The sequence below is a fragment of the Scyliorhinus canicula genome, chromosome 18 (genome assembly GCF_902713615.1).
Source record: "Scyliorhinus canicula chromosome 18, sScyCan1.1, whole genome shotgun sequence".
In the NCBI taxonomy this organism is placed as follows: Eukaryota; Metazoa; Chordata; class Chondrichthyes; order Carcharhiniformes; family Scyliorhinidae; genus Scyliorhinus; species Scyliorhinus canicula.
Genome location: NC_052163.1, coordinates 112290768 through 112397175, shown reverse-complemented (window position 1 = coordinate 112397175; position 106408 = coordinate 112290768). Strand labels below are relative to the sequence as shown.

The following is a 106408-nucleotide window of genomic DNA, read 5'->3' as shown; positions in this document are numbered from 1 at the left end:
CCTGCACCGACCCACTAAGCCCTCACTTCCACCCTATCCCCAGAACCCAATAACCCCTTCTAACCTTTTTGGTCACTAAGGACAATTTATCATGGCCAATCCACCTAACCTGCACGTCTTTGGACTGCGGGAGGAAACTGGAGCACCCGGAGGAAACCCACGCAGACACGGGGAGAACGTGCAGACTCCGCACAGACCATGACCCAGCCGGGAATTGAACCTGGGACCCTGGCGCTGTGAAGCTACAGTGCTATCCACTTGTGCTACCGTGCTGCCTGTTTGGCTTCTTCCTCTCTCTGATTCTCCCTATCTGTTCCCCTACCCCTTTCCTCAATAGCTAACTTGTCTCTCTGAGGCTCAACTTCAAGCTTTAGCGTTTCTATCTCTTGCAATCTTTGCTTCACCTTTTCCTGCTCTTCTTTTTCCCATGCAAGCCATTTTATTTCTATTTTTTTTCATCTATCCTTTTCTTTCTGTGGTACAAACGAGTGACCCCCGGATGGCAAAGGCTCTCGTGCAAGGCACGGAGCTGGTTCACTTGTGCGCTGGCACATGTACCTTGGGAGAGGGCGTCTGGGGGCTCATTGAGCTTGCCGGGGCAATACAAGATCTCGTAGTTATAGGTGGAGAACTCGATCCTCCACCGCAAGATTTTGTAATTTTTGATCTTGCCCCGCTGCGTGTTGTTGAACATGAAGGCTACCAACCGTTGGTCAGTGAGGAGAGTGAATCTCCTGCTAGCCAGGTAATGCCTCCAGTGCCGCACCGCTTCAACGATTGCCTGGGCCTCCTTTTCAACAGACGAATGTTGAATTTCGGAGGCGTGGAGGGTGCGAGAAAAGAATGCCTGGTTCAGTGTGGCGGCAAGGGCGACAGCTGAAGCGTCGCTCTCTACTTGGAAGGGCAGTGTCTCATCTACTGCGTGCATCCCGGCCTTGGCTATGTCAGAGCGAATACGAGCGAAGGCCTGTTGTGCCTCGGCCGTGAGGGGAAATTGTGTGGACTGGATTAGTGGGCGGGCCTTGTCCGCGTATTGTGGGACCCACTGGGCGTAGTAAGAAAAGAACCCCAGGCATCGTTTGAGAGCCAAAGGGAACCCTAAGAAATTGATACAGGCGACCGTCCGCCTCGAAGGAAGTGTAGGGACGGTCAGATTTACGAATGGGGAGCTGGTGGTAAACGGATTTCAGGTCAATTGTAGAGAAGACCCGGTACTGCGCAATCTGATTGACCACATCAGAAATGCGAGGGAGGGGGTACGCGTCGAGCTGCGTGTACCAATTGATGGTCTGACTGTAGTCCACGACCATCCTGTGTTTCTCCCCAGTTTTAACCACTACCACTTGGGCTCTCCAGGGACTGTTGCTGGCCTCGATAATATCCTCCCAAAGCAGCTGCTGGACTTCGGACCTGATGAAGGTCTTGTCCTGGGTGCTGTACCGTCTGCTCCTGGTGGCAACGGGCTTGCAATCTGCGGTCAGATTGGCAAAGAGGGAGGGAGGCTCAATCTTGAGGGTTGCGAGGCCGCAAACGGTGAGGGGAGGTAGGGGTCCGCCGAATTTGAGGGTGAGGCTCTGGAGGTTGCATTGAAAATCCAGGCCTAGTAAGAGTGACGCGCAGAGGTTGGGGAGAATGTACAGGTGGAAACAGTCAAATTCCACGCCCTGTACATTGAATTTAACCAGGCAGAAGCCCTGGATCGGGACAGAGTGGGAACCGGAGGCTATGGAGATCTGCCGATTTGCGGGATGGACCGCAAGGGAGCAGCGCCTTACCGTGTCCGGGTGAATAAAGCTCTCGGTGCTCCCGGAGTCGATGAGGCAGGAGGTCACGTGGCCGTTGACGAGCACCGTCGTGGAAGAGGGTGCCAGGTTGCGAGGACAGGACTGGTCGAGCGTCCCGGAGGCGAGTAGCGGGCGGTCAGCCGACGAGTCTGAATAGTCCGACGAGTAGCGGCAGCGACCCGGGTCCCGTGGTCCCGCCCCGAGGGGAGGACAAAATGGCGGCGTCTGGAGTACCTGTGAGGAAGAAGATGGCGGTGGACAAGATGGCGGTGCCCATGGAGCGCACGTTGTGGGGGCGGGACTAGATGGCGGCGCGCATGGAACGCACATGGAGGCAGAGGGTGAAGATGGCGGTGCCCATGGTGCGCACATGCGACGGCGGCGAAAGATGGCGGCGCCCACTGATCGCAAGTGGGATCGGGGGCAGCGGACGGCAGGGCCCATTGTGTGATCGGCTGAGGCAAGGGGGGGGATTTGGGTGCGATAGCGGCAACAGTCTGGGACTGGCACACCGCTGCAAAGTGGCCTTTCTTGCCACAAGCTTTGCAGGTCGCGGCGCGGGCCGGGCAGCGCTGGCGGGGATGCTTCTGCTGACCACACCCCAGGGTGTGCAGTATGGTGAGCAGCGCAGGCGTAGTGCGCGGGGGCAGCTGCTGGGGGGGGCGGTTGCGGGGTCCACGAGGGATAGGACAGGTGGGCCGGGGGGGCCATTTGCGGGGTCCACGAGGGGTAGGACGGGTGGGCCGAGTGGCTAGCGTCATTGATAGCGCCAGAGTCTTTGTAGCCGCGAGATCGAGAGCGGCCCCTTCCAGCAGTCGTTGCCAGATGGGGTCCGATGCAATACCCGTAACAAAGGCATCCCACATGAGTAAGTCGGAATGTTCTGTGGCCGTGAGGGCCCGGCAGTCGCAGTCTCGTACTAGAGGTATAAGGGCCTCCAAAAGTCCTCAATCGACTCACCCGGCTGTTGGACGCGAGTAGAGAGTAGATGTCTCGCAAACAGAGTGTTCGTCGACTGTGCGTAGTTCTCTTTGAGCAGTTCCATGGCCCGGGCGTAGTCAGGCGCGTCTCGAATTAGCGGAAACACACTGGAGCTGAGCCTTGAGTAAAGAAGCTGTTGTTTCTGAGCCTCCGAAGGTGGAGGGTCCGCTGAAGAGATGTAGGCCTCGAAAACTGCAAGCCAGTGAACAAAGTCTTTCCTGGCGTGGGGCGACTGCGGATCCAGCTGCAGGCGGTCAGGTTTGATCCTGATGTCCATGGTGTAAGGAAAACCTCACTGTAATAAATTGTGGCGCTAACAATTGTACACAAAGACTCGAGTGAAGTACAAGAGAGGCTTTATTACAGTGAGATGCTATTCCTCCGGCGGCAGCTGTAGAATGGCATCTCAGTGAAACTTATGAATATTTATACAGCTCCCTGTGGGCGGAGCTAGCTGGCAGGGGCTTACCGGAGAAACCTGTAATACAGGTACGGCCATACATCCCCCAACTGCAAACATACATATATACAGTGGTTGGATCACGCGTCGCTGGTTAGGCCAGCAATTTTTGCCCATCCCTAGTTGCCCTTCAGAAGATGGTGGTGAGTTGCCTTCTTGAACCGCTGCAGTCCTTAAGGTGCAGGTGCACCCACTGTGCTATTAGGGAGGGAGTTCGAGGACTTTGACCCAGCAACAGGGAAGGAACGACAATATACTTCCAAGTCAGGGCGGTGAGTGACTTGGAGAGGAACCCCAGATGGTGCAGTTCCCAAGTATCTGCTGCTCTTATCCTTCTAGATGGCAGTGGTCATAGGTTTGGAAGGTGCTGTCTAAGGAACCTTGATGAGTTACTGCAGTGCATCTTTAGATGGTACACATGGCTGCCACTGTTCGGCGGTGGTGGAGGGTTTGAATGTTTGTGGAAGGGGGAGCAATCAAGCGGGCTGCTTTGTCCTGGATCGTGTTGAACTTCTTGAGTGTTGTTTGAGCTCCGCTCATCCAAGCAAGTGGAGAGTATTCCATTGCACTCCTGACTTGTGCCTTGTAGATGGTGGACAGGCTTTGGGGAAGGGGCAGGAGGTGAGTTACTTGCGGTAGGATTCCTAGCCTTTGACCTGCCCTGATAGCCACAGTATTAATATGGCAAGTCCAGTTCAGTTTTTGATCAATGGTAACCCCCAGGATGTTGATTGTGGGGGGATTCAGTGATGATAATGCCACTGAATGTCGAGGGGCGGTGGTTAGATCCTCTCCTGTAGGAGATAGTCATTGCCTGACACTTGTGGCGTGAATGTAATATTGTATCGTAAGGTTTAGTTTAACTATAGAAAAGAACAATCCACAATCTAATGTAAAAATTATTAATTGGAGCAGTGCCAATATCAACGGTCGGAGGTTTTGTGGTGCAATGGGTATAGTCCCTGCCTCTGAGTCAGAAGCTCCAGGTTCGAGTGCCACCCCAGGCTTGATGGCCAAGGAAGGTGCGTTCAGAACACAGCCAACCAGGTTGAGTGTCAACCTGCAAATCCTCCCAACACGCCAATGGCTGGCGGTAAGAGTGGGAGAGACACCTGGTCAGCCATGCTTGATGTGAGTGGCGCACCTTAAACAATAAACCTCGGACGACAGACTGGCATCCTGTTCCGGTGATTACTGACTATGGAATCAGATGCACGTCTGTCTGAGTACACCACTATGTACGAGAAGAGAATTTGAATGGATTATCAATAGGGTGAGAATGAATCCAGCTCAGGTAAATTTGAATCAAAGATCGACAGGCACGGCTGTAGTGGAACAATGTACTTCTTTTAAAGAGATAGTTCGAGTACAGGCAAGGTTCATTCCCACAAGGAGGAAATGTAGGACAAATAATGCCAGAGCTTCCTGGATGGAATGCCTGAGCTTCCTGATGAAAACCGAGAGTAAAATGAAACAGAAAAATGGTGCTTACTTAAATGCACAAGGTGTTCAACACAAAATAAATGAATTAATGGCACAAATTGAGGTTAATGGGTCCAATCTTACAGTCAGTACAGTGACGTAGTTACAAGGAGATCAAAGCTGGGAACTAAATATTCAGGGGTATGTGAATTTTCGTAAGGACAGGTAGGAAGGAGGGGTTTGTGGGACAGAAATAACTTATTTAAATATATAAAACGAAAAAGAGAGGCCAAAGTGAACATATGCCCCTTAGAGAATGAGACTGGGGAAATAATATTACGGAACCAGGAAATGGCAGAGAAGTTAAACAAATACTTTGCATCAGTCTTCATGGTGGAAGACACTAATAACATTCCAAAAATATTAAATTATCACGCGGCAAAAGAAGAGGAGTAAATAAATACAATAACTATCACTAGAGAAAATGTACTAGGGAAATTAAGGGGGCGAAAGACCAATTAGTCGCCTGGACCTGATGGGTTACATCCCAAGATATTAAAGGAAGTAACTACAGAGATAGTGGGTGCACTGGCAGGAATCTTCCAAGAATCATTCAATTCTGAAAAAGTCCCAGAGGATTGGAAAACTGCCAATGTAACACCTTTATTCAAAAATGGAGGGAAACAAAAACAGGTAAATATAGGCCAGTTAGTTTAACTTCTGTCATTGGGAAAATGTTCAAGTCCATTATAAAGGATGTGATAGCAGAGCATTTCGAAATGCATAATATAATCAAGCAGAGTCAGCATGGCTTCATGAAGGGGAAACCATGCCTGACAAATTTATTAGAATTCTTTGAGGTAGTGATGAGCAGGATAGATAAAGGGAATCAGTAGATGTAATATACTTTGATTTCCAAAAAGGGTTTGATAAAGTACCGCACAAAAGGCCACTTAATAAGATAAGAGCCCATGGTATTGGGGGTACGATTAGCTTCTATGGAGGATTGGCTAACTGATAGAAGTCAGAGAGTTGGGATAAGAGGGGCATTTTCAGGATGGAAACCTGCAACTGGTGGAGTACCACGGGGATCAGTGTTGGGTGTAATTATTTACAAAATACATTAATGACTTAGATGAGGGAAGTGAATGTACTATTTCCCAGTTTGTGTATGACACAAATAAAAGGTGGGAAGGATGACATGAACAGTTTACAGAGGGATATAGACAGGTTAGGTGAGTGAGCAAAAACTTGGTAGTTGGAATATAATGTAGGAAAATATGAAGTTATGTACTTTGGTAGGAAGAATAAAGGAGCTGAATATTATTTAAGTGGAGAAAGCGGAAGAAAGCTGCAGCACAGGGATTAGGGGGTTCTCGTGCATAAATCACAAAAAGCTAGCAGGCAGATTCAGCAGGTAATAGGGAGGCAAATGGAATGTTGGCCTTTATTTTGAGGGGAATGGTGTGTAAAAATAGGGATATCCTGCTAAACCTATACAAGACTATTAGACCACACCTGGAATACTGTGAACAGTTTTGGTCCCTTATCTAAGGAAAATTATACTGGCATTGGAGGCAGACCAGAGAAGGGTCTCACACACTTGATTCCGGGTATGGAGGAATTTTCTTATGAGGAAAGTTTGAGTAAGTTGAGACTGTCTCATTGGAGACGAATGAGAGGCAACCTTTTTGAGACATATAGGATTCTCAGAGGGCTTGACAGGTTGGATGCTGGGAGGTTGTTTCCCCTTGAGGGAGAGTCTAGGACCAGAGGGTGTAATCTCAGAGTAGGGATAGCCCATTTAAGACAGAGAGGGTAGTGAATCTGTGAAATTCTTTACCGCAGAGGGCTGTAGCGGCTGGGTTGTTAAATATCTTCAAGGTTGAGGTAGACAGAATTTTCATCAGTAAGAGAATCAAGGGTTATGGAGATAAGGTGGGAAAAGGATTATCGTATCAGTTAGTCATGATCTCATTGAGTGGTGGAATAGACCCGATGGGCCAAATGGTCTTATGACAGAAGTCAGATTGATAACACAATTGTACCAGGCTGAATATAGAAAGTTCTGTGGGGAAGTCAATAAAGAAATAAAAGAAGGAAAGAGAGCATGAGAAGAGGCTGGCAGCTAACATAAAAAGGAATCCAAAAGTCTCCTCTAGGCAGATACATAGTAATAGATGGTAAAAGGGACCAAAAAGGGTTTACGCTTCGATGCTGAGGACATGACTGGGTTACTAAATGAGTACTTTGCATTTGTCTTTACCAAGGGAGAAGATGCGACAAATTTTGTGGTGAAACAGGAGGTAGTTGAGACACTGAATGGGGTAAAAATTGATTAAGTGAATGTATTAGTGATGGGACCATCAATTCACCAGACACGTGTTTCCGATGTGAATCTAGGCTTTAATCGACTTACTTCAGAGCCAGCCTGTTACCTGTCGATGAACTCGTAGTGACCCAGGCTGACTCTGGACACGGATACTTATACAGCTGCACTAGGGGGAGGAGTCGTGGGCGGAACCAAGGGTGGAGCCCAGTACAAGTTCCTAAGTGCTCCCGGCGCTACTCCCCCTAGTGGTAGGATGGCGCTACTGCGCTTACAATAACAGTGTGAATTAGTATATATACATTCATATATTACATTCACCACAATTAGAAAGGGTGATTGTACTCAAAATTCATAAGTCACCAGTAGCAGATGGGAAGCATCCAAGGAGACTCACAAAAGTAAGGTTGGAAATTTCAGAGGCACTGCCATAACCCTCTAGTCCTGCTTGATACAGAGGGCACATTGTGCTTAACAAATTTGGTTGAGATTTTGATGCGGAAACAAGAGGGTCGATGAGGTTACTCTGGCTGCTGTAATGTGCACAGACTTCCAAACATGATCAAAGTGCCACCATAACATGGTTGACAGTGAAGTTGAAGCCCATGGAACCAAATAGGCAGCTGCAGTGTGGATACAAAGTTGGCAGAGTGAGAGGAAATGGAGAATTATGATGAACGATAGTTTTTCAGACTGTAAGAAGGTATGTAGTGGGGTTACCCCAGTAGTCAGCAGTAGGACAACTGCCCTTCTTGGTCTATATTAATGACGTTGGCTTGGATGTACGGGCACAATTTCAAAATTGCTGATGACCTAAAACCCATCCACTGTGCAGGCTGTACCGTTGGCACAGTGATTAGCACTGCTGACCCACAGTTCCAGGGATCCGGGTTCACTTCCAGCCTTGGGTGACGGTGTGGAGTTTGCAAGTTCTTCCCATGCCTGTGTGGGTTTCCTCCAGGAGCTGCAGTTTCCTCCCACAGTCCAAGGATGTGCAGGTTAGGTGGATTGGTCATGATCAATGCATGGGTTTACGGGGATAGGGTGGGGGGGATTGGAACTAGTTGGAGTGCTCTTTTCAGAGGCCAGACTCGATGGGCTGAATGGCCTCCTGCACTGTATGCATTCTATGAACCTGAAAGTATTGTGAACTGTGAGGATGATGGTGATAGACTTCAAACGGACATAGATTGGCTGGTGGAATGGACAGACACGAGACAGATAAAGTTTAGGGAGGAGAATGAAGTGATACATTTTTGTAGGAAGATGGAAGAAAGGCATTAAAGTGCAGTTTTGACATAGCATTTTAGGAAAATCCTCTGAGGATTTGTTCGTTCCGAAGAGTCATACAGACTTGAAACATTAACTCTGTTTCCCTCTTCACAGATGCTGCCTGAACTGCTGGGGGGGGGGGGGGGGGGGGGGGGGGGGGTGGTTTCAGCACATTTAAGCCTCCTTCCATTCTCCTTTATCTTATCCTAACAACATATTCTTCTCTTTCTCGCTTAATGCTTATCTCCCCCACCCACCTACCCACGTATCTGTACCATTCACTTCAACCACAGTCTGTGGTCGTCAGTTTCACATTCCCGCCACTCTGGGTAAGGAATTCCCCATTTGATTTCTCGGCGGCTATTTTAATTAGCGATCTCCAAAGGTACAAATACCTCCTCTGTACCTGCTTTCTGAAAACCTTGCATAGTTTTTTTAAAACTCCAGTAACTCGTCCCTTCGCTTCCTCAGTACCACTTACACTCTCAAAACCATACGTATCGTCATTTACTGTACTTTCCCGTCTCTGTTGCAAATGTGTCAACTTCAGTAAACAAAATTGCTCTACTTAAAATAAGCGTAAAGAAGGCAGAGGGGTTGGTCATTATAGTCGTTCTGTGGACCAATGGACATCTACTATGTGGAGATTGACCATTTATCAGGCGATGTGCTATGAGCGACATTAGGAGTAGCCAATAGCCAAGGTGGAAGCTCTTCTCATTGAGAGTGGTGGGCGGGCAGATGTTTGATTGACGGGTGAGGCAGCCTATGGGGAGATAGGGGCGGGTCTCGATGTGTGTCAGATTCAGGAGCTGTGTCAGATTCAGCAGCTGCTCGTGGGGTTCACGATGCAACATTTTGGGACCAATTTCTGGGTAAGTAGGGGGGCGGGGAGCGGGGAAGCCCTGCTGCGGGAGGGAGGGGTGAGTTAATGGGCATGTAACGGAGAGTCCTGGCTGGGTCTGCAGCCACCCTGTGCCTGGGCAGTGTGTAATAGCGAAACCTGCAGTAGGTGAGCAAGCAGCAGGAACCGTCTGCACCCACGGAGACACACTGTAACCCGCTTTGATGGTAAACTCGACACCGCGTGTTTGGAATAAAGGGATGGGTTTTCGCTTATTTCAAAGTTGTAAATAATGTAGGTTAATATTTCTTGATGCTGAGCTTGTGTGTGTGTGTGTCTCCTGTCTGCCTGTGTGATGCTGGGTAATTGGAGCTGTATTGAGTAATATCTGCAACAGAGACGGTCGCCAATAGTGAAGCATTTTTAAAAATTCAGAATTAAATATTTGGCAATGGAAATTGCATCTTTTCCTCCATTATACGGAGAAGGGGCAGTCTTTTTGGTGACTAGCTGTTGGAGGAGGGGATAGCACCCTTGGGTGCGTGACTGTTTGGCGTTTGAAGCGGGGGTTGGTGGATACAGTTACATTCTATCACACGCACACACACCAGGATAATGGGTCGGCTTAAATTGCTGACAATAAATAGTTGTGTGGTTTTCATTTGACCTTACTTGATTGTTGGTTTATTATCCCTCCAGTTAAGGGGTGATCTAATTGAAGTGTTTATGATGTAAATAAAGATAAACTATCTCCTCTTGTGGGGGTAAGCCCAGAACAAGGGGTCAGAAACTTAAAATTAGAGCCAATTTTTATGGGGTGATGTCAGGAAGCACTTCGCTCATACACACACACACAGAGCATCTGTTTTTATGTTGGGGAAGGGGATTAAGAGTTACAGGGGGAGTTGAAATGCAAACCAATCCTGATCAAGTTGAATGATGGAATAAGGTGAAAGTCCTGAATGGCCACTTCCCTTTCCCATGTTTAGAGTGGCAGGTAGGTTTATTGCATAGAAACTGACATTTTCATGTCTTCTGGACTTTTTTTGTCCAATGCAAAGTTCTAACACTGGGCAGTTATCTGTTGAAGCAGCCTGTTTGGGAACATAACCGATTAATCACTATGAGAACCAGCCTCCCATTTTCCTCCCAGGAACCTGTGGTTGCCTACCTTGGCTTGTACATTTGAGCTGCAGAACTGTGCCATGTTACACTTTGTATTTTGGATCATGTTAATTGGCACTTGCCCAATTCTGAGCTGAGACATCTCTGCCTTTGCCCCCTACACCAACCACCCCACTGCCTGATCCCACAACACCCCTTCAGCCTTACCCAACTCCTCCATTGCATAGAAAGCTGACACCCCTGTACAGTTCAGAGGAACTTCAAAGATGCGTTGTTTGGATAAGATGCTAAACTGAAGCTTCATCAGCCCTCTCGGGTGGTAGTAAAGGTTCTGACAGGTGACTATTTTGAGAGATGACCATGGGATTTCTCCCCAGTGGCCAGGCTAGTATTCATCCTTCGATCAACATCACAGAAAGCAGGTGATCTGGCTATTGTCACATTGCTGTGTGTGGGAGCTAGCTGTGTGCAAATTGGCTGCTGCTGATGTTGGGACATTCAGGGGTCACGAAAGGCACCATATCAATGCAAGTCTTTCATTTTTATTTTCTTGATGTTTCTATAGAGAGGAGAACTGAAATCAGTGACCGCACCCCCTCCCACCCCACCCCCATCGCAACGAGTAACGATTGGTATCAGTGCCAAGAGGGTGAAATCAGCCAAGGTTTGTGTACTCAGTAACCCTGTTACAAACTCCATGCATGACTACAGCATTCTGCTCAGCTGTGTTGCCCTCTGTAGTAGGATAGCCTGGGCTCATTGCCTCAAAATTCATATTGCACCTTTTTTAGATGTAGAGAAATATCCCCAAGTACTTGACAGAAGTGTCAATGGGCAAAAATATAAAGAAAGTGATATAATAAGGGGGTAAGACATTGGGGGGGGGGGGGGGGGGGAGTGAGGGCAAAGGATTTGGATTGGGGTTTATTGTCACGTATACCGAGGCACAGTGAAAAATATTGTCCAGAAAGACCGTTCCATACATGAAAAACATAGGATGTAAGATAGATACATAGACATCGGGTGAAACAGATGGAATGTAGTGCTACTCAGTAGAGAAGATGTGTGGAGAGATCAGTTCAATCCATAAGGAGTCCATTCTGGAGTCTGGGAACAGCGGGGAAGAAGCTATTTTTGTACCTGTTAGTGCGTGTTCTTAGACTTTTGTGTCTGCTGCCCGATGGAAGAGGTTGAAAGAGAGAATAACCCAGGTGGGAAAGTTCTTTGATTATGCTGCCCGCTTTTCCAAGACAGCGGAAGGTGTAGATTGAGTCAATGGATGGGAGGCAGGTTCACGTGATGGACTGGGCTGTGTTCACGACTCTCTGTAATTTCTTACGGTCTTAGGCCGAGCATTTGCCATACCAGGCTGTGATGCAGCCAGATAGGATGCTTTCTATGGTGCATCTGTAAGAATCAATGTGGGCATGCCGAATATAAACCTGTTCTTTGTTTTAAATAAATTAAGTGGGATCCTGAGCTTTAGGCATGAGATGTGAAGCATAAGAAGCATCAGGTTATTCTGAACTTTAGAAAGCATGGGCCAGGTCTCATCCAGAAATTTGTGGTCAATTCTGGGCAAAGATGTCAGGATCTTGGAGAGGTGCAGGAAAGATTTACTAGACTGGTACCAGGTGTGAGGAAATTTGGTTAATAGTGAGAGACTGGAGAATCTGGGTTCGCTTCCGGAGAGCAGAGGAGGTTAAGGGGAGATTTAATTGAGGTGTTCAAATTCGTGAGTGGTTTTGATCGAGTAAATAAAGAGAAACTCTTCAGTGACCAGAGGACACGGATTTTAATTGTTTGGCAAAACAGCCAGAGGCGGCGATAATGAGAGTATTTTGACGCAGGGAGTTGTGGTCTGGTACGCAGTCCCTGATAGGGCAGCAGAAACCAGTCAATCATTTTTTTTCTAAAGCAAATTGTATAAATCCTTAAAAAGGGACATTGAGGGCAGCACGGTGGCACAGTGGTTAGCATTGCTGCCTACGGCGCTGAGGACCCGGGTTCGAATCCCGGCCCTGGGTCACTGTCTGTGTGGGGTTTGCACATTCTCCCCGTGTCTGAGTGGGTTTCACCCCCACAACCCAAAAGATGTGCAGCGTAGGTGGATTGGCCATGCTAAATTGCCCCTTAATTGGAAAAAATAATTGGGTACTCTAAATTTATTTTTTAAAAAGGGACATTGGCATAGCGATGGGAGAGTGGGATTAATTGCATAGCTTTTTCAATGAGCTAGCACAGGTACGATGGGCCAAATTCTGTGCTGCGTGATTCTATGAGCAATGGAACCTGAACAAAGAAAGAGATCACGGACGAGGTGACCAAAAGCACAGTCTCTCAGAAGTGATGAGGTGAGAATTACTGCTTTTGACATCAAGACCACATTTGACCAAGTATGGTATCAAGGAGCCCAAGCAAATCTGGAGTCAATGAGAATCAGGGGGGAAACCCTCTCTGGTTGGAATCATACCTGGCACAAAGGACGATGGTTGTGTGAGGTCAATCATCTCAGCTCCAGGACATCACTGCAGGAGTTCCTCAGGGTAATGTCCTCGGCCCAACCATCTTCAGCTGCTTCATCATCAAGGCCAGAAGTGGGGATGTTTACTGATGGCTGCACGATGATCAGCTCCATTTGCGACGACTCAGATACTGAAGGGGTCCATGTCCAAATGCAGCAAGAGCTGGTCAATATCCAGACTTGGGCTGACGAGTGGCAAGTAACATTGTCGCCACATAAATGCCAGGCATGACCATCTCCAACAAAGAGAGGATCGAACTGTTGCCCCTTGACATTCAGTGGGATTACCACCACCAAATTCCCCACTATCAACAACCTGGGGTGTACTCTGGACCAGCCATATCATTACTGTGGCTACATGAGCAGATCAGAGGCTGGACTAACTCACTTGACTCCCCAAACCCTGTCCACAATCTGCAAGGCACAAGTCAGGAGTGTGGTGGGATACTCTCCACTTGCCTGGACGGGTGCAACTCCAACAACATGCAAGAAGCTCTACACTATCCAGGATAAAACAGCCCTGCCTGATTAGCACCCCCATCCACAAACATTCACTCTCTTCACCACTGGCGCACAGTTGCACAAGTGTGTACCACCTACAAGATGCACTGCAGCAATTCACCAAGGTTCCTTCAAACTCACGGCCACTACCATCAAGAAGGACAAGAGCAGCAGATGCATAGGAACACCAGCACCTGGGAAGTTCCCCTCCCAAGATACTCACCATCCTGACTTGGAAATATCTCACCGTTCCTTCTCTGTCACTGGATAAAAATCAGAAACTGCTTCTCTAATAGTACAGTGGCTGTACCTACACCACATGAGCTGCAGTGGTTCAAGAAGGCGGCTCACTATCATCTTCTCAAGGGCAATTAGGGATGGGCAATAAATGCTGGCCTCGCCAGTGAAGACCACATTCCTTGAATGAGAAAAGCGTAAGGGGCCTTCCTGTATGTTCCCTTATTTCCCCTTTCTTTTATTTTTGCTGTGCCATTTTGATCTACGGGTGGACCTGTCTCTTTAATGCAAGCAGCCTGTATCTTTATTTCAAGCCCAAGAATCCAGAAGTTACAGGGGAGAACATTCTGCTGGTCTGGGCTGGGAGTTGCAGACTTGTCAGAGTCGCAAGGTTTCAGTGTTGATTCCGGCAGCACTCTGCTGCCTCTCTCCAGAAAGGCTGATGTGAACCGAGTATCTCTCTCTCCAGAACACTTGCTGTGAGCGTTATCTCTGGGTGCTGTATTTCTGAAACTACAAAGGCACAAATAGAAACCGTGAACTGAATGCAATTTGAAGAGAAGTGTAGTGCCTTCCCAAATGACCGAGAACCTGAACAAATCTACAAAGAAGACCATTCCAGGATACAAACAGCGACTTTGTGTGCGTGTGCGCGCGTGCGTGTGTGTTGCCTTCTTATAAATAAACGGTAATTGTGTTTACATTTACAAACCTGGTGACTGGAATTATTGGGCAACCAAGAGCAACAGGCCTACGTGGATGTAGACACATTATTGGTTAATTCACTTGTGCTTGGACTTGTGGGGCTGGAATTGACTGCACGCTATCCCAGGGTGTGGTAAGAAAAGTAAAGTAGAGGCGGGGAGACTTCCAATTTCCAGAACTCGACATGTAAGTGCCATGCTTGTTGTCTCCCATGGAGTATAATGAGGTTAAATACTTTTGTTTAAAGACTGAGGGTGGATATTGACAACTTGGTTGTGGGACGGACCGAATTGGCCACATGAAGTCGAATGAGTTGTCTCCGGGTTGCATTTTTGTTCCACAATCTAAATGCAGGTTACAAGCGGTAAAAGCTTGGACCAGGTGGGTCTATCGGTTGAAAGATGAGAAGGGGTGTTGTGTTGGTGGAGGGGTGATGGGATGTCATTAGCTGGGTCATATTCAGTGAGGTGGCCCACTACGTGATGACTTAGCAGTTATCCAATGGCCATTCAGTGCAAGTCCAACAATCTGTTTTTGTGCACTATATCCCCAGTCAGTGACTGGATACCATTGTAGCACAAGATAGTGATCAAGAGCAGGAAAAAAATGACCTGAACTTCTATAGCACCTACCGGAACTCCTGCAGCACCTTTCGCGACCGTAAGATATTCCGACACCAAATGAGGTGCTTTTTGAATCACTGTTGTAATGTGGGTAACCTGGCAGTTAATTTGTGCAGAGCAAGATTCCGCAAACAGCGATGTGATATGGCTCGACACTGTATTAGTGACATTGGGCGAGATTCTCTGGCCACCCCCCTGGCGTGTTTCTCAGCGGTGGGAGGCAGCTCGTGATTGGCCAGCGACGGATGTGTACCATCAGTGGGATTGGAAGATCCCGCCGGCGCGAGCAGCCGAAGATCTTGCGCGATGTCTCAGGACAGTGGGGAGAACTGCTCTGCTCTTCCTCGAAGAGTGGTGTTGACGCACCCCAGAGGGAGCCCAAAAATGAAATAAATAAATGAAACTCGGGCATTTTTGAGCAGCCCTGGAAGATGTGCAGTCAATGACACTAGGGATTGAAGGTTTAAATCAGGAGGGCAGTTTGCAGTAACTTGATTTGTGTTCCTTCCATATTTGGAAGGTTCAGGGATGATTTGATGACCCACCCCGGCCGACCTTGGTGACACATGTCACGCTCACTTACCCTTTAATGTGAAAGGGGAGCCTGTTTGGTCCTCACGATTCCACTCCAATCTGGTTCACAGGAGGAGTGGGCAATGCCCATATCGGGTGCAGAGTTCAACCCGTTCCTTTGTGCCGTCTTCACCTTTGTGAGAATGGAAAATCCAACCCCGCGCAAGTAGGTTGTCGTGAAGGGCAATAGCAACAAAATGCTTGTTTTACTCGACACTGGATACTCCTGGGAGATGCTATCGCAGAATTCTGACTGCTTCATGGACTATTGGCTTGTTTTTAATGTGGCGTCACAGGTACAGCCGTGCAGTCTCTGTATTTGGAGTCAGCTGTAAGTTAATAACTCACTCTGGGGTCTCAACCTCAACCTCAAAGCAAACTTCTCATCCACCACTTCTGTTTCAAAATCTGAAACTTCTCCCCTCATTTGCCAGTATTTCCTGCATATAGTACACATGGACTTTGCATCCTTATTTGCATTGGACAATTGACAAAACCATAACTCAAGAAATTATCTTTATACTGCTTTGTTGCCTAGTAGGTTTCTTCTTTGTAAGCTGTTAACCAGAGACCCTGGAGCTCTGTACATAGCTAACACTGGCACTGCTCTCTCCTGCCGTGGATTTGCCTGAACAGCTCTCTCCAGCAGGTTCAGATGTTAGATTCTGACCAGTAGGTACACTGCCTATTTGTGTCTCTAGCTTTCTCTTCCTTGTAACAAAATTACCCACCTTCACAGTCCTCTTGTCTTGCTTGCTAGCAGCTAGAAAATTGAAGAAGCTCTCCTTCGTGCTTTGGTGTCATAAGGCACTTGACGTCAAGTGTAGGTGTAGGGTGCGAGACCTGCTGCCGCTTATGGTCAGAAGACTGCACACCGCCTCATTTCATTCCCATTTAAAAGCTGTTAGCGGCCACCATTCTCAATTTTAAATGCCGGTAGCGGCCATTGGGTGCTTCTCCACTGCAATTGGGACCACCAGAGGGGATGTCACTACCGATCGCTCCACGGCACACCCACAGGGCCACGGCACACCCACAGGTCATGACTCGTACTTGAAAACGCTGGGGCTAAATGTCAGGGGATAAACTGGGAATGGTCTCCCGATTTGATGCTGCCGCCTCCTCCCATGCCACAGACTAGTGACCTCAAAAGACATGTTTTTTGCAAGGCTCCTGTCACTACAGGGATCATTTGAATGTTAAAGTCTGTTCCTTAACTCTGGGCATGAAACACAACAGCCATGTAATTAACAGGGTGGAAATTACAACGCTGGAAAATAATTAGTCTGATCTGGAGTATTTAAGGAACTGTGAATGATTGCAGCTTCAACTCCCCGCCGACTTGCCCTTATTTCCTTAAATATTCCTCAATATATTCAGCAGGGTCCTATTCCCCTGTGAGCATTATGTTACCCGCTTCTGGAAAAGGAAAACTGGTCTTTTAAATCAAGACTTTTTGTTGTCTGATCGCTTTCCTCTCGCTCTCTTATCTGATATTTTAATTTTATTTCTTTGCCAATTTTCTGCCATTTGCTCCCCTCTTCCCACAAGTTCCCAAATGTAATTATTCACATGTGACAATAGAAACATAGGAAAGAATTTCATCTCTCTAGCGCCGTACACCACCTTGGAACGTCCCAAAGAGATTTACAGCCAATGAAATACTTTCCTAAAATGTAGTCGACTGTTGTGATGTAGGAAGCATGGCAGCCAATTTGTGCACAGCAAGATTCCACAGGTGTGTAAGTCGATCTATCCCCAGGCTCCTGTATGATTGATAGATGATCTGTTTTTTTTAAATTGATGTTTGAGGGATTAAGTTTGACCCAGGGCAAACTCCCCAGCTCCCCTTTAAATAGTGGCCATGAGATCATTTACATCCACATGAGGTTTTCACATCTTGTCCAAAACACGGTGCCTCGAGCAGTGCAGCACTTCCTCGGTGTTGAACGAGGAATGTTGGCTGAGACTTTGTGCTCAAAGTGACACTGTACACATGACTTTCTGGCTCTCGGGCAAGCATGTGCCTCATTAAGCCAGGTGAGTTTGGGATACAAAGGGGTGAGAGGAGAATTGAAGAAGCAAGTCAAATTTGAACAAGGGGTGTAGGGAGGATTTGAATGAATGTTTGCTGGAACAAACAGCAGAACTTCAGAAAGTCTTTTTATCCTCTCAAACAGGGATCTCACAGTAGGGTTTCGAAAAGAAGAATTTACATTTAGACAGCACCCTTCATGATCATGAGATTTGCAAGGAAATTACAGAGAAGTGCAAGAATTATAAAATAGTCATAATGAGGGTTTTAATTATCAGTATAGACTGGGCTAGGAGTAATGTAAAGGGAAGAGAGGGGCAACAATTCGTAGAGTGTGTTCGAGAGAATTTTCTACAGAGGATATGTTTCCCGTCCAACAAGAGAGGAGGCACTGCTGGAACTGGGTTTTTTTCAGGAATGAGGTGGGTCAAGTGTCCGTGGGAGAACATTGCATCATAAGGTTTAAGCTGGCTATGAGAAATCCAGAGGAGGAATAATGACCTGGGAGAAAGTCAACTTCAGAGTGGGATGTGAATGCATCTGACCCAGATACATTGGAATGAATGATTATCAGGCAAAACTGTATTGGAATAATGAACTGTCTTCAAAGAAGGGGAGAATTGGAGAATTGCAGATGTTACGCCCTTGTTCAAAGAAAAGAGTGTAAAGATAAACTCAGCAACTAACTATGGACAGTTTAGCCTCGGTGATGGTGAAGCTTCTAGAAATGTTAATTACGCACACAATTAATAGCTATTTGTGCAAATGTGGTTTAATTTTTAAAAAATAAATTTAGAGTACCCAATTATTTTTTCCAATTAAGGGGCAATTCAGAGTGGCCAATCTACCTATCCTGCACATCTTTGGGTTGTGGGGGTGAAACCCACGCAGACACAGGGAGAATGTGCAAACTCCGCACGGACAGTGACCCAGGGCCGGGATTCAAACCTGGGTCCTCAGTGCCGTAGGCAGCAATGCTAACCACTGTGCCACCGTGCTGCCCTAAATTTTTTCATGACCTAGCAGAGAGGGGATAATGCTGTTGACGTGGTGCACATGAGACTTCCAAAATACAGTTGATAAACTGCCGAGCAACAGACTTGTCGGCAAAGTCTGAGCTCGCGGGAAAAAAAAGAACAAGGCAACATGGGTACAGAATTGGCTGAGTGACAGGAAATAGACAGCAGTGGTGAATGGTTATTTTTCAGCCTGAAGGAAGGGGTTGCTGTTATGACCTGTGCTCTTCCTGATGTATATTAATGACCTAGACCTTGTTGTACGGGGCACAACTTCAAAATTTTGCAGATGATACAAAACTTGAAATATTGTGTACTGTGGGGAGGATAGGGCTGAACTTCCAACAGGGCATAAAATGGGTGGACAAGTGGCAGATGAGATTGAATGTAGAGGGACAATATAAAATAAGGGCTGCAGGAGCAGAGGGACCTGTGTGTACATGTGCACAAATCATTGAGGATACCAATGCAGGTTGAGAGGGAGATTAATAAAGAATACAGTATCCTACACTTTATTAATAGATTACAAGAACAAGGTTATGTTAAACCTGTATAAACACTGATTTGGACTCAACTGGAGAATTGCATCCAGTTCCAAGCACCACATTCTAAGAAGGATACGAAGGCAGAGGGGCAGGAAATATTTACAAGAATGGTTCAGGGGTAAGGAACTTTAATTACATTGAAAATTTGGAACTGTGTTCTTAACCTCCTTTTCTCTAAGGAGGAAGTTTGATTGAGGTACTCCAAATCACATGGGATCTGGACAGAGTGGAGAAGGAGAAACTGTTCCCATTGACAGAAGGACCAAGAATCGGGGGAACTGATTTAAGGTCATCGATGAAAGACGTGATGGTGGCAGGGGAGAAGTGTCTTTACATGGGGTTAGATACAGAGTATTTAGTTAGGATCTGTCCGAAAGTGTGATGGGGATAGGGTGAGGCTTTCAAAAGGGAATTGGATCGTTGGCTAAAAAGGAAAAAAATCGCAGGGCTATGGGGAGCAGGCAAGAGTGGTACTCGGTGAATAATTCCTGCTGAGACCAGCACAGACACGATGGGTTGAATAGCCTCCTCTGTGCTGTGACACCTATGATTCTACGTTCCAAGTGTTTCACAGCCATTGTGTAGTCGCAGGCAGAGTTTAGTCAAGTGATTTCAAATAAAAACATAACTTCCGTTAATCTAACAATTCAATAAAATCAAATCAAAAGAAAAGATAGTCTTAGTGTGACAAAAACCCTCGAGCAGCAGTTGTAAACACTGATTATTTGTTGCAAGATCAGTCCATTGATAACTTCACCACTCTACAATATCCCAGCAAACATTTGGAATCCTGTTTGCTAATTGCAAAGCTGACCCTTTTGTGTTCCATTTGAGGCAAGAGCTTTCGATAACAGTGGTCTGATTTTTAAAAAAAGAACTGAGATTTGCTCCAAAATTGTCCTGGGAGCGTTTGATGGAGACAGTGTAGAGGGAGCTTTACTCTGTATCTAACCCCGTGCTGTACATGTCCTGGGAGTATTTAATGGAGACAGTGTAGAGGGAGCTTTACTCTGTATCTAACCCTGTGCTGTACCTGTCCTGGGAGTGTTTGATGGGGACAGTGTAGAGGGAGTTTACTCTGTATCTAACCCCGTGCTGTACATGTCCTGGGAGTGTTTAATGGAGACAGTGTAGAGGGAGCTTTACTCTGTATCTAACCCTGGGCTGTACCTGTCCTGGGAGTGTTTAATGGAGACAGTGTAAAGGGAGTTTACTCTGTATCTAACCCCGTGCTGTACCTGTCCTGGGAGTGTTTGATGGGGACAGTGTAGAGGGAGCTTTACTCTGTATCTAACCCCGTGCTGTACATGTCCTGGGAGTGTTTAATGGAGACAGTGTAGAGGGAGCTTTACTCTGTATCTAACCCTGTGCTATACCTGCCCTGGAGTGTTTGATGGAGACAGTGTAGAGGGAGCTTTACTCTGTATCTAACCCCGTGCTGTACCCGTCCTGGGAGTGTTTGATGGGGACAGTGTAGAAGCAACCTTACCCTCTAACTATGGGAGTGCTTCCACATCCTAAAAAAAATTATTAATCTTCTACAAAAGTAAAAACAAAACTTTTGAATTTAGCTGATAATTATTGAAAACGAGGGATTTCTCAGCTGTTATGTAATGTTGAAGTGAGTGTGGGCAGGGTGGGGCAGGGGCGTGTGCAGATTTGAGGCACTTGTGAGATGGTTGATGGGAGTTTCTGATCTGCCAAAACCAGCAATATAGGCATCTGCTGTCAGGTGGTTGATTTGGGAGGAGACAGCAGCACAGCAGAAAAGCAGTTTCTGGACTAGCTGCTATTACACAGGGCCTAATAATCACTCCTTTTCCACCACATGGCCGAATAATCACTCCCTTTCCACTTGTGTTTTTTTTTTAAATTCCAATAAGAGGGAATTTAGCGTGGCCAATCCACCTACCTGCCATATCTTTTGGGCGTGGGAGTGAGACCCACGCAGATACCAATTCCCTCGAAGCATTTTTAATTATCCTTGTGTTTGATTTTTATATATTCACCAATAAAAAGAGACTTTTATTAGTTGATGAGAGCTACTCCTGACTCTGCCTCCGTGCCTGGACCTGAGCAAACTATTTGAATGCTCGAGGTTTTTAAAAAATAAGCTGAAACTTTTGAGTTGGACTTTTTTTTTCAAACACACAGTTTACAGATCTTCAAACATCAAAGCTAAAACTCTAGCTGCTCCTGGTAACTCCGATTAAAATTGGAAAGGAAGGCGGTATGGTGGCACAGTGGTTAGCACTGCTGCCTCGTGGCGTCGAGGACCCGGGTTCCATCCTGGCTCCGGGTCACTGTCCCTGTGGAGTTTGCACATTCTCCCCATGTCTGCGTGGGTCTCACCCCCAAAATGATGTGCAGGCCAGGTGGATTGGCCACACTAAATCGCCCTTAATTGAAAAAATTAAAGTGGAAAGGAGTGGGTGTTCCTCCCTGTGTAATAGGAGCTCGTCCAACTACTGTAGTTTTCTGCTGTGCTGCTGTCTCCTCCCAAATCTCCCACCTTGCAGCAGATGCCTTCTACTGTTTTTGTGATACTTCAGCCCCAAACTGCTCCATTTCCCCCCCACCCCGACCTCTCTCTCCTCCTGGTGTCACCAACAATCTGTACTGGCCCACCCACGTCGACACTAAGACCAAGAATGCACAACAGCACCTATGCTTTCTCAGGGAACTAAAGAAATTCGGCATGTCCACATTGACTCTTACCAATTTTTGCAGATGCACCATAGAAAGCTTCCTATCAGGCTGCACCACAGCCTGGTATGTATGGTAACTGCTCGGCCCAAGACAGTGAGAAACTACAGAGAGTCGTGAGCACAGCCCAGTACATCATACAAACCCGCCTCCCATCCATTGCCTCTGTCTACACCTCCCACTGCCTGGGGAAAGCGGGCAGCATAATCAAAGACCCCTCTCAGCTGGCTTACTCGCTCTTCCATCGGGCAGGAGGTACAAAAGTCTGAGAACACGCACAAAGTGACTTAAAAACAGCTTCTTCCCCACTGTTACCAGAATGACCCTCTTAAGGACTGAACTGATCTGTCTGGACTGTAGGCATAATACTTTTCACTGTACAATGGTACACGTGACAATACATCCAAATCCAATTCTTTCAGACACGTTTCACATTGTGAAATGTGCTATAAAAATGCAAGTTGTTGTTGATGTCTTTGGAATACTGAATCAGACCTGTGAGCGAGGTAAAGTGAAGCAAGGCCCTCCTATTTGCTAAATACTCCATAGCTGCAACTTGCATTTATCTAGCACTCAACATGGCAAACAACCCGATGTGCTTCAGAGAATGAGGTTAAGGAGAGAGAGAAGAGCAAGGGACTGGACAGTCATGAGCAATGTGAGAGTCCATTTAAAGTAAATATTGTGCGACATGAGAATGGCGGAGGAGCAAGCCCATCAAACATAGAAGAGGAGGCGGCCATTCAGCCCCTTGAGCCTGTTGCATCACTCAGTTTGCTCATGACCTATCTCTAGCTCAACTCCACTTGCCCACCTTTACTCCTTGCCCAAGAGGAATCCTGCTGTCCTTACCCAAACATACTGTGTATTCAAGAGCCAAAGGGTTCCCCAGGAAAGGGTACCCTGTCATACTTTAAATAGCTGGAACTTTAATAGACGCCTCCCCATCCAGGGGCCTAAATCAGTTCTGCCGGCCTGTGGAGATGGAGGTTGTATCTTTCCGACAAGAATCACCTGCGGAGGGGGTGGCACAGTGGTTAGCACTGCTGCCTCATAGCGCTGAAGTCCTGGGTTCGATCCCGGCCCTGGATCACTGTCTGTGTGGAGTTTGCACATTCTCCCTCTGCCTGTGTGGCTCTCACCCCCACAACCCAAAGCTGTGCAGGGTTGGTGGATTGGCCACACTAAATTGCCCCTGATTTGGAAAAAAATAATTGGGTACTCTTAAATGTATTTTTTTTAAAAGAATCACTTGCGGAGAGCAGGAGGGGTGTTATGGTGGGTGTAACCTGTACCCGAGGTGCATACTGTGGGCTCCAGCTAGCTACTCTAGCATGTTGGTTATAATGGGCAGAATTGGGCACATCTGTTTCCCACATTGGGGGGAATAGAAGACTTGCATTTATATAGCATCACAGAACATGCCAAAGTGCTCGCGCACCAAATGTCGTGTAGGGAGCACGGCAGCCAATTTGTGCACAGCAGGATCTCGCAAGCAATGACAGTGATAATGAGCAGATAATCTGTTTCGGTGAAGCTGCTTGAGGAATAAATATTGACCCAGGGGACCAGGCGGAACCCCACCGCTATTCTTCGAAAGAGTGACATGAAATCATCTTCATCCAACTGAGGAGGCAGATTTGGCCTCACTTTTTTTTTAAATTTAGATATCTTTTCCAATTAAGGAGCAGTTTAGCGTGGCCAGCCCACCTACCCTGCACATCTTTGGGTTGTGGGGGTGAAACCCTACGCAAGCACGGGGAGAATGTGCAAACTCCACACGGCCAGTGACCCAGAGCCGGGATCGAACCTGGGACCTTGGCGCCGTGAGGCTGCAGGGCTAACCCACTGCGCTACCGTGCTGCCCAGATTTGGCCTCACTTTAGCATCTCACCTAAGATAGCATCTCTGACAGCGCAGCACTCCACTCAGCCTGGATCTTTGCTCAAGTCCTGTGGTGGGACTGGTGCCCACAACATCAGTCTCCGAGGCAGTGCTGCTATCAACTGGGCGATGGCCGGTCTACCCTCGATACCTTGGCTGAAATGAGGTTGGGTCCTTCCAGCGATGGGTCTTTGCAAACTATTTATCCAGGCTCGTGCAAAAGGAGTTGAATCAATCCAGTCCCATAAGAGATCCAGAGGTCTTGGAGATAATTTGTTGTTTCTGGAGGGAGTTGTGTTTCATGTCCAAGTATTGGAACATTCTGCCCTGTTTAAAATCCCCCTACTGGGAATCCCAGAGGTTAAAATAATGACGTGTAGGTTGGTCTAAGAAATGGAAGCATTGGGAAGATTAGGAAAGAGAGACAGACATAGAGAGAGAGAGAGAGAGAGATGCACAGAGCTGAGAAGGACAAGAGGATAAACAGCCACTTGTTCTGCACCTGCTGTTTTTGGATTGGTTACAACTCCCACTGCTTCTACTTTGCAAATCTGACCCATGCTCATTCATTCCTGCAAAGCAGTCCCTTCTGACATCATCAAATATTGTCCTTTTTATTGAAGGAATTAACATAATAGTTAACCCCTTCCTCCTGGGTTAATAAATAGCCACTCTGTGCAAATGGATCCTTTGAGCAAGTTGCTGTTTCCTGGAACTGTGATTCTATTTTCCCAATCAGTGTCTAGATGCAAAGAAGTCACACTAACCTGTTCCTGCACTCGGCCAGAGATTGGCTAAGTTCTGATAATAACAGTCTTTATTGTCACAAGTGGGCTTACATTAACACTGCAATGAAGTTACTGTGAAAATCCCCTCGTCGCCACATTCCAGCGCCTGTCCGGGTACACGGAGGGAGAATTCAGAATGTCCAATTCACCTGACAAGCATGTCTTTCGGGACTTTTATTGTCACAAGTAGGCTTCCATTAACACTGCAATGAAGTTACGGTGAAAAGCCCCTAGTTGCCACATTCCGGCGCCTGTTCAGGGAGGGGCAAGTCAGAATTCTCAGCTGGTACGGGAATTGAACCTGCGCTACTGGCCTTCTGCATCACAAACCAGCTGTCTAGCCCACTGAGCTAAACCAGCGGAGGAAACCCACACAGTTACCCAAGCTGGGAATCGAACCTGGGACCCTCGAACTGTGAAGCAACAGTGCTAACCACTGTGCTGCCCCATGGATTTTTTGGGTTTTGTTTTGTTTTCATTTTCAGCCCTACGGATATTTAAAATCTTCCCCTGCGCCTCCCATCTACTGACCAACTGCTGGATACCGACTTGTCTCTGGTTATGGGGTGGGGGCAAGAATGAGCTCCATAGCGATCTTCCTCCTGGGCAGCTCTGCTGCCTCATCCACTGCTCAAACCCAGCGTTTGGGCAAAATACTGACGACAGTTCAGTTTTTTGTTTTCATTCAAATCTGTGCTTCCTACGCAGAGAAATGCAAAGTGGTGCATTTTGGCAGGAAGAATGAGGGGAGACGGTATAAATTAAAGGGTTCAATTCTGAAGCGGGTTTAGGGGAAGAGCAAACCGGAGATATATGTGCACAAATCATTGAAGGAGGCGGGGCAGGTTGAGGAAAGGGTTAATACGCTGTGCAGCCTCCTGGGTTTTATTAGTCGTGGCTTAGGGTCCAAAAGGCAAACAAGCTATAATCAACCTTTTATAAAACACTGGTTTTAGCCTCAACTGGAGTATTGGGTCCAGTTCTGGGCACCACACTTGAGGAAAGATGTGAGGACATTAGGGAGGGTGTAGAAAAGATTAATGAGAACGGTTCCCGGGATGAGGAACTTCAGTTACGTGGATCAATTGGAGAAGCTGGAGCTGTTTTCCTCCGAGAAGAGAAGGTTACCTAAGAGGACATTTTTTTTGAGGAGAAACTGTTCCCATGGGGGAAGGGCCAAGAATCACAGGCCTCCCACAACCGAACCAGAGACAACAGGAGGAAAAGGCTCTTTAGACGGCGAGTGGTTCAGGTCTGGAATGTTCCACCTGAGAGTGTAGTGGAAGCAGATTCAATTGTGGCTTTCAGAAGGGAATTGGATCATTTTCTGAAGAGAGAACGTTTTCGGGTCATGGGGGGGGGGGGGGGGGGGAAAGATTGGGGGGGGGGGAGGGGGAAAAAGATGGGGGGGGGGGAAGGTGGGGGGGGGGGTTGGGGGGAGGGGGAAAAAGATGGGGGGGAAGGGTGGGTGTGGATTGGGGGAGGAAAAGTGGGGTCGGGATTGGGAGAAAATTGGGTGGGGAGGGGAATGGTGGGGAAAAAGGCAGGGAGGACGGATGGGGAGGGGTGAGGGGTGGAGAGGACGGATGGCTGTGGGAATGGTAGAGTGGTGGGGAGGGGGTAAGCAGAATTAGCTGAGTTCTTGCGTAGAAGTGGCACCGGTAAGATGGGCTGAGTGGCCTTGGGAGCTGGAGCTATTCTGTTTCTAGTGGGATTCGGTGCTCCCCAGGAAAGGAGAGAGCAGGTTTGGAGAATAAGGCAAGTGTCAGCTTAAAGCCACAATCGAGTTTGTTGAGTGCACAGGGAGATGTTGGGGAAGGGCTCCTTTTATAATGCTGTTTTCTGCTTGCAAACTCGGAGTTTGGAGGGGTTTGCTTCACTCTCCTATGATGAAGTTCTCCCGGTGAGAGCTGCTTCATGTTTCACTGGCTCTCCTTGCATCCACTGGATAATACCAGTCGCTAGGCAACTAGGCTGCTTGGCAACCAGGCCTGGTAGAATAGCTGTGTTGTGTCGGAGGTTGCCAGTTTCCCCCCACCCCTCGTCCCACTGTCACTGCAGCCACTGTTCATGGGGCACAATGGAGGGCCTGTCAGGAGCTGCAGCGCACCCGCCACACACCAAACGCCCTCCTTAAAGAAAGCGGATTCCCTTTTTAGAATTTGGTTCCTTCAGGGTAGTGTCGAAGCCATGAGCTGTTGTCGGAATTTTCCCGATTCCAGTCTTTGTCCTCCTTGCTCCAGGTGTGTCGGAGATGCTTTCTTCAGATCAGATGTTAGACCGAGGCCCTGCCTGTCCATTCATCGCTTCAAGTGGACATTAAGGGGTCGTCCATTTAGGACTGAGATGAGGAGATATTTCTTCACTCAAAGGGCTGCGGACCTTTGGAATTCTCTACCGCAGAGAGCTGTGGCTGCTCCAACGTTGAATATTATCAAGACAGAGGTTGATTAGATTTTTTGGATACTAAGATATGGGGATTGTGCGGGATGGTAGAATTAAGTAGAAAATCGGCCATGATCTTGAATGGCGGAGCAGGCTTGAAGGGCCAAATGGCCACCGTTGCCTTTTTGATGATGTCTTGATAACTGATTGGAATAAGAGCAAAGGTATTCTCCCATTGTCCTGACCAACATTTCAGCATTTGGAAACACCAACAACGATGGCAGTCTGGTGGGGTTTTGCTGTTTGGTTGACAAGTTTTACTGTGCAACAATAAGTGTAATAATGTGTTGAAGAAAAGCTGGTGCTTCTATACTTCCCTTCCCAACCTCAGAATATCCCGAAGCACATTATAATGAAGGATCTTTTGAAGTGTAGTTACTGTTGAAATGTAAGAAACTCGCTAATGTGTACACAGCAAGATCCCACTAACAGCAATGTGAAAAATGACCAGGCCACCATAATTTTTGTTGACGTTGGTTGAGATGAATTTTCACTCGGACGTGCTCTTTGGAATAGTGGCCTTCGGATTGTTTACCCCTACCTGAAGGGATAAATCAGGCCCTGGGTTAACATCTCATCCAAACAGTGGACCCTTCAACTGTGCCGCACTCCCTCAGCACCACACCAGGAGCATCAGCGCAGATTTTTATTTTCAAGTCCAAAGATGTGCAGATTAGGTGGATTGGCTATGCTAAATTGCCCCTTGGTGTCCAAGGGTGCGTAGGTAAGATGGAGGAGTGGGGCTGGGTAGGGTGCTCTTTCAAAGGGTCAGTGCAGACACGATGGGCCAAACGGCCTCCTAAACTGTAGTTATCTATGGTTCTAATTTTCTGGCTCGGTCTCGAGGCTGCTACTCACTGCGACACAGCTGACACCATTAATGATTCTGAGGTGGAAAACTCTGTGTAAGATCTTCCATTTCTTCTCAGGTGGGTGTGAGTCCTACCCCCATCCCTTTACACAGTGGTCAGATAGAGTGAGGCTACCAGAGCATGTACACCCCTCGCCTCCGATTGAATTGGATGGTGGGAAGAACTACAGGGGGAAGATTATCCAAGCGGCATCTTTAAAGGAGCAGGAAGTTTCACCAGCACAAATGTTTGGAAAAGTCCAAGGGGCAGAATGCTGGAGTCATTCAAGACATGCATGTGTAATGTAGCGAAAAGGTTGGGGTACTGGAGGAAGGAGCTTTGATGGGAGGATTGGAACATTGGATGGATGGATGACAGAAGCAGCTATTTTGTCCTCTTCCTTTGCCACTGTGAGCTTGTGGTTAATGGAAAATGAGTTGGGACTCCCCTGGCAACAGGAGAGGTGCCGGAGGACTGGAGGAAATGTGTACCATTATTCCAGAGCGGGGGGAAGGATAGACCAGGAAACTACAGGTCAGTCAGTCTAACCTCAGTGATGGGGAAACTATTGGAAACAGGTCTGAGAGAGGAATTAATCTGCATTGGGGGGACGGGAATTAATCGAACAGTGGGCATGGTTTTGTTAAGGGGAGGTTATGTCTGACCGACTTTATTGAAATTTTCAAATAGGTGACCAGGTGTAGGGTGGCGCAGTGGTTAGCACTGCTATCTACAGTGCTGAGGACCTGGGATCGATCCCGGCCCCGGGTCACTCTGTGTGGAATTTGTTCATTTTCCCCATGTCTGCGTGGGTTTCGCCCCACAACACAACACAAAACCAGCAGGGTAGCATGGTGGTTAGCATAAATGCTTCACAGCTCCAGGGTCCCATGTTCGATTCCCGGCTGGGTCACTGTCTGTGTGGAGTCTGCACGTCCTCCCCCTGTGTGCGTGGGTTTCCTCCGGATGCTCCGGTTTCCTCCCACAGTCCAAAGATGTGCGGGTTAGGTGGATTGGCCATGCTAAATTGCCCGTAGTGTCCTAATAAAAAAGTAAGGTTAAGGGGGGGTTGTTGGGTTACGGGTATAGGGTGGATACGTGGGTTTGAGTAGGGTGATCATGGCTCGGCACAACATCGAGGGCCGAAGGGCCATTTTCTGTGCTGTACTGTTCTATGTTCTATATGTGCAGGGTAGGTGGATTGGCCATGCTAAATTGCCCCTTCATTGGATAAATTAATTGGATACTCTTTTTAAAAAAAAAAAAAAGTGACCAGGTGTGTGGATGAAAGAAATTAATTTGACGTAGTCTATTTGGACTTCAGCAAGGCTTTTGATAAGGTCCCACATGGGAGACTGACAGCGAAGGTAAGAGGCCGTGGGATCCAAGGAAATTTGGCAAATTGGATCCAGAATTAACTGAGTGGCAGGAAGTAGAGGGTGACGGCTGAGAGCTGTTTTTCGGACTGGAAGCCAGTGTTTGGCAGAGCCCCGCAGGGATCAGTGTTGGGGCCCTTGCTGTTTGTGGTCTATATAAATGATTTGGGCATTGATGCACCATCAATTGGACTCAAGTCGTAGTGACGTTCCAAACAACAGGCTTTAATATGCTAGATGTGAGCCCGGCAGTGGTCGTACAGAGAGAGGCCGACTGCCAGCCAACACGAATTCTTATACCCCGCCTTGTAGGCGGAGCTACCAACCTCTCAGCCAATTGGCGGGGAGTCACGACCAGCCACAACCAATTGGCAGAGAGGCACATGACTTGCCTGGGCCAATGGGCAGCGAGGCTGCTGTACCAATGGCAGCCTGGTTCTCCGGTAATATGATCTCTCTAGCCATACTACCACAGGCATGAATGTAGGAGCATTGATCAGTAAATTGGCGGATGATACGAAAATTGGTGGGTGGTAAATCGTGAGGAGGATAGCCTTAGATTACAGAAGGATATACACAAGCTGGTCAGATGGGCTGATCGGTGGCAGATGAAATTCAATCCAGATAAGTATGAGGTGATGTATTTGGGCAGGACAAACCAGGCAAGGCAAACGGTGTCCATGTACACCGGTCCTTTTAAAGGCGGGATAGCAACCCATGGGAGGGTCTCGGAGCCGTCCGTTGCGGCGCTCCCAATTTAGAAAATTCGTGCGCAGCAACCGGCTTTCTTTTTTGTTTGTTTTAAAATTTAGAGTACTCAATTTAGCGTGGCCAATCCACCTACCCTGCACATCTTTGTGTTGTGGGGGCGCAACCCACACGGGGAGAATGTGCAAACTCCACACGGACAGTGACCCAGAGCTGGGATCGAACCTGGGACCTCTGTGCCGTGAGGCAGCAGTGCTAACCACAGCGCCACCGTGCTGCCCCTGCAGCCGGCTTTTAACAATGCCGGCTGCGAACGGACTTTAAAATGACGGCCGCGACCAGATAAAAAATATACGGGTACATTGCGCATGCGTGTCCGCTCATTGGAGTGCAGGCACAGAACCACCATGTACCAGTGAGCGGGTACACACGCGTGGTGCGCCCATCATTTCGAAGGCCGTTCGCAGCCGGCATTGTTAAAGCCCGGCTGTTGCACGCAAATGTGCACAATCGGAGACGCGGGAGAAGGTGTTTTTGAAAAAGTGAACGCAGTGTTCCCATGTAGTGTTCCTGCCTGATGGGAGGCACAGAGCAGGTCACATCTCCTGAACGCCGACATCACGTGTTTTGGGCGCAATTGCGATTCCTCCATTTTGTCAGCAGCAAACAAGGTAAGAGAAAATAGTGGGTCGCGAAGGTCGGCCGGCGGGGGTCCCGGTTGGTAAAAAAAATGGGTCCCCGGAAAAAAAGTTTGAAAAACATTGCTTTAAGGTAGCAGGGCAGGAGAAAAATAATGGAAAATAAAATATGGTTAAGAAGGCATATGGTATACTTGCCGTATTTATTAATTGAGGCATAGAGTTTAAGAGCAGGGAGGTTATGCTGAAACTGTATAAAATGTTGGTTAGGCCACAGTTAAAGTATTGTGTGCAGTTCTGGAATCCACATGAAAGGAGGGATGTGATAGCGCTGGAAAGGGGGCAGAAGAGATTTACCAAGAAGTTCCCTGGGCTGGAGGGTTTTAGCTATGAACTGAGATTGGATACACTGGGGTTGTTTTCCTTGGAGCAGAGGAGACTGAGGGAGAACATGATTGAGATGTATGAAATTATGAGGGGCGTAGATAGAGTAAACAGGAAGAAACTTTTCTCCTTGGTGGAGGGATCAGTGACCATGGGGAATAGATTTAAGGTAAGGGACAGGAGGATTAGAGGGTATCATAGAATTTACAGTGCAGAAGGAGGCCATTTGGCCCACTTGAGTCAGCGCCGGCTCTTGGAAAGAGCACTCCACTTAAGCCCACACCTCCACCCCATCCCAGTAACCCCAGCTAACTTTTTTTTTTCTTTGGGTACTAAGGGCAATTCATCATGGCCAATCCACCTAACCTGCACATCTTTAGACTGTGGGAGGAAACCGGAAACACCCGGGGATGCAGACTCCGCGCAGACAGTGACCCAAGCCAGTGATAAGTGAGGAAAAATGTTGTCACCCAGCGGGTGGTCGGAGTTTGCACCTCACTGCCTGAAAGGGTGGTGGAGGCAGAGACCCTCCTAGCATTTAAGAAGAATTTAGATGTGTACTTGCAATGACAGAATATACAAGACTATGGGCCAAGAGATGGGAAATGGTGGTTGTTTTTGACCGACACAGACGTGATGGGCTGAAGGGCCTTTTCTGTGCTGTAGACCTCTGACTTTCTACAGCCATTTATTGGCACCTTCTTCAAGAGTATGGAGTCTAACTAATAAACTGCATTCTTTGCATAGGCCACGGGGTTGCCTGTTCCACACATCATCTTTTTTCTTTCACGTAACTTTTATTTGCCAACATGTATGTGGTATACATGGATTTTAGTAAGGCATTTGATAAGGTTCCCCATGGTAGGCTTATGCAGAAAGTAAGGAGGCGTGGGATAGTGGGAAATTTGGCCAGTTGGATAACAAACTGGCAAACCGATAGAAGCCAGAGAATGGTGGCGGATGGCAAATATTCAGCCTGAAGCCCAGTTACCAGTGGCGTACCGCAGGGATCAGTTCTGGGTCCTCTGCTGTTTGTGATTTTCATTAATGACTTGGATGAGGGAGTTGAAGGGTGGGTCAGTAAATTTGCAGATGATACGAAGATTGGTGGAGTTGTGGATAGTGAGGAGGGCTGTTGTCGGCTGCAAAGAGACATAGATAGGATGCAGAGCTGGGCTGAGATGTGGCAGATGGAGCTTAACCCTGAAAAGTGTGAGGTTGTCCATTTTGGAAGGACAAAACTGAATGTGGAATACAGGGTTAACGGTAGGGTTCTTGGCAATGTAGAGGAGCAGAGAGATCTTGGGGTCTATGTTCATAGATCTTTGAAAGTTGCCACTCAAGTGGATAGAGCTGTGAAGAAGGCTCATGGTGTGCTAGCGTTCATTAGCAGAGGGATTGAATTTAAGAGCCATGAGGTGATGATGCAGCTGTACAAAACCTTGGTACGGCCATATTTGGAGTACTGTGTGCAGTTCTGGTCGCCTCATTTTGGGAAGGATGTGGAAGGTTTGGAAAAGGTGCAAAGGAGATTTACCAGGATGTTGCCTGGAATGGAGAGTAGGTCTTACGAGGAAAGGTTGAGGATGCTGGGCCTTTTCTCATTAGAACGGGGAAGGATGAGGGGCGACTTGATAGAGGTTTATAAAATGATCAGGGGAATAGATAGAGCAGACAGTCAGGGACTTTTTCCCCGGGTGGAACAAACCATTACAAGGGGACATAAATTTAAGGTAAATGGTGGAAGATATAGGGGGGATGTCAGAGGTAGGTTCTTTACCCAGAGAGTAGTGGGGGCATGGAATGCACTGCCTGTGGAAGTAGTTGAGTCGGAAACATTAGGGAGCTTCAAGCGGCTATTGGATAGGTACGTGGATTACGGTAGAATGATGGGTTGTAGATTAATTTGTTCTTTAATCTAGGATAAAGGTTCGGCACAACATCATGGGCCGAAGGACCTGTTCTGTGCTGTATTTTTCTATGTTCTAATATCGGACTCCCAAAATAGAATGTGGCCCTTTTTGAAAGACACTTAGGGCGAGATTCTCCGCAAATGCGGAGAGTCGTAAAGGCTGCCGTGAAACTGGCCATGTTTCACGGCAGCCTTCACGCCCGTTCCTGGGACCCAATTTCCCCCCCCCCCCCCCCCCCCCCATCCCGATGCCGCTAGGAGCGGGACCCCGGGAATCACGGCGCGCGACCTTAATGACCGTCGTTAAGGCCGCGCACCAAGATGACGCGAGGCTGGCGTCTGTATGACGTCAGCCGCACATGCGCAGGTTGGAGCCGGCTCCAACCCGCGCATGCACGGGTGACGTCATCACGCCATTGATGCGCGGGTTCCGCATGTCTACTGTCGCCCGACATGATGTGGCGGCTTGATCTTGTCGGGCGGCGGAGGGGAAATAGTGCGTCCCTTTTGGACGCAGGCCCGACGATCGGTGGGCACCGATTGCAGGCCTGTCCCCTCCCGAGCACAACGGTGGTGCTCCCGCCCCAAATGGGCATCCAGCGCCCGTGTTTACGACGGCAGCAAGCAGATGTGTTTGCTGCCGAGAAAAAAACGGGCGTAAAGGCCCGGCCGCTCGGCCCATCGGCCGCGGAGAATCGCCGCTTGTTGTAAAAAAACGGCGAGCGGCGATTCGTGACGTGGGTCGGGCGAGGGGAGGGGGAGAATAGCGGGAGGGCGTGAAAAATGTTGGGTGGCCCTCCCGCTATTCTCCCAACCGGCATGGGCAGCGGAGAATCGCGCCCTTTAGTTTGCCGTTGGAATTGGTTCAGTGTGTTTGATTGGACCGACAGTGAATCAGCCTGGTTCCCTCTATTTGACCAGAGCGTGTTGCCAGTTTGGCACCATGAGAACCTGCACATTCCAGGGCACGTCTGAACTATGCCAGGCTGATGTGAGAGCACTGGACTGAACTTCAGGGTCGCTGGGACAGGATTCGTATCCAGCTCAGAGACCCCTATCCACCCCCAAAAATGGTGCTTGCTGATCCAGATTGCAAACTCCCCAATGTTTTGTGTTTGAGGAAGGTGAGATTTTGTTTCAAAGTCCTTGAGGAACTTGCCCACTTCCAAGTATCTTTGCTCTGGTTAATAACGTTCAGCTGTGACTAGTGGCATGTCCAGTGATACACAATACAAGCCAGGATACATTGTCATTACCACAGTGGTGTATGTTTCACCCAAGGCTTTTGCACCTGTGCCAGGGGAAGGCAGAGGGGATGTATGATTGTATTTTAGTTCAGTGCTTAGAATGGGCTGTTTGGAGGGAAGCTCGTGCATGGGCTTGGATTCTGTAGGTGGATTCTGTAGGTTTAGTTAAGCATGTGGCCTCTGACCTGAAGGTGATACTTTCCCCTCTGTCAGGAGGGGGCTGTTCTTGTGAGCCTCTTGAGTGGATTCCGTTTTGTGTTTCTGCTTCATTAAATGTTGATGCGAGTGGATTGTGTGGCAGTCAGAGTTTGTACTTGTGGGGATTCGGTTTACAGGCTCTGACTAATTGATGGGTGAGGGGGGGGAAATTGAAATTGATCGAGAGATTGGCAACATTAGAGTCAAAATCGATCCCAGCTTTACATCCCATGTAACAACATAGCCCATTCCATCATCTCTCTCACTTCACACCCCATCCTGTCCCCCACAGCACTAACATTTCACGCTTTGTTAGGGGTAGGCTTGCGTTTCTGGAAAATTGTGGCGACATAGATGCTTTTTTACAAATTCACTTATGGGATGTGGTGGCTGGGCCAGCATGTACTGCCCATTCCTAATTGCCCGTGAGAAAGTGGCGGTGAGCTGCCTTCTCGAACCGCTGCAGTCCACGTGGTGTAGGTACAGCGAAGGAACGGCAATATATTTCCAAGTCAGGAACTTGGAGGGGAACTTGCAGGTGGTGATGTTCCCATCTGTCTGCTGCTCCTGTCCTTCTAAGTGGTAGAGGTTGCGGGTTTGGAAGGAGTTGTCGAAGGAGCCTCGGTGAGATCTTGCAGTGCAGATGGTACACGCGGCTGCTGCTGTGTGTCGGTGGTGGAGGGATTGAATGTTTCAAAGTGGTGGATAGGTTGCCGATCAGTCAGGCTTCGACCAGAAAGATACACGGTTGAATGGGCCACTAAGATAATTAGTGGAATGGGTGGAACGGTTGCGTAGTGCGGTAGTTAGCACTGCTGCCTCGGCGCCAAGGACCCAGGTTCGATCCTGGACTCGGGTCACTCTCCGTGTGGGGTTTGCACATTCTCCCCATGTCTGCGTGGGCCTCACCCCCACAACACAAAAAGATATGCAGGGTAGGTGGATTGGCCAGGCTAAATTGCCCCTTAATTAGAAAAAAATTTAATTGGGTGCTTTAAATTTTTTTTAAAAAGGGGGGGAAGAAAGGATAATTAGTGGAAGTATTTGTTAGGAGGTGATACATTGGTGGAGCAGACTCGATGGGCCAAGTGGCCTAATTCTGCTCCTATGTCTTATGGACAACTGCACGACTGTAGGGGAAGGAGGGACTTGGGACAGAAGCATAGGAACAGGAAGAGGGGAGGGGTGGGGAAGACCATCCAGCCCCGCCAGCTAGTTCCACCATTCAATGATATCGTGGCTAATCTGGACGTCAACTCTATTCATCCACCTGCACCACATCCCCATCCCCAACAATATCAATCTCAATCGTGAAAACTCTAGCCGACCCCAGACTCGATGGCTTTTGAGGGGAAGACTTCCAGATTTCCACTCTGGAGTGAAGAAGCTCTTCCTGACATCGCCCCTGAACAACCCAGCTCTAATTCTAGGATTGTGCTCCCTTGTGTTAGATTCTGACCGAAGGAAATAATTTCTCCCTCTCTTCCGCCATCAATTTGTTTTGATCATCTCAAACACTCCTGTTTGATCTCCCCCCGCACTAAATGTTCAGTACTCGAGGGAATATACAAGTCTAGTTTGTATACCCTGGCTTCCTAAATTAACCCTTTTTGTCTCAGTAAATTTAGTCTGGGCATTAATCGCCACTGCTGTCTTGTTACATATTGATGATTTTGGTATCCCTGCTATGTACAACATACTTTGAATCACAGACCAGAGGATGAAGATTTAAGGAACTGTGGAACAATCGATAGATTATGGCCTCTGTTCTAGATTCTTGTCCACTTCTCTCGCCACATTGCCTCCTATTTGAGGAAACTTTTTAGCTGGCAAGCAAGAAATTCCTGATGGCACAATCACCATTTGATGTACTGTTTGCAGGAATGTGCCAACCAGTCCCATCTGAGGATATCAAACCATCAGTGATCAAAGAAGTTCTCGAGGTGACAAGTCGGGAGAAATCATGATTTACATCTTTGTGCTCCCTTCCCCTCCCCGCATTCCTCACAATGAGTTTGAGATTAACGGTTTCGGCTCCGAAACTCAATACAAAAAGGTCAGAGTTACGGGCAGCATGGCAGCACAGTGGTTAGCACTGTTGCATCACAGCTCCAGGATCCCAGGTTCGATCCCCGGCTTGAGTCACTGTCTGTGCGGAGTCTGCACGTTCTCCCCGTGTCTGTGTGGGTTTCCTCCGGGTGCTCCGGTTTCCCCTCTCAGTCCAAAGACGTGCAGGTTAGGTGGATTTCACAGAATTTACAGTGCAGAAGGAGGCCAGTTGGCCCATCGAGTCTGCACCGGCTCTTGGAAAGAGCACCCCACCCAAGCCCACACCTCCACCCTATCCCCACAACCCAGTAACCCCACCCAACACTAAGGGCAATTTATCATGGCCAATCCACCTAACCTACACATCTTTGGACTGTGGGAGGAAACCGGAGCACCCGGAGGAAACCCACGCACACACAGGGAGAATGTGCAGACTCCGCACAGACAGTGACCCAAGCCGGGAATCGAACCTGGCACCCTGGAGCTGTGAAGCAATTGTGCTAACCACTATGCTACTATGCTGGTCGTGCTAAATTGCCCTTGCTGTCCAAAAAGGGTTAGGTAGGGTTATGGGGATAGGGTGGAGGTGTGGGTTTAAGTAGGTGCTCTTTCCAAGGGCCGGTGCAGACCCGATGGGCCGAATGGCCTCCTTCTGCACTGTAAAATCTATAAAAAGTTGCAAAGACGGTAAAATCAGAAATGGCAGTTCGGCTTGGGTCACTGTCTGTGCGGAGTTCGCACGTTCTCCCCGTGGCTGCGTGGGTTTCCTCCCACAGTCCAACGATGTGCAGGTTGGGTGGATTGGTCATGCTAAATTGCCCTTAGTGTCCAAGAAAGGTTAGGAGGGGTTATTGGGTTACGGTAGATAGAGTGGAAATGAGGGCTTAAGAGGTCGGTGCAGACTCGATGGGCTGAATGGCCTCCTTCTGCACTGTGTTCTATGTTCTAATGATACAGTTTGGGACAAATTTGCATAAATAGCTATAATAATTTTTTTTTAAAAATAATTTTTATTGAAAAATTTTGTATTTAGACCATAAGACCATAAGACATAGGAGTGGAAGTAAGGCCATTCGGCCCATCGAGTCCACTCCGCCATTCAATTATGGCTGATGGGCATTTCAACTCCACCTCCCAGCATTCTCCCCATAGCCCTAACAATTGTATAACAAACCGTAATAAAATACCAACAATAACAATAATGATAGCAATCATAAACATTCGCCCATCCTCAATGAACCACAAAACATATTTACAACAACTTAAATTAACACAATGTTAAGTTACATAACCATAGAAAAAATAGAAACAATAATAAGGAACACCCCCCCCCCCCCCCCCCCCCCCCCCCCCCGGGCTGCTGCTGCTATTGACCAAGACACCTATCTTTGAGCCAGGAAGTCCAGAAAAGGCTGCCACCGTTTATAGAACCCTTGTATTGATCCTCTCAGGACAAATTTGACCTCCTCCAATTTTATAAATCCCGCCATGTCACTGATCCAGGTCTCAACACTTGGGGGCCTCGCATCTTTCCACTGCATCAAGATCCTCCACCGGGCTATTAGGGACGCAAAGGCCAGGACACCGGCCTCTTTCGCCTCCTGCACTCCCAGCTCCACCGCAACTCCAAAAATCGCGAGTCCCCACCCTGGTTTGACCCTGGATCCAACCACCCTTGACACCGTCCCCGCCACCCCCTTCCAGAATTCTTCCAGTGCCGGGCATGCCCAGAACATATGGGCATGATTCGCCGGACTCCCCGAACATCTGGTGCACCTGTCCTCACCCCCAAAGAACCTACTCATCCTAGTCCCGGACATATGGGCCCGGTGCAGCACCTTGAATTGGATGAGACTAAGCCTCGCACATGAAGAGGAAGAGTTGACTCTCTCCAAGGCATCCGCCCAAGTCCCGTCCTCTATCTGCTCCCCTAGTTCCCCCTCCCATTTAGCCTTCAGCTCCTCCACTGACGACTCCTCCACCTCCTGCATTACCTTATAGATGTCAGACACCTTCCCCTCTCCGACCCACACCCCCGAAAGCACGCTGTCCATCGTCCCCTGCGAGGGCAGCAAAGGGAATCCCTCTACCTGCCGCCTAGCAAACGCCTTTACCTGCAAGTATCTGAACATGTTACCTTGGGGGAGCCCAAATTTATCTTCCAGTTCCCCCAGGCCCGCAAACTTCCCGCCAATAAACAGGTCCCTCAATTTACTGATGCCTACCCTTTGCCACCCCCTAAATCCCCCATCCCTGTTCCCCGGGATGAACCGATGATTTCCACCTAATGGAGCCTCCATCGAGCCCCCTGTTTCCCTCCTATGCCGTCTCCACTGTCCCCAGATTCTTAGGGTCGCCGCCACCACCGGGCTCGTGGTATACCTCTTAGGAGAAACGTCGCCGTTACCATGGCACCCAGGCCCGTACCTCTGCAAGACGCCATCTCCATTCTTTTCCACGCCGCCCCCCCCCCCCCCCCCCCCCCCCCCCCATCACCCATTTACGCACCATTGACATATAGGGGCCTCACGGTAGCATGGTGGTTAGCATCAATGCTTCACAGCTCCAGGGTCCCAGGTTCGATTCCCGGCTGGGTCACTGTCTGTGTGGAGTCTGCACGTCCTCCCCGTGTGTGCGTGGGTTTCCTCCGGGTGCTCCGGTTTCCTCCCACAGTCCAAAGATGTGCGGGTTAGGTGGATTGGCCATGCTAAATTGCCCATAGTGTAAGGTTAATGGGGGGATTGTTGGGTTACGGATATACGGGTTACGTGGGTTTAAGTAGGGTGATCATTGTTCGGCACAACATCGAGGGCCGAAGGGCCTGTTCTGTGCTGTACTGTTCTATGTTCTATGTTCTATATTGGCCGCCCAATAGTACCTCAAAAGGTTGGGTAGCGCCAGCCCGCCTCTATCCCTCCCTCGCTCCAGGAAAACCCTCTTCACTCTCGGAGTCCCATGTGCCCACACAAAGCTCAAAATATTGCTAGTCACCCTCCTGAAGAAGGCCCTGGGGATGAAGATGGGCAGGCACTGAAAGAGGAACAAGAACCTCGGAAGCACCGTCATTTTGACGGACTGCACCCTCCCCGCCAACGACAATGGCAGCATGTCCCACCTCTTGAACTCCTCCTCCATCTGATCCACAAGCTTGGTGAAATTATGCTTGTGAAGAGTCCCCTGTGTTGTTCCTCGTGTCTTAATAAAGCTCGTAGTCTTAAAGGTGGAGAAGATGCTTTATTGTGAATTCATTCTCTCTTCAGAGCTTAACTTACGGCTACCTCAAATGCTGCCTGCCTGTGTCTGTGATCTGCTACGAGTTCTGCCTTCCGTGAAGTGTGTCCTCACTTCCTGTCCCGGTGTATTTATAGCTCTCCCGTGGTCCCTCTAGTGCTTGCTCAGTTCTATTGCATCTACTCAGATCTACAATCACCACATCCCACAGTCCCTGGCCACCTGCACCCCCAGGTACCTAAAACTCTCCCCTGCCCTCCTAAGCGGGAGCCTACCAATTCCTTCCTCCTGGTCCCCAGGGTACACCACAAACACCTCACTCTTGCCTAGATTTAGTTTATAGCCTGAAAAGGTTCCAAACTCGGCTAGCAGCTCCATCACCCCCGGCATCCCTCCCACCGGGTCCGCCACATACAGTAGCAGGTCATCGGCATACAACGACACCCTATGTTCCTCCCCACCCCGCACCAAACCCCTCCACCTCCCTGAATCCCTCAACGCCATCGCCAACGGCTCGATTGCCAATGCAAACAACAAGGGGGATGGGGGCAACCCTGCCTGGTCCCTCGGTAAAGCCGGAAGTACTCCGACCTCCTCCCATTCGTGGCCACACACGCCATCGGGGCCTCATAAAGCAGCCTCACCCATCTAATAAACCTTTCACCAAATCCAAACCTCCCCAACACCTCCCATAAGTACCCCCATCCACCTCTATCGAAGGCCTTCTCCGCATCCAGCGCCACCACTATCTCAGCCTCCCCCTCAATCGGCAGCATCATGATGACATTCAACAATCTCCGCACATTCGTGTTCAGCTGCCTTCCCTTAACAAAACCTGTCTGGTCCTCGTATACAACCCCTGGCACACAGTCCTCTATCCTGGTGGCCAGGATTTTTGCCAGCACCTTGGCATCCACATTAAGGAGAGATATGGACCTGTATGAACCACACTGCTGGGGGTCCTTGTCCCTCTTTAAGATTAAAGAAATCAGCGCCCGTGACATCGTCGGGGGCAAAGTCCCCCCTTCCCACGCCTCATTAAGTGTCCGCACCAGCAAGGGGCCCACTAGGTCCACAAACTTTTTATAAAACTCCACCGGGAACCCATCCGGCCCCGGCGCCTTCCCTGACTGCGTCTGCCCGATCCCCTTAACCAACTCCTCCAGCTCACTCGGCGCACCCAGCCCCTCCACCTGCTCCTCCTGCACCTTCGGGAAAGATAGCCCGTCGAGAAACCTCTCCATTCCCCTCCTCTCCACCGTTGGCTCCGACCGGTACAGTTCCCCGTAAAAGCCCTTGAAGACTTCATTCACCTCTACCCCTACATCTTCCCCACCAGTCTATCCCTCTCACTCCTCTCTCTCCTCTCCCTGTGTGCCCGGATGGATATCAGCTCCCCACGAATCACTGCCTTCAGGGCTTCCCAGACCATCACCACCTGGACCTCCCCCGTATCATTCACCTCAAGGTACCCCTCAATACTTGCCCGGACCTCCTGCACACCTCCTCCTCCGCCAACAACCCCATCCAACCGCCACAACGGGCGCTGGTCCCGCACCTCCCCCATCTCCAACTCCATCCAATACGGAGCGTAGTCGGAGATTGCAATGGCCGAATATTCGGCCTCCTCCACTCTCGGAATCAGTCCCCTACTCACCACGAAGAAGTCTATCCGAGAATAAACCCTATGTACGTGGGAGAAGAAAGAGCACTCCCGTGCCCTCGGCCTCACAAACCTCCATGGGTCCACCCCACCCATCTGGTCCATAAACCCTCTCAGAACCTTGGCCGCCGCCGGCCTCCTACCCGTCCTAGAGCTGGACCGATCCAGTGTAGGATCCAACCATAATCCGACCTCCCGCCTCTAGATCCGGGACCCGTCCCAGCATACGCCTCATAAAGCCCGCATCGTCCCAATTTGGGGCATACACGCTAGCAAGTACCACCTTCTCTCCCTGTAGCCTGCCACTAACCATAACATACCTATCCCCCTTATCTGCCACCACCTCCGATGCCTCAAATGACACATTTTTCCCCACCAGAATCGCCACTCCCCGGTTCTTCACATCCAACCCAGAGTGGAAAACCTGCCCCACCCATCCCTTCCTCAGACGGACCTGGTCCGCCACCTTCAGGTGGGTCTCCTGAAGCATTGCCACATCTGCCTTTAGCCCCCTCAGATGAGCAAGTACCCGCGACCGCTTCACCGGCCCATTCAGTCCTCTCGCATTCCAGGTGACCAACCGGATCAGAGGGCATCTCGCCCCCCTCCCCATCGACTAGCCATAGCCCGTCGACTGCCCGCCCCAGGCCAGCACCCCCTGCCCGACCCAGTCCCCACAGCGACAACACCTCACCCCTGTCCCCCCGGCCCACACCAACTCCTTCCTGACCCTACCAGCAGCAACCTGGTAGGGCCCCTTTCCCCCCCCTCCCTTTCCCCCCCCAGGCTAGGAACCCTCCTAGCTGCGACCCGTCCTCCACTGTACTTCCGTTGGTCAGCTAACTTCTGCTGACCCCGGAAACTCCCGCCAAAAACCCGATCCCTCCCAAAGTGGGATCATCCCCCATCCTGTCCCTCCTCCAGGCACCGCTCCAGCGCGGGGAAGAACCAGTTAAGGCCCCCCCCCCCCCGTCATCGTCTCCACCCCCCAGCCCCGCAACGCGGGAAACCAGAGGAAAGCCCGCGCTTTCGCACTGCCCCACCACACCCTTCTGACGCAGCTCCCAAATACCAGCCCCACTCCATACCCCCAACCCGATATAGAATACAACAAACCCCCCCGCAAGATACAGAACTCAAACCATGCCCGCCAACAAAAAACAGAACAACACCCCAATAAATAACCATATCAAAATTACAAAAGTACAGAAAAAGAGAACACAGCAACAGCAAAAACCAGCAATAAAGCGTTACAGCCGACCCCGCAACCCCCAACCCCTAGTTCGAGTCCAGCTTCTCCGTCCGCACGAAGGCCCACGCCTCCTCCGGGGAATCAAAATAATAATGCCGCTCCAAATAAGTTACCCACAGGCACGCAGGCTGCAACATTCCAAACTTTATCTTATAGAGCCCGATTAGCCTCCTCCGCACTCCAATCCTGGTAGATCCGTACTACCCCATTCTCCCAATTGCTGCTCTTCACCATCTTGGCCCAGCGCAGCACACACTCCCGATCACTGAACCGGTGGAACCTCACCAGCACTGCACGCGGGGGTTCACTCGCCTTAGGCCTCCTGGCCAGTACCCTGTGGGCTCCCTCCAGCTCCAGGGGCAGATGGAAAGATCCTGCCCCCACTAGCGAGTTCAGCATCCTGGCCATGTAGGTTGTCAGATCCGACCCCTCCAGCCCCTCCGCAAGGCCCAAGATCCTCAGATTCTTCCGCCTCATGCGGAGATCAAGCTCCTCGAAGCGGTCTTGCCACTTCTTATGGAGTGCCGAGTGCCCCTCCACCTTACTCACGAGGACCACGGCCTCCTCCTCTCGTTCAGTGGCCTGCGCCTGCAACGCCTGGATGGCAGCACCCTGGGTCGTCTGAATCTCCGAGAGCTTTTTATTAGTTTCCTGCAGAGAGCTCAGCACCTCAGCCTTAAAATCTGCAAAACAGCACAGGAGAGCAGCTTGCTGCACCTGCGCCCACAGCCTCCACTCCTCTGGTGCTCTGCCGGCCGCCATCTTGGAATCCTTCCCCCATTTTTTCTGGGGAGCTGCTGCCGTTTTTTCCCTCTTTCCACTCCGAGTTCGAGTCATGAAATGCGGAGAAAGTCGATCAGCACACCTTCTCCCACCTGGAGACGTCGAAAAAATTCCGTTTTGGGCTCTAAAAAGAGCCGAAAAGTCCGCTGGAATCGGGAGCTCCCAAATGTGTGGCTTCCTACGTCATCGCCGCCACCGGAAGTCAAATAGGTAGAATAATATGATTGGATCAAACACCGACAGTACAAGGCATTGCTTATGGGAAGGAGACATGGAAAGTGCACATTTTCCGTGACTGGTGTTGAAATATCAAGGACCAAGCTGAAAAACTCTCTGTAAATGTAAAGCTGGTCATGCCCAATTAACACAGAACGTGCAAAAAAACAAAAACAGTATCATCTGAATCACCTGTTCAAACAGGAGAGTGCAAACTCTGCTCAGACTGGGCAGAATCACCTTTAGGACTATGTCCAGTTCAGATCTCTCATTTCTGCTGCCTGATAAATGCCGGAGTCAGTTCAAAGAGGAGCATGGGGCAGCTCATGTTAAGGGTCTGTGTGGAGTTCCCTGTCACCTAGTGCCCTATCCCAATGTTCTTCAAACTTTTTTTTGGGGACCAGTTTGTACCAACCGGCCAACCTTCGAGACCCACGCCGGCCGACCGGCGCGACCCACCATTTTCTCTCTTGTTTGCTGCTGACAAAAATGAAGAAATGGGTTTTTGGTCCCTCTGGCCCTCTACACGCTCCTCCAATGGAACCTGTTGGATGAAGGTGAAGCCTTCCGGTGTCGGAAAGTATGTCCAAAGTTCTGCATTTTTTTTCCTGTAAACTTTTATCAAATAAACCCCCCTGAACTTGTAAATAAAACTAAAATTAAAAAAAAAACAAAAATTAAATGAATAAAACCCCCCCGAACTTGAAAAACAAAAAGCTGCGACCGTTTAAAAAAAGCGGCCGCACTGAGCATGCGTGCCCAATCTTCGGCTTGCATTCGCATAGTTATGCACGCCGACGATCTGGCACGCATGCGCAGTGCGGCCACATTTATTTGACATTTTGAAGGCCGCTTGCAGCCGGTGTTATTAACAGCCGGCTGTTGGGCGCAGGTTTGCGCGATCGGGAGCACCGCGACGGATGGCTCCGTGACCCTCCCGACACCCACGAGTTTGACAATGCCGGCCCTATTGGACCCTGAGCTGAGTGTCCAACTCCTCTCATTCAGGTAGGATTCCTACTTTATAATATCGCTCGCCCCTGTCCCTGCCTGAGCTCACTTCCTTTCATGAGATGTTGAGCATCATTGGTTAGGCCAGCATTTGATGCCCATCCCTAATTGTACTTGAGAAGGTGGTGGTGGTGAGTTACTGTCTTGAGCTATTGCTGTGGTGGAAGTACACCCAGGAAGATAATCTACTCCTGACACCATTGTTCATGACTTTATTACTGCTGGACTGCACTATTCCAATGGACCCCTAGCCTGCTTCCTATTTTCCCCCTCCATAAATTTCAGCTCATCCTCTGCTCATGTCCTAACTTGCACCAAGTTCTATTCATCTGTCACCTCAGTGCTTGTTGACCGAAGTTCAGCAATGCTTCAATGTTTATACTTCTCACATGTTCAAATTCCTCCATGCTCTTCCCTGTTCTGTGCTCAAGCCCGACAGCCCTCGGAGACCTTTGTGGACCTCCGATTGTGGGATCTTGTGCATCTCCATTGTTCCCAACATTGGTGGCCCTGCCTTCAGCTATGTGGGCCCTAAGCCCACATTGGGCAGCACGGTAGCATTGTGGATAGCACAATCGCTTCACAGCTCCAGGGTCCCAGGTTCGATTCCGGCTTGGGTCACTGTCTGTGCGGAGTCTGCACATCCTCCCCGTGTGTGCGTGGGTTTCCTCCGGGTGCTCCGGTTTCCTCCCACAGTCCAAAGATGTGTAGGTTAGGTGGATTGGCCATGATAAATTGCCCTTAGTGTCCAAAATTGCCCTTAGTGTTGGGTTGGGTTACTGGGTTATGGGGATAGGGTGGAGTTGTTGACCTTTGGTAGGGTGCTCTTTCCAAGAGCCGGTGCAGACTCGATGGGCTGAATGGCCTCCTTCTGCACTGTAAATTCTATGAAGTTCTGGAATGTCTCTCTACGAAGACACTCCTTAAAACCTACTCCTTTGATCAAGCTTTTTGGCGCCTGTCCCAGTATCTCCGTCTGTGGATCAACGTCAAATTTTGTTTGTTTGTTAATTACTCTAGTGAAACGCTTCAGGATATTTAGTTGTGTTAAAGGCGCTATATAAATGCAAGTTGTTATTGACGTTAATTCTGGTATTTACATGGCTTCACGTGAAAGACATTGTGGACAGTAAACCTCTTTGATAGTTCCAGCCACGTACGAGGTATCTGTAATACTCTTGTGACTGGAGGGAAAGAGGCCAGAGACCTGGGCCCTCAGACTTTTGGGAAGGGCGGGGAGAGTGAGGCAGAAATGGGCTTCACCCCATTTTCCATGCGCCGCTGCCCTGCCTGCAGCCTCGAGCTCCTTGCCAATGGCGGCTGCAACCCACTGTTATCAGAATGCCCATGATTAAAAGGTGAGGCCTTGCCATAGAACTGAGCTCTAATCCAGTGCCAGGCAGCTCATAACCAAGCATTAAAGATTAGATTTTATATTCCATTTAACTGACCCATTGAAGGGTTAACAAAGAGGCGTTCACTGTTAATGATTTCCTTAATGTAGGTTCCTGCACCTGGGAGGAAGTGAGGTTTGTGGTTAATTTTTTTTTGTGTGTGTGTGTGTTTTTTATGTTCAAAACAAGATCTGCAACTATAATAGAAGGTTAACGGATCTTCTGTGTTGGAACTAAAAAGCTGGGACTAGTAAAAGTTACCATGAAGGTGTCAGATTGTTATTAAAACCCTAATTGTGTCATTAAAACCCTAACTGTATCTCGGCCTTCCTGATAGGGAAAGAATTATCTGGCCCGTCCCACACCATGTAGCAGGTTTCTACCTCTCAAGTCGCTCTCCTATATTAAACCTGCTACGTGTGGGTTCAAGAAGCTGATCCACCAGTTGCACCATCACAGGGCACCACGTAACGCACAATAAATGTCAGTGATGCCCACATCAAATAATTTTTTTAACAAACCTTGTTGGAGATCTGGTACTAATTTTAAATTTGAAAATGCTGGAGGGTGAGGAGAAAGCCGCTCCCAAGAAAGCTTTGAATAAAATGTCTGCAAAGGACAGCAGGAGAGGAGAGGGCCGAGGAAGGAGCCTTACCCTCTACATCGACAAAGTTAATCCAGGCACAACCAGAATCTTCTCCAGGGCTACGGCTCAGATGGCAACTGTGACTTGGTGGGTCGAAAGGTTGTGAGTTCACGGCAGCACGCTGGCGCAGTGGTTAGCACTGCTGCCTCAAGGCGCTGAGGTCCCAGGTTCGATTCCGGCTCTGGGTCACTGTCCGTGTGGAGTTTGCACATTCTCCCCGTGTTTACGTAGGTTTCGCCCCCACAACCCAAAGATGTGCAGGTTAGGTGGGTTGGCCACGCTAAATTTCCCTTTAATTGGAAAAAATGAATTACTTACACTAAATTTTAAATTTTTTTTAAGGGTTGTGGGTTCAAGTTCAGCTCGGCTGGTACTCCCAGTGCCAGTACTGAGTTCCGCACTGTCGTGTTGCTGTCTTTATGTTGAGTTGCTGATCTGAGGCCGTGTCTCGGTGAACATTAAAGATCGCATGCCCACTATTGTGAAAGAACAGGGGAGTTCTACCTATTGCCCTGGTCAATATTCACCAAGATCACTGAAATCGGACCTTGTCAGTGCCTCGTTACTGTGGTGAATGTATTATACCAATAATCCCCCAGTGTATTTGTATCTGTGCTGTTGCCCTTGTATTTGTATCTGTGCTATGCTGTTGCCCTTGTGGGCTTCTCCTATGGGCCATTGTATGGCATTATCCATAGGGGAACATGTTGGGGCCTGTATGGACTCCGCCCATGGCTCCTCCCTTTGAAGGGAGGTATAAAGAGCAGTCGACCTGTAGGCAGTTCTCAGTATTGGTCAGTTGCAGGCAGGCACTGTTCTAAGTTGATTAAAGCCACGGTTTACTTCTTCTCGCATCTCAAGTGAATTGATGGTCACATCAATTACTTTTCCTGGGATCTTTCTGTGTGCAACACTGCCTGTTTCCTGCATTGCAACAGTGGCTGCGCTGTGAAGGCATTTCATTGGCTGTAAATGATTTGGGATATTCTGAGGTTGAGAAACATTAGTCTGTTTTTATCAGCATCATTGACCCCCTTTTGTGAACAATATTTGCTTCCTGACTCATTACAATGGGCGTCATAATATCGGCTCCTGAGAGATGCCCACTGGTGCTATTCGTGCAGGAAGCTGGTCATGCATGACTCGGGATGACGTGCTTTGAGTAACATTCCACAGTGCACCAGAAATACCCCAGCTCTGAGTGCAACTCAAAAGTCCCCGTGTCCATCAAACAGGGGCTGTTTAGCTCAGGGCTAAATCGCTGGCTTTGAAAGCAGACCAAGCAGGCCAGCATCACGGTTCAATTCCCGTAACAGCCTCCCCGAACAGGCGCCGGAATGTAGCGACTAGGGGCTTTTCACAGTAACTTCATTGAAGCCTACTCGTGACAATAAATGATTTTCATTTTCATTTCATTTCACAGCAGTGTTTACTCCTTTGCTGAAAATGTCACCTTTTTTCCCCATCTCTCTATCTGTATCCTGGTTCCAGTTGCAACAAAACAGTTCCAACAACTCGGGTGAAGAAAATCAAGTAATACAACCCTACTCTCTAACCAGACTGCAATGTCCAAGAACAGAAACTCTGGGACGTTCAAACAGACCCTCGCCCTGAATAATCGCTTCTGGGGTTTGCTGGGTGGATTTTCTCTGCTGGCTCATTGTGGGGTGGGTGATGACCTGTGCGGTCTGGAGTTCAGCTAACACTCCTCTACTTACCACTCACAGGGGGAGAAAAACAATGGTTTTGACGTCCTTTACCACAACATGAAACATGGGCAGATCTCCGTCAAAGAGCTGGCTGACTTTGTGAGGGAAAGGTAAGGTGTGGTCCTTATTCCTGAGCGTTTCACCCCTGGCTGCCACGCACTGTATCCATTTCCGCTATTAACATTCAAACCTGTCAGTTCCTGCATGGTTTGCAGGTCAAGGCTTCTCCTGAGATGGTGCTGACAAATAGAGACCTTGAGGATACCATGCTGCTTTCGCATTCCAGTATCCTGTAAATACGGCAAGATTTCCTGCATCTAGATTGGCCGCATGGGTCCCGCACCCCGGCAGGGGATGGGGGGGGACCTGCAACCCGGCTCATGATAGCTTTAACTAATTACATGTTAATTTGCTGGTGCCCAGTGTTTTTATTTTGTACATTTCCCAGTATTTAAATGTTGCTGCCCTCTTGCAGAGCGCTGATTGAGGAATCATACTCAAAATCCATGTCCAAGTTGTCCAAGATGGTGACCAGCAGTTCACTGGGGTGAGTTTCATGTTGTCTGTCGGGCACAATGACATCAGTTTCTCTTTGCCAAATACACGGCGGGACAGGAAGCCTTGATTGGGCACTGAAGCTGAGGATTTAGTGTTATAGGCACTTGTGCCAGTTTGGTCTCCCTTTCCCAGCTGTCTGAAACTCTCCGACAGCCACGTTAACCTGGTCACATTAACCTATCAGAAGCTGCCACCCTTTTTAAAATATTTGTTCAGGAGAACTTGGCATCGCTCGCCAGGGCTGGGGCAACATTTATTGCCCATCCCTAATTGCCCTTGATTCAGTGGCCATTTCTGCAGGCTTTTTTTTCATGAGTCACATGGAGGCCAGAATGGATAAGGGCAGCAGATTTACTTCCCTAGTTGATATTAGTGAACCAATTGGTTTTTTTATGACAATCGACCATGGTTTCATGATGTTTAGTTCCAGATTTCTATTGAATGCAAATTTCACTATCTGCTGTGGTGGGATTCGAACCCAGGACCCCAGAACAGTACCCTGGGTCTCTGGATTGCTAGTCCAGTGGCAATACCACTGCGTAACTGCCTCCTAGTGAGTTACCTGTGGATTTGCTGAACTGAAAACTCCTGGAGAGTTAGAGTGTGGCCAGGGCGGGGTGGGTGGGTTGGAGGAGGTGTGCGGCCGGAGGGGCCTTGTGGCCGGGGGAGGGGGGCTGGAGGGGCCGCGTGGCGGGGGGGTGGAGGTTTGGAGTGGCCGGTGGGTTGGAGGGGCGGCGCGGCCGGTGGGTTGGAGGGGCGGCGCGGCCGGTGGGTTGGAGGGGCGGCGCGGCCGGTGGGTTGGAGGGGCGGCGCGGCCGGTGGGTTGGAGGGGCGGCGCGGCCGGTGGGTTGGAGGGGCGGCGCGGCCGGTGGGTTGGAGGGGCGGCGCGGCCGGTGTGTTGGAGGGGCGGCGCGGCCGGTGGGTTGGAGGGGCGGCGCGGCCGGTGGGTTGGAGGGGCCGAGTGGCCGGTGGGTTGGAGGGGCGGCGCGGCCGGTGGGTTGGAGGGGCCGAGTGGCCGGTGGGTTGGAGGGGCGGCGCGGCCGGTGGGTTGGAGGGGCCGAGAGGCCGGTGGGTTGGAGGGTGGGCGTGGCCGGTGGGTTGGAGGGGCCGAGTGGCCGGTGGGTTGGAGGGTGGGCGTGGCCGGTGGGTTGGAGGGTGGACGTGGCCGGTGGGTTGGAGGGGCCGAGTGGCCGGTGGGTTGGAGGGTTGGCGTGGCCGGTGGGTTGGAGGGTGGGCGCAGCCGGTGGGTTGGAGGGGCGGCGCGGCCGGTGGTTTGGAGGGTGGGCGCGGCCGGTGGGTAGGAGGGGCCGAGTGGCCGGTGGGTTGGAGGGGCCAAGTGGCCGGTGGGTTGGAGGGTGGGCGTGGCCGGTGGGTTGGAGGGTGGGCGTGGCCGGTGGGTTGGAGGGGCCGCGTGGCCGGTGGGTTGGAGGGTGGGCGTGGCCGGTGGGTTGGAGGGGCCGAGTGGCCGGTGGGTTGGAGGGGCCGAGTGGCCGGTGGGTTGGAGGGGCCGAGTGGCCGGAGGGTGGGCGTGGCCGGCGGTTTGGAGGGGCCGAGTGGCCGGTGGGTTGGAGGGTGGGCGTGGCCGGTGGGTTGGAGTGGCCGGTGGGTTGGAGTGGCCGGTGGGTTGAAGGGTGGGCGTGGCCGATGGGTTGGAGTGGCCGGTGGGTTGGAGGGTGGGCGTAGCCGGTGGGTTGGAGTGGCCGGTGGGTTGGAGGGTGGGCGTGGCTGTGGGTTGGAGGGGCTGGCGGGTTGGAGGGTGGGCGTGGCCGGTGGGCTGGAGGGTGGGCGTGGCCGGTGGGCTGGAGTGTGGGCGTGGCCGGTGGGTTGGAGGGGCCGAGTGGCTGGTGGGTTGGAGGGTGGGAGTGGTCGGTGGGTTGGAGGGGCCGAGTGGCTGGTGGGTTGGAGGGTGGGCGTGGCCGGTGGGTTGGAGTGGCCGGTGGGTTGAAGGGTGGGCGTGGCCGGTGGGTTGGAGTGGCCGGTGGGTTGGAGGGTGGGCGTGGCCGGTGGGTTGGAGGGTGGGCGTGGCCGGTGGGTTGGAGTGGCCGGTGGGTTGGAGGGTGGGCGTGGCCGGTGGGTTGGAGGGTGGGCGTGGCCGGTGGGTTGGAGTGGCCGGTGGGTTGGAGGGTGGGCGTGGCCGGTGGGTTGGAGTGGCCGGTGGGTTGGAGGGTGGGCGTGGCCGGTGGGTTGGAGGGGCCGGTGGGTTGGAGGGTGGGTTGGAGGGGCCGGTGGGTTGGAGGGTGGGCGTGGCCGGTGGGTTGGAGGGTGGGCGTGGCCGGTGGGTTGGAGGGTGGGCATGGCTGTGGGTTGGAGGGGCCGAGTGGCCGGTGGGTTGGAGGGTGGGCGTGGCCGGTGGGTTGGAGAGTGGGCATGGCCGGTGGGTTGGAGGGGCCGGTGGGTTGGAGGGTGGGTGTGGCCGGTGGGTTGGAGGGGCCGGTGGGCTGGAGGGTGGGCGTGGCCGGTGGGCTGGAGAGTGGGCGTGGCCGGTGGGCTGGAGTGGGCGTGGCCGGTGGGCTGGAGAGTGGGCGTGGCCGGTGGGTTGGAGAGTGGGCGTGGCCGGTGGGTTGGAGTGGCCGGTGGGTTGGAGAGTGGGTGTGGCCGGTGGGTTTGAGGGGCCGGTGGGTTGGAGGGTGGGCGTGGCCGGTGGGTTGGAGTGGCCGGTGGGTTGGAGTGGCCGGTGGGTTGGAGGGTGGGCGTGGCCGGTGGGTTGGAGGGTGGGCGTGGCTGTGGGTTGGAGGAGCCGGCGGGTTGGAGGGTGGGCGTGGCCGGTGGGTTGGAGGGGCCGGTGGGTTGGAGGGTGGGCGTGGCCGGTGGGTTGGAGGGGCCGGTGGGTTGGAGGGTGGGCGTGCCTGTGGGTTGGAGGGGCAGAGTGGCCGGTGGGTTGGAGGGATTGCCCGGCCGGTGGCTGGGGACAGGGAGAAGATCCTAAGGAGGAACATGCTTCCCAGCTGTTGAATTTAGATTGTAGTTGCAGCCATTCCGATGCTACGCAGAGTGTAACACTGCAAATCTTTCAGGACCTTTGCTCCGATGTGGGAGGTGTTTCGGACCTCAGCTGATAAATTGGCACTTTGTCATTTTGAGCTTGTGAGGAAGCTCCACGATTTGATCAAAGAAATGAATCGCTTCAATGAGGAGCAGATCAAAATGCACAGAAAGGTAACGATGTCTGTCCATGGGTTTCTTCTGATCATTTTTCTGCCTGCCAGTGAAGAATTGTTCTAACCACCTCCAGCCTGTCAGGGAGGGTCAGTGTGTGGGGGCGGTGGGTGAGTGTGTGTGGGGGCGGAGGGTGAGTGTGTGTGGGGGCGGAGGGTGAGTGTGTGGGGGGGGGCGGAGGGTGAGTGTGTGGGGGGGCGGAGGGTGAGTGTGTGGGGGGCGGAGGGTGAGTGTGTGGGGGGCGGAGGGTGAGTGTGTGGGGGGTGGAGGGTGAGTGTGTGGGGGGCGGAGGGTGAGTGTGTGGGGGGCGGAGGGTGAGTGTGTGGGGGGGCGGAGGGTGAGTGTGTGGGGGGCGGAGGGTGAGTGTGTGGGGGGCGGAGGGTGAGTGTGTGGGGGGCGGAGGGTGAGTGTGTGGGGGGGCGGAGTGTCAGTGTGTGGGGGGGCGGAGGGTCAGTGTGTGGGGGCGGAGGGTGAGTGTGTGGGGGGCGGAGGGTGAGTGTGTGGGGGGCGGAGGGTGAGTGTGTGGGGGGCGGAGGGTGAGTGTGTGGGGGGGCGGAGGGTGAGTGTGTGGGGGGGCGGAGGGTCAGTGTGTGGGGGGGCGGAGGGTCAGTGTGTGGGGGGGGCGGAGGGTCAGTGTGTGGGGGGGGGCGGAGGGTCAGTGTGTGGGGGGGGGCGGAGGGTCAGTGTGTGGGGGGGCGGAGGGTCAGTGTGTGGGGGGCGGAGGGTGAGTGTGTGGGGGCGGAGGGTGAGTGTGTGGGGGGGCGGAGGGTGAGTGTGTGGGGGGCGGAGGGTGAGTGTGTGGGGGGGCGGAGGGTGAGTGTGTGGGGGGGCGGAGGGTGAGTGTGTGTGGGGGGCGGAGGGTGAGTGTGTGTGGGGGCGGAGGGTGAGTGTGTGGAGGGCGGAGGGTCAGTGTGTGGGGGGGCGGAGGGTCAGTGTGTGGGGGGGCGGAGGGTCAGTGTGTGGGGGGGGCGGAGGGTCAGTGTGTGGGGGGGGCGGAGGGTCAGTGTGTGGGGGGGGCGGAGGGTCAGTGTGTGGGGGGGGCGGAGGGTCAGTGTGTGGGGGGGCGGAGGGTCAGTGTGTGGGGGGGCGGAGGGTCAGTGTGTGGGGGGCGGAGGGTCAGTGTGTGGGGGGCGGAGGGTCAGTGTGTGGGGGGCGGAGGGTGAGTGTGTGGGGGGCGGAGGGTGAGTGTGTGGGGGCGGAGGGTGAGTGTGTGGGGGGCGGAGGGTGAGTGTGTGGGGGGCGGAGGGTGAGTGTGTGGGGGCGGAGGGTCAGTGTGTGGGGGGGCGGAGGGTCAGTGTGTGGGGGGGCGGAGGGTCAGTGTGTGGGGGGGGGGCGGAGGGTCAGTGTGTGGGGGGGCGGAGGGTCAGTGTGTGGGGGGGCGGAGGGTCAGTGTGTGGGGGCGGAGGGTGAGTGTGTGGGGGCGGAGGGTGAGTGTGTGGGGGCGGAGGGTGAGTGTGTGGGGGCGGAGGGGTGAGTGTGTGGGGGCGGAGGGTGAGTGTGTGGGGGCGGGGGGAGTGTGTGGGGCGGAGGGTGAGTGTGTGGGGGGGCGGGGGTCAGGTGTGGGGGGGCGGAGGGTCAGTGTGGGGGGGGGGGCGGGGGGTCAGTGTGTGGGGGGGCGGAGGGTGAGTGTGTGGGGGGGCGGAGGGTGAGTGTGTGGGGCGGAGGGTGAGTGTGTGGGGGGCGGAGGGTGAGTGTGTGGGGGCGAGGGTGAGTGTGTGGGGGGGAGGGTGAGTGTGGGGGGCGGAGGGTCAGTGTGTGGGGGGGCGGAGGGTCAGTGTGGGGGGGGCGGAGGGTGAGTGTGTGGGGGGGGCGGAGGGTGAGTGTGTGGGGGGGGGAGGGGCAGTGTGTGGGGGGGGGGAGGGTGAGTGTGGTGGGGGGGCGGAGGGTGAGTGTGTGGGGGGGGCGGAGGGGGAGTGTGTGGGGGGGGCGGAGGGTGAGTGTGTGGGGGGGGCGGAGGGTGAGTGTGTGGGGGGGCGGAGGGTGAGTGTGTGGGGGGGGCGGAGGGTGAGTGTGTGGGGGGGGCGGAGGTGAGTGTGTGGGGGGGGCGGAGGGTGAGTGTGTGGGGGGGCGGAGGGTGAGTGTGTGGGGGGGGGCGGATTTGTGTTGTGGGGGGGGCGAGGGTGAGTGGGTGTGGGGGGCGGAGGGTGAGGTGTGTGGGGGGGCGGAGAGGGTGTTGTGGGTTGGCGGAGGTGAGGTGGGAGTTGTTGGGTGGGTGGGGGGGGGGGGCAGGAGTGAGTGTGTTGGGGGGGCGGAGGGTGGAGTGTGTGGGGGGGGGCGGAGGGTGAGTGTGTGGGGAGCCTGGAGGGGAGTGTGTGTGGGGACGGAGGATGAGTGTGACTGAGGGGGGGGGGGGGCTAGGGTGAGTGTGTGGGGGGGGGCGGCGGCGTGAGTGTGTGGGGCGGAGGGTGAGTGTGTGGGGGGGCGGAGGGTGAGTGTGTGGGGGGGCGGAGGGTGAGTGTGTGGGGGGGCGGAGAGGGTGAGTGTGTGGGGGGGCGGAGGGTGAGTGTGTGGGGGGGCGGAGGGTGAGTGTGTGGGGGGGCGGAGGGTGAGTGTGTGGGGGGGCGGTGGGTGAGTGTGTGGGGGGGCGGAGGGTCAGTGTGTGGGGGCGGAGGGTGAGTGTGTGGGGGGGGCGGAGGGTCAGTGTGTGGGGGGGCGGAGGGTCAGTGTGTGGGGGGGCGGGAGGGTGAGTGTGTGGGGGGCGGAGGGTGATTGTGTGGGGGGCGGAGGGTGAGTGTGTGGGGGGGGCGGAGGGTGAGTGTGTGTGGGGGCGGAGGGTGAGTGTGTGGGGGGGCGGAGGGTGAGTGTGTGGGGGGGCGGAGGGTGAGTGTGTGGGGGGGCGGAGGGTGAGTGTGTGGGGGGGCGGAGGGTGAGTGTGTGGGGGGGCGGAGGGTGAGTGTGTGGGGGGCGGAGGGTCAGTGTGTGGGGGGGCGGAGGGTGAGTGTGTGGGGGGCGGAGGGTGAGCGTGTGGGGGGCGGAGGGTGAGCGTGTGGGGGGCGGAGGGTGAGCGTGTGGGGGGCGGAGGGTGAGCGTGTGGGGGGCGGAGGGTGAGCGTGTGGGGGGGCGGAGGGTGAGTGTGTGGGGGGCGGAGGGTGAGTGTGTGGGGGGCGGAGGGTGAGTGTGTGGGGGGCGGAGGGTGAGTGTGTGGGGGGCGGAGGGTGAGTGTGTGGGGGGCGGAGGGTGAGTGTGTGGGGGGCGGAGGGTGAGTGTGTGGGGGGGCGGAGGGTGAGTGTGTGGGGGGGCGGAGGGTGAGTGTGTGGGGGGGCGGAGGGTGAGTGTGTGGGGGGGCGGAGGGTGAGTGTGTGGGGGGGCGGAGGGTGAGTGTGTGGGGGGCGGAGGGTGAGTGTGTGGGGGCGGAGGGTGAGTGTGAGGGGGGGCGGAGGGTGAGTGTGAGGGGGGGCGGAGGGTGATTGTGTGGGGGGGCGGAGGGTGAGTGTGTGGGGGGGCGGAGGGTGAGTGTGTGGGGGGGCGGAGGGTCAGTGTGTGGGGGGGGCGGAGGGTCAGTGTGTGGGGGGCGGAGGGTCAGTGTGTGGGGGGGCGGAGGGTCAGTGTGTGGGGGCGGAGGGGCAGTTCTGGCTGTGTTATTGGGAAGTATGAATGATACATCTGCAATTTCTGTCTCAGTGATATTCTGTATAAATCACGGATCGGGGGGAATGTGACCCATCAATATCCTTTTGTGTCTCTCTCCTGCCCCTACCAGACGAAGGAGGAGGTGTCAGGCACACTGGAAGCTGTCCAGAATGTCCAATCCAGTGTCCAACTCCTGCAGAAATGCAAAGACAATTATCACAGCAAGTGGCTGGAGTGGGACAGGCTGAAAAAGGATGGCACCTCTCAGAAAGAGATCGATAAGGTAACTGATGTTGGATACCAGCATTTCAATGGTTAACGGAGTTGACTTTCTCAGGGATTGACTCTCACTGGGGTACGGGTTAAATTGAGGCCTGGTTGGTGATGAGCTAACTTGGCACAGGACAGAAACTGCTCTGATCCACCTATCACTCGCAGGATGGCTCCCCTCTCTCTCTTATTACAGATGCTGATTAATCCTGGCTCTTCCTCACAGGCTGAACACAAATCAAAGAAAGCCGCAGAGTCTTACAAAGCGAGCATTGAGAAGTATCGCACCGCCCGTTCTGACTACCAGCAGAAGATGGCAGAGGCTGCACAGGTTTGAGTGGATGAAGTTGCCGGGGTGTGGTGATCCACCACTGTGGATATGTGTGTGCCTGTATTAGGGGATGTACAGCAGTACCTGTATTACAGGTTTGTCGGTAGCCCCTGCCGGCAAGCTCCGCCCACAGGGAGCAGTATAAATATGTATGAGATCTCCTGAGCTGCCATTCTACCAGCTGCAGTCGAAGGATAAACATCTCACGGTAATAAAGCCTGTCTTGTACCGATTCGAGTCTATAAGTGCAATTGATAGTGCATCACGGGGCGAGTGGAGAGGTGTAGGGGGGGTAAACACTAGACAGACAGGCAGACTGCAACAATTTCTGGGAGGACATTAAGCTTGCAGAGTGGGAAAATAATTGGTAAATTCATTTCAACGCCGATAAAAGTGAGGTTGTACATTTTTGTGAAGAAAAGAAAAATAACGAGATGGCTTGTTACTTGAAAGGTGAGAGTTTTGGGTGGGGTCGAGGAACCAAGGGATCGCTGAATACAAATACATCAATCACTAAAAGTTACGCAAAAGGTTAGCAGGGTCATTAAAACAATAAGCGGGTGCGGCACGTAGCGAAGTGGTTAGCACTACTGCCTTACGGCGCCGAGGACCCGGGTTTGATCCCGGCCCTGGGTCAATGTCCATGTGGAGTTTGAAAATTCTCCCCATGTCTGCATGGGTCTCAACCTTCACAACTTAAAAATGTGCAGGGTAGGTGGATTGGCCACGCTAAATTGTCCCTTAATTGGGGGGAAAAGAATAATTGGGTACTATAAAATTCAAACAAAAAGCAAATCAAGCACTCAGCTTTATTTCTACGAAGATAGAATAGATAAGTAGGGAAATGAGAGTAGACACACAGAGTACTGCTAAATGTGCACTTCTGTGGTTAGCCCTGCAGCCTCACGGCGCTGAGGTCCCAGGTTCGATCCCGGCTCTGGGTCACTGTCCGTGTGGAGTTTGCACATTCTCCCCGTGTCTGCGTGGGTTTCGCCCCCACAACCCATTGATGTGCAGGCTCTCTCTTGAAAAAGGGAGGCTGGAGTGACCAATTGATGTCTTTAAAATTCTGAAAGGTTTTGATGGGAGTAGATACAGAGAGAATGTTTCCTCTGGGGAAGAGCATTGCTAGAGGCGGTCAATATAAGATAGCCACCAAGAAATCCAATCGGGAATTCAGGAGAAATTTTTTTACTCCCAAAGAGTGGTGAGAATGAGGAACTCGCTCCATTTTAGAAGCTACACTGTTGTAGGGTACAGTCGCTTCAAATTGGTACCATGCTCTGTGACCATACAGATGCAGGGAATTGGGCTGAACGTTGAAAATGTACGGAAACTAAATGTAATTTTAGTTTGGGAGTGGAATGCCAGTAACTGCCTGAGACCCAGAGGATGGAGCAAAGTTTGGAAAATGTGGGGAAAAAAATTAAGTTACTTAGTCGGTGAGGGAAGAAAATTCCTGGGGGGTGGGAGAGATGATTTTGGGAGAGTGAGGGTTGACTTTGGGCAGCACGGTAGCACAGTGGTTAGCACTATGCCTTCACAGCGGCAGAGTCCCAGGTTCGATTCTCGGCTTGGGTGACTATCTGTGTGGAGTCTGCATGTTCTCCCCGTGTCTGCGTGGGTTTCCTCCGGGTGCTCCGGTTTCCTCCCACATGTCCCGAAAGATGTGCAGGTTAGGTGATTTGGACCCTCCGTATACCCGAACAGGCGCCGGAATGTGGCGACTAGGGGACTTTCACAGTAACTTCATTGCAGTGTTAATGTAAGCCTACTTGTGACGATAAAGATTATTATTATTATGAGTGAGAAACCATGAACCCGGTTCTGATAGGATAACCTGGACTCTGTCCGGGGGGGGTTCTGACTTCTGATTCTCAAAGGATCATTCCACCTCCTGGTTTTAGTCACCCCCAAATTTCAATCTTATTTTCGACTCTGTAGAAATTCCAGCAAGTTGAAGAGATTCACCTGAGACACATGAAGGGGCTGATCAAGTCGTACTCCCACTCCATTGAGGACACACATGTTCAAGTGGGCCAGGTGAGTGCTCAATACTGCTGCTTGCTCTCCAACTAAGCTAGAATGTGGAAGTGTCAGGAAATGCCATTGAGAATAAAAGTTCAATTATTAGGGGAGGTTACACTTAATGGACTTCTGTCCCTGGAGGTGAGATTATTAAAGAATGATCTGACTGAGGTGTTTAAGATGATTAAAAGAGCGGGGGGGGTGGCACGGTGGGGCAGTGGTTAGCGCTGCTGCTTCACGCTGCCGAGGACCCGGGTTCCATCCTTTGAGCTCACCAACAAAATTATTGCACAGCCTGACGTAGATGCTGGAGAGGGGGAGCATGGTGGCACAATGGTTAGCACTGGGACTACGGCACTGAGGATCCGGTTTGATCCTGGCTCTGGGTCACTGCCCGTGTGGAGTTTGCACATTCCCCCCGTGTCTGCGTGGGTCTCACCTCCACAACCCAAAGATGTGCAGGGTAGGTGGATTGCCCATGCTAAATTGACCCTTAATTGGAAATAAAATAAGTAGGTACTTTTAAATTTATAAAATATGATGAAAAGAGCTGGTACGGTCACTGGAGATAAACAATTTCCTCTGTCTGGAAGGGGAGGGGGAGAAATCCAGAACAAGGGACCTCTTAAAATTACAGGCAAGCTGTTCGGGGTTGACAACAGGAAGAGCATTTTCACACAAATGGTTTACCCTCCCCCCGCACCCCCACCCCCGCTCCCCCACCCAAAAGCTGACAAGGCAGAGGTTCCGTTGAAAATGTCAACGTTGAGTTTGTCCGATTTGTGTTGGGGAAGGGGATTGTGCGTTACAAAACCAAGGTAGGTGGATGGAGTTAAGCCACAGATCAGCTATCGTCTAATTGTGTGGTGGAAAAGGTTTGAGGGGCCGAATGGCCTTCTCCTGATCCTAATTTTCAATTGCATGATCACTGTCTCCTGTTCCCAATGCTCTTTTACACCTGGGTTTATTTCTCCGAGAAAATGGCAAATATGTAAGGGAGAATTATCAGTAGTGTAGGGCTGGCAGGCGATGGGAGTGAAAGGGACTCAAACCCTGAAGAAACAATAAAATGAAGGGGTAACATTCAATTTGATATAATAAATGGAGGGTTAGGATATTTGATTGGGGGGGGTTAAGCTAATAGGTGGTGAGCCACCTCCTGATCGCAGTACACCCACAGCGCTGTTAGGGAGGGAGTGCCAGGGTTACGACCCAGTGAAGGAACCAAGTCGGGGTGGTGTGTGGCTTGGTGGGAAACGTGCAGGTGATGGTGTTCTGAGGTATCTTCTCCCCTCACCTCTCTAGGTGGTAGTAGCGACGGGTTTGGAAGATACTGTCGAAGGCGCCTTGGTGAGTTCCTGCAGTGCATCTCGTCGGCTCCTGATGTGTCCTTTCCTTATTCAGGTTCACGAAGAGTTCAAACAAAACGTGGAGAATATTCGGGTGCACGATCTGATCCAGAAATACGCTCTGACCAAAGGGACTGGCAAGGAGAAGCCAGGTAATGGGGGGTATTTTCCCAGAGCGGAGGCAGGGGATGGAGGGTGTGTTTTCCCCCACAGAGGGGAGGTGATAGTGGGGGAGGTGGATGATGGGGGGGATACATTCTCCCTGCCACCCCCCCCCCCTAAAAGAGGGAAGGCAGGTGTAGTGAGTGAGTGTTGGAGAGAGAGTCTGGCTTCAGTCTGACTCCTGCCTCTGTCCTCTCATTTCCAGGGCCCATCGAGTTTGAGGAATGTAACCCCGAGGTGGTGTTGGAAGGTGAGCTGCTTCTTGCTGTGTTGCTGTTCCCAGGATGCTGACTGCCAAAGTGTACAGTTCCATGACCAGGGACTGAGCTACACACCGGGACACTGCTGTATTAGAGCTCACTGCCATAGAGGCATAGAAACAAAGGCAAGAGGAGGCCATTCGGCCCTTCAAGCCTGCTCTGCCATCCGATATGATTATGGCTGATTCTCTATCTCAACGCCATACACCCATTCTCTCCCCATACCGCGTGACACCTTTAGAGTCTAGAAATCTATCTATTTCCTTCTTCAATATATTCAGTGACTTGACCTCCACAGTCTTTTGTGATGCAAAATTCCACAGGTTGTGAGTGAAGAAATTTCTCCTTATCTCAGTCTCAAATGACCTATCCCAATGTCCTGAAACTGAGACCCCTTGTTCTATACTCTCTAGCCAGAGGAAACAAAATTCCTACATCTGGTCTCTCTCATTTAGGTCCCCTCTCTCGTACTTCTCAATTCCAGTGAATACAGGCCCAGTCAACCCAATGTCCCCTTGTATGACAATCCTATCATCCCAGGAATCAGTCTGGTGAACCTTTGCTGTACTCCCTCTATGGCAAGTATATCCTTTCTTTGATAAGGAGACCAAAGCTACGCACAATAGTTCACGTTCGGCCTGAGCAAGGCTCTGTTCGGCTCCAGTAAGATATTCTTGCTCCTGTACGTAAGCCTTCTTGCAATGAAGGCCAACATACCATTTGCCTTCCTAACTGCTTGCTGATCCTTCATGTTTGCTTTCCGTGACTGGTGTACTAGGATAACCAGGTCCCCTTTGGATGCCAACAGACCCAATTTAACCAAATGGGAACAGAGTCCCATAGCGAGTGTGTTTAGCTGATGGTTCCCCGGCGCTCACAGCTCTGAGAAACACTCTGCTATCTAACACCCATCCTGTTAGATACGGTCTCTCAGCAACGAAGGCGCGATCAAGGCCTCACTCTGCCCTGTTTTCTCAGCCCGGTGCTGGCGAGCAGAGCTCCTCAATGCAGTGGCATCCTATCCCCCCCCCAATCCCCAACTCGCTATAGAGGGGCCCCCACACCCATGCAGTGCACCACCGCAGCTCAATCACTTCTGCTCAAGAAATGCCAGCTTGGCACTGCCTACCTGGCAGTGCCAGGTGTTATGGGGAGCGGCATTTTCAGAACCCCAAAATGTATCATGGAATTCAACCAGCCTCTCCCTTTAATGTATTGTTGCTTTTGAAGCACACGGCTTGTTCCCCAGGTGTGGTAGTACAATTATGGAAGGGGAAAGATCACAACACCTTGGTTACCTCAGGGAACTGCATTAGAGTGAGACTAGCTTTATCACTCTAATATGCAGATTGGCCAAAAAGTGATCCCACCCACAATGGGTGGGCTTCATATCACAACACCTTGCGAGATTGTGTTAGATCTCACGAGGCGTTGCGCGCTGGGTAGATCCCAGGAGTGCGGTCTCCCATCATTTACCGGCCACGTTGTGCCTCGCGGTGCGCTGCTCTTTGGGTGCAACGTGGCCGGTGGATCGCGTCCAATGTTTCTCAATCAATCACCATTTAAATAATACTCTGCCATTTTGTTTCTCCATCAAAACAGATAACTTCACACACATCCACGTTATCCTACATCAGCCATGTATTTACCTATTCACTCAATTTGTCTAAATCACCTGAAGCCTCTTAACAGCCTCCATGCCACTTACATTCCCATTGATTCTTGCCATTGGTTTCCTCATTGGAATCATTGATGATTCCTCATTGGAATCATTGATGATTCCTCATTGGAATCATTGATGATTCCTCATTGGAATCATTGATGATTCCTCATTGGAATCATTGATGTTTCCTCATTGGAATCATTGATGTTTCCTCATTGGAATCATTGATGTTTCCTCATTGGAATCATTGATGATTCCTCATTGGAATCATTGATGATTCCTCATTGGAATCATTGATGATTCCTCATTGGAATCATTGATGATTCCTCATTGGAATCATTGATGATTCCTCATTGGAATCATTGATGATTCCTCATTGGAATCATTGATGATTCCTCATTGGAATCATTGATGTTTCCTCATTGGAATCATTGATGTTTCCTCATTGGAATCATTGATGTTTCCTCATTGGAATCATTGATGTTTCCTCATTGGAATCATTGATGTTTCCTCATTGGAATCATTGATGATTCCTCATTGGAATCATTGATGTTTGTTATGAATAGGTGCGGGACAAGCACTGATCCCTGCAGGACCCCACTAGTCACCACCTGCTGCTTTGAAAAGGACCCATTTATTCTACTCTCTATTTCCTGTCTAACCAATTCGCAGTCCATGCCAAAATACTACCCTTTTTTGTTTTTGCGCACTAACCCATCATGTGGGACTTCATCAATAGCTGGAATATGTTAATGTTCACTTTTATCTTTCTACCTTCCCCCTCTGCTCCACCCCGTCTCTCCAAAGCTCTGACTCTCCATCCATGGATGGACCACTGGATATTGACTATCGGCTGGATACCTTATCAAGGGGGCGCCACAGCTGAAGGTGGCCCTGTCTGCAAACCCCACCTCCTGCACTCCCTTCCCCCCCCCCCCTCCTCTTCCCCCACACATTCCAGCAGCTATTGGATAGTGATCTGGGCCAGGAATTCTCAGGAGAGATTTATTGGGGATTTGTACCTCAGTTTCTCTAACCCAGGGACCTGAAACTATTTCAGCGTCTGCATCCCTACTGCGGTTAACGGCACAGACTGGAGATGAACCCCACCGGCAGACCTGGTCTGAGTGTCTGGACCACATGGGCACAAAGTCACGGGGTGGGGTGGGAGTTTGCAATACTATTTAACTGAGATGTGAGGCGGAACCTGGAGTTGTTTAATGGTTGGGGCTGCTGGCTATGAGATTGTAAAATAATTTGTTCAGTCCAAAACCAGAGTGGAAAATTGTGACTTTTCCTTTCTTGTGGAACAGCTCCAAAGAAAAGCAAAAGGAAATCATTTGTGATCCCAGGACTTGGCAAGAGAGAGAAGGACACCGATTCCACGTGAGTTTCCTGTTGGCGCCATTGTGTTCAGCGTCAATGGCTGAGAGTCTGTGACACTTGACCTTGCAGTTAATAATAAAACCCAAAGTGAGGATGGACCACTCGGCCCATCAATCTCATTCCATCCAGGGACTGACGTCGTCGCATCCCATTCGTAATTTTCATTTTCATCCTCACTGTTTATCAATTTAAGTTGATAAAATCAACCTAAATGTTATCGCTCCTGTTTCCCAGCTTCGCTATCCATTCTCAAAGGAATCCTGCCCCACCTCCTGCTTCACTCCTGAGTTTGGAGAGAAGTGGGGAGAATATACTGAGGGGAATATAGTTGATTCTTGTGATGGGGGAGCTATAGGACGATGAGGGTTGGCTCTTTAATGTTCCAATTATTCTTGATTAGAGCCTAGCCCCCACTCATGAGCTTGCTCCACACTACATCCGCTGGTAGTACATAAACTACAAAGCTAGCTCCTCCCATAGCCCATGTAGAATCTACCCTATCATGGACTCCACTCACTCCCCTCTTGCAGTTAGATCCCAGCTAATCGGTATTTCGCCCAGATGGGGGGGAACGTGCGGGGGTAGCGCGAGGAGGTGGGAGTGTGGAGGGGAGCACGGGTAGATGGGGGAGTGTGCGGGGGTAGCGCGAGGAGATGGGGGAGTGTGCGGGGGTAGCGCGAGGAGATGGGGGGAGCGTGCTGGGGTAGCGCGAGGAGATGGGGGAGTGTGCGGGGGTAGCGCGAGGAGATGGGGGGAGCGTGCTGGGGTAGCGCGAGGAGATGGGGGAGCGTGCGGGGGTAGTGCGAGGAGATGGGAAGCAGCACGAGTAGATGGGAGTGTGGAGGGTAGATGGGGGAGTGTGCGGGGGTAGCGCGAGGAGATGGGAGTGTGGAGGGGAGCAGGGGTAGATGGGGGAGTGTGCGGGGGTAGTGCGAGGAGATGGGAGAGCAGCGCGAGGAGATGTGAGTGTGGAGGGGAGCAGGGGTAGATGGGGGAGTATGCGAGGGTAGCATGGGGAGATGGGGAAGCATGCGGGGGTAGCGCGAGAAGATGGGGGTGTGTGCGGGGGTAGCGCGAGGAGATGGGGGAGTGTGCGGGGGTAGCGTGAGGAGATGGGGGAGCGTGCGGGGGTAGTGCGAGGAGATGGATTGTGCGGGAGTAGTGCGAGGAGATGGGGGAGCGTGCGGGGGTAGCACGAGGAGATGGGGGAGCGTGCGGGGGTAGCGCGAGGAGATGGGGGAACGTGCGGGGGTAGCGCGAGGAGATGGGGGAGCGTGCGGGGGTAGCGCAAGGAGATGGGGGAGCGTGCGGGGGTAGCGCGAGGAGATGGGGGAGCGTGCGGGGGTAGCGCGAGGAGATGGGGGAGCGTGCGGGGGTAGCGCGAGGAGATGGGGGAGTGTGCGGGGGTAGCACGAGGAGATGGGGGAGCGTGCGGGGGTAGCGTGCGGGGGTTAGCGCGAGGAGATGGGGGAGCGTGCGGGGGTAGCGCGAGGAGATGGGGGAGCGTGTGGGGTAGTGCGTGTAGATGGGGGAGCGTGCGGGGGTAGCGCGAGGAGATGGGGGAGCGTGCGGGGGTAGCGCGAGGAGATGGGGGAGCGTGCGGGGGTAGCGCGAGGAGATGGGGGGAGCGTGCGGGGGTAGCGCGAGGAGATGGGGGACTGTGCGGGGGTAGCGCGAGGAGATGGGGGAGCGTGCGGGGGTAGCGCGAGGAGATGGGGGACTGTGCGGGGGTAGCGCGAGGAGATGGGGGAGCGTGCGGGGGTAGCACGGGAGATGGGGGAGCGTGCGGGGGTAGTGCGTGTAGATGGGGGAGCGTGCGGGGGTAGTGCGTGTAGATGGGGGAGCGTGCGGGGGTAGTGCGTGTAGATGGGGGAGCGTGCGGGGGTAGTGCGTGTAGATGGGGGAGCGTGCGGGGGTAGTGCGTGTAGATGGGGGAGCGTGCGGGGGTAGCGTGAGGAGATGGGGAGCGTGCGGGGGTAGCGCGAGGAGATGGGGGACTGTGCGGGGGTAGCGCGAGGAGATGGGGAGCATGAGGAGATGGGTGGGGGGGGAAGAGCAGAGGGTTGGGGGGTGGGCGTGGGACCATGAGGAGATGGGGGAGCATGCGGGGGTAGCACGAGAAGATGGGGGAGTGCGCGGGAATAGCGCGAGGAGATGGGAGTGTGGAGGGGAGCATGGGAAGATGGGGAGCATGCGGGGCTAGCGCGAGGAGATGGGGGAGTGTGTAGGGGTAGCGCAGGGAGATGGTGGAGCGTGCGGGGGTGGCGCGAGAAGATGGGGGAGCGTGCGGGGGTAGTGCGTGTAGATGGGGGAGCGTGCGGGGGTGGCGTGAGGAGATGGGGGAGCGTGTGGGGGTAGCGCGAGGAGATGGGGGAGCGTGCGGGGGTAGCGTGAGGAGATGGGGGAGCGTGCGGGGGTAGCGCGAGGAGATGGGGGAGCGTGCGGGGCTAGCGCGAGGAGATGGGGGAGCGTGCGGGGGTAGCGCGAGGAGATGGGGGAGCGTGCGGGGGTAGCGCGAGGAGATGGGGGAGCGAGCGGGGGTAGCGCGAGGAGATGGGGGAGTGTGCGGGGGTAGCGTGAGGAGATGGGAGTGTGGAGGGGAGCACGGGTAGATGGTGGAGTGTGCGGGGGTAGCGCGAGGAGATGGTGGAGCATGAGGAGATGGGTGGAGGGGAAGAGCAGAGGGTTGGGGGGTGGGCGTGGGACCATGAGGAGATGGGAGGAGAGTTGGGAGCAGATGTGATGCCATCTGACTCTCTGGAATGTTTATATCATTAACTCTTGTTCTATTTTCTGCTGTTGCAGGGGCTCCCCTGATGCTGACTCCATTGTGAGTATAGACACTCTCTCTATTAACCCAACCCTCAGCTTGACGGTTTCCTCATTTTGCTCCCATCTCTTGGTTTGTGGTTAAATGTGTTGCCATTCACAAATGCCGATGTGTAACAGCAACCCTGGATAGTGAGCTCCATCCTGTCCCCCCCCCATCATTTGTAGGTTGGTTGGAGGATGCCAGCTGGCTGTGGTGCCTTATCCAAGTGACTACTGTTCATATTGGAGTCTTAAGTAGTGAGAGTTTCATGATGTTCGACTGCCATGATTACCAAAGTCTTTGTTTATGTCAATTATTGCTGGAATCCTTCATTGTCTTCAGTCACTTGGCTACTGCTGCAGCTTTTAACATCACCGTTTAATTGTGCCAGGGAAGAGGTTGCAACTTCTGCCCGTTGTCCATTAGCAAAGCTCCTGTAGTTTGTGGGCTTCACATGTTCCATTCGGCTTAATACTGGAGCAGTGCAGAGCACAGCCTGGTGCACACACAAGTTGTCGAGCAGGAAGGCACTGGACCTGTATTTACAGATGTTGTGTTCTGTTTTACAGAATTCTCCTGAGGTGGATGAAGAAGGTTATACTATCAGACCTGACATTGCCCAGAATGATATCCTTGACTCGGTGTGTGTCCTTCCCAAGTAAACACTTCCATTGCACTCCGATGTTCCATTGTGCCCTCCGGCCTCCCACTCCTGATCCCTGGCTGATTTCAGAGACCGGAAGGGAACGTTCCACCCAAGGGGTCTCCAGTTAAAGATTGAAACTGGAATCTCAGTAGCTTGGCTGATGTACCAACTGCCTGGAGAATAAAATGCAATGTCGGAAACGCAGCAGCCAATTTATGCACAGCAAGATCCAAACAAAACAAAAATACGATAAATGACCGGGTAATGTTTTGTGGTGTTAATTAAAGGATAGATATTGATTTCAGGACACTAGAGAGAATCCCCCTGCTTTCTTTGAAATGGAGTCATCCTGTGAGGACAGACAGGGCCTCAATTTAACGTTCCATCTGAGGCATGGCACTGCTGGCAGTGCGGTGCTCTGTCAGTACTGCACTGGAGCGTCAGCATGGATTAGGATATCTCGAGTGGGCATTGAACCTACAAACGTCCGGCTCAGGCGCAAGGGTGTTGCCAATTAAGGCACAGCTTAAAGTACTAGTTAAGCATTTGCACACCCCAGGCAGGCATGATTTTATTCAGTGACTCAGTCAGATTCTGTGGTAACCAGGAGGTAAGGCTGGATGCACATCCCAATAGAGGAGAGTCCAGTCATCTGAGTGGTGGTATCAGGGCCAATGACTGCAAAGCTGCACTATCAACCCTTGCAACTCCAGAAAGATCCCTGGGCTTGTCTTTATGGAGCGCCATTGTCCCCAGGTGACCTGGGGTAAAACGTTGGTGGGGAGTGATGCGACCATCAATTCACTCTTAGACACGAGTTAGAGTAAACTGTGGCTTTAATCGGCTTACAACTGGGCCTGCCTGCGACTGTGCTGAACTGAGGGCGGACTCGCAGGACCGCAGCACTTATACTTCCTGAAGGGGCGGAGCCAAGGGCGGAGCCCTGTACATGCTCCTCATCTCCCCCTGTGGGCAGAGCCGCGCTACGGCTCACAGATGGAGCCCACAGGGACACAGTAAGGTACAGTGTGAATTATAGTGGTTACACATTCACCATAGGGAGCCCATTGAGGGGGAAAATGGCTGCCCTGCTGTCTTTTCATGGTTAATTGGCTGCTAATAGGCTGGAGATCATATTTCTGCCCCTCATGGACAGGAGGGTTGGCAACCATGAATAAGCTGGTACAGGATGAGGTCCTTGAGTGGTCATTAATTGATCACTTCAAAGGCCTCAATAGGCCCAAAGAAGAGCTGGCAAACCCAACACCCCCTGTGAAAATTCATGCAGGCCAGTGGTGGTGGGTATGCAGCGGAAAGGTTAAAACTGGACGTTATGGGGTGGCATGTGTTGCAGTGGTTAGCCCTGGGACTGCGTGCGCTGAGGACCTGGGTTCGGATCCCAGCCCTAGGTCACTGTCTGTGTGGAGTTTGCACATTCTCCCCATGTTGGCATGGGTCTCACCCCCCACAAACCAGAGATGTGCTGGTTTAGTGGATTGGCCACGCTAAATTGCCCCTTAATTGGAAAAATAAAATAATTGGCTACTCTAAAAATTTATTTTTTTTAAACTGGATCCTTGGGACCCCTTCACCTTCTAACCCGCCAACTGTGTCTGTATCCTCCATGTTGGGTGACACCAGAGGCTTTGCTATTTGGGGGAGAGGACGCAGGGATTGAAAGGTTCACATTGACAGTGGGGGGGAGCATCTAACAGTGATGGAGAGAACCAGGGAGTGGGAGGGCAGTTGTTGGGATCGACATGCCCAGTGTATTGACCAATCCGCCCAGCCTGTCGCCCAGTTCCCAGTGGGAATTCCTTGACTTTTCCGAACATGAGAGGGAGGCTCGGCCCTGCTCCTCCAGCGATTCTGACTTTGATGATGACGAGCCCCGAAAATTCCACATCGAGATCAAGCCGGTGACGGTCAAAGACTGGGCCCATGACCCAGTGAACTCTGTGGAGAAGCTAAAGGCGTCGATTGGGAATATCGTCCTCTCTTCTAATCCAACTGTAAGTGTCTCGCTGACCTTTTGGGTGGGTTGCCATGGGGAAGGTGTAGCAGCCAATCATGGCCAGTGGTTGCTGAGGGTGAGGTCTCAGGATGTGGGGCATGGTCAGGACATGGGGATGGGTTTCTGGGGGCAGCAGAAGGTTGGTGTGGTGACTGGGAGAGAAGGGGTTACTCATGAGCACCTAGTTCTGAAGCATGCTCGGTTAAACTAGGAAACAAAATAATTGTTAATTTTTACATGAAGTAAACTATTGTGTCCATGTTGGGGGTGGAATGGGCCCAGCTACAACACCTGACATCACTGGTCACTCGGGTATTAAACCCATTCTCAAGGTTCCATGTAGTGAGACGCTCCACTCGTTTGTGAATTAGGAATTTTCCTGAAAATCGGACCATTCTTCACAGGGAGTTCCTGAGGTCTGGGGGCTGTTGGGGAGGATCCCAAAACCCAGGAGTCAGCAGCAAGGAAAGTTCTAGTAATCAAGATGGACTCATTCTTTGTCAGAATTCACTCTTTGCTCTTCTTTGTTTTGCAGATTCCATCCAAAAGAAATTCCACGAGTAAGTGTCAGTCCATCTGTACCACAAAGTTTTAATATCTGAAATGAAGGGATATTTGCAGAGGGATAGGACTGATTGTATCGCTCGTTAAAAGAGCTGGCACAGCCATGATTGGCTGAATGGCCATCTGTGCTCTATGACTCTGATTTTGTGATTACTGTGTGTGTGTGCGTGTGTCAATCTGTGTTAGAAGAGAGAGAACAAGGATGAGGCCTGGGTTTTGGGATAGACGATGGATGAGATTTGCAGGAGCAAGGGATGGCGTCAGTCCCAGCAGTTTCTGGGAAAAGGAATAACCGAGGAGTCCCACTGCTGTGTTCAAACAGGAAGCTGCATTAAAGGGCTTAGTCAGGCAAGAGTTAACTGTCTTTGTGCAATAATAACTTTCAGTGCCTCTGTTTTATATCAGATCCCAACATATTCTTTATCTCGGACTGTCTCTCCTGCAGGGCACTCTATCCACTTGGCTCCACTTTCAGTGGAAGGAAACTCTGAGGGAATTCGCCCGCGAGGTAAGGTAACATCTTGGAAACTATGCAGGATGTGTTGACGCAGCCATCCTGACACACACCGTCTCCAGCCTGCGTCATTGAAATGTGAAACTACTCCACAAAACCTCTTTTAACTATAGAAGTGAAACTGGTTAGTGGGTTCTCATTCAGTTCCCTTATCAAGTTGGATCATGCAGTTTCCTAGAAATAACCTTGTCTCGCAGTGACTGAAGTGTGTTTGTTGTTCCTTCCCTAACTGAAATAAGCTAAACTCTCGATTTGTGGTCAACCTGCACTGGCCCAAGAAGGTTAACATATTTCCTAATACACTGTTCTATATGCCTAATCTCAGCTCCTCCTCTTTGTTACTTACTGGGTTCCATCAGCACCCTGCTACAATACTTAATGAATAATGAAAAACGCCCTCACTTGAAACAAACTAAATGTTATCAATGTTCTTGTATAGCTCTTTTGAAAGTGCCCACAGGCTTGATGTTCTGAATGGCCTCTTTCCATGCTGAGAGACTTTGTGGATTTTCCAATGTTATACCATGGTGGTTGTCGTGATATCTTGGTTGTGTTGTAATTCACCGACTGACCACTAGGGGTTTCATTGGCACACAAGTGAATGTTTGAGTCAGGTGACCTCAGACTGACTGGGGAGTTGAGAGAGAGGTTGATTGTGCATGTTCATACTGTTATTCATCTGTTGTTTTGGATATATTTGACCCACAGTTAATGTTTTTTTTTAATGTTTTTATTCTCCATTTTCACATTTTCCTTCAAAATTTGCACCCCACCCACAGACAGTAAACGGTAACAAATACAAAATCAATCCCCTTAACAATAACAACGATCCCATCCTCCCACCATCCCAAACAACGGCCCACCTGTCAATATATGCATCCAATAAAACAAACCCTCCCACAGTGGAAACAAAAAACAAAGGAGAAAAAGAAAAAGGAATCCGGGACTGCCCGTGGTCACCATTAACCTATAGAGTCCAGTCCCACCCCCCCCCCCCCCCCCCCCCCCCTACACTCAATGCCATCCAACCTCTGAAAGAGTGCCGTACATGATACCCATGAGTTGTAAACACCCCCCCCCCCCTCTCCAACTCCTCCCGTCCACTGCCTCTTGTAAAACTCCTCCTCTGTTCCTTCCCCCCAACTTTCCACCCCGGCTAGACCCCTCGGACCCTGTTCTGCCAGGCTCCGATGGCCACAGCCCCTCCCGTTCACTAGCCGATGTTGCTCGTTATGCTGTCCCTTAATTTGCTCTGTTTTAATTACCTTTGCTCAAGAGTCGCCAGGTATCTTTCTGATACCACCACAAGGTTCAAAGCCGAATACTGATCAATGACTCAATACACCAGTTAGTAAGTTTGAAATCAATGCACGTTTATTTTCACACACAGTAAATTATTACTCATGCACAAACTCTACTCGCTAAACTACAACTACTACTAAAGCCTATACTTAGCTTTGGGGGGCCCACTCAGTCAGAGGAACAATGGCCGTTGTCCGGTTCTGATACTGCTGGCTTCGAACTGGTATAGAATAGTAGCGAGGAGCGCCTACCTCGTAGCGTGCGTTGACCTTAGACTTACTTGGCTGGTGTTTGGCGGCCTCTCGTCGCTGAGAGCCAAAAGCCAAGGTGAAGATGGAGAAAGTAAGAGTTCTCAAGAGAGCGAACTGACCTTGAGGACTCTGCTTTATAGCCCCCAGGGGTTTCGCGCCCTTCTGGGCGGACCCTGGGCTTGGTCCCAATTAATTGGACCATGTCCCAATCGTTTGTATCGATTCTCTCCAATAAAGGGGTCGTTCCCCGATCGTTGTGCGGGCTCTAGGTAACCGTTGGCCTGCCTTTGTTTTAGCTTCCACTGGCGCTGGGGAGTCTGCCCTGGTACCGATTGTTTCAATGTTTCTTTTTGTCCCCGGAGATAGCTCATTACTATGCTAATGGCTTGTAGTTTCAGTTCTGTCTGGGTTCTGCAAGTTCCAATCCACAGGAAACCTTGCACCTGCTTGTTTTTCTAGTGCTGTCCATTTTTCCCTGCACTCTCTGCGAGTGTCCATTTTGGAATCGGGACATGGCCACCCCAGGTGGCTACACTGAATATATACAACATTGGCTCCTTTAGCCCATACACCCTCCCGCAGTGAAACAGAAAAGAAGAAAATACAGTCCTGAGGTTACATCGGCACATGGCCATTTCTCAATTTCTCGGTTCTGCCACAGTCGTTCTGTCTTCGCAAACTCGGCTTCCGCCGTTCCAAAATAAAAGTCCTTGAGCTTGTAAGTGACCCTCAGCTTCGCTGGATATACAATGCCGCACTGCACCTTGCTAATGTACAGTGCCCTCTTCACCCAGTTGAAAGCAGCCTGCCTCCTCGCCAGCTCCACCGTAAAGTCCTGTTATACACGTATACCAGCTCCAGCCCACTGCACCACCCACTTCTGCTTGGCCCAGCACAGGACCTTCTCTTTCACACAGTACCTACGGAAGCACAGAGTCACTACCCGTGGCGGCTCACTTGCCTTTGGTACAGGCCTCCATGACCGATGAGCCCAATCCAGTTCATATCGGGAGGGATCCTCCCCCTCCCCCAATAGTTTCACCAGCATCGCGGCAAAATACTCAGTCGGTCTCGGCCCTTCAACTCCTTCGGGCAGCCCCACAATCCTCAAATTCTGTCACCTGGATCTGTTTTCCTTGCAGATTCTTGTTAATCTCCATCACCTTCCGCATCTCCTTCCCCATCGAGGCACATTGATCACCGTGCTGCAATAATGTCTCCTCCACTTCCTTCAGCACCTCCCCTTGCGCCCGCACCTCCGCCATTGCGCTCGCCACCGCCGTCGTCACCGGGGAAATCGCCTCCTCCACCAGCACACTCAAAACTTCCCTCATCTTCCTCATTGTCTCCATGCATTTTGTAAACTGCCTTTCAAATTCCGCAGCCATCACCTTAGTTATTTCTTCAGCCATAAGCAATGCGGCCTCCCCTGGTGCTCCAGCCTCCATTTTCCTTGGTGACCTCGCGGTGACCTTTCCACTCCCCGACGGACCTTCAGCTGTTTTTTTTACGGCCGTTTTTTGCTCACCCTCGATATTTTCCTCTACTGTGCCTCCTCCGTGCCTTCTCCCTGCTTTTGCCGCCTCCCTGGACCCTGGGACCGGGCTTAAAGCCCCGAAAATGCCGTTCCCGAACGTGAGCCCTCCATTGTGCGGCTGCCTCCCGCCCGCCGTCACCGGAAGTGATCGACCCACAGTTAATGTTAATAAATTGTTTATAGCTTTATCTACAAGCATTCTTGTAATATGAATCAGGCCATCAGACAAGAACATTACAGTGGTGCACATGCATGTGTCTTAAATCTATCTCTGTGCATGTCTTCTCTGGTTGCTGATTGGTTATACACTCGCTGTTCTGCCGAATGACCTATTCAGATCTCTCCAGAGTCGAGGCTTTTATACAAGCCTCCCCACCAAACTTTAAGATTATTTTATGTTGGCAAGCATTCTTGACTGTAGTTCTGTTGCTTCCCGGTCTTGAATGGAGACTTGTTAATTTGAGTTTCTGTGTTTGCTCTAGATGTTGAGGCGACGCCATTCCGATTCACCGCTCCCAGTTCGGAGCCCAACAGGTATGTAATCACCCAATGCTCGTTTTCAGTGAGTGTCAAGCCTGCGAGGGGAATGTCTGGTTGGAACTTTGTTCTTGCACCTTGTGTTTATGATTTAGTTTTGGAAGACAAACTCGTAAATCACCTTTCCATCCCGAAATTCCTTCTCCTGGGTTTGGTCTCAGCAATGTCCTGATGATTTAATCTTTCATTCCTGGAGCCTCCAGGGCAGTCCTGGTGAGTTGGTAACCTGATTCTGTCCCCCATACTTAAAATGGTTCTCCACTAATTCTACCCCTAGGGTTTCAGTCATTTATTCCTGGGTTCCTGAATTTTCTGCTCTTTGTTAGTTGTGATTTTTCACTGTGGTTTTTACCCCTTTTCCCCACCTTCATCCGGCAGAACCACCATCTCCCAGAATGGAGTTGGCTTTCTGGATCCGCTCTTTGGGCCATCCCTGGACTCCATGTTTGAGAAGCCAGGACTCACAGGTAATGTGGTTTGCTCTCTGACTGAACTTGTTCTCCGTCTCGCGCTCACTCTCTGTCCTCCTGTTTGTTTTGTCTTGGAGAAACGGTGTGCAGGGGTACGGGGGAAAGGCAGGGAAATGGCACTAAGTCATGATGCTCGTTTGGGGAGCTAGCACAGACATAATGGGTCGAATGGTCACCTCTCGCACCATAACGATTCTGTGATGTTACAAATTGTGGGAGACACCAAAACTAGGGCCATAAATAGAAGATAAATTACAAATAAATGCAATAGAACCCTCTTTATGCAGAGAGTGGTGAGAATGTGGAACACTCTCTCCCACATGGAGTGATTTGAGGCCAATAATATAGATACATTTAAGGGGAAGCTGGACAAATACACGAGGGGGAAAGGAATAAAAGGGTTTGCTGATTTGGGTGTGATGATGAGGGGGAAGGAGGAGACTCGAGTGGAGCCTAAACGCTCACGCAGAGGAGTTGAATTGAATGACCTGTTTCTGCAGTGTAGGTTGAAACATTCTTGTGGATTTTTGGGACTTTGTGAAAAGTTCCATAGAATCACGAAAGTTCCATAGAATCTCCTATGGTGCAGAAGGGTCTGCATCAACCCTCCGAAAGAACACTAACCCCATAACCCACACTTGACCCACATGTCTTGGGATACCAAGACACAATTTAGCATAATCAATCCACCTAACCCGTACATCTTTGGACTGTGGGAGGAAACCGGAGTACCTGGAAGAAGCCCACGTAGACACTGGGAGAATGTGCAAACTCCACACAGACAGTCAGCCAAGACTGGAATCGAACCCAGGCCCATGGGAGGGCAGCTGTGCTAACCACTCTGCCACTGTGCGCAGTGGTTAGTTATGGGTTTCAAGATCTCATTTTGTGGCATTTGATGGCTAGCAGATCGAATAAATGAAGTAGCAAATTTTGGCAGAAACGTAACAAATAAAATCCCAGCTACCTAGAATCCAGCTTTGTTTTCCTGCAGATTTAATACAAACTGATTGAATTGTTAAACAATTCATGCAAACTCTATAATGGTAGCATCCCTGCCTCCTGAATCAGCAGATCTCAGCTTCAAACCCCATTTCACAGCCCTGGTAAGAGGAGACCCGAGCTCTAGCTGGGAACTCCTCCTCCGACCTCCACTTCCATTGACTGGTCTGGAATAACATAGAATTTACAGTACTGAAGGAGCCCATTCGGCCTATTGAGTCTGCACTGGGCCCTGGAAAGAGCACCCCACTTAAGCTCACACCTCCACCCCATCCCCGTAACCCAACCTAACCTTTGTGGATACTAAGGGACAATTTATCGTGGCTAATCCACCTAACCTGCACATCTTTGGACTGTGGGAAGAAACCGGAGCACCCGGAGGAAACCCACGCAGACACGGGGAGAACGTGCAGACCCCGCACAGACAGTGACCCAAGCTGGGAACCTGGAGCTGTGAAGCAAGAGTGCTAGCCACTGAGCTCCCGTGCCGACCTGTGGTAGTCCAGACAATGCTTTTACAATATCAGACTTAACCCTGTTACTGGCTGCGGTAAAGATGGTCATAGCCCTGGAAGATGCGTTAGTGACTGTCCGATTGTTTATCAGCCTGCAAATCTGTTCTATCCAATAATCACCCAGGGAAGAGCATAAAGATGCAAAAGCTCTACACCTACATGGACATAGAATCATAGAACTTATAGTGCAGAAGGTGAGAGACCGTTCCAATCTTTTTGTTTTTCTTAAAGTCTTAATTAACGTTCATCTTTTTGTCAGACACTGGGCAGGGGCAAATGGGAATGGCACTAAGTCATAATGCTCATTAGGGGAGCTGGTGCAGACACGATGGGCCAAATGGCCTCCTGCACCAGAACAATTCTGTGATACAGAATTGACAGTGCAGAAGGAGGCCATTCAGCCCATCGAGTCTGCACCAGCTCTTGGAAAGAGTACCCTACCCAAGCCCACACCCCATCCCCATGACCCAGTAACCCCACCCAACACTAAGGGCAATTTTGGACACTAAGGGGCAATTTATCATGACCAATCCACCTAACCTGCACATCTTTGGACTGTGGGAGGAAACCGGAGCACCCGGAGAAAACCCACGCACACACGGGGAGAACGTGCAAACTCCGCACAGACAGTGACCCAAACTGGGAATCGAACCTGGGACCCTGGAGCTGTGAAGCAATTGTGCTAGCCACTATGCTACCGTGCTGCGCAATATTCTGCCTTTTTTCTACAATGCAAGATGAGTAGTATGGTATCATCTAGGACTGGGGCACATTTTATCAGTGGCATTATCAAAAATACTTGCCGCAAGATTTATTTATTCAATGCAATTGCAGTCCCAGTTTTACAATGTTTTTCTATTCAACATGGAGCAGATAATGAAATTGAATCCACATATTCATAATTCCCAATTCTTTTCTCGTTTACACCTTTACACTCAGTCAATTTGATTCTCCCTCTCCAATATTTTTCATTCCTACCAACAATTTTCACAACATCTGGCCAGGATGAGTTGGTTCAAAGTTCTATTTTGTTCTACTCCGAAGTAGAGACTGGCCAGATGTTAATGTCACCAGAGAAAGGATGTTTCTATTTTGGGTTCAACACTAGGAACTTCAAAGATCTGGATTGGGATTTGGAGCAATGTACAGGAGTCTGTTACCATGCCGTGCTGGGGTGGGTTGATGATTCGCTCTGAATGGGGCAGTTGACAAATAATTTTAAATATTCTTAATCAGGATCTGGGCACTTGCCCATCCCTAATTGCCCTTGAGAAGGTGGTGGTGAGCCGTCGCCTTGAACCACTCCAGTTCATGTGGTGTAGACACACCTGCAGTGCTGTTAGGGAGGGAGTTTGACCCAGCGACAGTGAAGGAACGGCCGATCTATTTCCAGTCAGGATGGTGTGTGGTTTGGAGGGGAACCTGCAGGTGGTGGGGTTCCCATGTGTCTGCTTCCCTTGTCCTTTCAGATGGTTGAGGTCATGGGTTTGGATGTCGAAGGAACCTTGGTGATTTGCTGCAGTACATTTTGTAGATGGTACCCAAGGCTGCCGCTGTGCTTTGGTGAAGTGAATGTTTAAGTTGATGATGGAGGTGGGGGCTTCCTCAATGTCTATTTTATGATGCCGATGGATTGCTCTCTCAAAATGACTTCCCTCCTTTTTTCCAGCCCCATGTGACCAAGTCGATGTGAATCCAATGTCTTTGAGCGCCCTGACAGGCTCCAGCAGACTGGAAATTGTCGAAGATTCAGGTCTTGATTCTCCTTCTCTCCCAACCACTGACGGTTCCTCGCCATCTCCCGAGTCCAGGCCTTGGACCCCTCAAACTGTTACACCTCCTTTCTCACTCCCACTGAGCAACACCTTCTGCCCATCCTGCAACGAAACATCGTTTCACTCTGTTTCTAGCCCCCAATCAAATGAGGAAATCTTCTCTGCAGATCATCTCGATGAAGACCACGGCCACAATCCCCCTACTGCAAACCGGGAGCTGCCTCCTGTGGACCCGCGCGCAGAAGCTAACCTCATCCCCAGTCTCCATCCATTGGCTGCTGTCACGCCTGTTACAGGTTTTGTATTTTACTTCTCGCATTTATTTTCCTTGATCAACAAAAAAAAAACATTCATCCGCATTCTCCCTTAATCTCCCGAAAATATTGTACGGTTACCAGCTGGGCACAGCCAATCTCGCAATCTATTGCGAGGCCACTGATGAGGAGCAAGCCCCTCATTGCTTCATCTGGAAGTCCGTGGCCATTTTTGTGTCCCAATAGCTCCCCAGATTATGCATCTAACCCCTGGCCATCTAGTCTGTTTAGTTTAGTGCAACAGTGGACATAGAACATAGAACAGTACAGCACAGAACAGGCCCTTCGGCCCTCGATGTTGTGCCGAGCAATGATCACCCTACTTAAACCCACGTAACCCGTATACCCGTAACCCAACAATCCCCCCATTAACCTTACACTACGGGCAATTTAGCATGGCCAATCCACCTAACCCGCACATCTTTGGACTGTGGGAGGAAACCGGAGCACCCGGAGGAAACCCACGCACACACGGGGAGGACGTGCAGACTCCACACAGACAGTGACCCAGCCGGGAATCGAACCTGGGACCCTGGAGCTGTGAAGCATTGATGCTAACCACCATGCTACCGTGAGGCCCCGTGAGTGGAGATGTTTGAAGGGAGTGGAAACCTGTTTCCTCTGAAATGCCTCTTTTATGAAATCATGGGAGAGACACTCTTTCCCTCACTTTGTTTTTCCTCAAATTTGGAAGAATTTGAACCACCGATCACTTGCAGGATGTGGGCATCGCAGGCAATTCTGGTGTTTGTTGCCTATTCCTCTCTTCCCAGAGAAGGTGGTGGCAAATTCTCTTCCTGGCTTAACCCAATGGGGCAAAGCCCTTTCATTCCTATTGTGTGGAACCCCAATGGATCAGATTTAACACTGAGGAGCTTGTTGCATGACTAAGAGGGCAGTGAAGTGGCGACCACCTTGCTGTGGGATTGGAAATGGCCCACGTCCTTTCCTAAAATACATTTTGTGAATCTCTGTTTTTGTCTGTAAACTGATCTAAGGTGGGGAGTGTTCACTCAACAAAGTTGAAACTCAGAGCGGACTGCTTTTGATTTCGGGAAAACAGTGCTTCATCAAACAATGCCAGGACACAAACAGCATGGGGTTAGATACAGAGTAAAGCTCCCTCTCACTGTCCCCATCAAACACTCCCAGGACAGGTACAGCACAGAGTTAGATACAGAGTAAAGCTCCCTCTCACTGTCCCCATCAAACACTCCCAGGACAGGTACAGCACAGGGTTACATAAAGAGTAAAGCTTCCTCTACACTGTCCCCATCAAACACTCCCAGGTCTGGTGCAGCATGGGTCTAGATACAGAGTAAAGCTCCCTCTACCCTGTCCCCATCAAACACTCCCAGGACAGGTACAGCACAGAGTTAGATACAGAGTAAAGCTCCCTCTCACTGTCCCCATCAAACACTCCCAGGACAGGTACAGCACAGGGTTAGATACAGAGTAAAGCTCCCTTTACACTGTCTCAATCAAACACTCCCAGGGCAGGTACAGCACGGGGTTAGATACAGAGTAAAGCTCCCTCTATGCTGTCCCCATCAAACACTCCCAGGACAGATACAGCACGGGGTTACATAAAGAGTAAAGCTTCCTCTACACTGTCCCCATCAAACACTCCCAGGTCTGGTGCAGCATGGGTCTAGATACAGAGTAAAGCTCCCTCTACCCTGTCCCCATCAAACACTCCCAGGACAGGTACAGCACAGGGTTAGATACAGAGTAAAGCTCCCTTTACACTGTCTCAATCAAACACTCCCAGGACAGATACAGCACGGGGTTACATAAAGAGTAAAGCTTCCTCTACACTGTCCCCATCAAACACTCCCAGGTCTGGTGCAGCATGGGTCTAGATACAGAGTAAAGCTCCCTCTACCCTGTCCCCATCAAACACTCCCAGGACAGGTACAGCACAGGGTAAGATACAGAGTAAATCTCCCTCTACGCTGTCCCCATCAAACACTCCCAGGACAGATACAGCACGGGGTTAGATACAGAGTAAAGCTCCTGCTACACTGTCCCCATCAAACATTCCCAGGACAGGTACAGCACACGGTTAGATACAGAGTAAAGCTTTCTCTACACTGTCCCCATTAAACAGTATATTGTGTTGTTACATCAAGGTTTCCAGTTGATTTGATGTATCTGGTTGTGCCCACAGGAATTCCCAGTGTTCAGGCTGAGACCTCTGTCAGAGAGACAGTATTCGTTGCTCCTCCTCGCCGCCATTCAAAGAGGAAACTTTTCCACATTCCGCTCGACGGAATGGACTCAGTACGTCTGAACTCCGTTGTTTACTAATTTGCGCTCTGTGAACAGCTGATCAAAGTTAAGGAACCCAATGAATCAAATCCCTTTCTGCAAAATCCCAATGGTCAAAACTCCTTCATATCCATCTTTACCGTGTACGATCCCAGTGCTGACTCTTTGTCTTGGAATATTCCTGTTTCTACGGAGGCAACAAATTATGCAATTGGCCAATGACCATTCTGGGGGCACCATCATAATGAAATGTCTATGGTTGTTGATTCCACCCCTTCTAAATGCACTGAGCTGTTCAGCTGCTTGGAGAGAGAGACAGCAAGAGACTACTTTTTTGCTGAACCTCAGCAAAACTTGATTTTGAAATGAAATGAAAAATGAAAATCGCTTATTGTCACGAGTAGGCTTCAATGAAGTTACTGTGAAAAGCCCCTAGTCGCCACATTCCGGCGCCTATCCGGGGAGGCTGGTACGGGAATCGAACCGTGCTGCTGGCCTGCCTTGGTCTGCTTTAAAAGCCAGCGATTTAGCCCAGTGAGCTAAACCAGCCCCTAAAAAAGCCCCTAGTCGCCACATTCTGGCACTTGTTTGGGTCACAGAGGGAGAATTCAGAATTCTCAGCCGCTATGGGAATTGAACCCGTGCTGTTGGCCTTTGTTCTGCATCACAAACTAGCAAATGTTTCATCCTGTGCCTCATTTCCCATGAAAATTAACTCATTCCTTGCGCATGCCAGCTTGACTCTTTTGTCTCAGAGTCACAAGGTCACGGGTTCATGTCATAATTCAGAGACTTGAGCCCGTAATCCGGACTGACACAGCCAGTGCAGTACTGAGTGGAGTTCTGCACTGTTGGAGGCGCCATTCTTGGGGGAAGACATTAAACTGGGGTCCCATCTGCCATATCGGGTGGATGTAAATGACCCCCTGGCTACTATTTGATGAACAGCAGCGAGTTGTCCCCAGTGTTCTTGGGTTAATATCTATCCCTCAACCAGCTTCCCTTAAAATATAGTCACTTATCTCGTTACTGTTATGGGAGCTTGCTGTACACAAATTGGTTCCTTAAAATTCCATGTTGAAATACTGTCTGCACTTCAAAAGCCCTTTGGGATATCCTGAAGATCTGAAGTGCGTTCCAGAAATAAAAAATATTTATCCCCTTTTAGTGAAGACCTTTCTATGGCAAGTATTCGCAAATCTCAGTATTGGGTTAGACAGTTCACCTTGTGATCAGCTGCAAAGATCTGTGGATATTTTTAATAAACTAATGAATTCCTCGTTCCCTTCAGCCCAGGTCTGTCAGTCCATCGACTGTGCCATCTCCAAATCCTCCCACTGCTGCCACCCAGAGTCAAGTTGATGAAGCAGCCACAACGCGTCCCTGCCGAAATCGAGCTGCTACTCCAGCCTCGAGTGCATGTACGTGGTCAGTTACTCTCGATCGTGTTAGGGATAGTCCGTGGTGTTGCCATGTTTCGATCGTGGCTCGGGGGTGGGAGGGTAGCAATCTCCTGAGCCAGAGGGTCCACCTCCCACTTGAGGCCATAATCCAGGATTAGACTCCCAGTGCTGTACTGTGGGAGTGCTGCATTGTTGAAGATGCCCTTTTCTTTTGGCAGAAGCATTAAATCGAGGTCCTGTCTGCCCTCTCAAGTTTTCATGGCCACTGTTCGATGAGCAGAGAAGCTCTGACGTCCTGGCCAATATATATTTCTTGCCCAGAATAGGTTATCTGGTCAATATATTGTTGTTAGAGGGAACTTGCTATGAGCATATTTTCCCTACATTTCCTACATTACAGCAGTAAATTACTTGTTTATCTGAAAGCGTCTGGGACATTGAGGTCATCAGAGGTGCTTTTGAAATATTAGTCTTCCTTCAGTACTTGTATTGATCTACTAGATGGAGGTAGTTGATGACCCAATGATCGAAGGCTGGATCTGTCATCTCTGACCTCCAGTCAGGAGGTTGCAGAACCCTCATGAGTATTTGTTAATCAAGTTGAGAACTTTGTGTCTTGCTGTATTGAGAAGTGAGCACCAGCTGTTAAGACATCATTGGGTAAGATGAGTACAAGGTGCCTTGAGCACTCCGCATCCAGCAGAACTCTTGAAATACCCACCAGACTGAATTAAGTGGGGTTTGAGGCGTGCTAACTAGATTGATAAAATGGAAATGTCACCGTTTGTGGTCACAGTGCCGTTGGTTTGATGATTTGATATTGCATTGTTAGTAGTTTTGATGTTATCCCTGGATTCCTTCAGGAAATCTTCCCGAAGTGCGATGACACTGATTACTTTTTATATGCTCAGGTATTTCCCGAGGACCGAGCCCTGTGACTGGAGGGAGCCATGACGTTTTGCCCATTGCAGCTGCGTTCACAGAATGCATCGATGCATACTTCAGGGGTGGAGACTTTGCAAAGTAAGTGTGGGTATCAGTACAGAAAGCTTTGGGAACTGTCAGGATGGACTTGTTATCATAGAATTTTTTTATCATAGAATTTACAGTGCAGAAGGAGGCCATTCGGCCCATCGAGTCTGCACCAGCTCCTGGAAAGAGCACCCCACCCAAGGTTAGCACCTCCACCCTATCCCCATAACCCAGTAACCCCACCCAACACCAAGGGCAATCCTGGACACTAAGGGCAATTTATCATGGCCAATCCACCTAACCTGCACATCTTTGGACTGTGGGAGGAAACCGGAGCACCCGGAAGAAACCCACGCACACACGGGGAGGATGTACAGACTCCGCACAGACAGTGACCCAAGCCGGAATCGAACCTGGGACACTGGAGCTGTTAAGCGATTGTGCTATCCACAATGCTACCGTGCTGCCCCTACTTAACCTGGACTTGCACCAGTACTTCTGACAAAAGATGATGCTTCCATCCTCCTGTTACAGTCCACATCATGTTTTTCTAACTCGGCCTGAAGACCAGACACATCTTTTGGATCTGGCACCAAGTAGGGAGGTTGGGGAGGGATCTGTGCACACAGACACTCAACTCTGTCTGGGTGCACATACGTAACTTAATGAATGTAAAATTTAAAACACTTTTCAGACTTTATTTTTAATTAAAGCAAAACAAATGTAAGCGTCAATGACTCGGTGTGGAGTGCTCCCCCTTTTCACCCTCTGAGGCAGAAGATTGTGGGTCTGCGTTTCACTCCAGGGACTCTAGTCCCATAACCTACTCTGACACTCCGAGTGCCAGTGCTGAGGGTGTGCTGCACGGTCAGAGGCATCGCCATTCAGCTGAGGCATTAAACTGAGGCCCTGTCTGTCATCTCTGGGGGGAAAAAAAAATATTTCCCCAGGACTATTTTGAAGACGAGCAGGGGTATTCTCTCCAGTATCATGGCCACTATTTATTTCTCAACCAACACCTGAAGCAGATAACCTGGTTGTTATCACATTGCTTGTGGAATCTTGCTGTGCACAAATTAGCTGCTTTGTTTACAACATTGCAACAGTGCCGACATTTGGGAGAATTAGGATGTTCTGAGGTCCTGTAGGGTTGCATGGCAATGCAGTTTTATTTTCTTCCCCTCTGCAAGGGGCAGCTTTGTTTTATGATAGGGCATCAACACATTACCATGTTCAGTAAAGATGTAGAGAGGGGCACAGTTTCATGTTGGGAAGTATATTTGCAGCATCTTAAATTGTTCAGAATACATGATCTGGTGGCCACCGTTCGATGGGACACTATAAAAGCGACAGGAATAAATAAAGCACCTTCGACACATAAAACATTCCAAGGTGCTTCACGAGAGGTAATTGACTGTGAGCCACCTCAGCAGATACTGGGACCGACGACCAAAAATCATGGTCAAAGGAGGGAAGAGAGGCCAGGAAGTTGAGGGAGCTTGTAGCCCCAGGCAACTGGGGGCACAGCGGCCAATGGTGGAGCGATGGCAGTGCCCAAGGGGCCAGAATTCCAAGGAGGGCAGAGAGCTATAGGACTGGAGAAGGCTGTACTTAACAGACATGCGGCCAGGGGAGGATTTGATAACCGGGATGAGAATGTTAAAATCAAGGCATTGCCATGTGGAGTGCTGGTGTGGATTAGGTTAGGGACAGTAGAGTTTTGGATGAGCTGAAGTTTGGAGGTATCATGAAGTGGGTGGGGGCCAGCAGAGCATTGGAATAGTCAAATCTGAAGATGACTCGAGGGTCTGGATGAGGATTTCAGCAGCGTCTGAGCTGGAACAGGGCTGAGACAGGCGATGTTGGTAACTTCAGATGAGCAACCTCTCGAATTCCCAGTCTCTGGAATCACGTACCATGGTTCCTGCATATGTGTGTGTTCTCTGCTGGGATTGGTGAAACTCTCTTACTTTCGCAGTGTCATTGTGAAGTTGACGGGAGATCTCACCATGTCCTTCCCAACGGGAATAGTTCGGATCTTCAGTGGGAATCCGTCCCCAGCCGTCATCAGCTTCAGGCTTTTGAATGCCAACCGGATTGCGCAGTTTCTGCCCAACTCTCAATTGCTGTACAGGTGAGAATCGGGAAGCCTGGATTGAGCCGACAGGTCAGTGTCTGGGTGGCTCGATTCTGGATACCCTTTAATGAAAAAACTAAATGGAACACTTGCAAGTGTCTGACAAAGGGAAGACCCATGAGTCACGAAGAGAGTTTCCCTAATGGTGAGAGGCTAGCAACTTTGGTGAAAATTTGGCTATTGAGGCACACAAACTCCCAAAAGATGGTGGTTAAATACAAAGTGGATAGATACAAAATGAGAATTTGGTGCCGTTCTGGGCTCCATATTATTTTTAAAAAGGATCTGGAGGGAAAAATGATTTACAAGGATAACAGTAGAACTTTTGGGAAAGATTGAGAGGCTTCTTCTGTAGAAAAAGAGGAGGCTGGGGAGTGACCAATTGCATCTTTAAAATTATGAAAGGGAGGGCAGCACGGTGGCGCAGTGGGTTAACACTGCAGCCTCACGGCGCCGAGGTCCCAGGTTCGATCCCGGCTCTGGGTCACTGTGGAGTTTGCCCATTCTCCCTCTGTTTGCGTGGATTTCGACCCCGCAACCCGAAGGTGTGCAGGGTAGGTAGATTGGCCGTGCTAAATTGCCCCTTGATTGGAAAAATGAATTGGGTACTCTAAATTTATAAAAAAAGAGAAAGAAAAATTGTGAAAGGCTTCACAAAATAGATATGGAGTAATTATTTTCACTGTCGGGGAGACCAGAGCTGGAGGCCATCGATATCAGATGGTCACAGGAATTCAGGAGAAACTCCTTTAGCCAGGGCGGTAAGAATAATAATAATATCATTATTGTTATAATAATCTTTATTGTCACAAATAAGTTTACATTGAAGTTACTGTGAAAAGCCCCTGGAATGTGGAACTCGCTATTATAGGGAGTAGTAGGAGGTTAGTGTGGGGCATAAGGACGAGCATAGACAAGTTGGGCCAAATGGTCTGTTTGTGTGCTGTAGATTTTTATGTCGAAAAGAATAATCAAAGAAGGAGGCTGGAATGGTGGCCTTTATTTTAAGGCAGCTGGAAAGCAAGGAAAGGAAAATGAGACTTGCGTTGCACAGTTATTTGGTCAGATCCTCACTGGAGGTGGCAATGAACTCTGGGTCCAGCACCTTGGAGAAGAAATAGTGGTGGGATGGGGTTTGCTGGGTAAGTTCACCACAGAGATATTGGGTTCTAATTAAGGTATTTAAAGTGATAAAGGAGTTTTTTTTTAAGAAACTTAAGAGTACCCCATTATTGTTTTCCCATTAAGGGGCAATTTAGCGTGGCCAATCCACTTACCCTCCACATCTTTGGGTTGTGATGATGAGACCCGCACAAACACAGGGAGAATGTACAAACTCCACACGGACAGTGACCCAGGTGACCGAATCGAACCCGGGTCCTCAGCGCCATGAGGCAGCACTGCTAACCATTGCACCACCGTGCTGCCCCATGATAAAGGAGTTAATAGGGTCAATAGCGAGATATTATTTCCTTGAGGGGGAGGGGAGTCGAGGACAAGGGGACAGATTCTTAAAACTGGTGCCAAGTTGTTCAGGGGTGATGTCAGGAAGGGCATCTTCACACCGGGTTGGGAATCTCGAAGTCTTCTGGAAAAGCTCGAGGTCAAATAGAGCTTTTGAGAATGAGATTTATTTTTGTTGGGGGATGTGGAGCAATGGCAGGAGAATTGGATTGAGCAGAAGACCAGGGCTGACCTAATTAAATAGTGGAACAGACTCCAGGGAATAGAATCCCTACAGTGCAGAAGGAGGCCAATCGGCCCATCGAGTCGGCACTGACTCTCTGAAAGAGCACCCTACCTAGATCTACTTCCCCTATTCCCGTAACCCCACTTAACCTGCACATCTGTGGACACTAAGGGGCAGTTTTAGCATAGCCAAACCACTTAACCTGCACTCCTTTGGACTATGGGGAGAACATGCAAACTCCATACATAGTCGCCCAAGGCCGGAATTGAATCCGGATCCGTGGTGCTATGATGCAGCAGTGCTAACCACTCTGCTGCCACTTGAAGAGCTTAATGGCCTCCTGCCATCCTTGTTGTGCATATTGCTTCAAACACTGGGAGGAAAGCCTGTCACCAGGAAAGGAGTTGCTATCTGATGAGGTATGGCTGGGCTCTTTACTCAGGGTGAGGGGTGGGAAGAGCATCAGGAAGTCTTCAGGGACTGAAGATGTAGAGCTTCAAGGGTGAAAGATTCCGCTGCCTATTTCCAGCAGGCAGGATGTTTCTGCTGGAGCTGTGATGTGTCTCTCAGTTTCAGCTTGCCTGTAATCTAACTCTGGTATCTCTCATGCAGTGATCCATCACAGAGTGATTGTGATGTGAAAGATTTCTGGCTGAACATGCCCAATCTCACAGCCCAGCTCCAGAAACAAGCCAAGCAGAACCCCAACGCCTCCTATTTCAACATCAGTCTCCTCAAGTACCAGGTACAGATGAGGGAAATGAAAATGAAAATGAAATGAAAATGAAATGAATGAAAATGAAAAATGAAAATGAAAAATGAAAATCGCTTATTGTCACAAGTAGGCTTCAATGAAGTTACTGTGAAAAGCCCCTAGTCGCCACATTCCGGCGCCTGTCCGGGGAGGCTGGTACGGGAATTGAACCGTGCTGCTGGCCTGCTTGGTCTGCTTTAAAAGCCAGCGATTTAGCTGAGTGAGCTAAACCAGCCCCAATGCTCTTGCAATGGACTTTGATTTATGTAGCACTTATCACATTGCAAATCTCTTCATGCAGAATAATTACTTTGTTGGGGAAGGGAAGTATTGAGGGGCAGTTGAGCCACAATCTATAGAATTATGGAGCAGACTTGAAGTGCCGAATGGCCAATGTTCCTATGATTGTTATGTGGCTAGTAGCACAGCAGGGGAGGAAGTGGCAGAGTGGTATTGTCACTGGACTAGTAATTCAGAGACCCAGAGTCATACTTTTGGGGACCCGGGTTCAAATCCCGCCATGGCAGATGGTGAAATTTGTATTCAATAAAAATTTGCAAATAAAAGTCAAAAGGCAATCATAAAACCATTGTCGGTTGTCGTAAAAACCCATCTGGTTCAGTAATGTCCTTTAGGGAAGGAAATCTGCCGTCCTTACCTGGTCTGGCCTCCACGTGACTCCAGATCCACAGAAATATGCTGACTCTTAAATGCCCTCAGGAATGGGCAATAAATGCTGGCCCAGCCAGAGACGCCCACATCCCATGAACAAACTTTTTTTAAAAATGTTTATTCCCTGTAAATCGATTGACCTGAATTTTCTTCATTCTTGGGATTGAGTGTCATTGGCCAGGCTGCCATTTCCTGCTCTTTCCTTCTTTAAAAAAAAAAATTTTTATTCAAATTTTTGCAGAATATCAACAAGGAAAAGACAGATTTTTTTTTTTACAAAGAACAGAAAGAACAGCCCCCCCCCCCCCCCCCCCCCCCCTACACAGCGGAAGAGATAAACTAACACCCATCATTCCCCCAAAACATCTACCCGTCCCTTCAATAGACAGGACAGAAACCCCCCCCGCGTATACACAGAAGAGGAAATGAATTAATGCCCAACATTGGCACAGAACAACTATGCCGGTCCCTTTAGTACAAAACAACAAAACATCCCCCCCCCCCCCCCCCCCCCTCCCTCCCTCCCGGGTTGCTGCTGCTGCTGGCCTGTTTCTATCGTTCTGCCAGGAAGTCCAGTAATGGCTGCCACCTCCTGAAAAACCCCTGCATCGATCCCCTTAGGGCAAATTTCACCTTCTCTAGCTTGAGAAACCCCGCCATGTCGTTGACCCAGGCCTCCACGCTTGGGGGCCTCGGGTCCTTCCACTGAAGAAGAATCCTCCGCCGGGCTACCAGGGATGCAAAGGCCAGAACACCGGCCTCTTTCGCCTCCTGCACTCCCGGCTCCTCCGCAACCCCAAATACTGCGAGCCCCCAGCCCGGATTGACCCTGGATCGTTCCACCCTCGTCAACATCCCTGCGACGCCCTTCCAAAATTCCCCCAATGCTGGACATGCCCAGAACATATGGGCATAATTTGCTGGGCTCCCAGAGCACCTAATACACCTGTCCTCACTCCCAAAGAACTGGCTCATCCTTGTCCCGGTCATGTGAGCCCTGTGCAGCACCTTAAACTGTATGAGGCCAAGCCTCGCACAAGAAGAGGAGGAGTTCACCCTCCCCAGGGCGTCCGCCCACGTCCCCCCCTCAATCTCCTCACCCAGGTCCTCCTCCCATTTACCCTTCAACTCGTCCATCTCCTGCATCACTTGGTACGCCGCCGAGATCCTCCCCTCCCCAACCCACACCCCCGAGAGCACCCTGTCCTGGACCCCACGCGGCGGCAGCAGAGGGAACCCCGCCACCTGCCGCCTGACAAACGCCCTCACTTGCATGTACCGAAAGGTGTTCCCCGGGGGGAGCCCGAACTTCCTCTCCAGCTCACCCAGGCTCGCAAATTTCCCGTCTATAAACAGGTCCCCCAACCTCCTGATACCTGCCCTGTGCCAACTCAGGAACCCGCCATCAATTCTCCCCGGAACAAACCAGCGGTTCCCCCGTGTCGGGGATCCCATCGAGGCCCCCACCTCCCCCCTATGCCGCCTCCATTACCTCCAAATTTTGAGGGTAGCCACCACCACCGGGCTCGTGGTATGCCTCATTGGAGGGAATGGCAGCGGCGCCGTCACCAGCGCCTCCAGGCTTTCCTGCTCTTTCCTAATTGTTGTGGTAAAATTGAGGGACTTGCTAGATTACACATGAGGAGATTTAAGAATCAGTCGCATTGATGTGGGGCTGGAGTCATTTACAAACCCAGACTGAGTCAGGATGCGAGGCTTCCTTAGTAAAGGACAGCAGTGTGACTGGTCTGGCTTTTCAATCGGGCAGCTTCATGATCACCCTTAACTGAGACCAGCTTTTCACATAGATTCTCATGCCTGCATCTCCTCTGCCCACACACCTCACTGTGCCTTTTGCTGGTCCTTTTCCCCCCCACCCTTGCCCCCAAAGCCACTTCGCTCCATTCAGTTGCCAGAAATAACTGCTCGAGAACAGAAAACGGCAGAGATTCTACAAGCGTTTCAATCCCACGACACAACAGGTCTGAATGGCTTCCTTGTGAACTGTAAATGTGTGTTGGATTTCCAACCCCAGATTGGGGAGGGAGGTGAACGGGGGAGAAGGAGAACGAAGGGATGATGGAGGGGAAAGGAGGAGAGGAAGACAAAGTTGCTTGTGTGTGGGTCTTCAGCATGGAGCAGAGCAGTGGCAATTCTGTGAAGAGTGTCTGGCCACCTCACCACGATGGCTGTGCTGTGCTTTTTCTGTAGGTTTCCACTCTGGACTGTCCGGCTGTCCCCTTGAAAGTTGCTGCTCGCTGGAAATGCGAGTCCAGTTACACCGAGGTCACCATGGATTACGAGTATGACACCGAAACCGCGGCGACGGCGCTGAGGAACCTACATGCCTTGGTACCACTGGAAGGAGTTGTCAGTGACGTCCAGTCACAGCCCACCGCTGTCTGGTGAGATGCCAGAAACTGGGATGCTGGTTGTGAGGTTGCTGGGCGAGGGAGAGTAGGGGGTGCGGAGTGAGTGGCCAGTGACATTCCTCCACTTGGCCAGTGTTGGATGGTTTGAGCCCCTCCCTCCACCCCAGAGAGGGCACTTGCCCTTCCTTTTTACCCAAAAGCTATTCATGATTCGGGGTGAGGCCTCACAATACTCTCAAGTGACACTTTGGTAACTCGTGTTTTAAATAACACCTTTAATGAATAAAAAAAATCCAAAATCAGACACATTCTGCATGTGAAGGGAGATTAGGATAGATGAGGTTGGTGTTTGGAGTGAGGCTGTGGGATTTCCCGAGGGAATTCTGGACCGTGGGGCTCCGATGCAGCCGCCAATGATGGAGCAAGGAGAATCCTGAAGCTTTGAAAAGCTGGTCAGTAGCTGACTCTCTACTTCTCTTCCCGAAGGAATTCCAAACAGAAGAGGCTGTGGTGGAAGCTTCCGGATATCTGCAACCAGTCAGGAACCGAAGGTAAATTTGCTGGAATGGATGAAGCAAACCCATTCCCTTCACCATTAACATTGCCGTAAGCTCCCTGGGTGGCAGGTTGGGTACAGATACCTGGATCGATGTTAAACCCTTTGTTCCTGCTTTCCACAACCAGCCCCCCCCCCCCCCCCCACCCCGGTCGGCTGGCAGAATGGATGGACGGGTATTGAAGTCATACAGAATGGCTACAAACCAAAACCATTGAGCTCTCTCTCCCACCTGGTTCTAGTTGAAATGTAAAAGTAGGCCCTGAACTCCTCAGTGCTACTAAATGATTTCAAACCTGCTCTGGAGAGGATTGTTGGCGAGACCGTGCTGAGTGACGTGGGGGGGGGGGGGGTCTTTGCAGACACAAGTGGAGCTTGCAGATCCACTACCCCCTCCGCCCGGCGTGTCCCCTCCTCGCTCCGTGTTGCCACCTCCCTTCCACACTGATTCCCAGATCACCTGTGAATACACCTGTTACAGAGCATCATTTTGATTTCAGAGTGTCCTTATAAGCCTTTCTCCTTCGTAATTGTCTTACTGACGTCTGTTGAGGGTTCTGAGCATGTGCAGGTTTTGGCAGGCTTTTCCAGTCTGCAGGAGGGTGACCTGTAAGCAAGATATGTTTTACTACTGCTCCTGTTTCCTAGTTATTACTGTTAGCCACCGTTATTTATTTCTATAAAGAAGTTCCTCCTTTTAAACAACGCATTCTACTAGCTCCTTTTGTGGTCTCAAGTAACCGCATCGTTTTGGCGACAAGGAGAAAACAAGAAAAGAAAAAATATTTTTTGATGTTCGGTGTGACACGAGGTTACATTCTCCAGTGAGTAGCTAGTTTTTCATCGTGGGTTTATTCAACAGAATTTCAAGTTAGCAGCACCATGGCTATGTTTGGAGCGGTCAGTGAATTTGATGAGAGAAGCAAGGACTGGGCAGAATAAATGGCGAAGTTGGAGCATTCTGTTTTAGCAAATGGAATAGAAGGTTGGGCAAAAACAGCGTACGATTCTCCTGAGTATGTGTGGGGAGAAGACTTCTAAGCTGACGAGGGATCTGGCCACGCCACAGAAGCCAGGAGAGATTTATTTGCAGATTTTGTTGCTCTGGTCGGGAATCACCATGACCCGAAGCCCTCTGTGATTAGTTCAAAGATTCAAATTTCATAACCGTTTTTGAAAAGCAGGTTAATCAGTAACTAACACTGTGGCGGAATTACACCAGTTTTCTGAACACTGAGTTCGGAGTAGTTGAAATGCTCAACAGATGGACAGGTCTGCGGCATTAACGAGGATAGCATTCAGCATTGGTTGTTGGATGAAACCACACTGACGTTAAAAAGGCTCAGGAAATTTCATGGGGCATGGAAATGGCTTCCAGTAATGCCAAAAATATTCAGAAATCTAATGTTGGCGCACAGGTAGGACGCTGCATCAAATGAAGAGAGATTTTCTTACCATCCCGGTCCAAACCCCAACCGTTGCTAAGATACTGGACAGAAACCCCAATATTTTATTTCATTTGTAAGACCGTAAGGAAAGGATACTTTGCTCCAGGAATGATTCCCACAAATAGGGATTTGGTAATATCAAAACAAACTTTATTACCAACACTGCATTAAATTACTTTTAACATCATAAAGACCATAGCTTATAATTACTTGTTAAACAATGCTCAACAATACAATGAAACAATAACTCCTAACTGCTATCTTTATCTCTACTCAGGGCAGCACGGTGGCCTAGTGGTTAGCACAACCGCCTCACGGCGCTGAGGTCCCAGGTTCGATCCCGGCTCTGGGTCACTGTCCGTGTGGAGTTTGCACATTCTCCCCGTGTCTGCGTGGGTTTCGCCCCCACAAACCAAAAATGTGCAGAGTAGGTGGATTGGCCACGCTAAAGTGCCCCTTAATTGGAAAAAATAATTGGGTAATCTAAATTTATAAAAAAAAAAAAAAAAAAAATCTTTATCTCTACTCCAACAACACCCATCTCCGGTCAAAATCCATTTTAAATTAGGCTAGCAGACCCTGGAATACCTGTTTAATAGCGATGTCTTGGATGCCTTGCTTTGAGAAAGAGATATCCTTCAGGAACCAGCTTGCAGATTCTTGCTTGTCTCAAACTACTGTTTAACCTACCAGTCTTTGAGGAAGTGCTCCAGTCCGGTTCACAGACAAATCTTTAACTCGCTGCTCCTGTTCACAGACAGATCGAAACTATGTTATCAGAGAAGCTGCTTGTCTGTCCACACTCCAATCTAAAACTGAAACCTCAACACCCTGACGGCTTCAGCCCCTGGCAGCTGCAGCTTACTAAGCTAAGCACGATGTCTCGATTTGTCTACTCCCCTGGAAACCCTCTTTACATAAATAAAATTCATTAACCCAACTTACTCCAGCCGAGGTTATCCTTTGGACGTACGCCGCAGAGTCCATACCTTTGCTCTGGGAAGTCCATATTGTGTATAATAGTCAAGAAGCATGGGCACGCCTCCTTTTGGTCAAAGGGTGGGAGCCGGGTTTTCTAGGGCAGGACTGACTGAGCAAAATTCCATTGAAGTGGGATGAGATCAAACACACGAGGGTGACCAAGGATGTTGTTACGAGGTATCCGGACGTGGCACTACTGCAAAGTTGTAGATAGATCCTCCGGCTACTCCTCGGCTTTTTCAAGCCCTATGCCAGGGGTTTTCAAACTCCGAATCGGGGGCGGTTTTGGGAGGGTCGCAGCGCTCAGTCGCGGCGTTCGCGATCGCGGGAGGGGCGCCCGGCTGCCGCGACCAGCCTTCAAAAAGGTCGGCAGTGATGGACTTTTCAGATTGCCGGCCATCAGATGTCCCAGGCCGGTTCTTTACTCGGAGAGTGGTTAGGTTGTGGAATGGACTGCCTGCTGTGATAGTGGAGTCGGACACTTTAGGAACTTTCAAGCGGTTATTGGATAGGCACATGGAGCACACCACAATGACGGGGAGTGGGATAGCTTGATTTTGGTTTCGGACAATGCTCGGCACCGCATCGAGGGCCGAAGGGCCTGTTCTGTGCTGTACTGTTCTATGTTCTATATCTCGCACATGCGTGCCAGATGAAGCAGTGCGTAGGCCCGGTGCCCGGTGGGATATACAGCCTCGTGATGCCAGTGCGCAGGCCCGGTGCCCGGTGGGATATACAGCCTCGTGATGCCAGTGCGCAGGCCCGGTGCCCGGTGCCCGGTGGGATATACAGCCTCGTGATGCCAGTGCGCTGTCCAGGGTCAGTTTCTTTTCAGAAAATGACAGAGTCCTCCCACCGGATGCGGCAGCAAAGAGCAGGTCATGCACCCCGTACGCTGACATCACGTGTTCTGGGCGCAAGAGATTCTTCCATTTTGCAGCTGGTGTGAGCTCCAGGGCCTCTGGTGAACAACCCATGAAGAAGAAGCTGAAAACAGGAACACAGCAGCATAAAGATGATTATTTGAGGTGTGGGTTAATAATTCTTTCACTGCAAATCAGGATTCAAAGTTCATGTGTGCTACATGCAGGGAAGCACTGGCAAATGAAAGTTTAAAACCCACAAAACCTCAAAGATATTTGAAGACTAAAAATGGTGAGTTAGAGGACGAACCTCTTTAGTTTTCAACGAATGCAGTGAGATCTCAAATCGTCAGCGAAAGTCATTTTCAGATATGTAATGTTAAATAACAAAGCAAGTGAGATCACGAGGACCAAGCAGGCTCGCCTGTCACATTAAAGGTAAGTGAAAATGGTGAGTTGCAAAGTTCGGCTGGCTGGCTGGGTCACGAAGGTCGGCCGGTGGGTCCCGAAGGCTGGCCGATTGGTAAAAAAATGGGCACGGGACAAAACCATTTGAAAAACGGTGCCCTATGCTATGAGAAGGAAGGTGGAGGTGGAGTTGGAGCGGCTGCAAAGGTTTGGAGTCATCAAGCTTTATTCAGTTCTCTTGTTGGGTAGCCCCAATCATCCCTGTCCTTTAAAAGTTATGGCACGGTGGGCTTGCATAGCCACTACATGCTCCCCATTAACCAGCTTTCCAAGTTAGATGATTATTCATTATCTAGGAGGGGAAGATTTGCTTCCAACTCAGCAGGAGACGAGACGCTTTCAAAACTGGACATGAGTCAGGCATGTCAACTACTCTTGTTCGAGGAAGATTCCAAGCAGTACGTCACCAACGCTCATAAATAGCGTTGTTCAAGTACAATCGTTTGTTTTTTGGCGTAACCTCCAGTCTAGCGATCTTTTAAAGGACGATGGACACCCTGTTGCAGGGGATTCCTCAGCTGGCAGTCTACTTTGATGACATCTTAATTGCAGAGAGGACTTGAGCAATCTTGATCAAGTGTGAAAAAAGGTTTTCCGAGACGGGACTGGATCTGAAGAGGAGCTCACAGAATCACTGCACACGGCTTGCCTCCTACGGAGGGGAAAATTCGAGCTATTTAGGAAGGTACCCGAGCTCGGGTCATTTTTGGGCTTGGTAAACTATTACGGAATGTTTATTGCCAGACCTGTCAACAGTGTTGGCTGCACTGTACCTACTTCTGCACAAAGAAACCAAATTTGGGAGTACGTACAGAAGAAGGCTTTATGTGAAAGTGCTGCTGCAATTGGCTAATCTGCTGGTCCATTTTGATCCAGACAGGAAACTTATCCCGTCATGTGATGCTTCGCCCGACAGTGTGGAGGCGGTACTTTCTCATTTAATGGAGGATGGTTCCAAAAAAAAAACCCATCGGTTTTGCATCTGACGAAGGCTGAAAAGGGATATTCACAGTTGGACAAAGAGGGACTAGCTACTAGCTATCGTGCCAACCACAAGCCACTGATGAGTCTGAGTCAAAATGTATTCCTCCCATGGCCTCAGCAAGAGTACAGTGGAAAGCAGAAGGGGGGGGGCATGACTATGACGCCAAAGGGAGGCAGTTCAAACCCGATGATCGGGATTACATCAGGAACTTAAGTCGTAACTAGAGGTGGTTACCGGGAATAATTTTAAACCAAAGTGATCCAGTATTTTGGGTCATGAGATTGCAACACGGAAGAGTCGTTCGCAGATACCAAGACCATTTATGTTATGACTCAGTCAGAAGCCACGACAGCCAACATGGCAGAGGGTAATGCTGTTGTGGGCATTCACCAGGACGTGGTCCCGGTGTTTCCAGGTTTGCCGGCTGACTCAGCTGGGGGAATGGAAGAGGAATGTTCATGTACAAATTCTCAATCTACCTCTTCACCTATGATTCCAGATCAATTGTTACAAGATTCACCAGCGCTATTGTGTAGGTTGCAACACAATCACAAAGCTCCTGACAGAATTTCGTATTGTTAACCCATTACTTCAGTGTCATTTTTGAGTACAGAACGATCTTGTCAGCCTTTCCCTTTTGTAATACTTTTACTGGCGTCTGTTGAGGGTTCTGAGCATATGTGGGTTTTTCAGTTTGCAAAAGGGGGATCTATAAACAAGACCTGTTTTACTACAGCTCCTGTTTTCAGAGTTATTACTGTTAGTACAGTTCTGCTGAGGTACTGTTAAACTTCCCTATTTATTTATATAACAAAGTTTCTTCTATTAAACAGCACATTTGACTACCTGCTCTGTGGTCTCCAGTTACCACAACACTCTTCCCCTGTCTGCACTGCGGTGGGTGTCGAGACAAGATATAGCTTTCATAGGTTTGATTCCAGTTTAGAGATCTGTGAAATGGAGTCTGGGGTCCTGTGTATACATACATTTGAAATATATATATTTTAATCAAAACAATTTTCAATATACTAATAATAATCATCTTTATTATTGTCACACGTAGCTTCCATTATCACTGCAATGAAGTTACTGTGAAAATCCGCTAGTCGCCACACTTCGATGCCTGTTCGGGAACACAAAAGGAGGATTCAGAATGTCCAATTCACCCTAACGAGCACGTCTTTCCAGACATGTGGGAGAAAACCAGAGCATCTGGAGGAAACCCACGCAGACATGGGGAGAAAGTGCAAACTCCGCACAAACAGTGACCCAAGCGAGAATCAAACCTGGGACCCTGGCACTGTGAAGCAACTGTGTTAACCACTGTGCTACCGTGCCGCCCATAGAAACCCAACAACAATACAACCAACCCCAACCTCATTTTATTAACAAAATACACTCACCCAGTCCACCCCTGAAAGAAAACAAACCCTTCAACCCCCAACCCAATTTAAAAAGATGCCCCCCGCCCCCAACAGCTGACGGTAACCAGTTCCCTGAAAAAGGAAATGTAAGGTTTCCACCTTGAGTCGAACTCTTCCACCGACCATCCTGAGGTACAGAAATGTCATCAGGTCTCCCAGCCAAGCCTAGGCCGTGGGTGGCACCGGGGACCTCCACCCAAGCAGTACCTGCCTCCGGGTTATTAGCGATGTGAAGGCTAAGACGTCCGCCTCCGCCCCCATCTGCAGCACCGGCGAGTCTGACAGTTCCAGCTGAGCGCCCAAAATCGTATCAAAAAAAAAAGGAGACCCAGAAACTGATGAGCTTGGGGCAAGACCAAAGCATGTGCATGTGATTTGCTGGTCCCCGTAAAGATGCATTTTTAATGAGGTTTTACGACACGTGAAGAGATGGGTTATCAAGGGGTTAATAGTTTAGGGAAGTTAAAATAAAATAAAAATGCGAAGTAGAAAATCTGCCGTTGCCTAGCAACACGGAATCAGAGAGACTCGGAGTTGGGAGAGACGGAAAGGTAGATTTTAGTTCAGATGTAGTGGGTGAAGTCTCGGTCTCTGTCCAGCTGGACATAATGCCAGACTGTTAAGAAACTGGTATGTATTGCTCTCGAGTGCATTTTCTGGATTACTCAAGGGAGTACTAATTCTGGCAGTACTTCTAACACATGTTCAGAAGTCTATAGGAAAAGAACCGTCTTTGAAACTGAACCGCCTCTACCTTTGGTGTAGAATTTTTAAAAAATATATAAATTTAGAACACCCAATTCATTTTTTCCAATTAAAGAGCAATTAAAAAAATTTTTTTTTTAAATTTAGAGTACCCAATTATTTTTTTCCAATTAAGGGGCAATTTAACACGGCCAATCCACCTACCCTGCACATCTTTGGGTTGTCGGGGCGAAACCCACGCAAACACGGGAAAAATGTGCAAACTCCACACGGATTGTGACCCAGAGCGGGGATGGAACCTGGGACCTCGGCACCATGAGGCAGAAGTGCTGACCACTGTGCCACCCACTGTGCTGCCCTTCCATTGGTGTAGAAATAATGGTACCTCCTTCGTTCAAGTGTTGGATCTGTAGGAGATAGCACGACTTTAAATCATTTGTCTTGGTGCCTGTGTTGAAACCTTTCCAACTTTGTCTACAATTATGTTTCTTCAATAAATGTTTTATCATTTTGTAAAGAGAAGACTCCTGTGTAAAGAGAAGACTCCTGTGAATCTGTTCAGTGACTACCCTCCACTGTTTAAAAAATAATGTTCTATCAAGCCAGGTTCCAGAGATCGGACTTGTCCAGCAATAACAACAGCGGGGATCGGGGAAGAAAACCCATAATTCCAAGGGGTGGGTGTCGCTGGCAATACAGAGTTTATTGACGATCCATTATTGCCCTGAGAAGGCTTCCTGTTCTTTATTTTGCTGTTTGTACTAGGGTTATTCTTCCTTTGCACCAGTGAATTTGTACTATCTGTTGATCTGGTGTCCATGCCACTCGAGTGGCGAGTGTGGGTTGTCGCTTGTTCACAATAAAATTCTGCTGTGCTCTCCCTGCCTGTAAACTGTAGCTAACATCTCTCTCTGGCTCCTGCAGGCAAAGGTTTCCTTCATGCGAGCTGGGAGGTAGCTGATGGCCCCAGTAAGCCTTCACCCCTGGCTCTGCAGTTTACGAGCGAGGGCAGTACGATGTCTGGCACTGATATTTGTCTGGTTGGAGGTGGATACAGACTCTCGCTGGTAAAGAAGAAATTAGTTACAGGTAAAGAGTTTCCAGATGTTGAATGATTGAAATTGAGAAATACGTTTATTATGCGTATGGAACCTTCACTGAGAGTAAATCTGCGACGCTGTACATTGCGCCCACTGGAGTGAACAATTGGATAATACTCATTTACTTTGTTGTCGCTACCAATTAGTGCTGTTGCTAATTTTGCCTTTTGCTTTCCCTGTCTAGGCAAGTACTTTGCCGGATGCTAGTGAGGAATTCTCCCACTGGACGAAGACGTGCGTGCGTGTGTGTGTAGTCGATTCACTGTGTCCATCTGGGGATTGTTTGAGAGATTCCACTGTTTTGAGTGGTTACAGACTCTTGATGTATCTAACATTTTACCTCAATCACTCTGATTTGGTCTGTGATTTGTTTTTTTTTATAAATCTCCGTATCGAGCACGTTTCTACGCTCCATGTCCACAAATGGGGAAAACCTTTCAACCAAACTCCACCCGTGGTTGAAGATTTTGAATTTCCGTGTTTCCATTCCGAGTTTGGTCCAAGCTGTTTCCCCAATGGAACTTGCAAACCGGTACAGAGAGAACCAGTAAATTGCTCTTCTCCTCGAACTGGCTTTGATGCAAAGTTGTCCCCCTTGCTCTTATTGCACTTATTGTTAGCTATTCCCAACAGAATTCCGGATAATGGGAGTCTCTGCAATCTTTTTGGTTTGTGGAACATTTTGAGAACTTTTATTTTATTTTGTAGCCATTTTGGAGTTGACTGGAAGGTGTGACGTTTATGTAAACACAACCAATCCCAGCTCAGCCTCCTTGCCTAATACTGGTGGCTTGAAGAATGTGATTGAGACTCGAGATGCACCTTCCCTCCTCCTTCAGGCTGCGAACTGTCGCCAGATTTTCCAGGGAGAGCTCATCCTTTGAGGAGTGACCAAGATGGTTGAAACCACTGAAGAATTATAGAGTCTCCAGGAATGTCTGAGACTCGCAGGCAGCTGATCAGATGAATTTGTTCATTTTTAATTTTCACAATTGCATGCAATTTTTTTTTTTCCTTCTGTTATTTGCTGCTGGGTTATTTATTTTTATTAATTGCTGAAGGTTCCAGGAGGGTTGGAAAGCCCTACTCCCTCTTCGTGAATGAGCTTGGGGGGAGAGTTATTTTGGCTTCAAAGAGCTGGGAATTCTGGATGGAACTGAACTGCACTCTGTGGAATCAGTTGTGGATTTTTCTATTTGATGCTTTTTAATCAGTGTCATATTTTCAGGTTGAACAATTGTATCCAAACAGAAGAGTTTAAACTGGTCGAAACTAACTCTCTTCAATGTGTGGCTGATGCAGTTTGCCTGTGGGCCAGGCGAGGTGAATGCTCAGTACTAGAAAACGGATCCTTCCTGAAGCTGCAGTCAGCTTCATCCTGATCACGATTCATTGATCCTTTCCAGAAACATCACTGTACAGTGCCTTTTCAGACAGCATTGGGTGCAATGCCTTGATAGTTGAGTCTTGTTACGACTTACTGCTTTGATCTGTGGTTGACTAATGGACACTGGATCAAAATACAAGGGCAGCAAGTCTGTACCTGAACCTCAGTGAGAGTCAGCACCTTCAGGAGAGGAGAGGGGGACCCGGACCCCAGTGAGAGTCAGCACCTTCAGGTGAGGAGGGGGACCCTGTACCCCAGTGAGAGTCAGCACCTTCAGGAGAGGAGATAGGGACCCGGACCCCAGTGAGAGTCAGCACCTTCAGGTGAGGAGGGGGACCCTGTACCCCAGTGAGAGTCAGCACCTTCAGGAGAGGAGAGGAACCCTGTAACCCAGTGAGAGTCAGCACCTTCAGGAGAGGAGGGGGACCCGTACCCCATGACAGTCAACACCTCCAGGAGAGGGATGGGGACCCTGTACCCTAGTGACAGTCAATACCTTCAGGAGAGGAGGGGGACCCGTACCCCAGTGAGAGTCAGCACCTTCAGGAGAGCAAGTGAAAGAAAACCTGCCTGCGTAGATACTTCCAGGGTCTCTGGCCTATACATTGTCATTCCTGTAGTCTAGATTTTAACTTTCTGTTGTAAAATATCTCTCTACATTGTAGAAAAGAATGTTCAGCTGGGTTGAAACACTGGATTTCTAACTTGTCAATTTGGAAGATCTGGAATAATTGTCGCTTAAGAGGCCCGCATTTGTTACTCGGGTAGATTTCAAGGTTCTTGTAGTCTGTGAAGGCCAGTGTTCAAGTAATCAAATCATTAACTATTAATCAGACTGACTGGGATAGGCTGTGGGGAAGTTTGGAGTTGCCAGCCCTCCTGAATTGAGACTTGATATTTGGCACTTGGTTTTCCCCAGATTGGCTGGAATCTGAAAGATTGTTCTGTTCACATGAACACTACAGATATTGGAGAAAGGGTCTTGATGATCAAGAATTATTCAACCGGCTAAGGAATAGTCTGCTTGCTTTCCAAGTGATCAAAGGATGGGGCAACATGCCATCGGCAGGTCAGGTGACCAATAATGGGAGTGGGATGAGTGATTTGTGAAGAGAATTCCAGGATTATGTCCAGAGTTGACGGTCCTAGTTTGGGTCGATGGTGAATATTATCCAGAGGCTGCCTAAGGCTAATGAAGGAAATTTCTGAATGTAAAAATATTTTTGTCTGCCTTATTGGCAAAATGACAATTGGGATTTGAGGCAGAACAGTGTGTCTAAAGGAGCTTTTAAGGTCTGAGGTAGGACGGAGACATTATAGGCCCACAAACCCTTGCTATGCCAGCTATTGCTTACTCAGGCTGAGGCCTGCCCTGAGGCTGGGGGTTACCAACTCTCACCTGCCGTGTTCCTGAAGGTTTAATCACCTGACCTCCCACGTTGAACCATCCAATCGCACACACTCTACATGGGCTCTAGGAGATTGAAAAGGAAGCAGACAGACTATTTGTTAGCCAGTTAGAAAAATCTTCAAACAGATTTTTCCAAACCTCCAGTATTTTTGTAAATAATAAATGATTTTGATCAAAACAAACTGCACATGAGTGACATTTCTGACTCATTGGTATTTACTCCCCTCTGTGCCCTCACTTGATCTTCAATTCTGGTCGACTCCGGGCCAATCTTGGAGGGTTGGGAACTTTATTGTTGATGGAGATTGTTTTATTTTTCTCCAGTCTAATCCCAGAGGAGAGTTATTTGTACTTTTGCACTGTTACCTGGATTTGCTGCATTGCCCCGAAAAGCCACTTGTGAGAAAATGGGAATGAAAGTTGCACTTAATCCTGACTCTCTCTCTCTCTTCCTCGTGCCTGCTGCATGGTGTGGGAGGTGAAGGTTGGGTTTCGAGGGGTTGTTTCACCAGGTTGAGGATTTTGCCCAGTTGACAGTACAGCATTGGACAAAATTCGAGGGCTGTTTTAGCTTTCAGACCCATGCCTTTGGCACCGCCAGGAAGCCTTTGTTGTCTAGGCCCTTCAATTATTTAAGTCCTGATACAGCGTCATCCAGTCTTTTTTGGGTATATTAATCCAGGTGTCTGTTCAGGAGTTGGGGCAACACTGCTGGCCTCTTGAAAAGAGTTTTATTCAAGGTAATGTTTTCTTTCAATTTACACAATGGAAAATGGCTTTGTTGTGATGTTATAACCTGAGAGTTTTGTGATGTAAGCAGGGAACTGATGCTGTTGCAGTGTGTGGCTGTTCCCCCACGCTTTATATTATTGGATGGTCTGGAACCTAAGAGAAATATCTTTGATTTGTATTATTAAATGTATAAACACCTGAAAACTAGCCAGGACTACTTTTTCCGAATTAGCCTTCGCTTTGATATGGGTTTTTTTTTTTTTGCTTTTCCGTTTCTGTGTCTGACCCTGTTCAACGGGCCCCTTTCTCCTCTCTGCACCCAGCCCAGAGATCCAGGTGGGTTTGGAAACTGGAGGTCTGCAATGCTGAGGGGTCCGGGGGGGGAGGGGGGAGGTCCTGCTCAACGAGTTGTGTTTCTGTGAGAGTACTAATGGTGTTCAGTGTCCTGTAATGAGGTCCAGGCTGTACACTGGCCCAAGCAATAAAAACTGACCCCAAAACATCGCTGGCTCAGTGATCTTCATTCCGAGTGCAGGAGTCTCACTTGAGGGGGCCGTGTTGGCTGCTTGCTGAGTGTCATAGTCCCAGTGCTAAGATCCCTCCACTATTCATTCCCCCCCCCCCCCCCCCCCCCCGCTTTGTCTCCCACCCCTCCGCTTTGTCTCCCACCCCCCCCCCCCCCGCTTTGTCTCTCCTCTGTTTTGTCTCCCCCCCCGCTCTGTCCCCCTCCCTGCTCTGATGTCCCCCCCCGCCCTGTCGTCTCCCCCCCCCCGCTCTGTCGTCTCCCCCCCCTGCTATGTCGTCCCCCCCCCCTGCTCTATCGTCCCCCCCTGCTCTGCCGTCCCCCCCCTGCTCTGCCGTCCCCCCCCTGCTCTGTCGTCCCCCCCCTGCTCTGTCGTCCCCCCCCCCCTGCTCTGTCGTCCCCCCCCTGCTCTGTCGTCCCCCCCTGCTCTGTCGTCCCCCCCCTGCTCTGTCGTCCCCCCCTGCTCTGTCGTCCCCCCCTGCTCACGGTAGCATGGTGGTTAGCATCAATGCTTCACAGCTCCAGGGTCCCAGGTTCGATTCCCGGCTGGGTCACTGTCTGTGCGGAGTCTGCACGTCCTCCCCGTGTGCACATGGGTTTCCTCCGGGTGCTCCGGTTTCCTCCCACAGTCCAAAGATGTGCGGGTTAGGTGGATTGGCCATGCTAAATTGCCCGTAGTGTAAGGTTAATGGGGGGATTGTTGGGTTACGGGTATACCGGTTACGTGGGTTAAGTAGGGTGATCATTGCTCGGCACAACATCGAGGGCCGATGGGCCTGTTCTGTGCTGTACTGTTCTACGCTCTGTCGTCCCCCCCCTGCTCTGTCGTCCCCCCCCTGCTCTGTCGTCCCCCCCCCTGCTCTGTCGTCCCCCCCCTGCTCTGTCGTCCCCCCCCTGCTCTGTCGTCCCCCCCCTGCTCTGTCGTCCCCCCCCTGCTCTGTCGTCCCCCCCTGCTCTGTCGTCCCCCCCTGCTCTGTCGTCCCCCCCTGCTCTGTCGTCCCCCCCTGCTCTGTCGTCCCCCCCTGCTCTGTCGTCCCCCCCTGCTCTGTCGTCCCCCCCCGCTCTGTCGTCCCCCCCTGCTCTGTCGTCCCCCCCCTGCTCTGTCGTCCCCCCCTGCTCTGTCGTCCCCCCCTGCTCTGTCGTCCCCCCCTGCTCTGGTCGTCCCCCCCCGCTCTGTCGTCCCCCCCTGCTCTGTCGTCCCCCCCTGCTCTGTCGTCCCCCCCTGCTCTGTCGTCCCCCCCTGCTCTGTCGTCGTCCCCCCCTGCTCTGTCGTCGTCCCCCCCTGCTCTGTCGTCCCCCCCCGCTCTGTCGTCGTCCCCCCCCGCTCTGTCGTCGTCCCCCCCGCTCTGTCGTCGTCCCCCCCCCGCTCTGTCGTCGTCCCCCCCCGCTCTGTCGTCGTCCCCCCCCGCTCTGTCGTCGTCCCCCCCCGCTCTGTCGTCGTCCCCCCCCGCTCTGTCGTCGTCTCCCCCCCCGCTCTGTCTCCCCCCCCGCTCTGTCTCCCCCCCCGCTCTGTCTCCCCCCCCGCTCTGTCTCCCCCCCCGCTCTGTCGTCGTCCCCCCCCGCTCTGTCGTCGTCCCCCCCCGCTCTGTCGTCGTCGTCCCCCGCTCTGTCGTCGTCCCCCCCTGTCCTCGTCTCCCCCCCGTCATCTCCCATCCCGCTTTGTCCCCCCCCCCCGCTTTGTCTTCCCCCCCCCCCCCGCTTTGTCCCCCTAACCTGTCCCCCTATCCAAGCTCTCCTAACTGCATACGAGTTCTCTTCCAGTACATGTTCAATAGACCTTTTTTTTGAAAAAGCCAATGAAATTTGATTCTGTCCGGCTCTCGGGTTGAGCGTCCAGTTCATAACCTCTCTGTGAGCAAACGTTTTCCTTTCTCAATCCCTTATTCTGACAGAGCTGTAGTTCTAGACTCCCCAGCACCTTTTTAAAAAAAAAAAATTAAAAAAAATTTAGGGTACCTAGTTATTTTTCTTCCAATTAAGGGGCAATTTAGCGTGGCCAATCCACCTACTCTGCACATCTTTGGGTTGTGGGGGTGAAACCCACGCAGACACGGGGAGAATGTGCAAACTCCACATGGACAGTGACCTAGAGCCGGGATTTGAACCCGGGTCCTCAGTGCCGTAGTCCCAGTGCTAACCACTGCGCCACCGTGCTGCTCGTCTCCAGCATCTATGTCAGGCCGTGCAATAATTTTGTTAGTGAGCTCACCACCCATCGTTCCAAACATAAAGGGCAAAGTCTACTCGCCTCTCCTCATCCCTGGAATTAGTCTCATTTGTTTTGAGCTGTTTGTGGGCTCCAGTTCTGCTTAAATTGATTGCCACCTTTCCCTAGGTATACTTTATAATCAATTCAAATACTTTTTTGCTTTGGGACTTGACATCATGACAGTCGAATTGTCTCCGTCAGCAGATGTCTGGATTTGAATCATACAAAGGGGTGGGTTTTTTTGCTGAGTTTTTAAAATATTTTTGAGATCTATACCAGTTGCAACAATGAAATACTGCAGCAAGCGAACCAGTGATCAGCAGAGCTATCTATATATATATGATCCCTGCCATTTGAAGGAATTAATTATGGAAAAAGAATGGAGAAAATGCAACCCTCATCTTGAGATGCTCCTCTCAGTCACAATTTAAAAGACGATGGAGAGGTTTAGGAAGGGATTGCCAGAGTTCAGGGAAAAGTTGCCAATAAAATGAGTCTAGCAAATCCAGGGTGTGCTAAAGACTAATGTTGGAGGAGTGCAGATATCACAGCGAATCATAGAATTGTTATGGCACAGATGAAAGCATTTGGTACATCAAATTAATCTCAGCTCACTGTAGTGCAATCGAATCAGTCCTATTATCCCTCCGTTCTGTACCTGAACTCTGAATGTTTATTTCCCCACCCAATTTCCTTTTTTAAAATAAATTTTGAGTTCTCAATTCATTTTTCCAATTAAGGGGCAATTTAGCGTGGCCAATCCACCTACTCTGCACATATTTTGGGGTTGTGGGGGCGAGACCCACGCAGACACTGGGAGAATGTGCAAATTCCACACAGACAGTTACCCGGGGCTGGAATCAAACCTGGGTCCTTGACGCCATGAAAACGGCAGTGCTAACCACCGCCACCTGTGCTTCCCCCTCCAATTTCCTTTTGGCATGGGTGTGTACGTCAGCAGGTGAGCTAAGACTGGGTAGAGGTAAGAAGAAAACAACCAGAGCCGACTTCATAAAATCATGGCATAGTTACAGCACAGAAGAAAATCATTCAGCCTATCCTGTCTCTGCCATCTCGCCAAGAACCACTGGGCTATTTCCACTCCCTTGTCTTTTCACAGTTACTTCATTGATGTAAGCCTACTTGTGACACTAATAAAGATTATTTTGGGGCAGCACGGTGGCCTAGTGGTTAGCACAACCGCCTCACGGCGCTGAGGTCCCAGGTTCGAATCCCGGCCCTGGGTCACTGTCTGTGTGGAGTTTGCACATTCTCCCCGTGTCTGCGTGGGTTTCGCCCCCACAACCCAAAAATGTGCAGAGTAGGTGGATTGGCCATACTAAATTGCCCCTTAAATTGGAAAAAATAATTGGGTAATCTAAATTTAAAAAAAAATAAAGATTATTTTCCCCTGCAAATTGACTTCACCTGCTGAAGGAGCAGCACTTGTGATTTCAAATAAACCGTTGGACTTTAACCTGGTGTTGTGAGACGTCTTACTGTCCCCTGCAAATAGTTTTCTCTTCAGATAACTCTCAACCCCTTTGGAAACCACAATTCAACCTGCCTCCACTATTCATCAAGTGCATTCCGGATCTTAGCTCCTCCAATTGAACAAAAGCAAAAGACCGTGGATGCTTGAAAATAGAAATAAAAACAAAGGATATGGAAATATTGAGCAAGTCTGGCAGCATCTGAGGAAAAGATTAATTTTATGGGTGGCATGATGATTAACACTGCTGCGTCACAGCACCAGGGAACAATTGCCCCTTAGTGTCCAAAAGGTTAGGTGGGGCTCCGGGGTTAGGGTTGGAGTGTGGGCCTAGATAGCGTGCTCTGTCAGAGGGTCAGTGCAGATTCGGTGGGCCGAACGGCCTCTTTTGCACTAAGGATTCGATGAAAAAGAATCGATGTTCATACTGCTGCTGTAACCCAGCCCGGCCTGGGACGGTGCTGTCCAGGGAGGACCCTACAGCTGCTGTAACCCAGCCCGGCCTGGGACGGTGCTGTCCAGGGTGGACCCCACAGCTGCAGTAACCCAGCCCGGCCTGGGACGGTGCTGTCTAGGGAGGACCCCACAGCTGCAGTAACACAGCCCGGTCTGGGACGGTGCTGTCCAGGGAGGACCCCACAGTGCTGCAGTAACACAGCCCGGCCTGGGAGGTGCTGTCCGAGGAGGACCCACAGTCTGCAATAATCCCATCCGGCCTGGGACGGTGCTGTCCTAGGAGGACCCACCGTGATGTAGTAACACAGCCCGGTCTGGAACGGTGCTATCCTGGGAGGACCCAC

The 106408-nt window shown here is 50.3% G+C and overlaps 1 protein-coding gene across 5 annotated transcripts; it reads left to right on the top strand.

Moving 5' to 3' along the window:
* Nucleotides 1-9052: 9052 nt before the first annotated feature.
* Nucleotides 9053-99520, top strand: LOC119953389 (F-BAR domain only protein 2-like). Of its 5 annotated transcripts, XM_038777608.1 has the most exons (28): nucleotides 9093-9123; nucleotides 10783-10881; nucleotides 48086-48177; nucleotides 48543-48614; nucleotides 51640-51781; nucleotides 55482-55634; nucleotides 55848-55952; nucleotides 57897-57995; nucleotides 59385-59481; nucleotides 59697-59741; nucleotides 62728-62800; nucleotides 65606-65630; nucleotides 66182-66239; nucleotides 68092-68270; nucleotides 68808-68832; nucleotides 69282-69344; nucleotides 72923-72974; nucleotides 73356-73444; nucleotides 76634-77035; nucleotides 79224-79336; nucleotides 80616-80745; nucleotides 81639-81750; nucleotides 83678-83833; nucleotides 86139-86271; nucleotides 89164-89357; nucleotides 89811-89875; nucleotides 97679-97843; nucleotides 98039-99520. In XM_038777608.1, the coding sequence occupies exons 1-28, from the start codon at nucleotides 9097-9099 to the stop codon at nucleotides 98059-98061; spliced, it is 2988 nt and encodes a 995-aa protein (XP_038633536.1). In that variant the 5' UTR covers nucleotides 9093-9096; the 3' UTR covers nucleotides 98062-99520. The 5 variants fall into 5 exon arrangements, with proteins under 5 accessions (XP_038633538.1, XP_038633536.1, XP_038633537.1 ...); XM_038777610.1 differs by lacking the exon at nucleotides 10783-10881 and having other exon boundaries at nucleotides 9053-9123; XM_038777609.1 differs by lacking the exon at nucleotides 59697-59741.
* The last annotated feature ends 6888 nt before the right edge of the window (nucleotides 99521-106408 follow it).

What these genes read in the sequence shown, in the direction of transcription:
- LOC119953389 (XM_038777608.1), top strand. Translation starts at nt 9,097, where the DNA reads ATGCAACATTTTGGGACCAATTTCTGG. An exon ending in AGATGGCAGAGGCTGCACAG is followed by an intron (nt 55,953 to 57,896) that starts GTTTGAGTGGAT and finishes TCGACTCTGTAG; the next exon opens with AAATTCCAGCAAGTTGAAGA. An exon ending in GACTGGCAAGGAGAAGCCAG is followed by an intron (nt 59,482 to 59,696) that starts GTAATGGGGGGT and finishes TCTCATTTCCAG; the next exon opens with GGCCCATCGAGTTTGAGGAA.